The 144,179-nt window shown below is 44.3% G+C and overlaps 4 protein-coding genes and 1 non-coding gene across 11 annotated transcripts in view; 2 read left to right on the top strand and 3 right to left on the bottom strand.

The window, feature by feature from the left end:
* NKAIN1 (sodium/potassium transporting ATPase interacting 1) overlaps positions 1–6,322 on the bottom strand; it is a 53,748-nt gene extending 47,426 nt beyond the window's left edge. For both annotated transcript variants that reach the window (XR_008630360.1, XM_055140872.1), the window contains exon 1: positions 5,902–6,322. Coding sequence is in view for 1 of the 2 variants with exons in the window: in XM_055140872.1 (XP_054996847.1) it covers positions 5,902–5,955 (54 nt within the window). In the remaining variant the exon portion in view is untranslated. The remainder of the gene's footprint in view (positions 1–5,901) is intronic.
* Positions 6,323–30,273: 23,951 nt separating this feature from the next.
* Positions 30,274–30,479, top strand: LOC129405181 (small nucleolar RNA U3). The gene has a single exon (XR_008630372.1). It is a non-coding gene; the product is annotated as a small nucleolar RNA U3 (small nucleolar RNA).
* A 4,053-nt stretch (positions 30,480–34,532) lies between these two features.
* SNRNP40 (small nuclear ribonucleoprotein U5 subunit 40) lies at positions 34,533–67,396 on the bottom strand. Its single transcript, XM_004603545.2, has 10 exons — positions 67,218–67,396; positions 64,934–65,063; positions 62,949–63,042; positions 61,519–61,684; positions 53,439–53,561; positions 46,700–46,820; positions 42,787–42,869; positions 41,406–41,467; positions 36,536–36,639; positions 34,533–35,043 (listed from the first exon to the last, which is right to left on the bottom strand). The coding sequence occupies exons 1-10, from the start codon at positions 67,359–67,361 to the stop codon at positions 34,994–34,996; spliced, it is 1,077 nt and encodes a 358-aa protein (XP_004603602.1). The 5' UTR covers positions 67,362–67,396; the 3' UTR covers positions 34,533–34,993.
* Positions 67,397–67,552: 156 nt separating this feature from the next.
* ZCCHC17 (zinc finger CCHC-type containing 17) lies at positions 67,553–118,036 on the top strand. 6 transcript variants are annotated; one of them, XR_008630297.1, is made up of 9 exons: positions 67,553–67,681; positions 74,349–74,470; positions 81,070–81,127; positions 95,506–95,606; positions 98,769–98,860; positions 103,238–103,338; positions 105,383–105,528; positions 107,292–107,419; positions 116,573–116,700. XR_008630297.1 is itself a non-coding variant. In XM_055140230.1 (8 exons), the coding sequence occupies exons 2-8, from the start codon at positions 74,405–74,407 to the stop codon at positions 116,732–116,734; spliced, it is 726 nt and encodes a 241-aa protein (XP_054996205.1). In that variant the 5' UTR covers positions 67,553–67,681; positions 74,349–74,404; the 3' UTR covers positions 116,735–118,032. The 6 variants fall into 6 exon arrangements, 4 of the variants coding, with proteins under 4 accessions (XP_054996205.1, XP_054996209.1, XP_054996207.1 ...); XR_008630296.1 differs by having other exon boundaries at positions 107,263–107,419; XM_055140230.1 differs by lacking the exon at positions 107,292–107,419 and having other exon boundaries at positions 116,573–118,032.
* A 313-nt stretch (positions 118,037–118,349) lies between these two features.
* FABP3 (fatty acid binding protein 3) lies at positions 118,350–127,268 on the bottom strand. Its single transcript, XM_004603546.2, has 4 exons — positions 126,991–127,268; positions 123,324–123,496; positions 121,419–121,520; positions 118,350–118,622 (listed from the first exon to the last, which is right to left on the bottom strand). The coding sequence occupies exons 1-4, from the start codon at positions 127,061–127,063 to the stop codon at positions 118,569–118,571; spliced, it is 402 nt and encodes a 133-aa protein (XP_004603603.1). The 5' UTR covers positions 127,064–127,268; the 3' UTR covers positions 118,350–118,568.
* Positions 127,269–144,179: the final 16,911 nt, after the last annotated feature.

Here is a 144,179-nt window from a genome sequence, read left to right as displayed (position 1 = left end):
AAAGATGACAGTTGATGTGACTAGTCCAGGCCTCAAGGCAAACAGCACCAGGCACTGAGCAGCACTTTCCCTTCATGGGGACCAGTCAGTCATTCTCAATCCCCCACAACTGCCTCTGGGTTCCGATTATGTTGGAGAAGAGGCAGAGGTTCAGGGTGGGTCAGATGCTTTCTGGAAGTTACAGAACAAGAAAGTCATAAAGCAAACTGTCCCATCCTGAGGTTCTGCTCCTAAAGCCTGGACCAGATCTCCGATCAGGGGGTGCATCTCTTGAAACCACCCTCCCTTTCTTGAAAACGAACAGGGTGGGACCCTTCTCCACCCGCTGAGTCTGCCTACCTCACAAGGGCTGTCTCGCTTTGACCTGTCCAGGCCCGAAAGGGAGTTGACCACCCACCCCCTGTTCTGCCCAGAAAGGGCCAGTGGCTCTTGCTGCTGGTGCTCCTGCCCGGGAAGCCAGGTCCCAGGACCTGGAGCACCCAGAGCTGGGCCAGACCTCCTCGGAGGCCTGGAGCACACAGATCCAGCTGCTGCGAAGACAGGCCCCCAGCCGAGCCCGCTCCCCCTACCCTTCCCATCACTACCGCTAATAACCACATCCATCAGGCTGACCACGTTTCACACCATTACTCGTGGCTCAGCAGGAAACGACGCCTTTTCCCCCTCACCCACCACCTTCCAGAAAACAAAGCACTTTCTAGAAAGGAAGCGAGTGAAAGCAACATTTTCCTAAAAGACCTACTGTGTGCAAGGCACCTGGATAAACCTTCTTGACTTGGTGCGGTAGGGGTAACAGTTTCTCTTTGACAGGGGTAACAGTTTCTCTTTGACAGGGGGGTGCAGGGGAGAAGCTGCAAATATCCCAGGTCACACAGCACTGGCACAAGAACCAGCGGACGGGCTGTGCCCCAGCTCACAAACACAGGGCCAGGCTCCGTGCATGGTCTTAGGGAAACAAGATCCAATTCAAGATGAGAAAACTGAAGTTTAGAACAGGGAAGTGACTTGAATAGGCACACGTGTCCCTGAGGGGTGTGCGTGTGTATGTGTGTTTGTGTGTGTGTGTGCGCGCGCGCGCGCTCGTGCGCATAGTGGAGGGGGAGTGGGGAGAGTGGGAAGTTGGTCTCTTGGTTATCACCAACTTTCTTTGTGACCTTGGGCAAACCTCTCTGAGCCTCAATTTCCTTATCTGCAAAAAGGAACAGCTGACTTCCCTATTCCATTAAGTAACAAACACTAAGAAGGATTTTTTTTTTTTAAAAATGTAAGAGTGAAGTTTATTGATCGTTTAACATGTCCCAGGCACTTTGCCAAGCACTTTACATATGTAAGCTCATTTGGTTAAATGAGGTAATGCCTATAAAGTGCTTAGCGCAGGACTCCAGGAATGGGAGTGATAATGATGATGATGAAGAAATTGATGATGACTCCCTGGGGCGCGTCTCCCGGTTCATGATTTTACAGGAAGTCGCTAGTGGCCTGCACGGTTTCAGGGAGGAGGGAGACCAGGAGGGGAGAGCAGGGTTTGGACATTAAAATGAAATAGCTCAACAGGCTGAGCACCTGCTCTGCGTCCTGGGAGGCTCAAGTCTGATCCTCAGCGTGGCACAGTCCACCTCCCCCTACACACCCCCCAGCACAAGTTGGGAGGAGCCCCCAAGCACCACTGGGTGTGGTCCCAAAACAAGAAAGAGAGAACAAAGGAACAAAGAAAGGAAGAGAAAGGGAGGAAGGAAAAGGGAATGAATAGTATTAACAAAGTCAGGACACTGCAACATGCAGAAGCAGAGAAAGCAAAAGGCTCAAGCAAGATTTTCTCCAGAACAGAACCACACTGCATTGTATGGACGCTTCCGGACCAGCCCAGACCCCAGCCCTGAGGCCTAAACTGGACAGACTCAGCAGTTCACTGAAGACGGACCAGTTTCTCCCTGGTTGGCAGATGGTAGCCGGGAGAGACAGGACAATGGGTCAGACATTTGCATGTGGCTGACCTGGGTTTGATCCCCAGCATCCCAGATGGTTCCTGAGCCTTGCCAAGAGTGATTCCTGAATACAGAGCCAGGGGTAAGCCCTGAGCACCTCTAGGGGTGGCCCCAAAATAAAAACTGAAACAAACACACACACACACACACACACACACACACAAACCCAAACCCCCAAGTCTTGCAGGGAAGAAAGTCCTGTCCAGTCACAGGATGTCAGAGGCAGAGCTGAACTTGAATCAGGCCTCGTGCTTCGCAGATCAGTGTCGAACTGCCTTCTGCAATGTCTGAATGAAGACGGTGGGCATGCCTGCAGGATGCTGGGTCCACAACGGTAGGATGCATCCCAGAGCACCCAGCATTAATAATACAGCATGGGTCTCCTGCCTGCTCACTTTCTTCCTGCCTGGTCCAGAGCTTCTCCATTACATGTATTTAACCCTCACAACAACTCTAAAAACTGGGAACTCTGCTTATCTCTGATTTTTTTTGGTTTTCTTTTGTTATGTTTTGAGCCACACCCAGAGATGCTCAGGGGTTACTCCTGGCTCTGCACTGAGCAATCACTCCTGCTGGTGCTCAGGGGGACCATATGGGGCACTGGGGATGGGTCGACTGTGTAACAAGGCAAATGCTCTAGCTGCTGCCCTATCACTCTGGCCCCCTCTCTAGTTTACAGGTAATAAAACAGTGGCTCAGAAAGGGTGAGAAATGTACTAAGACCACTAAGTTCAGTAAGAGTCAGGACACAACTCAGGTCTGTCCTGTTGAGCTTCAGAGTTCCACCATGTGTCCATCTCCCACCCGGTAATCGACCCTCAACTCCTACTGTCTCACCCACACCGCATCTACTCCAGTTACAGAAAGACATTCAGGCCTGGCTTGTTTTATTTTTTAATGATTAAAACTTTCATTGTTACAATTTTTTTCACATGAAAAGGAAAACTCTGACCCCACTCCTCTTCTGAAGTTTTCAGTTCAGAAATATTTAGCGGCCTCTTCCTTCTCTACCCTCTCACTGGGTGAGCTGCCGAGGTCCCCTTCTCCCTGGGACATGGGGTTGCTGAATTCCAATATCTGGAAACCAATTATCAAAGCTACCAGGGAGCCGGGGCCCCTTGGGGCTGGGAACAGCTGCAGGAACCCATGAGCAATCCCAAGCACAAAGCTGGGAGTAATCTCTAAGCACTATTAGATGGGGCCCCCAAACAAACACAAAACAAAAAAGGAGACCATCAAAGCCAAGAGGCCAAATTTCAAGTATCTTCTCAAAGCAACTCTTCAGATAATTCATGCACTCTCTCAGGCTGCCCAAAGCCACATCACGTCAGAGCCCCAGAACATCAGAGTCCCATCTTGGTCTTGCCTGAGACTCCAAAGCCCCTCAGGCTGGCAAAATACTCTAGGTGAAAGGATGGGGATTTGGCTGAACTGGGGAGAAAGTTTTGGGAGAGAAGGACCCAAGGGACCCCAGACCGACCAGACTATAACTATTCATTTTACAATCAGAAAGGCAACAGAGGGGGCTGGAGAGATAGTATAGCGGGTAGGATGCGGCCAACCCGGGCTAGATCCCTGTCATCCCACATGGTCCCCGAACCCTGCCAGGAGTAATTCCTGAGTGCAGAGGAATAACCCTTGAGCACTACCTGGGTGTAGCCCAAAAATCAAAACAAAAATTAAAAAATTGAATTTAGCAAGTTTAACATAAAAAAAAGGAAGAGGCAATAGAGGGGCTGGAGAGATGGCAGAGCAGCTAACATGCTTGCCCTGCATCTGGTCAACCCAGGTTCCATCTCTAGCACTGCATATGGTCCCGTGAGCCCTCCTTGAGAACAGTCAGTAGTTAAGAAGAAGCCCCAAGTACTGCTAGGTGAGGCCCAAAAGTCAAAATTAAAGGATGCTGGTCAGTTGCTTGGATTCAATGCGTGGCTCTTCATCAGGGCATGTCAGACAAGTTACTTTATAGGGTCACCAGGAGCACAAAATGAATGAATAAAAACAGGGAAAAGTGGGGCCTACCTCTAGGAAGGGCTCCAATCCTAACCGTGAAAATGACTGTCTAGGAAGCAGGAGCTGAACCAACGGTTCACAGGGTGGGCCTGGGCAGGGAGGAGACCTACTTGCAGCTCCTGCTCTTAATCAAGAACTTAACCCAGACACGTTGACAGAACTTTTCTGATAAAAATCCCTGGCTTAAAATTTTAAAATGAACAAACGGTGGTGATGGTGGTGGTGGCGGGGGGGGGGGGGGATAAAAACCCATTCTCGGAAAAGTTTCAGCATCTCTTGGCATTTTTTTACGTTCCTCAAAGTAGATAAAGAATATCTCTACTTTGAGCAGGGAGCTGCCAAACCACTGCTTCATTCATCTATTTTACAAATATTAATGGAGTGCCAGGCATTCTTCCAGCTGCTGGGGATTTAGCAGGGAAGAAAACAGATAATCTCTGCTCTTCTGGAGTTTCCATACTACCTGATCTTAATTAATCCTCTCTGCAGCCCTCAAGGATGAGCAATTTCCAGACGGGCAGACCAGGGCACCCAGCGAGGGGAAAGTCACTTGCCCAGCGCCCCTGGCTGGTATCCTCAGGGCCCCAGATGTTCTTCCCACATCCATGGGGACAGGTCTGAGGACCAGAGGTTCGGGGCTAGCAGCCCTGAGAGTAGAGAAACAAGACGAATGAGGTGAGGACATGCAGACTCAAAGCCTCACTCTTACTACCCGTTGGGAGGTTGGAGGGTTCAATGGGTGTGGGCGGTGGGGCACACTCAACCATGGAGCTAGGCACCAGCGGGGCTGACTCCCCAACTCACGCTCACAGTCAAACCTGAGTTCTGTCCGCGGAGGTTCTTAGGCCTGGAGGAGGAGGCAGTTTTAAAGCCGGAGTCAGGACTCAGACCAACGCAGGCGGGAGCCGCCCTGGATGCTTCTGGACCAACCTCCTCAATTCATCGGCCAGGGCTGAAGAGCAGAGCAGGTCCCTTCTGGGCCCCACCTTCATTCCACTGGCCGCCCTCACGCCAGAACCGGAGTCCCTCAAGCCGAGGTCAGGCGTAGGGTTCTCCCCAGAGCGCCCAAGTAACCCCACCCGATCCAGGCGAGCTCAGGCGGAGCGGAGCGGCTGGTCGGCCGGAGCGGCTCCCGCATGGAGCCCTGGCCACAGTGCCCAGAGCCGAAGCAGGGACGATGACCCTAGCCCTGCAGCTCACTGGGACCCCTCTCCAGCCCCAGACCTGCGCCCTCCAGTCGAGGGGGGGGGGGGAGGTGAAGGGAGGCAGAAAGCAGCACAAAGGAGGGCTCGGTTCTTGGTGTCTTAAGATCCCAACAACCGCCGATGAACCCGGCCCAGGAACGGTCAGAGACCCGGAGACAGACCCAGGAGAAACCCGGAGAGCGACCCACGGGAGCTGAGACTTTGGGCGAAACGCTCGCACGGGAGCCAGAGCCAGAGCCCCGAGGAAGGGGGACCCCGGTGCCGAGAGACTGGAGGAAAACAGCCGGTGGAGACCGCGGCGCAGTCGAAGACCAGCTCGGACACACCCCCAGCCCAGCGCGCCCCAGCGCACAGCGCAGCCCCCACCGCGGGCCACTCGCTCACCCCGCGCGGAACCGGACGCGCGGGGGCCCCGGGCGCTGGGCGGGTCGGGGACCGCGCGCAGGACGCTCTCGGGGACAGGGGCGCGCCGGGCACGGCGACGAGAAGCGCACACAAAGAGACAGCCGGGCCAGAAGGAGCAGGCTCCGCCCGTCCGTCCGCTCGGAGACTCCAGACCACCCGGCGCAGGACACTGGCCCCGGACACATACACACACACGCACACGCACATGCAAACACACACCCAGGCACCCGCGCGCCCCGGGACCCGCCCCGCCGCGCCCCACCCTGCGCGGGCCGCCCGGGCGCGCGGCTCACCAGCTGCAGGCAGCAGAAGGCGACGAGCGTGCAGCGCCCGCTGCACTTGCCCATGGCTCCGGGGGCCGCGCGGGCCGGCCGCCGCCTCCTCCGCGCCGCGCGGGCTCCGCGTCCTCCCGCTGCGCGCCCCGGGCGGCGGGGCCGGGCGCCTAGGGCCGGGCCCGGGAGCGCCGGCTCCTCAGGGCTGGGACCGGCCGCCGGCGCTCCGAGTCCATGGTCCGTGCGCCCGCGCGCCGCCTCCGCCGCGCCGCGCCTCCTTTGTCTGCCCGCTCGGCCGCCAGGCGCGCCTGCTGCCCCGGGGCGGCTGGCGGGGAGCGGGGGGCGCAGGCACCGAGCGCTGCGCGGCGCACAGCAGCACTGCCCAGCTGGGGCAGCCGCCCGGGCACTCGGCGGCCGCGGCTTCCCGGCCCCACCACGTGGCTCCGCCGCCGCCACCGGGAGGGAGGGAGGGTGGGCCGGCGGGGGTGGGGCGGAGCAGCCGCGGGAGCGCAGGGGAGGGGAGATGGGGTGAAGACTGGGGGGCGGGGGGGGGAGAGAGGCAGGGAGGCAAGTGGCAGAGTGTGGGCTTGAGCCCTGAATCAGAGCCCGACTTCGCTGCTTACTTGCTGTGTGACCTTGAGCGATCTCAACACCTCTCTGAGCCTCAGATTTCATACATGTGTGTGATTTCATATACATGTGTGTTATATGTTCCATGTTTACATTATATATTGTATGTATGCGTTTAATATATTTATTTATTTTTGCTTTTGGGGGCACACCCGGCGATGCTTAGGGGTTACCTCTGGCTCTGCTCTCAGGAATTACTCCTGGTGGTGCTCGGGGTGGGGACCACGTGGGATGCTGGGGATTGAACACCGGTCAATCGGTCAATCGCGTACAAGACAAACACCCTCCCCGCTGTCCTGTCGCCCCGGCCCTAATATATATATTTTTTGTTTGTTTGGGGGCCACACGCGGCGGTGCTCATGATTCATTAGTGGTCATGGTCAGGAGACTGACCGTATGGGATGCTGCAGATTGAAACAGGTCGTGCACAAGGCAAGCACCCTACCCAATATAACTATCACTCCAGCCACATGTTCTATGTCAATATGTTTTTGTATATATTGCATGTATGTTTTTTGTGTACATTATATATGTGTGTTATGTGTATGTTTTGGGGCCACACTTGGCGGTGCGGGTGGGCGGGGGGGGGTAACTCCTAGTTCTTTGCTTAGGGGTCACTCCTGATGGTGTTCAGGGGATCGTGTGGTGCTGGTCTTCTACTTGACTTCTCCCACCCTCACCTTACTTATTAATGAAGCAGAGATAGTGTTACGATATCACAAAAGAGCAGTGCCATTGTTGGTGCCCGGAAGGTGAAGAGCACCTAGTGAATCAAGCAGTTGGCCTTGTGCCTTTGCGCTGAAGGTACTGTGGTATTCCTGTCAGCCCTGGTTGCATCTTTGGCCCTCTACTTTCACTCCCAGGTCTGTTCTGCATCCTAACCTTCCCCCTGGGTATCTCCCGGGCCACATTAGCATTCACTTCCTTCTCTTTCCTTCTGCTGGCACTCGTCAAACCCCCACTGCACACACTCCCTGGCAGTCCTAGATTCAGACTTAAATCTGAAGGGTCCTTGGAGTACCTTGACCTGCCCAGCCCAAGGGTAGGCAGGGTCTAAGACAGGTGATGGCAGAGGTCTGTTCCGGTTCAGTGGCCAGTTCTAAACCCAGGTGTGGTAGGGAGGGAGTCAGAAAGAGCTTGTCTAGCCCAGTGAGAGTGTGCGTCGAATGATAGACTGGGGTACATGCAGATGCACAGAGTCTATTCCCAGCACCGCAAGGTCCCTTGAGCACTGCTGGGAGCCACCCTAAGGACAGAGCTAGCTGGTAGTAGCCCCTGAGCAACACTGAGTGTGGTGAGAAAGAAATCAAAGCTAAAAACGAAAGAAAAAGAAAAGCTGCCTTCTCCATGTCATTCCCACACCCCTCAAAACACTCAAAACCCAAATACATTTAATTGTCACTGTCCACATCCTCTAGGAGATCAGAACAACTGTGGGATTCCTGGGGTTCTGGCTTTCTCCTGACTCAGCCACCACCTCCAGTGGTCCGCAGCGCCAGAGATCAAACCTGGAGCTCCTACACGCAAAGCAGGTGCTCTGGCCCTGTGACCCTTTGTGTCATCTTCCTGGCCCCACCCTGGAGCCTTCTGACCTGCCAGTGTAAACCGTACGTTTCAGCTAGTATTTATAAAATGCCTCCTAGATGCCCAGTGCAGGAGTGAGGGTGGGGAATATGGAGAAGAATTAGACAAGGTCTCTGCCCTCAGGAAGAGAACGGTCCATGACAGATTGTCATTAAAATAAAACGTACAAGTAAATACATAATTACAGATTCTGATGAATGCTTTAAAGGACAAAAATGAACAGAAGAGAGAATGAGACCAGGAGAATATTATTTAGATCTGGAGACCAGAAAATGCCTCCTTGAGAAAATGACATTGATATTGAGAGGCCCATGGGAGGGAAGGGAGGCAGAGTGGGAAGGAACATCTGGGAGTAGAAATTGGCTGTTTCTTATTCTTTCCCTTCCTCTCCACTTCTTCTAGTCCTCTTGACTCAAAAGAATATAACAGGGGCTGGGAGATCGCTCCAAGAGATGGTGCATGCTCCGCATGCAGGAGAGCTGGGTTCAATCCCTGCCACTGCATGTTTCCTGAGCACCACTGGGAGCCCGAACCAGGAGTCCCCTCAAATGCCACCAATAGTGATCAAAAAGCAGAAAAACAATATAATAACTGTGAAGACTCAGGGGTCTGATGGGGCCAGAGGAAGTACAGAGGGTAGAATGTTGTCTTGTAAGCTGTTGACCTGGGTTTAATCCCTGGCACCCAATATGGTCCCCTGAGTACTTCCAGGAGTTATTCCTAAGTGCAGAGCCAGGAGCAACCTCTGAGCATTGCTGGCTGTGGCCCCCAAAACAAACAAACTCATGGATCTGAAACCAACCAAACAGCCTGGCTGTCACTTTTAGCCATTTGCATGCTGCTCCCGTAGTAAGCCCTCAAATGCAATATCTTCTTCTTCTTCTTCTTCTATTATTATTATTATTATTAATATCTTCTCCCTCCCCCTCCAGTTTTTGGGCCATAATTGGTGATACTTAGGACTTCATGTCTTACTGCTGGTGTAGGATAACATAGCTTCAGGTAGTTTAGGTTTATTGGGTTACTCCCGTTACAGTGCTCCCACTCCTCTGTGTTTATTTGTAACTTCTTTCTTAGTATTCTGTCGACTTGCAAATACTATTTTTCTCTTCTCCTTGAGTCCTTTGCATAGTTTATTCAGAGCAATGTCCTTTTTGTATGGACACAGGAAGACTTAGCAAATGCTATGCTTTTATAACCTGGGAGTCATTTGACTCTACATGATATTTTCCTCCTGGGCATCTGTTCTCTCGACCTAAGCCTCAGCTGCCCTTACTTCCTAGCACCCCCAAAAGCAGGGTCCCGACGAGGGACAAGATGGACCCAGGGCAAGCGGTGAGTTGTGTGCTACCCTGGCCAAAGTGCCTAATGCTTAACTATAAGTTAAGAGCTTGATCATGGACAAATGCTGTCATGATCCAAACAGTCATAACTAGATTTGGACCTTGCTAGGGTGAGGAATGATTAATCTGGCCTGAGTGCTGTGGTCTGAGTCTGTGGCAAGATGTTGCCAGGAGAGCTGCCTTGCAAGCCTCAATGTATCTCTTGCTATGTCCATACAAAAATTAAGATGTTAATAAGTGTTTGGACTAAGGAAAGGAAAAAAACCTTAAGAGTGAGGAAGGGCTTTGGAATGCCCTTCCCTCAGGAAGGGCTTTCTTATGTTGATTTTGCTACCTGGCTGGGTGTAGCCTAGAGGGCAAGGTGGGAGAGACAAGTAGGAGGAGAGACTAGAGAAGGGAGAGAGGCTGCAGTTGATCCAGAGAGAGGCCGGAGCTGGGAATGCGGGAGATGAGAAAGATGGAAGATTGAATAAATGGTAACTAATCAGCAACCAGTTTGGTCCTCGTTCTTCCTTCGCCTGTCCTTGGCCAACAGCCGATCCAGTCCAGCCCATACACAGCGGTTCCAGAGCACCGAACGCGGGCGGTGAGACAGAGCCGCCTGGAGAGCCTGCGAGTTGCTGGCACTGTGTTAAGATCACAGCTGGGGGTGCTCCAGGGTCCATATGTGGTGCCAAGGTTGAATCAGGGTCAGCCACATGCAAGGCAAGGAAGGACCCTACCAGCTGTACTCTCTCATCAGCCTTTCAAATGCGTTATCTTATCCAAGGCAGGACTAACTATATAATTTGAGGGACTCCATGCAAAATGTGAAATCAGTACAAAATGAAAATGTGAGGCCGCTTGTTCAAACAAAGAATTCCAAGATAATGACAACTCAGACCATGAAGCCAATCACGGGGATGGAACTGTGTAACTCCAGAAGTTACCTGCCCAGCCTTCTCTCAGTACTGTTACAATGGTCCCTCCGGAGCCTGAGAGATAGTATGGACGTAAAGCACTTGCCCTGCATGTGGTCAACACAGGTTTGATCCCCCGTGCCAACAGGCATGATCCATGAGCGCAGAGCTGGGAGTAATCTTTGAGCACTGCCGAGTTTTGCCTCAAAAAATAATTTTTTAAAAATGGAAAATGTTTTAAATGATACTCTCAAAAAATTTAATTTAGGGACCGGAGCAATAGTACAGCAGGTAAGATACTTGCCCTTACATGCAGCTGACCCAGGCTTGATCTCTGGCGTCTCCTATGTCCCCCAAGCACTGTCAGGCGTGATTCCTGAGTGCAGAGCCAGGAGGAAGCCCTGAGCATACCAGGTATGACCCAAACACAAAACGCAAAAAGTTAATTGAAAACAGTGATTCTGGGGCTGGAGATATAGTACAGTGGATAGAGTAGTTAACCTTGTACCTGGTTAAGTACAGATGAACCGGGGTCAATCCCTGGCCTACCATATAGTTCCCCAGCCCCATCAGAGGTGATTCCTGAGAGCAGAGCCAGGAGTAAGCCCTGAGCACTGCCAGGTATGGCCCCCCAAAACAAAAATTAATAAATCAATTAAACAAGGATTCTATTCCTGCTCTCCCTGTTCCACTTAGTCCTCGCATGCCCGTTGATTTTTTTTTTAATTTTCTATTAGTGAATCACCGTGAGGTACAGTTGCATACTTACAACTTTTCGTGCTTGTGTTTCAATATACAATGCTCGAGTACCCATCCTTCCACCAGTGCCCATTCTCCACCACCGATGATCCCAGTATCCCCCCCACCCCAACCCCATCCCATGCCCTCCCCCCGCCACTCCACCTCTGTGGCAGGGCATTCCCTTTTGTTCTCTCTTTCCTTTTGGGTGTTGTGGTTTGCAATAGAGGTATTGAATATGCCTGTTGATGTTTTAAAACTCACAGGATATTCCTAGAATTGGCACTCCAGGCGCTGAGGTTTTCTGTTGGAATAATGAGCTGAGCTGACAGTGGGAACTTTTCTCAGCTGTGCTTGGCGAGTAACAGCTGTGTCCAACCAAGTTTCCCGGCTAGACAGGCTTCCAGGAATCTGTGAAGTCTCTAAAATAATATGCAAAGCTTCATGTGAGCAGATGTGCCTTTTTCTGGGGAGAGGGTCCACAGCTTTCATCAGATTCTCCGAAGAGTCCATTTCCCACAAAAGATTAAGAACCAGTCCCAAAAGGCTCAGCCCAGATGTAACCAACAATTCATTTATAGAATCTCCTGTGGGGCCTTTTCCGGAGAGAGCCAGTTCCCAGGGAGGTACCTCAAACCATGTCAATGAATAATAATAACAATAACAGAGGCTGTTTATCGAGTGCTTACTCTGAGCCAGGCACTTGACACCCGTTATCTTATTTAATCCTTGTAATAACAGCAGAGACCACTGGGACCCTGGATGATTCTTGGCAGACTCTCAGCTGTATCATCCGGTGCCTTTGACACCCTGTGCTGAGACATGGCTGACTCACTCTGCCCCATGGAAGAGCAGGCGACATGCCTGACCTCAGCAGAACCACTCGGCTCCTGGGCCATGTGCTCCCCAAGGGCTGCCCTGATGAGTCCACACACACTGGATTTTCTCATTTTCGTGTTTTCCATGAGCTCTGTTGCATATGCATTTCCCATCTAAACTCTTAGCCTTATTTAAATTTCAGGGGCCAGGGGAGATGGCTCAGAGGGCTGAGTTGTTTTTGTTTGTTTGTTTGGCTTTTTGGGTCACACTTGGCGAGACTCAGGGCTTATTCCTAGCTCTGCACTCAGAAAGTACTCCTGGCGGTGCTCGGGGGACCGTATGGGATGCTGGGGATGGAACCCTGGACGACTGAATGCAAAGCAAACACCCTACCTGCTGGACCCCCTGAGTGCGTGTCGTGCGTGCAGGCCTGGTAAATGCCTGATGGTCCCCAGCATCCCTGGGAGTGACCCTGGAGCACCAGGCTGGAAGTAGCTCCCAAGCTCTGCTGGGTGTGGTCTCCAAACATCAAAAATGAATGAATAAATAATTAAAATTTCAGATCTCTGTTCAACTGTCCTTTCCTCCATGAATCTTTCTTAAAACTCTGCCACTTGTGGGAGGTGCCCCTCCTTTGGGCTCTGTGTTCCATAGTTGATTATTTTGGCTTTGTTTTGGAGCCACAGTTGGCAGTGCTCAGGAGCTACTCTTGGCTCTACTTGGGCATGATCACTGGGGATGCTTGAGGGCTTATATATGGTGTTGGGAATTTGAGCCAGGCTTGGCGGCATATAAGGCAAGTGCCTTACCTCCTGAACTATTTCTCTGACTCTCCTCCCCTGTCACCCACCTTATTTTTTCCAAAGCTTTTTGGAGCCATACCCATTGGTGCTGGGAGTTAATCTTTACTCAGTGTTTGGAGGAGGGGTGGGGAGCCAGCCCCCTTGCACGTAAAATGTGAGCTCAGCTCTATGAGCCATCTCCCCAGCTTCTTCATCATAGCTTTATTTGGGGGGGAAGGAATTTTCCCGACAGTGCTCAGGAAGCCAGGGAGCCCTTCCTGGCAATTCTCTGCCAACCAGGTCTGCAGTTTCATGTGAACGCCTGAGGATACATTATTGTTTCTGCCCTGCAATGCTGGGATGTCCTGGGGCAATCTATAGGTGCCTACGGGTTTCCATGGCTGCACCTAACCATGTTCAAGGACCACATGGTGCTAGACATTGAACCTGATGGCCACATGGGGGCATGTACCTTAACCTCTGTACTATCTCTGGCCCCATGACAGCATTAACTGGGATTTACTGCAATGTTTGATACTGTTTACCTCATTGGACTGCAAGGACTCTGCACCCCACCAGGCATGGAACATGTGGGGAGTCAGGAAGTGTGGTGAATGAATGCTCCTTCTGACCTTGGGCCCCTGCACCCTTGGGCACTCTTTACTACTGGGAAGTTCCAGGTCTGGGGGGCAGTTAGATGCAGGATCAGATAAACTCATCTCTGGAATGAAATCGGATGTCCTAGATGTTGGGAATGTCATATGGTGACTTGTAAGAGTTTCTGCACCAGGGAAAGCTTGTGGGAATGAGCAGGAGTTAGGAATAAGTGAAGAATGGTAGAACAGGCGCATGCTTCCGACTGGGGCCAGCCCTGGAGAGAGGCATACAGGATCTGCTGATGTGGTCGTTATGGGGTCTTAGGAATGCACCTCTGCCCGAAGCCAAAGTTAGTCACAGTGAATCTCTCACTAGCAGTCCCTGTGGGTTCAGGACACTGAAACACTGAAGGCTGGCAATGAAGTACAGTTCTAAGAACCACTGAAAAGACAGCTACTCATGTCCCCTCCTCCAAGTCAGAGGTCTGGACACACTGTTTAGTTACTGGAGTGTTTTCTGCTAACTCTCTCCCTTCTCTCTCCCTCCTACTTTCCCTCCCTCTTTCTCCTCTCATTCTCTCTCACACTCTCCCCATTTCTCCCCATCCCTCTCTTATTCCTTCCTTCCTTCCTTCCTTCCTTCCTTCCTTCCTTCCTTCCTTCCTTCCTTCCTTCCTTCCTTCCTTCCTTCCTTCCTTCCTTCCTTCCTTCCTTCTTTCCTTCCTTCCTCCCTCCCTTCCTTCCTCTTTCTTTCTTCCTTCCTTCCTTCCTTCCTTTCTTCCTTTCTTTCTTGTTTTTGGGTGATACCCAGTGGTGCTCAGGGGTACTCATACTCAGGACTTAGTGCTGGTGTTGCTCGGGTGACCATATGGAATACCAGGGATTGAAACTAGTGCCTTACTCACTACGCTATCTCTTCAGCCCCATCCTGGGGTTGTTTTCAACCAACAATCAATTCTCCTACAAGAGCTGAGTGCCCAACAGTTCAATTCAATTCTTGCTATTTTTTTAATGTTGGGCCACACCCAGCAGTGCTCAGAGTTTACTCCTGGCTCTGTGTTCAGGAATCACTGCTGGTGGGGCTCAGGGGACCATCTGCAGTCCTGAGGACTTAACTTGGGTCAGGTGCATGCAAGGCACATGCCACACCCACTGTCCTAACGCTCATGTCCTGTGTTACATCTTTAGGGCTGATACCTGCTAAAGAGCGTGAGCCGAGAATTGTTGTATTCAGGGACTCATCAGCCTCTTTGAGGGAGCACTACTATCATGGACTCCCTTTTTCTAGATGAGGAAACAGAGACACAGAGAGGTTAGATAATCACTCACGTCATCTAAGGAAGTGGGGCATCAGAGTTTGAACACAGGCAGAAGCACTTTACCTCTGTCTTTCCCGTTCCGGTGGTTAGTTTTCAGATATTTCTTGTTCCACATCAGACCCCTTTCTTCAAAAGAAAGCATTTCCAAAGCAGAACAAAGCCGAGTGCTGCGGGGGAAGGACCGCCCACCTGCATGTCTGCCCTCAGCCCCTGTGGAAGCCTCAGTCCAAGTCTCTCAGCAATGAGGTGGAAAAGCTTGTGGCCTCCCAAGCTTCAGGCCCCCCTCCTTTTTTTTTTTTTTTTTTTTTTTTTTTTAAGAGAGGAGAGAAGACGGAAAGGAGAAGCTGAGGACCGAGCGACCGGGTGAGCTCTGGGAAGGCTCACACGGCATCAAGGCAGAAGAGGCTCTCCATGCTGTACTGTGTTAGCAGCCCAGGAAACGAAGAGCTGGTGTCCCCCAGGACTCCCTGGAGTGGAGTTCCAGCAGCCAGCACATGGACCCCACAAGTGGGGCCTCCTCCACTCACCTTCTCTCTAATCCCGGATGGCATCTGAGTTTGTGACTCTCGGACCTGTGGGCAGCTGAGCACATATGCATAGTTACAAGTGATAAACAGATGGCAGGGCCTGGGGGAGCCGTGGGAAGAATGACTCGCTTGGCTTGGTGAGGTAGTGATGGAAAACTTCAGGGAAAAGACCAAGCCTCACAAAAAAAATGTAGGTTGCCAAACAGAAAAAGAAGCAGAGACATGGCAATGCCCCCTAGAAAGGTGCATTTCAGGAATTCTGAGCCCTAGAATTATTTTTGAGTTATTTTATTTTTGTGTTATTTTATTTACTATTTTTGTGTTTTATTTTATTTATTTATTTTTATTGATTGAGGTTCTGTGATTGAAGATACTGTTATTAGGGGTTTCCCAGGTGCATAATTCCATCAACAACTATACCCAACAACCCTCCCTTTCAACTCAAGCTCCCCTCAATTCCCTACACAATTGTGTGACCAGTTCTTTCATTGTGTTGCCTTTGACCCTTTGTTGCTACCTTGCTGTGTATCTTTAGGTCCCACATATGCACGAGATCATTCTGTATCCGTCCCTTTCCTTCATCATGCTGATTTAACTCAGCATGATATTCTCTAGCCCCATCCATGCTGCTGTGAATTGTATGAATTTATTCTTTTTTTTTTAAGTGAAGCATTTTTTTTTCTTTTTGGGTAATACCCAATGATGTTCAAGGATTACTCCTAGCTTTGCACTCAGGAATTACTCCTGGCAGTGCATATATGGAATGCAAGGGATTGAACTCGGGTTGGCCGCATACCAGGCAAAAGCCCTATGCACTGTATTATTGCTTCACACCCCCCCTCTCAGTAGTTTTTATTGAACAAAATTTACTTAGAAAGACACAAGGGTGGGGCTGGAGAGATAGCACAGCGGGTAGGGCGTTTGCCTTGCACGCGGCCGACCCGGGTTCAAATCCCAGCATCCCATATGGTCCCCTGAGCACGCCAGGGGTAATTGAGTGCAGAGCCAGGAGTAACCCCTGTGCATCGCCAGGTGTGACCCAAAAAGCAAAAAAAAAAAAAAAAAAAAAAAGAAAGACACAAGGTTAAGGCAGAATGGAGGTGGGGTAGCAGGAAGGAAACTGGGGACATTGGTGGTGGGAAATGTATACTGGTGAAGGGACAGGCATTGGAACATTAAATGACAGAAACCCTATCATGAACTACTTTCTAACTCTGTATCTCACTGTGATTCAGTTAAAAAAATAAATTTTAGGGGCCGGAGCGATAGCATGTGGGTAGGGCATTCGCCTTGCACGCGGCCGACCCGGGTTCGATCCCCCGCATCCCATATGGTCCCGCAAGCACAGCCAGGAGTAATTCCTGAGTGCAAAGCCAGGAGTAACCCCTGAGCATCGCTGGGTGTGACCCCAAAAGCAAAAATAAATAAATAAATAAATAAATAAATAATTTTTTTTGAAAAAAGGAAAGACATGAGGGGAGAAAAAGAAAAAAAATACTCATTAAAGAGAGAGCATGGACTTTTCCAGAGTTTAAAAAAAAAAAAGCCAAAAGAGATATAGATACCTATTAAGGGAGAACACGTCTTTTTTTTTTTTTTTTTTTTTTTTGCTTTTTGGTTCACACCCAGTGATGCTCAGGAGTTACTCCTGGCTCTGCACTTAGAAATTACTCTTGGCGGTGCTCAGGAAACCATTAGATTGAGGGATGTTGGGAATCGAACCCAGGTTGGCTATGTGTAAGGCAAGCGCCCTACCCGCTGTGCTACCAGCTCCCTAAGGAGAACACATTTTAAGAGTGCGCCTACATAGAAAAGAGGTGCAGAAAGCAACTGAGACTCGTGTTCAAAGGAGAACATGGGCTTAAAAAGCACCCATGATTTTGTTCTTTTTCAGAACTGCTAGTATTTTGTTGTGTCTGTATACCACAGCTTCCTGATCCATTCATCCATTGTTGAGCATTTTAGTTGTTTCCCTATCTCAGTTACTGTACTAAGTGCTGCAGTGAACATTGGTGTGTGTGTATCCTTTCAAATGACTGTTTTTATGTTTTTGGGATAGAGGCCAAGAAGTGGTATCTCTGGGTGGTATGGTATGGGAGTTCTATTCTTTTTTTTTTTTTTTTTTTTAGAAATTTCCCTATTGTTTTCCATAGCCACTGAACCAGAGGACATTTCGCCAACAGTGGATAAGGCTCCTTTGTCACCACATCCCCCATCGATACCAGCTGTTTTCAGACTTTTTGACATGTTCCATTCTCATATCTCAATGTTGTTTTGGTTTACATTTCCCTAGGCATGAGGGACAAGGAGGTTTTTCATATGCCTGTTGGTCATCTGTATGTGTTCTTCGTGAAAGTCTCTGTTCATCCCCTTGCCCCATTTGTGAATAATGGACATTTTGTTGAGTTTTGTGAGTGCTTTATAGATCTTGGATATCAGCTATATGTAGGATGTATTGTGTGAAAATATTTTCTTCCATTCAGTAGTGTGTCTTTATACTTTAGATTGAGTTTTGTTTGTTGTGTAGAAACTTTTTAGGGTCAGGAGTATTAGTAAAGTCAGTAAGATGCTTGCTCTGCATGTGGCCAACCAGGATTCAATCCCAAGCAACCCATATGGTCTCCCAGCACTGCCAGGAGTAATTCCTGTGTGTAGAGCCAGGAGTAACCCCTGAGCATCACTAAGTATGGCCCAAACCCCTCCCTCCCCCCAAAGAAACTTTTTTATTTGATGTAGTACCATTAGTTTATTTTTGATTTGTTATCTTTGCCATTGTGTCCTCCCGTTGAAGACTCCTCTGTGGTAAATTTCTTGGAGAGTTCTCATGTTTTCTTCAAAGTACTTTACAGATTCTGATCCAATCTTTAGATCTTTAATCAACCTTAAGTTTACTTTTGTGAATGATGTAAGGTACAGTTCTAATTTCATTTTTCACACGTGTCTATACAGTTTTTCCAACACTGTTTGTTGAGTAGATTTTCTTTGCTCTACTTCGTGTATACTTAGTTACTCTGTCATAGATTGCTTTCAAAATTTGGAGATTTAACTTCAGACTCTCAATTCTGTTCCATTAGTCTGCAGGTTTGTCTTTATTCTAGTACCATGCAGTTTTGATTACCAATGCCTTGTAGTATAATTCAAAGTTGGGAAATCAATGCCTTCATCTCCTCCCCACCCCCATTAGGATTTCTTAGCCTATTTAGGGAATCTTATAGTTCCATACAAATTTTATTTTTATTTATTTATTTTTGCTTTTTGGGTCATACCCAGAGATGCACAGGGGTTAACTCCTGGCTCTGCACTCAGGAATAACTCCTGGTGGTTCTCGGGGGACCATCTGGGATGCTGGGAATTCTGTGTGCAAGGAAAATGCCCTACCTGCTATACTATCACTCCAGCCCCCTCCATACAAATTTTAATAGAGTTTGCTCCATTCTGACACCCTTTTAAAAAACTTTTGCATATTTCATTCCCACTGTCTCTCCATGCCAATCAATTGCCTTCAACTAATTAAAAACACAAAACATATTTATTTACCATTAAAACAATTCTTTTTTGTTTTGTTTTGTCTTGGTGCTACACCTGGCGATGCTCAGAGCTTACTCCTGGCTTCTGTCCTCAGGGATCATTCCTGGCAGTGTTCAGAGGACCATATGTGGTGCTAGGGATGGAACCCAGATTGGCTCCATGAAAGACAAGTGCCCTACCCTTTGTACTGTCTCTCTGGCTCATTTTTAAACATTTTACTATCCAGCTTCCCTTTGTTGTGATTTCTGGGGGCTACACACTCTTCTTCTTCTTCTTCTTCTTCTTCTTTTTTTTTTTTTTGTCATACCTGGCGATGCTCAGGGGTTACTTCTGGCTCTGCACTCAGGAATTACTTCTGGCAGTGCTTGGGGGACCATATGGGATGCCAGGAATTGAACTCAGGTCAGCCATGTGCCACTGTATTATGGCTCCGGCCCCTGCACACTCTTCTTTATGGTACTTGTTTTGGGGGGCTAGCCTCATGCTGATGTATGCTCAATGCGGGGGTTGTGTCTGGGTTGTGGCACTCACACACTTTTAGCTGTGGTGCTCACCAGGGGCCATACATTTGAGCGGTGATGGAGCACACACCTGTGCCTCAGTGATGGTCTCAGTGACCCAAAGGTTGTCTGTTGTGGCACCAGGGATCCCTAGACAGAGACCTAAGGACACTGCACTTCACGCATGTGGGTGGAACCAGAGATCAAACTAATGGCCTCACACTTGCAAAGCAGGTGCTTCAGCCACAGAGACACACCTCAGGTCTAGAACATGAGTTAAAAAGAAAGAAACAATCTCTGATAAGAAGGAATGATTGAGAAAAAAGGAAGCGGCCAGAGCAGGGTGACTATGATGAATAGGCAGGAGAGATCAGGAAACCCTGAACAGCTCTTACACTTAGTCTGGGACTATGGAGGAGAGGGTCTGCTGACAGCCAAGTCACGTGTCCCTTCCCACTAGCCCTTGGAGGCCGCATGGGCTTCAAAGCAGCTGAGCTGGGGACTCTGAGACAACAAGAAGCCCTCTCCAGTTGGCACCGGATCTCACTGGTCCTTCATTCTGCCGAAAACCAACTGCGGACAGGAAGACATATGGGGTTGGCACAGGCCCAGCACTCCAGCAGGTACCAAATGCCCTGGCAAGGTTCTCTCCCCTTCTGACAACCCCCGCCCTTGTCATTTTCCATAAGCCCTCACCCAGGAATCCTCTCTCAGCAAACAATTCACTGAATCTTAAAATTTCCATCTCTGAGTCTGAGGAAAATGGCGTCAGAAATCAGAATCATGAAAAGGGTGGAAAATGTGGATCTCCTCTGATGGAGGCTACCGCACAGCAGTGTTCCTGCCTCTGAGTCAGAGCCTTGTGCTAACCTGACTCTAGCACTCTGGAGGCAGAGTATTTAAATATATACTCCCCAGGTACTCTGATGAGCAGCTCTAATCCTCCGAATCAATACAACACGAGCGTTCCTGTCCAATGGCCACCTGCTTCTCTTGCATTCCTCTAGAGAAGAGGAACTCACCCTCATTCTGTGTGTACAGCTGTGGTTCAGTTGCTTTCTTTTGAGAGCAAATCTGTCTTCTTATAATCCGCTTTGTCTTGGCTCAGCATTCAGAGGCCTCTGAGAATCAGAGCTTTTCCTCTTTTTCAAGATAGCCTTTGCGTGTTGGAAGACAATGGTTGCATCTGTCTTCCCTCTTCTTACAGTTGCTCCCCACAGTGATCTTTGAAGGGGACTCTCCAAACCAAAAGCACCCTCAGGTGTGGTCAGTCTCCTGTGCAGAGTACTGAGAAACCTCTGCTGGTTTCCTTACTATTGGACAAAGATGAGAACAGCCAACCTGGCTTTCAAGATCTTTTGCAATCTGGTTCCTCCATGCCCCCAACATGCTGTTACCTTCATGATCTGCATGCCGTTTTTGGTTTTGTATTTAAATTAAAAAAAAATTAGTTTTAGAACCATTCCTGGTGGTCTTAGGACTTACTCCTGACTATTCTCAGGGATCACTTCTGGTGGGATTTGGGGATTACATGGTGCCAGGGATTGAACCCAGGTTGGCTGCTTGCAAGGCAAGCACCCTAATTATTTACATATATATGTGTATATATATATAAAACATTTGGCAGTGCTCAGGAATTACTCCTGGCTCTGCACTCAGTAATAACTCTTGGCAATGCATGGGGGGACCATATGGGATTCCAGGAAGCAAACTTGGGTTGTCTGTATGCAAGGTAGACGCCCCACCCACTGTACTATATCACTCTGGCCCCATGCACTCTACTCATTGTCCTATGTCTTCAGTCCCTGCATGCCATTTTTTGAACACTAGGAGATATGAATAGTTCAGATTTACTGATCTGAACTATAGTCTATGTCTTTTCTTTCCTTTTTCTTTGTGGGGGCAGGGTGAGGAGGGTTGGCCATGTGTAAGGCAAGAATTCTACTTGCTGTACTATCTCTCCAACTCCTCAATTTTTTTTTTGAGCCACAGCTGGTGGTGCTCAGGGCTTACTCTGACTCTGTACTCAGGGATCCCTCCTGGCAGGGCTTGGGAGACCATATGGGGTGCCAGTGGTTGACCACATACAAAGCAAACACCCTGCTCATTATACTATCACTTTGACCCTAACAAAACTTTTTCTGACTTGGGTCCAGAGAGACAGTACAGCAGTAAGGAATTTGCTTTGCATGTGGCAAACCTGGGTTTGATCTATGGCACCTTATATGGTCCCAAGTCCACTAGAAGTGATCCCAGAGTGAAGAGCCAGGAATAACTCCTGAGAATCAACAGGTGTGACCACCGCCTGCCCCCCCCAAAAAAGCAACCAAACACAAATCCACAAAAACCAGCCTTTTTCTAACTCTTCCTTAGATACTGCCTCCTATGTTGTAGGCATATCCGGACTGTATTATTTTTTAATTTTTAAATTTTTTCTATTTTTTTGCTTTTTGGATCATACCCGGCAATGCACAGGGGTTACTCCTGGCTCTGCACTCTGGAATTACTCCTGGCAGTGCTCAGGGGACCATATGGGATGCTGGGAATCGAACCTGGGTCAGCTGCGTGCAAGGCAAATGCCCTACCCGCTGTGCTATCACTCTAGCCCCTCGACTATATTATTGAATTGCATTTGAATTATTTTTTCTTTTTGGTTTTGAACACCAAGTGATCCTTGTAGAACCTGGCCTTCCACCATGTAAAGCACATGCACTGGCCCTTTTAACTATCTCCCGGCCATCTGAATTACTTTTCCAATGTCTCTAAAACAGGTGCATCAGAAGACACAAAGCACAGGTTATACATGATTCATCTCCTAGAGTGTCAGTTTTATTTGATGCTCAGTGATTTAAAGTATTTATTAGTGTAAATCAGGCACAGCACTGTGAAGCTGCACACAAAACCACCTTTAAATCGTTTCTGTGGGAACAGAAGGTAGGGGACCATTGTTGATGCAGAGACACTAGAGAGGCAGAATAGCCAAACGCACGGAACGTGATTCATCCCAGATTGAGAAAAGAAAGCAATAAAATTCATTTTTAATTTGAAGGAAAATTTTATGTGATCATTAGATGACATTCTGGAATTGCTGATAATCTTCTTAGGTGTGATAATGGTATTATGGCTATAAAGGAGAATGTTCTTAGGATATGTTTGTTGGAGTATTTAGGAGTAATTGGGAGTACAGAATGATGTTGCCATCTTTGATTTTAAATGTGTGATGCGTGAAAAAGTATAAAATCCAGATGAAATATATCTGGATATAGTAAAAAAAATTTACTATAATAAACTTTCATTTATTTCCAGGGGAGAGAGCAAACAGTCTCTCAACAGTACAAATGATGCAGCTGAGTTTCCCATGTTGGGGGAAATGGCAAGGCATAGATACACATGTGCTCACATGCACAAGTGTGCACACACAGAGACACACACTTTAAATTGTGGGTTTTCGACCACACCCAGCTGTGTTCAGGGCTTTCTCCTGGCTATGTGCTTGGGCATCCTGATGGTGCTCAGGGGATCATACGTGGTGCTGCAGATCTGAACTAGAGTCAGCCATGTGGGAGGCAAGTGCCTTAACCTCTGAACTGTCTCTCTGTGCTACCTCTTTGGCTCAAAAAACTTTTTGCCTTGGTGCTGAAAATTAAGCTGAGACCTTCACAAGTGTGTGACCTGAACTGTACCACTGAGCCATAAACCAACTGGGAGATGTATTCTTAAGCCCACACAGAGTAACTATCAGACAAATGGTTTCTTTGGGAGCCAAGGAACAGCAGCGAAGTCAACTTTATGTTTTTCCCTCCTGGCTCTAGCTCTAGCCTGACTAACACAGCAGTGTCCCCAGCCTTGCTGGCATATTGCAATCATCTAAGGAAGTTCTGAAAAATACTGATGCTCACCCCAGAGATTCTGGTTTAATTGATCTGGGGGATGATCTAAGCATCTGGAGTTTCAAAGGCTCCCCAGGTGATTCTAATGTGCATTCAGGGTTAAAAGCTATGAAGGCCTGTGCTGTGTGGCTGGATATAAGCTCCAGCTGGGCATACAGCCTGGCCTTGCTACTTACTGGGCTGATCTTGGGTGTTAACCTCTTTTATTTGAAACTGTTTCCCTATGTATGACAATCAAGTCATTTAATGCAAGCTCAGCACAAAGCCAAAATCAGTTTGCAAATAGTAAAGGGGAATTATTAATAATAATAAAAAAAATCAAAAGAAAAAAGGTTGGGGGGAGTGCCTGCCACAGAGGCAGGCTGGTGGAGGTGGATGGGAGAGGAACTGGGGACACTGGTGGTGGGAAATGTACCTTACTGAAGGGATGTGTGTTAAACATTGTGTGACTGAAACTTAATAGGTGTGACAGCACAGTGGGTAGGGCGTTGGCCTTGCACTCGGTCGACCCAACTTTGATTCCTCCATCCCTCTCAGAGAGCCTGGCAAGCAACAGAGAATATCTCGCCCACATGGCAGAGCCTGGCAAGCTACCCGTGGCGTATTCGATATGCCAAAAAACAGTAACAACAAGTCTCACAATGGAGACGTTACTGGTGCCCGCTTGAACAAATCGATGAGCAACGGGATAACAGTGACAGTGGTACATTGATAACTGGAACTTAATCATGAACAACTTTGTAACTGTGTATCTCACTGTGATTCAATTAACAAAATAAAACTGAGGGATAAAAAATCCTTAGGGCTTTTCTAAAGATTACTGGCGCCCGTTCGAGCAAATCGAAGATCAATGGGATGACAAGTGATACAAGTGATGGTGTATATTATGACATATCTATTGTATTATTATGATATGTGTTATTATATATTTATAATAATATTTTATTAATCTACTCATGTAACTTAATTTTTTTCTATAATGTTAACAAAGGTAACTGATCTTCTAATGAACATAGGAGTGCAGGTATCTCTTTGATCTATTGGTTTTTGTTGTTTTTCTATACATGTCCCAGAGTGTCTATATATTTTGTTTGACTTAGAGTAGAAGGATTGAGGAATCCATTCTGAATGTTATTGCTCCATGTCGTAATGTCCTTCCTCCAAACAAATTTCTTCTGGGCCAGGAAGTGGCTTGCATCCAAATGCAGGTTGAAAATTCTAGACAGCAGGTGGGGCCAGCCTTCTGTGTGCACCCTCCTGCTTTTGTTTTCTTGGTTTATAGCAATCAAATGGTACCTTGTTGATTCTGTTAATTTTTTCTCGATACCCACAAACATCAGGGTCCATTAGATATGTCTCTGGACTCTGGAAATCAGGCCTCATTGACTACCATTTGGGCTCAGTGATTTAGAGAACATACTCAAATTGCTCCTGATGATTAAATATTGATACTTGATACTTTATGTTCTGGACTGGAGTGATAGCACAGCACGCAACCAACCCAGGTTCGATTCGTCAGTCCCTCTCGGAGAGCCTGGCAAGCTACCGAGAGTATCCTGCCCACACAGCAGAGCCTGGCAAGCTATCCGTGGAGAATTCGATATGCCAAAAACAATAACAAGTCTCACAATGGAGACGTTACTGGTGCCTGCGCGAGCAAATCGATGAACAATGGGACAACAGTGCAACACTGCTACAGGGCTTTCCTAGGGAAGATGAACAATTCTGAGTAGTAGGTCTCATACTTGCATCAGAATCACATGGATTTTTGTTGGAACACCGCCTTCCACCCTCCCTAAGGTTTCTGATTTTGCAAGTCTCAATGAGATGCTGTAATTGGCATTTCTAGAGCATTCTCAGGTGGATGTTGATGCTGCTGGCTGTTCCAGGGGAATCTCTGCTATAAAACCTTCTCCAGGAGCTGGAGCAATAGTACAGCAGGTTCGGGCATTTGCCTTGCACGCAGCCGACCCAGGTTTGATTCCAGCATCCCATGTGGTTCCCCAAGTACCTCCAGGAGTAATTCCTGAGTACAGAGCCAGGAGTAGCCACTGTGCATCACCAGGTATGACCCAAAAAGCAAAAAAAACCAAAAAACAAACAAAAAAAACCCCCAGAAAAATAAAAAAAAACCTTCTCCAGAAATTGGCTTTTTTTTTTTTTTTTTAAGCCACACCTAGCAGTACAGTACTGGAGATACTCCTGGCAGGGCTGAGGAATTACATGCAGGTTGGGTTCAAACCTTGCATGCAAGGCAAGGCAAGTGCCTGAATCTCTGTATGTCTCTCAGAGACCAGAGCCTAAGTTTTGTTTTTGCTTTTAGATCACACTGACCATGCTCAGAGCTTACTCCTGCTGGTGATCAGGGGACAACTCAGTGTACCAGGGATTGAACATAGGTCAGCTTCATGCAAGGTAAGCCCCTTTTGCCCTGGACTATCCCTCAGGCCCCCCCAGAGCCTAACTTAAATGGTGGGTTTTGACTTCATATGGTGTCACATCCACTTACATTGTTTTTAAACAAAATTTGTTTTAAAATAAATTTATGATTAAAGTAAATGTTTGATTTGTATACCTGTTTTAAATATCTATACTCAGGGTCACATTAAAATTTCTCGGGTGAAATTATATAAGACAGAGGCCAGGATGACAAGACAGTGGATAAGGTGTTTGCCTTCGCTTGCAGCTGACCTGGATTTGATCTCCAGCACCACATATGGTCTCCTTAGGCCACCAGGAGTTAGAGCAGTGCCAGAAGTAAGCCCTGAGCACTGCTGGATGTGGCCTCAAAACAAAACAAACCAAAGAAACGTGTATCATCCTTTCAGCTGTGATAATTAAAAATATTTATTTCCACACTGAGTTAGAGACAGTATAGGGGCGAAGGCACTTACCTTATATTAGACCAACCCAGTTGAATCCCTGGCACTGAACATAGACCTCTGAGCACTGCCAGGAGTGATACCTAACATTAGGCACTACAGGATTTTTTTTTTTGTACACTGCCAAAGATCCCTTGAAATTCAAGATTGCTCAGAATTGAGAAGTACTCCTTAAGAGAGCTAAGAGAGTCAGGGACACAATTCAGATGGCTCTCACATGCACAGGACCCTGGGTTCAATCCCCAGAACTGCAGAGCCTCGTGGGCAACAAATAGTGTCCTGGTGGCCCCCACCGCTGCCGTGGAAGCTTCCTGTACGAAAAATCTTCTAAGAGTCTAGGTGGGGTGGCACAGAGGGTAGGGTGTTTGCCTTGCACGCAGCTGACCCAGGTTTGATTCTCAGTATCTTATATGGTCCCTTGAGCACCACCAGGAGTAATTCCTGAGTGCATGAGCCAGGAGTAACCCCTGTGCATTGCCAGGTGTGACCCAAAAAAGAAAAAAAAAGGTCGAGGTGGGTTGTAGATCTGAGAGGAAAAGATAAACTTCTGTAGAAAGTAGAGTTGAGAGTAGAAGAAATGGCCATTAGGCTGAATGCATATATACATACATACATACATATACATACATACATATATACACATATACATACATATACATACATATATACATACACACACATATATATACATATATATATATTTTCTTTTGCTTTTTGGGTCACACATGGCAATGCACAGGGGTTACTCCTGGTTCATGCACTCAGGAATTACTCCTGATGGTTCTCGGGATACCATATGGGATGCTGGGAATCAAATCTGGGCTGGCTGCATGCAAGGCAAAATGCCCTACCCACTGTGCTATTACATCGCTTCTTGGCCTTTTGGCTAAGACGAAGTGTAGCACTGTGCTACCGCTCCAGCCCCGATACATTGGTTTTTTAAAATTTATTTATTTATTTAAATTAAGTAATTAATTATTTTTTTTTTGCTTTTTGGGTCTCACCTGGCGATACACAGGGGTTACTCCTGGCTCATGCACTCAGGAGTCACTCCTGGTGGTGCTCAGGGGACCATATGGGATGCTGGGAATCGAACCCGGGTCGACTGCGTGCAAGGCAAACGCCCTATCTGCTGTGCTATCGATCCAGCCCCCCCCCCTTTTTTTTTTTAATATGGGTCACATTCTGGCAGTGCTCAGGTCTTACTTACAGGGATCACTCCTAGTGGGACTTTGGGCACCACATGGGGTGCCAGGGACTGAACCCAGGTTGCTGCATGAAAAGCAAGTATCCTACCTGCTGTAATATCTTTCCAGACCCAGAAGGCCTGGGTTTGATCCCTGGCCTACCTGAGCACAGATGTGGGAGTAGCTCCCAAGTACCACTGGGTGTGGCCCTAAAACAAACAAACAAAAAAGTTGTGGTACCAGAGAGATAGTACTGCAGGTAGGGTGCTTGCCTTGAACATGGCCGACCCAGGTTGGATCCTGGGCATCCCATACGGTTCCCCAAGGCCTTCAGGGAGTGGTCCCTGAGCATAGAGCCAGGAGTAAGCCCTGATAATCAACAGGTGTGACCCAAAAAACAAAAAAGGAAGAGTTCGCATAGCTTAATGCAGAGAATAGGACCCACCCTTGGCATTCCCAGAGGATCACTACTAATCTGGGGTAATCTGGGGTGCAAGTTGACCACAGGGAAGAGGAAAGCTCAGAGTTCATATCTGGATTCATTTGGTTCCTCAGGAGAATAAAGCAGAGAATAAAGCCTGCCTTTTTGTTTGGATCTTCCTTTCTTCTAGGGACATCTTCTGAAGTCTCCTGAAGGTCAGTCTTGTAAATCAAATAGTCTTTTCTTGAGGTTCAACTGCCCATACCCTCAAACTGCATGAAGCTGTCTCAAAGCTGCTTTTATTCCACATTCCTTGAGGTAGTAAGTAGCTGTAGCTGACTCTAGGTCTTGCACGCAGAAAACAAATAACGAATTTTGCTGTGAAGAAGAAACTGTTTAACAAAAGCCCTGACCTGTCCTAATTCACCTCTTTGACAATTCAGCCCACAAAACTCAACCACCCAGTGAAAATATTTGGGTCTTTAAGTGCCAACAATATTAAGTGCTAGAGACTGTGGAAGTCATAAAGGGAAATTAACTGAAAACCAGAGATGCCATTACTCATTCGGGAGCAATATATCTTTCCCAAAGTGAGAATACAATTTATACCCTCTGGGGATGTTTTGTACTCAAATTCGTATTCCCTAAACTAGGGCCTCTATTCCCTTCAAATTCTAAGCGGAACTGCTATTTCCTGCTAATGGCTTTACCCAGCCTTGGAAGAAGACACTTGGGAGGAGTGAAGAGACTGAGGTTAGAGGAAAGCCCTGGCAATCCTCAAGGTCTTGGTTCTTCCCAATCACCTAGTTCTCAAGGGATTGGCAGGCTTTTAAAAGTACTGTGTCAAGGTTTATACCCTGTATTACCCCAAACCAGGAATGATGAGCGTAGATGGTTGGGGCTGGACTAGTTCTGAGGTATGCAGACCTGGTAGCACTGTAGTCATCTCGTTGTTCATTGATTTGCTCGAGCGGGGCACCAGTAAGGACTCCATTGTGAGACTTGTTACTGTTTTTGGCATGTCAAATATGCCACGGCTAGTTTGCCAGGCTCTGCTGTGTGGGCGGGATACTCTCTCGATAGCTTGCCGGGCTCTCCGAGAGGGATGGAGGAATTGAACCTGGATCGGCTGCGTGCAAGGCAAATGCCCTATTTGCTGTGCTATTGCTCCAGTCCATGTGGACCTGGTATTGAAAATAATTTTTTTTTTTTGCTTTTTGGGTCACACCCAGCGATGCTCAGGGGTTACTCCTGGCTTTTCACTCAGGAATTACTCCTGGCGGTGCTTGGGGGACCATATGGGATGCCGGGGATCGAACCCGGGCCGGCCGCGTGCAAGGTGAACGCCCTACCCGCTGTGCTATCGCTCCGGCCCCTGAAAATAATTATTGAGTAATTTTTGATTAATGCCCAAGGCATAAAAAGCAAACTTGCATGTCATCTTTGGCCAAATCTCATTTGGAAAGATGTAACCTGGCATATACTTACGGCTCAGGTTGGAAAACTGTGTCACTATTCCCTTTGAAGTCTCACTATACTTTTATTTTAATCGAAGCAATCCTGCAGTAAAAAACTGGAAATCATGTTGGGCTGGAGAGAGTCAAGTGGGGTCAAGTGTTTGCCTTGCACACAGCCAACCTGGCTTCTATCCCTGCCTACCCACTACCAAGAGAGATCCTGAGTAGAGTCAGGAGTGAGCCCTGAGCAATGCCAGGTGTGGGCCCCAAACCAAAACCAAACAAAATCCTCATACCACTTCCAAAAAATTTTGTTTTCCCTATCTTTAACCCAAACTTACTTGAGAACGCGATTTTTATTTATTTATTGCTTTTTGTGTCACATCTAGTGATGCACAGGGGTTATTCCTGGCTCTGCACTCAGGAATTACTCCTGGCGGTGCTCAGGGGGCTATATGGGATGCTGGGAATCGAACCCGGGTCGGCCGTGTGCAAGGCAAATGCCCTACTTGCTGTGCTATATCGTTCCAGCCCCAAGAGAATGCGATTTTTAAAATTTTTAAAAAATTTTTTATTAATTCACCGTGAGATATAGGAACAAAAGTTTCATGTTTGAACTTCGATCACACGGTCATCCAACACGTATCTCTTTACCAGTGCACATTTTCTACGACCAAAATCCCCAGTATTCCCCCCACCCCCATTTTCCATACCTCTCCCTGCTTGTGTGGCAGACAATTTGCAAGGTATTCTTTCTCTACTTTAGTTACCTTCGATATTTCGAGACCAGTCCTACCTCCCCTTATATCTGCCGAAAATACAATTGCTAGTCAATGTTTTGTATTGCTTGTTATGGATATAATATGATGTTGTGCAGCTGCGAAAGCAGGCGTGCGCTTTAGGAATTCTAAGATTTTAATAATTAGGGTCTGAAGAAATTACTGCCGCAGGTTGCTCGTGTCCGAGACTCCTGTGTGTGTCTCTGGATCGTGGCTACGTGGGAGCTGGTGCTTCTTACTGGCTTCTAGAAAATGGCGACTGCTGGAGCTCTTAGAGGACAGGTGGTGGGACGGCGCCTGCCCGTCTGGAGGGGCCCAGCAGAGAAGGCCTATTGCAAAGTCCTGGGCCATCTCTGCCGCAAGTTTTCCGAGATTTCTGTGTGTGTCCTGAATATATGTTTTTGAATACATGTGATAAAAATCTCCGGTCACTGCTCAAGTTATTTGAACTGGGATGCCACATCAACTGCCAAACAATAGCAACTGTCAACCATGTGCAAGAATTCAGACCATAGAATATACTTTCAGGGATTATTTCTACAGTTCATTACTAGAGAAGTTTCTTGGATCCCGCAGAGCACCCAAAACCATGAGGGGAGCCAGAGGATCATCTCCTGAGCATGAAACTTGTTCTAGGTGTTGCTTTTACAGCTGCCTTTTACCACTGATGATCATTTTTCTCTTCCCTAGGAGAGGGAGAGGATGCAGTCTGAGCGGTTTTATTTTTTTTTTTCTTTTTGGGTCACACCCGGTAATGCACAGGGTTACTTCTGGCTCTGCACTCAGGAATTACTCCTGGCGGTACTCAGGGGACCATACAGGATGCTGAGAATCGAACCCGGGTTGGCCGAGTGCAAGGCAAACGCCCTACCCACTGTGCTATTGCTCTAGCCCCAGAGCGTGTTTTTGTATATCAGTAAAGGTCTTGCGCGCTGAGCAATTTGGAGAAATAGTCCTGGTCCCCACATACCGGAGCCATGTTTGTAGAAGCTCATGGTTGCCGGAATTCCATCTGGAGAAGGTGGAGAATGCAATTTTTATGGTCTAATAAATTAATGTAGATGGGAAACCACTGTTCCATAGAATTTAGGAATCCTCAATTATAGAATCAAGAACAAGAACAAATAAGAGCCAGGCTGTTGCTCAGAAGTAGGACATCTAGCTTGTGTGGTCTTGAGTTTAATCCCTGACACTGGCAAGAAAAAAAGAATGAAAATGGAAAATACAAGCTCTCTAGGACTCGGGCTTTATTTATTTTTTTGGTCACATCCAGCAGTGCTCAGGGGCTACTCCTGGCTCTATTTGCACGGGACCACACAATGGCAGGGATGGAATCTGGATCTCCTGCATGTAGAGTAGGTGTCCCAGCCAATATGTTGAGCTATCTCTGTTGGCTCATTTAAACATTTTTTAGTTTTTGGATACACTTCAGCAGTGCCAGGAGCTACTTTGTGTTTGAGGTTCTTTCAAGCAAAGCTTAGGGTAGCATGTGGTACTTACTGGGAGTTAAACCTGGATCTTAAACCTTTGCTCTAGCACTTGGAGCTAACTCTCCAGAACTCCCATTGACTCCTTCATCCTGCACCTTTACTGGGTGTTGTTCCACATGCCTTTGCTTCCTTTGTTCCTGCCTCTTGTTGTTACTGAGATGACTGGGGTTACACATTCACCTGACTCTGGAGTGGCATTTGCAAGGGTTGTTGCAGTGCTCACACATGTGCTTGCCGAAGTCTCACTTCCAGGCCATGACACCTGTACTTTTTTTTTTTTTCATACTCATCAATCTCAGGGAACCATATGGGATGACAATTGAACCTAGACTGGCCGAGTGCAAGGCAAATGCTCAACCCACTGTACTATTACTCCAGCCCAGATATTTAAAGTTGCTGTGTTGACAGGGGTTATATGTCTTTGTGTGCCAGAACTCAAAGACCAGAGCAGCAGGAGAGCAACTAGGCGTATGTGGGATTTGAACTGTATGCTTCCAAGGTAGGTGCTTTAAATGAGCGTTTCTCAACTGGGGCTTCAGGTGAAAACCACGCTAATGAGAGGTCATTACATGAGACTGAAAGGCTGAATTGGGATCCAGAGAGGTAGTACAGAGGACAGAGGATTTGTCTTTCACATGGTCAACCTGGGTTTGGTCTCCGACATCCCATATGACTATATGGGATATATATAGCCTGCCAGGAGTGATTCTTTTCTTTTTTTGTTTTAAGGTCATACCCAGGGATGCTCAGGGGTTACTCCTGGCTCTGCTCTCAGGAATCACTCCTGGAGGTGCTCGGGGTGTGTGTGGGGGTCACACATGGGATGCCAGGGAGCGAACCTGGGTAGGTTGTGTACAAAGCAAACACCCTACCTCCTGTACTACTGGCCCCACAGTGACTTCTGAGCATAGAGCCAGGAGTAAGCTCTGAGCATTGTGGGGGGTGGAGTGTGGATGGGGAGTGGGCAAACAAAACAAACAAACAAAAAAGTCAAACTAATATGATGGGAGAGGGGGATAGCGGAAAGAAACAAAGTCTGAAAGAGTCCTCAATTGGAAAAACATTAAGAAATATTGCTCGCTAAGCTGTTACAGTATACCTCATCTCTGCTCCTCACTTCTAGCCATGATGGAGCTCTTGTGGCTTATGAAACACATCAGGCCTTCAAGCTTATTCCTACTCATCCTTGAAATGCACACGGCTCCCTGTCCACCTGAGAAAGTCCTGCTCATTCCCTGAGTTCCATTCTAAGTATAACCACATAATCTGTACAACTTCCTTAACTATCCCAGACATATTAAATTGCTGTTTTTTAGTGCATTTTATTAATTTATTTTATTATTTTTTTTATTAGTGAATCACCGTGTGGTACTGTTAGTATCTGTGTTTCAGTCATACACTGTTCAGTTACCCGTCCCTCCACCAGTGCCCATTCTCCACCACCAATGATCTCTGTATCCCTCCCCCCACCCTGCCCCCACTCCCCTAACCCACCTGCCTCTGAGGCAGGGCATTCCTCTTGTTCACTCTCTTTTGGGTATTGTGGTCTGCAACAGAGATACTGAGTGGCCATTGTGTTTGGTTTATAGTCTATTTTTGGCAGCTCCCAAACCGAGCGGGTGCTCCCATCACCCTTTACTTGGTGTTCCCTTCTCTGTCTGAGCTGCCTATTCCCCCAGCATGTGAGGCCGGCTTCCAAGCGGTAGCGCAAACCTCTTGCTCCTTATCTCTACTATTCTTGGGTGTAAGTCTCCTATTCTGTTACTTTATATTCCAGATGAGTGCAATCTTTCTCTGTCTGTCCCTCTCTTTCTGACTCATTTCACTTAACATGATACTTTCCATGTTGATTCACTTATATGCAAATTTCTTGACTTCATCTTTTCTAACAGCTACATAGTATTCCATTGTGTAGATGTACCAGAGTTTCTTTAACCAGTCATCTGTTCTTGAGCACACGGGTTTTTTCCAGATTTTGGCTACTATAAACAGTGCAGCAATGAACATACAAGTAGTGCACTTTATATTTAAAGTTCATTCATGGTACTAAAAGTTAAATGATTTGACAGCTTTATTATCCTACTGGTTCTTTTATTAACGAGTTAAATAAACTTGAACTCATGTGTTTACTTGAAGGTATTATCTTTCTGTTATAACTTAAGTACATGATTCAGGTTTGAGTGAAAGTGTAATATCATGCTCAGATTAAGGTTGGAGTTGTGAAGACCTATACAAAGAGCTCTGTGTTCAGGCAGGAGATTCAGAAGACATTTCACTTCCCAGTGCGGATGGGATAAACTGTGATCTGTGCTCAGATGTGTGCTCAGCGCGGTCACCCAGAGATCCATGAGGACAATACCTCTCTATTAGAAATGCAACTAATAGCATTTCTTTTTTGTTTTCTTCTGTGCCACATCTAGGGATGCCCAGGGCTTATTGCTGGCCCTGCAGTCAGGAATTACTTCTGGTGGTGCTTGGGGGAAATCAATAAACTTTCTTGTATTTCTTTTGATTTAATGCAACGTTCTAGTTAATATTATTTCTACTGCTGAAATGCTCCAAATCTGTACTAGAACCACAGTACAGTGGGTATGGTGTTTGTCTTGCATGCAGCTGACCTGGATTCAATCCCTGACATTCTATACCTAAGCACCATCTGAAATGATCCCTGAGCGCAGAGCCAGGAATAAGCCACGAGTACTGCCAGGAGTGGCCCTAAAACCAAAAACCAAAACCGAACTAGACAAAGGAAATACTCCAAATCTTCCCACTTTAAGAACTGAGTTTAGTTAGAAAAGTGTTTTAGGCAGAAGGCAGAGTAGACAGATGCTATTCATCTGACACTGGTGTACACCCAGAGGTGCTCAGGGCTTACTCCTGGCTCTGAACTCAGGAATTACTCTAGAGGTGCTTGGAGGACTGTATGGGATGCCTGGGATTGAACCTAGGTTGGCAAGGCAAATGTCACACCAGTCGTACTATTGTTTTGGCCCTAATGCTATTCATTTGAGATTGTGTATAAGAAGCAGATTATATACCTTACCCATCACTTCTTTACTTATGCTTTTAGTAGAGAAGAATATAACTGAAAAACAACCACCTGTTTGTAATTTTCATGGGAGTGAGGTAAATCTACAAGCAGAAAGGGGGAACGTCAAACAACCCAAAGATCCCAGTAAACAACCTCTTCAAAGTGTAAATGGATTGCATCCCCATGACATGTCCTGCACAAATTTAGTGAGAAAGCCTCAAAGTAAAAATAATAAATTCAATTGACATGCTCGTGTAAAAAGGCATCTATTTTGTTTTTAATACAAAATGACTCAGAGAAATAAAAAGAAATATACAAGCCAGTTACTGAATTAAAAAAAAAATCCCCACAAACAATTTAGTCACATTTTATCATCTTCTACCTGAATTAGGAAACAGGAAACTACATTACCAACCAATGTTTGTCCCTTTGAAGAACTCTTACTGGAGGCGGGGGTGGGGTGTGTAAGATGGGGAAGAGAAAAATATCCAAGCAGTCCCTGAAATCTGGCAGGTGGTATTCAGAAGCCACTGGAAGCTTGCCTGAATCCATCCTGATGAAAGGGTATACATGTGGTTGTTGGGATACAGCCATCTCCTCCGTACTTCTTGCTAGTAATGATCTTCATTAGAAGGAGGATCCTGGTCTGGCACTATTTGATGCCATAGCCTGAGGTCTCAAGGTCAAGTAGCCTTGGAATCTTCCATATCTTCACTGAATCTCCCCCATATACAGTCTTTTGTCACTCGACGCTGAGAGAACTAAGGTGAAAAGAACATGTAAGATATCTGGAAATATTAAAGTTCAAGGAGACTTGATATTCAAGGGCTCTTGTGTCAAGAGCCAATTCTGATATGAGAGAGGAATTGGATTTTGCTTAAATTTCCCTCCTCCCAATCACACTTTATAGGAAACTGTTGCCTGGCTTCTCAGATCAAGTCCTCTCAAAACCACAGGGTGGACTGTTCTAGCTTGATACAATATTGAGCTCTAAATTCTCATGCCCTTTATCAGTCAATCCTTAAAAAAATGGATCTTCTGTCATTCTAGACACGAAGACCCAGTTTCTGTCAGTTATTTTATAAATGTGCTTCTACTTGTTATACTTGACACAATAAAGAAGCTACATTTTCTCAAATTCGACTCATTATTTAGCTAGCCAAAAAATATTAAACTAAAATTTATACATGATTTTTTAAAAGTTTTTTTGGTTTTTGGGTCACATCTGGCGATGCACAGGGGTTACTCCTGGCTTTTTTCTTGTTTTTTTTTTTTCTTGCTTTTTGGGTCACACCCAGCAATGCACAGGGGTCACGCCTGGCTCATGCACTCAGCACTCATGGGACCATATGGGATGCTGGGATTTGAACCCGGGTCGGCCGTGTGCAAGGCAAACGCCCTACCCACTGTGCTATCACTCCAGCCCCTATACATGAATATTAAGAAACATTTCTTTTATTCAAATAGTGTTAGGGGACACAATTTTTTGTTTGTCTTTGGGCTATAACCCACTATGCTATAACTTATTCCTCACAGTGCATGGGGGACCAAGTGGTGCTAAGGATCAAACTGGGTTGGTCATGTACAAGGAAAGTGCTGTACCACTACACTATCTCTCCAATCCTGAAACAAAGATTCGAGGCAAGTAAACTCAAAAGAACTAGGAATACTTCCTTTAAGATTGAGGGGGGATGGGCTGGAGTGATAGCACAGCGGGTAGGGGTTTGCCTTGCACGTGGCTGACCCGGGTTCAAATCCCAGCATCCCATATGGTCCCCTGAGCACTGCCAGGGATAATTCCTGAGTGCAGAGCCAGGAGTAACCCCTGTGCAGAGCCAAGTGTGACCCAAAAAGCAAAAAAAAATAAAATAAAATAAAAATAAAAAAAAGATGGGGGGGGGAATGGGTATTTTTCTTTGTTTTTGGATCACACCTGGAGATATTCAGTGGTTATTCCAGGCTCTGTACTCAGGAATCACTCTTGGTGGACTCAGGGGACCATATGAGATGATGGAGATCAAACCCAGGTCAGCTGCAGGCAAGCTAAGCACCTTATACACTGTACTATTGCTCCGGCCCCCCATAAATGGTGTATTCCTTTCACCCTCACTACTTAGAAATAAATCTGTTAATGATTCCCATAGACTGTTTACACGGAAATTCAACAAAGGATGTCTATGTCTGTCTCTATTCTCAGGGCCCCTTAGGGAGATTCTTAAGAGTTTTCCTATCCCACAGTCAAAATAGACTTACTGATGGGTTCATCAGGATGGAAAGCCACTTCATTGATAGAGCCAGCATGTCCGGGTAGCTTATACAAAATCCTCCTGCTTGTGGTATCCCACACATACACAAACCTGCAAGGGACCATAAGAAAAAAGAGTAAGATCTCCCAGAGCTAAAAGGAGAGCAGAGGCGTGAGTTTTCAAGGAAGATGGACTCAACAATACATTTGTCACACGCGCGCACACACACCTAAAAATTAAAATAACATCTGCTGATAACATTAGGTTTCAGTAAACCAGTATCAGTATACAGTACATTATGTTGACCACCTAGAGTTGAGTTTCCATCCTTTATCCTAAAATTGATCTCTTTTACTTTACATTCAGCTACTTTTATTGTTTTGGGGCCACACCCTGCGATGTTCAGGGCACTCAGGGATCAATCCTGGAGGAGCTTGGGGTACCAATAAAGTGTCGGGGACAGAACTGGAGGTACCATGTGCAAGGTAATCACCTATACAATTTCCCCAGGCCCTATATTTATTATTTTGAATAGATTTTCACAGGAGTATACAGGACTTTCTATGTATTTTATGATGTCATCTTCAAATTTCAGTTTTATTTTCTCTCTCCCATCCTTCCTGGTAATTTTGAGCCATACTTGGCGGTGCTCAGGGCTTACTCCTCCCTTTGTGCTCAGGGATCACTCCTGGTGGTGTTTGGTGGACCATATGTGATGCAGGAGATTGGCCCCGGGTCAGCAGCATGCAGGAAAATGCCCCACCCACTGAACTACTGCTCCAGTCCCTGTATACTTTTTTTTTCTTTTTTTGCTTTTTGGGTCACACCCGGCGATGCACAGGGATTACTCCTGGCTCTGTACTCAGGAATTACCCCTGGCTGTGCTCAGGGAACTATACGGGATGCTCGGAATCGAACCCGGGTCGGCCGTGTGCAAGGTAAACGCCCTACATTGCTCTAGCCCTGTATACTTTTTATTGCCTTTTTGTGTTGAATTGCTTTGATTTCACCTAATATTTTTTTGAACTATGATCCAGCTTTCAGAAAGTGGAAACTATTTAGAAGGTATGAACTCCAACCATAAGCAGCTACATGTATAAAATGGAATAGCTATAATTATAGGCATTACTGATATTTCAAACTTCTAAATATAGCTAAGAAAATGAAGATGGTCCTGGGGAGATAGTACAAAAGACAAGGCACTTGCCTTACACAAAGTCAAACTGGTTTTAATCCCTGGCATCCTCTTGGTTTCCCAAGCCCTACAAGAAGTGATTCCTCAGATTCTGACTGCAGAACCAGCAGTAAGTCCCAAGCACTGCTGGGCATTGTCCCCAAACAAAACAACAAAGAAGCAAAATAAAATCAGACACTTCCAGCTTCCTTATCCACAGTGTGAAATTCTTATAGTAAATGCTGTTTATTTATGTTTTGGGGCCACACTTGGCAGTGCTCAGGGACCAGTTGTGGGGTTGGGATTGAAGCTGGGTGGCCTGCATGCAAGGACAGCAATCTATGCAGCTGGCCCCAACCCCCCAACCTCTTAATCATACTGTATGGCTCTCAAGTGTGAGGCTCCATCTGAACTTAAAAAGTTCCTAGAAAAAACTGAAGACAGAACCCCGTTGTCTACAGACTCCTTGGCTCCGATACTTATGCTCTCCCTAGTGTCTTTACTGTCATGAAGAAATAGTAACTGTCCTCACTAATTCAGTTATGATGTATCTGAGCTCTGGAGAAGACCTGGGTTCAAATCTCAATGCAGTTATTTCATAGCTAAGTAACCTTTTATGATTATTTTAACTTTTCTGAACTTCTCTTTCTTGGCTGTTATATTAGAAACAATATTGATCCCAGTTTAGTTGAGAGAAATAAGATAATGTATGGAAAATGCCTGGCTCAGAGAATTAATTCATTATCAAAACAGAATCACAAGCAGTCAACAGGCCTACTAAATCGAACACTCCTAGCAGAAAGACTGTTAAGTTTTCGCAGAGTTTTAGATAGGTCTGTTGAAGAGTTTTAAATTTTATTTTGAGGAAGTAGGTGATATACAAACACAGAGAGGGGTATTTGCTAAACCCAGGCCAAGCTGAAAAGCAATTTCTGAGAAAAAAAAAAAAAGGATACATTTTGCAGGCTGGAAAAAGTCAGCAGAACTGATCTCCAAGGGTTTACTTTCAAGGCCTCACTCTCCATGGCTGACAATTAGGTACTAAATTTAGAGAGGTTCTCTATTTTCTTACCTTGGTATGGTAACATTCAGCAGGATTCAGGATCTTTATGTAACAAACAGAGCTACTTGCAGTCTTGGGGTATACTGGCTAGGTGGCTTGTGAAATCTGACCAACCCTCAGCAGGTTTTGCGGAGACCAGAGCTATACTGTACAAGTAAAGTTGAAAGAAATAGTGGGGAGAGAAAGAGTGGGAGAGAGGACCCCCAGGGCTAGGAGACATTCAAAGGACCAGTGTGGAAGCTATTTATATGCTGGAGGAACATGGGCCTTGATTCCTGTACTGCCTGGTCCCGAGTATGGAAGTGACCCCAAGTGAATACCCAGCCAGGAGAAACTTCTGAGCACTGCTGGGTCCCCCCCCCCCCCCAATCCCCGCTAAACAACAACAAAGGAGCCAGAGAGACTGTATGTGGTTAAGGCACTTGCCTTGCATGTGGCTGAACCCAGTCCGATCCTTAGCACCATATGGTACCCTGAGCACCAGTTGGTAGAAAACCTTGAGCACAGAGCCGGGAGTAGATACTAACCACTGCTGAGTGTGACCTAATAATACCTCCCCTCCTCCTAACAAAGAGGTTATTGAAAGTCAGAAAGGAACAGATACAAACTGTTCAGAAGAAAAGCTACGCAGGGGCTAGAGGTAGTAGAGCAGGTAAGGTGCTTGCCTTTCCTTGAATGCAGCAGAACTGGGTTTAATCCGCATAGGGTACCCTGAGCTTCTCCAGGAGTGATTGATCCCTGAGTGCAGAACCAGGAGTAAGCTCCAAACGCAGCTGGCTATGGTCCCCAAACAAATAAAATAGAAAGAAAAAGTGGGTGGTGGTGATGGTTGAGAATTCTAGAATCTTTTGGTGTGTTCAGCATTTATCCACAAATAGGAAGTGACCAAAGTGAAGTTCTAGGTAGGATCTTAAGAGGGGAAAAAACCTCCTGAATATGCTGAAAACCCAAGCCAAGAAAATACTTGACATTTATAGGAGGTACTTTTACTAACAGGGAGAGAATGGAGAGAGAGTTAGGCCAAAAAAGGTTAAGAAGGCTAGAAAGAGCTCAACAGGCTGAGTGCATACACTGCATGAGAAAGAATTAGATTACATCACCGAAACAAATAGTTCTCCGAGTACTGTCAGGAGTGACCCTTGGGCACAGAGCCAGGAGCAGCCCCTGAGTGTGGCTTGACAAGAAATAAAAATCAAAAGGGTAAATATCTCCCCTAATGGGACCAAAACTGAAGAGTTGGCCAAACTTTTTTTTTTTTTTTTTGGCTTTTTGGGTCATACTTGGCGATGCTCAGGGGCTACCCCTGGCTCTGCCCTAAGAATTACTCCTGCTGGTGCTAGGGGGGCCATATAAGGTGCCAGGGATTAAACCCTGGTCGGCCACCTGCAAGACAAACACCCTACCTGCTGTACTATCGCTTTGGCTCCTACGGTTGGCCAATTTTTTACCACTCCCACTGCCTCGGGCACCCAGACATCCTACTGAATCTGATTCCCTCCCAAGCACAGGTCACTAAAGACACACCAAACAACACTTTCTGACTGAATTCTCTCCCTTCTGTTTCTAATTTATTAAATAAAGCCAGTTTAAAGTGACAGGAGAAGGCTGCAGTCTCTATTCAGCTCAGAGCTGGAAAATACATGTATTTTTATGTATTTCTCATGCTACCTAACCCTCACCAACTGTCCTAGCAACTTTCCCTTTGAATCCAGATCCTGCTCTGAACCATTCCCAACATAGCATCAATAGATGAGCTGATATGTAGGGCAAAATCTGTCATCCTTGACCTACAAATTCATTTAATAAGTGTTTCGTTCAAGTACTGCCTAGAATAACTCTGGTCAGAAATGCATTCATTCTGTGGCCTTCAGAAGCAATTAACTTTTTTTTTTTTCCAGCTACACTTTGTGATACTCAAGGACTCTTTCTGCTCTATTGCCTTTAGCCCCAGGAGTAAAAAAATTAACGTGAGTCCCTTACTATATTTGTTGAGTGTAAGACGTAATATTAATAAAAGCCAGATGTATAGTGTGGTTATAACACAAGCAAAGAGCAGTGAGTTATTCCCACAAATTAATGGATTAAGGCAATCACAGATAGGACATAGAGGTGATACCAGATTATCAGAGAGATAAGAAGTTTGGGTAACTGAGAGGCTGAGAGAGAATCTGGACATGAGAATGTACAAAGGAAATATGATCATGAAAAGCCCATGGTGATGATGGGGGAGGAGCACACTCCAAGCATCTGAATGAACGGAAGCATGGCAGAAAAATCTGATATGGGAAAATGTAGTCAGATTAGGAGTTTAACTTTTATTTTAATAGCAAGGGGAGCCCAATAGAGTCTGATAAGGGATAAAGTCAGATTCTGAGTCTGAATTTTATTTTGATAGCAAGAGGAGCCCAACAGAGTCAAGAAATTGCTTACCCTCCAGGAATTAAAGGTATCCAAAGAGGGTAGAAATGATGTATTTGTCCTCTCTGCCCTTTAAACCCATCATACCGCACATAGCTTCATCTTTGAGTGCAATCATAATTCTATGTCTGCTCTAGTTCAGTATCCACACTTCATGTATTAAACATGAGAAGATACCTGCACAGCTACATCATTCTTTACCTCACGCCCAGTAATCCTTACCTGTCAGCTGAGCCAGCTGCTATCTTGCTTCCATCAGGTGACCAAGAACATCTCAGGAGATTCTATGATGATGAATAAACAGGAATCTAATGAATAAAGCAATGTACCAAACTCCTTTTTTGTTTAGACTCAAGAATTACTGAGACATTAGATTTTCAGCTTTAATTATTATCCCCAGAAGAGGATCAGAAATTAACTTATAGCTGTGGCTCAAGACAGCATAATTTATTATTTCATATCAAATAAAAACCAATTGTAGAAAATGTTTAACTTATATGAAAGTGGACCTGACAATAAAATTTTTTTCCCCTTCATATGGAGGATCCCTCTTCCTGGACCTCCCCTTTATCTTAAAAGATGACAGGGGCCAGAGTAATAGTACAGGGGGTAAAGTGCTTGCCTTGCACGTGGGCAACCTGGGTTTGATCCTGACACCCCATATGGTCCCCCAAGCACTATCATGAGTAATCCCTGAGCAGAGCCAGGAGAAATCCCTAAACATCACCAGGTATGTGCCCCCTTCCCCTAAAAAGAAAATAATAAAACCAATTCAATGAAAAGAAAACTTAATTTTTTGTTTGTTTTTGGGGCACACTTGGTGGTACTCAGAACTTACTCCTGGCTGTGCTGGGAGGACAATATGGGGTGTTGGGGTTCGAATCCAAGTTGGGTGCGTGCAAGGTTAGAGCCCTACCTACAATAGTACTATTGCTCTGCCCCCAACAAAGGATTTTTGAGAAAGAATTCTGTCAGTGGAATCCAGCTTCTGCTGCCACAGAAATGGGCCCAGGGGGCCAGGAGGAGGGATAGTAGTGCAGAGCTAGCAGTAACAGCATTGCTGGGTGTGGCCCCCTCCCTCCAAAAAAACAGGGACCAGCTTCAGGACTGATCTAGGAGAGACCTGGTATTTGACCGTCCCAAAGTTTTCTGAAAAATGTGGCCATGGCTGTGTGACACCTACAAATTTCAGAGCTGACAGCCCAGTGAGGAGTACAGAAATTAAATGTTTAAAATTAAACATTAAAAAATATGAAAAAATATGAAATAAAATAAGTCAAAATAAAATTAAAAAAAAACAATTACATGCTGTAAGAAACAATATAAAGTAAATAATTTAGTGCCTGCTAAGGTACAGGGAGGGGTTGGGGTGGGAAACTGCGAATACTGATAGAGGGGAAAGTCAGATTGATGGTGTTAGAACACTGCACACTTAAAACAATTGTACTGTGAACAACTTTGTAAATCCTAGTGTTTAAAGTTTCATACAAAAAAAAAAATTCTGTCATCAGTGGAATATAGCCCCTTCTTAGAGGAACTGTTCTCAATCTTAAGTACTTCTTTGAAATTACTGGAGAATAAAACTCTGCCATGCAGAACTTACTTTCTCAAAGTTGTGTACATTTCCTTGAAATATCTTCACACATCTCTCTTTTGGAGCAAATGGCCGGACATCCCATACACGCACTGCATATTCAAACAAACAATGCAAAATAGCCATCAATGACAGGCTTGCTGAGGACATGGCTACTATGGAACACTGCTAGCCGGTAAGTTATTTTCCTTTCCTAAGGAGAATGAAATGTACTCAAGTTCCATTAATAGAGACATAGAGGAAAGCTGTGAGGGGTATGGAAGAGCAGAGAAATGTCAAACACACTAATGGGGATTTGCAACAGCAAAGTAGTTGGGCATGACTCCATTTCAACGAACCATTGTACATTCCTCTGCCGACTCAGAGTCATAGCCAGTAAAGCTTTAGTGCAACAATCTAAATACCACTGAATACCGAGACAATAAATCTATAAAAACCAAACTTAGGATTGACCTTTTCTGATGGTGCTCATAGGTACACTTAATGGTCTAAACTTGAAGAAGGTGAAATATATCTAAAGAGCACTGTGCCAAGAATCAGTAAAAGTGAATTTGATTCCAATCCGAGTTCAACTGTATATAAAGGTGATGTCAGATAAAGTGTTTGAGACTTTGTCTCCTCTGTAAAAAAAAGAACATCAGGCTAGCAATGTGGCATAACTGGCAGAACACATGAATAACATGTGCAAGGCCCTAGTTCTATTCTTAGCACTACATGGTTCAAGCATAGCTATATGTGAATCCTATAAGAAATAATGTGCTCTAGGTCTGAACCTGGGTCTCCTGCATGCATTGCATGTGCTCTAGGTATCTCTCCTTTTTTTTGTTTTTTGGCCACACCCGGCAATGCACAGGGGTTATTCCTGGCTCTGCACTCAGGAATTACTCCTGGCGGTGCTCAGGGGACCATATGGAATGCTGGGACTTGAACCCGGGTCGGCCACGTGCAAGGCAAATGCCCTACCCGCTGTGCTATCACTTCAGCCCCCTCTCCAATTCTTTTTGGGGTATTTTAGGGAACAAGTAAGATGATATATAGAGAGACCTAGGGGAGGGCTCAGTTGCTTCGAGCTTCTGCCTTGCAAGCATGAGCCTGTAATCCCTGGTGCTGACACGGAAGTTGAGCATGATTCCTACAGCTCTGCTATTTGGAGGTGCTAAAACAGCATGTAATCATTGGTCCACTGCAGCCAGGTGTGTGTGAACACCGCAACTGGAGGGTGTGCCCGTGCACATCAAAGTCAGGAAACATAAACTTAGCTGAGCACTAAAGTTAAACATATCAACAGCAGCCAGGCAGGCATATTATCCCAGGTCATTGCAACAACAATGAAGGAAAGTGAAGGGGGAAAGAGTGATAAATATAAGGGTTCTAAAAGACTGAAGACAATAATTAAAAAATCTGTAATACTGTTATATAGCCATTACATAAAACTCTTCTTTTATCTTTTTTTTGTTTTTGGTCCACAATTTGTAATTTGTGCTCAGTGATCACTCTTGGTGGTACTCAGGGAACCAAAAGTGGTGCCAGGGATTGAACACAGGTCAGCTGCATGTAAGGAAAGAAGCTTACTGCGTACTCTCTCTGGTCTAATAACATAAAATTCTTACATTTTTACAAAATCTCATTTTTTCTTACTATGAACAATGTCTAGAATGGCAAATCTACTGATAAAAATGTGTATAGGGACCAGAGCGAAAGTACAGTGGGTGGGGTGCTTGCTTTGTATGTATGGATTTGATCCCTGGCACCTCATAGGTCCCCTGAGTCCTTCCAAAGGAGTGATTCTTGAGCATAGAGCCAGGAATAAGCCCTGAGCACCACTGTATGGGGGTGGGGGGTTGTGGCAGGTGGAGAGAATATATAAATATTCAATGGCAAGAAACTGCTATAGCTGTTTTGAAAAATTTATTTTTTTGGTTTTTGGGCCCACCAGGAAGTGTTCAAGGCTTACTCCTGATTGTGGCCTCAGGGATCATTCCTCAGGGATCATTGTATCCCCAGGTGACCATATGGAGTACCAGGGATCGAACCTGGTTTGGCTACATGCAAAGCAAGCACCCTATCTATAGAGCTAATTTTCTCTAAAGCTACAACTATAGAGAAATTCAAGTACTTGAATGCAAAAAGAGTTAACACAAAGCATTTTAGTTCCTAACAATTCTACAACAGAGAGGCATTTCCAAACTTCCTTAATATTAAATATGTAATTCAACAAGTCATTTTTCTGTTTTCATAGAATAAACCCATCCTCCTCTTTGACTCGTAAGCAAAGGACAATAGTGTAAAATTTTATAAATGAAAATATTAGGATATAATGAATACCTGTCCTTATTTCAATGAGGATCTCTTATCTAACAAGAAAGTTTTGAAGTGGGGCGGAAAGACCTAGTGGGTAGAAAGAACACAACTAAGATATCAACAGCTCAAATAACCAAGGCTTAATCTCTAAAAATGCTTGAGATCTATCTTGGATGGACTGCCAAAATCTTATCTTTCCTGGGGCTGGAGTGATAGCACAGTGGGTAGGGCGATTGCCTTGCACGCGGCCGACCTGAGTTTGATTCCCAGCATCCCACGTAGTCCCCTGAGCACCGCCAGGAGTAATTCCTGAATGCAGAGCCAGGAGTGACCCCTGTACAATGCTGAGTGTGACCCAAAAAGCAAAATAAATAAATTAAAAAATAAAGTTAACTCCAGCTGTATCACCTTATTAAAAAATTTCTAATCCGGGGACTGGAGCGGAATTAGCCAGGAGGTAATCCCTGTGCATTGCCGGGTGTGACCCAAAAAGAAAAAAAAAATTCTAATCCCTACAGTGACATCTCATATTCTATACCACTGATGTAACAGGAGAAACACACTACATTGGATGGGGTGTAAAGCAGAAGGTAACCAATCTCGATTTTTTTAAAAAAAATTAGCACACAAAGGCTCAATCTGTAACAACATGTTAGTAATCTATGGGGCCGGAGCGATAGCACAGCGGGTAGGGCGTTTGCCTTGCATGCGGCCGACCTGGGTTCAATCCCCGGCATCCCATATGGTCCCCCAAGCACTGCCAGGAGTAATTCCTGAGTGCAAAGCCAAGAGTAACCCCTGAGCATCGCTGGGTGTGACCCAAAAAGCAAAACAAAACAAAACAAAAAACAAAAACATGTTAGTAATCTCTCACACACTTTCTCCTAAGGAAACCTTTTTTTATCATTTAAAATAAATCATTTATAATAAGCAATACAAAATAAATTATTTAGGGCCTGCTACTGGGGCAAGCTTGGTTGGTGGTTGGGAAAATTTGAAATAATGGTGGTGAGAAGGTATAAAGGTAGTAGGACTGGTGTTGGAAGATTGAATGTAATAAATTATTATAAACAACTTTATACAAATGAAATAAAATTAAAAAACTTACTAGCTGTTCCTGACTTTTCCTTTGAACCCCATTTATTTTAACATGTATTTCTAGCACTTCAATGCCCTTTTTTTTTGTTTTTGTTTTTGGGTCACACACGGCGATGCACAGGGGTTACTCCTGGCTCTGCACTCAGGAATTACCCCTGGCGGTGCTCAGGGGACCATATGGGATGCTGGGATTTGAACCAGGGTCGGCCACGTGCAAGGCAAATGCCCTACCCGCTGTGCTATCTCTCCAGCCCCCATCAATGCCCATTTTTTTTAGGATTATAGAATATTTTTTTTCTTTTTGGGTCACACCTTTCTTTTTGATGCACAGGTGTTAGTCCTGGCACTCAGGAATTACTCCTGGTGGCATTAAGGGGACCATATGGTACGCTGGGAATCGAACCCAGGCCGGCTGTGTGCAAAGCAAACTCTGTACTATCACTCCAGCCCCCCCATTTTCTTTAGGAACCACACTGATTTGGACAACAGGATAGCTCTGCGTTCTAATGTTATCTAAAGTTACCTGTATTATCCATTGCATTGGACAAGAGGTAAGAGCCTTCGGAACTTAAACTCAGGCCAGTCACTGAATCTGCGTGGCCCCTCATGGTATAGGTCAGCTTATTTTGGCGCAAGTCCCAAACCTGCAAAAACAAAAAGCTGCTCCCAGAAATCAAAGTAAAAATAGCAAAGCAATAGAATTATTAGAGAAACTGCCTAGAGATATTGGTATCCTTGTTGATCTGGGTGTGGGTCAATAATTACTTTACTACAAAATAAAGAATCTAATCAAAGAGGAAAAAAATCCTTGTCTTTAGAAAAAGGGAGTCAAAGTTACTATGCTTGATTAGGTAGGTATAAGCCAATAAATGTCTCGTATAAAGAGAAGTTTAGAGACCAGGGAGTTAGTTCAAAGGACTTCAGTGCATGTTTTGAATGCGGAAACCCCAGGTTTGACAGGGCATCAACCTTGGAACACTGCAATGGGTAAGGCTCAAAAGACAAAAAAAAAAGAAAAAGAAAAAGAAAAACAAAACAAAACAAAGTTCATTATAAAGAGTATAATTTATAGAGGTTATTTTCAAACCATTATAAAATATCTAATTAGGTATTCAAAAGACAGGGCCCAAAGATGTGACTCACAGCAGAGCACGAATGCAGCCATGGGTTCAATCCCTGGCACCATGTGGCCCCTGAATGTCACTTGGTGTGACTCCTAAGCACCATTACCACCACTACAACAAAACAAAACAAAACAAAAACCCAAAGAAACACTTGAAATTAATTATTATTTTTTGGCTTTTGGGCCACATCTGGCAATGCTTAGGGCTCACTCCTAGCTCTGTGCTCAGGGATTACTTTTGTGGGTTCTCGGGTGCTGGAGAAAGAAGCTGGGTCTGCCACACACAAGGTCCCCTACCCACTGTACTACCTCTCTGGCCCCAAAACTTGAAACCTAATTTATTTTGCAGAGCCAGAGCCAGGGGCCAATCCAAGTTCTCACATTGGAAAAGTTCTCTATTACTGAACTATAGCCCCAGTTCCTTGATGATTTAAGCCCAATTATTTATAATTTAAAATATTGTGATTTTTTGTTAAATACAATTATAAGAGTAATATGCAAAATTATAGATGTGTGGTTTTATTTTGGGTGTCACACCTGCAGATGCTCAGGGCAAACCCCTGGGCTCTGTGCTCAGGAACTGCATGCCACTGGGCATGCAGTGCCAGAGATTGAACCTGGTTTGGCCTTGTGTAAGGAAGTGCCTTACCTGCTGAACTATTCCTCTGCCCCAAATATAGATGTTTATTGTTGGTGGGGGTAAAAGTGATAGTACAGCAGTAGGGCATTTGCCTTGCCTGAATTCAACCTGAATTCAATCCTAAGTACCTATATAGTCCCTGAGCCCACCAGGAGTGGTCCCTGAGTGCATAGCCATAGCCAGGAGTAATAAGCCCTGAGCACCACTGGGTATGGTCCATAAACAATGAGGTCCCCAGTTTGATCCCTCGTGCTGAGCCACATGCACTGAGTGCAATCCTGGCTGTGATGCTTTTTGGGACCCCTGGTAACACAACAGAGTATGTGATCAATGGCACATAAGTAGGTGTGTGAGTATACAAGAACTGACTGTGCAAGCCCTGATGAGATGTATGAGCACCAGCAGGGACAGAAGTGTAACCTTTAGTGAGCACATATATGAACAGTACAGCCACTGGGCAAGCACCCCAGTGAGAATGTATAAGCCTAGTAGGCAAATGAGTACAACCCTTGGTGAGTGCATGAGCAAGCACTAAAACTAAAGTGAGCAAGTACCATGCCTGTGAGCACTGCAACCACATGTGCAAGTACCACAACCAGGAATAGGCAACCCACTTGATCCCATCAAGAATGAAAAGAGGAAAAACCTTTTTTATCATTTGTTATACATTCTTATACTCTATCTCTGGAAAAGCACTTCTGCATATGCATTGTTACTTGGTTAGGGAAAGTAGCACTGTTGTCCCATTGTTCATCGATTTGCTCGAGTGGGCACCAGTAACATCTCCACTGTGGACTTGTTACTGTTTTTGGCGTATCGAATACGCCACGGGTAGCTTGCCAGGCTCTGCCATGCGGGCGGGATATTCTCGGTAGCTTGCCGGGCTCTCCAAGAGGGACGGAGGAATCAAACCCAGATTGGCCCCATGCAAGGCAAACGCCCTACCTGCTGTGCTATGGGTAGGGAAAGTATGAGAATCAATGCAGGTGAAAATATCAGAGTTTATCAAGTTATGATTCATAAATCACAGCACTATCTTATGTGAGAGACAACATGATGGAGTGGAAAGAACAGACTTAGGGTGACTTTTACCAGTTTCTGCTAATTGGAATCAAATTTTACTGGTTGCTAACCCTTCTTGAGTCAGTTTCTGGCTGGTAAGATGGGGAGTAATGACATTTAGTTCTTATGACTATTATGAGGATTACAAATAGGATGCTTAATACAAAAACAAAACAAAACAAAAAGGATGCTTAACATTTGCCTACTATTCACTTGGTGTTCAATTGGTAGCTATTATTAAGCTAAAATTAACTCTGAAGCCTAACTGTAAAAATGTTTTACATAATCTACTAAGAAAAAGAGGAAAAAATTCTAAGTAGTATTTTTATCTATACAGACTGCAATTATATAAAAATATATTCAAGGGCTTGAGAGATACAATAGAGGATAAGGCACTGGTCTTGAGTGAGGCACCCTCGAGTTCGATCCCTGACACCACATATGGTCCCCTGCACATTTCCAGGAGTTATCCCTGAATGCAGAGCCAAGATTAAGCTCTAAACACCATCAAGTGTGGCTCTTAAACAACACAAAATATATAAACAATGGTCTAGAATGACATATGGAAAAATAACAGAAATTTGAAAGTCATTGGTATCATACAAAATTTCTTCCAAATTTAATAATATCATGTAGTTTTTCTCAGTGAAAAAATATAGAAAATCCCTGTAAGCAAGGTAGCTTCCTCATTTTGAAATGAATTCTGGTTGAATGTCAAGGCAATACACAACGAAGACAACTCCACTTTTCTCATCAATAACTCATTCAGATGTGTAACTCAACATAATCTATATACAATCATTTTTGTGTCAGAATATTTGCTGCCTCAATAATCAAGAAAGCTTGAAATATATGGCAGACAATTTTTGTTGAAGCTGTTCCACCTCTTCTGAGAGGCATTGTTGAAACCTTAAAAATTTTTATTTTTTTTACTTTTGGGGCTGGAGAGACAGTATAGCATCCCACTCGGTTCTCCGAGCATTGCCAGGAGTAATTCCTAAGTGAAGAGCCAGAAAAAAACTCTGAGCATTGCCAGGTGTAGAAAAAAAATGGTTTTTTGGAAGATAAAGTGATATGCTTGATACCCTATCAGTAGCAGTATTGTAAACCACAGTGCCTGGAAGGAGAAAAGAAAAAGGAAAGAAAAAGTGCCTGTCAGAGAGGCAGGCCTGGGCGGGGGGTATGGGAGGGAAAAAGGGGACACTGGTGGAGGGAAATGGACTCTAGTAAGGGACTTGTGACGGACTCACTAATGTACTCCTGGAACAATAAATTCTTTTTTTTTCTTTCTTTGGAACAATAAATTATCAATTATTTTTAATTTGTTTTATTAATTATTTAAGGGGGCTTAGAGCGACAGTACCTTAGAGCCACAGTACAGTGGGTAGGGCTCTTGTTTTTGCATGTGGTTTACCTGGGTTTTTTCCCCGGCATCTTGTATGTTTCCCCAGGACCACCAGGAATAATTCCTAAGTGCAGAGCCAGGAATATTCCCTGAGTGCCATAAGGTATAGCCCCCAAAGAAAAAAAAATTACTTTTTTTTAAAAAAAGTAATACCTGGCAGTGCTCAAGGATCATTCCTGACAGTTCTCAGGGGACTGAATAGGGTGCTGGAGATCAAACTCAGGTCAGCACATGCAAAGCAATTGCTCTACACATTGTATGGTTTCTCTAGGTATTGTTAAATATTGAGCTGTATAACAACCAAGAGAAAAATGTAATTAATCATCTCTCCTAGCACCTGGTAGCTATTTCCAGGTTTTTATCCCAGAGTTCTGCATGGATTTTGTGTGGGGTCAAAATATTTCTGGGATTTGCCAGATAAAGACTGAGTAGGGCTCTAATGTAAGCAAATCCCTTGGAAAAATGTCACCAGCTGCTCAGTGGACATTAGGGAATCTGAATAGTGGTAGGCAGTGTTGGAGGTTAAATAAGACAGCCCTGCTCTCATAGAGCTTTTAGTCTAGTATAGGGAAAACAGACAAGTGACAGGTCTGCACAAAGTGCAACAGCAGAGAGGAAATGAATTTTCCTGTGGAACAGGGATTAATAAGAACACTAAGACTGAGATTGGGTTTCACAGAAAATGAAGAACTCGAACAGGTTGTGCAAGACATATGTTTTACTTAAAGTAGAAGGGTATTCTCAGGAAATGATAATGTGTGAAAGATGAGTCTAAAAAAAATTACTGGATTGTAGGGAATTTAGCAAAGAGAGGGACTTGATAAAGCTTGAAAGGTGGACAGGAACAGGTTAAATCAAAAAATGTTTTGAATGTCTGGTTTGGACTTCATCTCCTATACCAGCAAGCCAAAGAAAGGTTGAGAGTAATGGAATGAGTCATGTTTGCAACATATAAAGATCCTTCCACCCAGATAACAAAGAGATATGAGTCCAAGATATTAACAAAAATCTATTTTATCCCTTTAATCATTATATTAAAAATAAAATTGGGGAGTTGGAGTGATAGTTGGGATAGTGGGTAAGGAAATTGCTTTACAGTCAATCAGTATATGATCCTTGGCACCGCCTTATGGTCCTTTGAGCCCACCAGGATTGATTCCTGAGTGTAGAGCCAGGAGTAAATCCTGGGCACCAGTGAATGTGGCCCCCAAACCAAAATGTGTATGTATATATAAATTCAGGGCCAGAAGATAGTATAACGGTTAGGGCACGTGCCCAATATACAGCCGATCTGGGTTCAATTCTTGGCACAAGATCCCCAAGCATTGCTAGGTATGACCTGGTATCCCAGTACTGAAGGGCCTAAGGACTAACAGATTTATGGGTCCCTGTGCTGAACAAATGGCCAGGTTGGCCAAGACTCGCCAGTGGGGTCCCTGAACCTCCTGAGTACTGTTAGGGAGCACCCCCCACAAAATAGCAACCAAACTCTCATTCTGACTAGAATGTAAGTCCCATTCTAGGATTACAGAAAATGCCAAAACATCGTCAATCAGACCATCAAGTCACTAAGCAAAGGCACATTTTGTTCTTTTGTTCATTTTCCTCTAACTCCTTGATCTTATTTCTAGTAAGAAGTACAAGGTTTCTACAAACAGTAGAATGTTTCTATTCACAAACATATATAGAATTTGTTCAGTTTAAAAAAAAAAAAAAAGAATCTTTCGGATGTGTTTTGGGGTCATACCTGCCAGTGCTGGAGGCTACTCCTTTTAGTACTCAAGTGGACCATGCTCTATAGAGGACCAAACGTGAGTCTTGACATGGAAAACATGTGTACTGGCCCTTTAACATCATGAAAAAATGTTTGCCTTCTCTCTTCATTGTTGTCATGTCTGGGGTTCACATTCTAGTCGTGGTCCTGAGGATCGCAATGTCAGTGCCATCTGGATGACACTTTGTGATGTGGGATGGTGCTGGAAACTGAACTTAAGAGTGTATGACTTAAGGCAGGTACTACTACTTGAACTACTTTTTTAGGTCCCTCAATTAAGATTTAACTTATTCTAATTTCTTGGGGAGGGTCTTCCCTAGTGGTGTTCAGGGGACTTGAGTCCAGTATCAACAATACTCAGAGCAGCGAAGGCCTGATGGTTCGGTGCTGAGGCCACTGACTCGGGGGCAAAAGGATGGCCACAATGTTTCAGGGATAAAACTTAGGACATGTGTTATGTGCCCCTGGCCTGGCCAATTCACGCTTTTTTGGACCGAAACTATTGGTGTTGAGAAGCTACTCCATATTGCCTCCAGTCAGTAACTTTCAGGGGACCCTGCAGTGCTGGGGATAGAACTGGGGTCTCCTGAAAGCAATAAATGCATAGCATCCCATGGAGCTATTTCTGCAGTCCAACAAGTACCTTGTAAGCTCACAGTAGCTTACTGATCTTGAGCACTTGCTTGACAAGTCATAGGATAGCTTTACAACATTAGGCTCTCTTCAGATACCTCCTAATATAGATTTCTTAGTGCATTATTATAATCATCTAAAAATTAAGAAGGATGGATTAGATGTCTAAGGTCCCTTACAGGTTAAATATTTTCTCAATCTATTTCTGATTGAAGTCTTCTGAACTCAGAAGTTCAGAAGTACTAAGAACTTCCACCTGGGGAGTTTTCTTTCTCTTCTACTTTTCAATAAACTTACGTAAGTTCGGAAAAAAAAAAGTCTTTATTTTCAATTATGGAGTCCTTCTGAGTCCAGGTCATTTACATTCCACTAAACATGTATAAATGAAGTTGCTAAACAGAGGAAAGATGGAATTCTAATGGTCTCCTATTTTCTCCTCACACTTCTTATACAATAGAACCCAGGTAGGCTGTGTGTTCAAGGCAAGCACTCTATCTAATGTACTATCTCTCCAGCCCTAATATCTCTTTTTATTTAGTTTCAGGTTTTTGGACCACAATATCAGAAGCTTAAAAAGGTGAGTGGAGTTAAGTGACAGGGAACATAACATGCATAATAAACATACCTTGATATCGTTGTCTATTCCACCAGAAATAATCTGATCACTTGTGTCATTGAATGTCACAGCTAACACCTGGTAAGTGTTCTGAAATGTCTGGATGGCTGCTTTCTTCCTAATGTCCCAAAGCTGAAAGAGAGGAAGAGAAGAGTTTCTACTAACTTAAGAATTATATGGGATACTTCTAAGTCCAAAAACACCGTGGTAGTGAACACACCTCTACTAAAGTCCCAGTTCAAAAACCTGTCTGGACAATTGAAATACCATGGTAAGTGAGGATTTACCAAAGCATTTGAAGACTGTGGGAACAAACTGTTTGGATTATATTTTCAGACAAACATTTATTTATTCAGGTTTTTGGACCACAACTCAGAGCTTACTCCTGGCTCTGACTTTAGGGATCACATGTGGAAGGGCTTGGAGGATAATATGGGATGATTAGAGATCAAATCTGGTCAGGCACAGGCAAAACAAGAGAACTATCCACTATACTTTGTCTCTACACCCTAGCAGGTTAACATTTAATGAGCACTCAACCGTAGTAAGAAATCTTTGTAACCTTTTAATTTACTCTGGGGTTCTAACCTTTAATCGGCAATACATTTGTAGACAACAATCCACATTTCCTTTTTTTTCTTTTTCTTTTTAGGTCACACACAGCGATGCACAGGGGTCACTCCTGGCTCATGCACTCAGGAATCACCCCTGGCGGTGCTCAGGGAACCATATGGGATGCTGGGATTCGAACCTGGGTCGGCTGCATGCAAGGCAAATGCCCTACCTGCTGTGCTATCACTCCAGCCCCAACAATCCACATTTCTATTGCCAGAGGAAGCAGACTAGGCCTTATTTTTCTCAACGAATTGTAGTTGGTTTATTTTTAATCTCTCTGATAGCTCTGGAAGGATAACCTCAAGAGGTCTGCATTTACTGTTTAATATGGACTCTCAGAGCAGAGGCAAGGTATAACATCTGAGGTAAAGAATAGACAAACCAAAAAGATTGGGGAGGAAAGGCTGGAGAATGAGAAAATTTGGAGACACAGTGTTTTGAAAAGCTCTGACATATTCCCAGAAACCCACTCACATGGCTATGGCTAGGCATATACTTAAGATGTGAGCAAGTCCTAATCTCTCACCTCTTGGTATGCTGTAGGCAGGTTCACTTTAACATAGGAGTACCAGGGATAAAACCGAGGTTGATCATAGGCACAACAAAAACCCCAACTGCTTTATTTAGCTCTAGACTCTTCCCTCACATTTTTCTAAGTAAGAAAATTTCAATGAAAATAATCTTGTTTAAAAAACAAACAAACAAACAAAAAATCAATTTAAGAGATCAAAGACCTAAATGTAAAACCTAGTTTGAAAAAAAAATTGTTTTTTGTGGGGGATGGGAGGAGAGGAGTTTGGGTCACACCCAGTGGTACTAAGGGCTTACTCCTGGCTCTACACTCAAGTATCACTCCTGGCAGTGTTTGGGGGATCATTTATGGTATCAAGGATCAAACCTATGCATGCTGCATGAAAAGCAAGTGCCCTATTCAGTCATGTCTTGGAAGCTATACTATTCCTAAAGAAAACAATAAAAATCCAAGAAATCTTGGATTTTGCAAAACAATCTTATTTCTGTTTTTGGACTGTTTTGTTTTGGGGACACCTGGCTGTACTTAGGGCTTACTCCTGGCTCTGCAGCTAGGAATCATTCCTTGTGGATTAGAAGGAGCGTATGAAGTGCTTGGTGATCCAATCCAGGTTGGACACATCCACTGACCATTGTGCTATCTCTCCAGCCCCAGGCAAAGCATTTTCTTAAAATTTATTTTTTATTTTCTATTTATTTTTTAAAATCACCGTGAGATAGAGCATTACAAAATTATTCATGATTGCATCAAATTGTTCAGTCATACAATGTTCTTGGAATTCCTTAAAAAAAAAAGTCATTTTTAGGAGTGCCAGCAAAAGCAAAAGTGATTAAAAAAAAAAACAACTACAATTCAGGGTATAGCTGCCTTGCATGCAACTGAATACAGTTCAATCCTTGACACCGCATATATTCCTCTGAACATCACCAGAAATAACCCAGAGTCGGGAGTAAGTCCTGAGCATTGCTGGGTGTGGCCTACTCATAAATTTAATTTAAAAATTCATATGTAATTTTTACACAGAAAATAAGGGTTTTTTTTTGTTGAATTAAGCTAGTATGTTTCTTTAGTCTCTTTTAGCTGGAATTTCTCAGACTTTGCATGAATTTAATAACCTTGACATTTCTCATATAACAGTTACAAGACTTATTTTTGTAGAAAGTCTCTTGATTTGTGGTTGATTGATGTTTCTTCATGATTAGATTCAATTCATGTACTTTGGGCAGAAATACCAATTACAAGATACTACATTTTCATTGTGTCCTATCAAATGGCTCACAACTCTGATTTTTCTCATTACCAGTAAAATTTAGTTTGGTCATTTAATCAAGATGTTCTCTGGCCAAGCTTTCTTGCACAAGATGTTCCAGGCTCATTTTGTACTTTGTTTGTCCAGGCCTGAAATAAGAAATACTGGTTCTTTTTACTAGAAAATTAATAAAATACCAAGAACTGCATATCTATTAGTATATGTATTCTTCGCTATTGGGATTGGAGTGGCAGTTCACCTAAATCTTTTTTTTTTTTGGTCACACCCAGCGATGCTGAGGGGTTACTCCTGGCTCTGCACTCAGGAATTACTCCTGGCGGTGCTTGGGGGACCATATGGGATGCCAGGGATTGAACTCAGGTCGGCTACGTGCAAGGCAAATGCCTTACCTGCTGTACTATTGCTCTGGCCCCTACCTAAACATTTTCAGTGGATAGTTAGGCCTTATATACTAAGGTACACAGACAAAACTACATACAATATTCATTTTTATTCTCTTCAATCAATTTATTTATATACAGAAAGTTTACTTTTTCTGTATTGGCATTTCATTAACTGACACTGAGAAATTTGCCTTCATTATAGTAACCAAACTAATTTACTTGATCAAATCTATATGTACAGCAAATTTTTTATATCCTCTCCGACCTTCTCATTCCCTTACAAGGATGTCCCCTTCTCGATTCTAACTAATTCCCCTTTCTCATTCTACTTGACCCTCGGTGTAAATACCCTCTCTATAGTGCTCTGACACTAGTATCCTTGTCTAAGTTGCCTTTGTTCAGGGATGTCATGCTGATCCTAACCTCAGACATCCTCTGTTAATTGTTTCCCCACCATGTGGGCAGCCTCAGTTCAGGTTCTTAGTCCCAGTGTCTCCACATCAATGTAGATGTCCTTTTACCTAGTGAGGACCAGGATGCTTACCCTTCTTCACCCTCCACTTTCCCGCACTGGGCTACTTGTCCTGTGTTGCAATGGCTATCTCTGTCCTGTGTAGACGTTCTATCTAAGTGTAGCTCTGACATCCATGCTGAGCAACATTCACCCACCCTACCTCTAAACACTCTCTCTATAGGGCCAGAGTGATAGTAAGTGGGTAGGGTGGTTTGCCATACATACAGCCAACCCTGGTTTGATTCCCAGCCTCCCATACAGTCCCCTTGGATCACACTGCCAGGAGTGATCCCTGAGTGCAGAGCAACCCCTGAGCACTGTCAGGTGTGCTCCAAACCCCCCTTCCCCTGAAAAAAAAAAAACCAAACCAAACCAACAAACAAAAATATCCTTTTTTGTCTATGCAGTACCCTGAGAATTAACTGCAATAAAAAGGAACCATATATATAGATACATTGGATTTTACTGGAATATAATCTGAATTACACTGTATTGTATTTTTTTTAGAAGAGGAATTTACCAAAATAGCTTGAAAGCTACTAGTACAGATAATGTCCAAAATATTGCTTGACTGAAAATATATGGGTCATTTGAAACCACAGTTTTTAGTTAGCTTTTGTTTTAGGGTGACACTCTGTGATGCACAGAGGTTTGTCTTGGCTTTGTACACTCTGGAATCACCCCTGGCAGTGCTTGAGGGACCATATGAAATTCAAGGAATTGAACTTGAGTTGGCAGTGTGCAAGGCAACTGCCTTACAGGCTCTACTGTCTCTCAGGCCTTTGAAATCTGTTATTTAGAACTCTAACAATTAAAAAAGCAAAATGCCTTTTTCCCCCCTGAGAAAAGCCAACATTAGGCCAGGGACATAATAATGGGGTATGGCATTTGCCTTGTATGCTGCCAAGCCTGGCTTGATCTCCAGTAACACACAGTTCCCCTCAAGCAGTAATTATCTCTCAGTACCATCAGGTAGCTCCAAAACCCAAAACTGAACCAAAACTGAAGTTATGGACCCCAATAACTTTCCATGTTTAAAATAATTTTTTTTCTATAGTTGGGTGTTTTCTGAGATGTTTTATTTGAGATGTTGGGTGTTTGAGGTATCCAAGATGTCATGCATTCAAAGAATGTAGTTTACTATTGAGTCATAGCCCCACCTTGGCCCCCAATGATTCTTAAAACACATTACCATTTACACGAGCATTCAAAAAAATTTTTTTTGTAATGCCAAGAATCAAACCCAGTGACTCACATATACAAGACATCTACTTTACCACTGAGCTATATTCCTGGCCCAGAGGCTAAAACAAACAAAAAGACAAAAATGTACAAGATTTATATAAGGACAACTTCAGAACTGGAATGAACAGGGCTGGACAGATAGTACAGCAGGGATGATGCTTGTTTTGCACATGGTCAGTCTGGGTTTGATCTCTGGCATCCCATCTGGTCTCCTAGCACTGCCAGGCTCCCTCTGCCAGAGTGCAGAGCCAGGAATAACCCTTGACTGCCAGGTATAACCCCAAACAAACAAACAAACAAACAACAAACAAAAAAACACAAACTCTTCCACCCAAAACTGGAATGAACAAAATAAAGATTAATTTTTTAAAAATGGAGAGATATTCCATATTCAAAGGATTAGTAATTTAGTATCATAAAAATTTTAACTCTTGTCCAGAAATAACAGAGGTCAATGTTCTTGTCAGAGAGGAAAGTCAGAGGTCAATGTGATTACACTACCACTGGAAACCTGGTTTGAATCCCTGGAACCACATACGGTTCCAGAGCATTGCCAGACATCTCTCAGAGCACAAAGCCAGCAGTGGCCCCTGAGCACCACCAGGTATGCCCCACCCAATGCCAACTCTTCCCAAACTGATGTTTAAATTCAGATTCAAATGTAACCAAAACCAAAATTACTGTAAGGTGGGTCTGGGGAGATGGCTCAAAGGGTTAGAACACATGCTTTTCACATGGAAGCCCTGCTTCAATCCCAGGTACCCCATGTTTTACCAAGCACCAACAGGAGTAACCTGTGAGCAGAGCTGGGTTTGACCACAAAACAAAAACCCCCAAACTTAAAAAAAAAGGGGCATGTTATTTTGTGTATTTTATATAGAGAAGCAAAAGAAAGAAAAAAAAATTCTTAGTAAAATATTGAAAGAATACCATAACACTGGAAAACTGATACTATTTGACTTCATAATTATTATAAATTTACAGCAAGTTAAGACAATAGGCTTAAGTGAGGAGTGCTTGCCGTGCACATAGGTGACCTGGGTTCAAATCTATGGCACTACACATGGCCCCTCAAGCACCACCAGGAATTGATCCATTAACACTAAGCCAGGAGTAAACCCTGAGCACTGCCAGGTATAATCCCCAAACCAAACCAAAACAAGACTGATCAGACACAGTATAGTGTGGCATTAGTGAAAGAACAATGGAAGGGAACAAAGAGTCCAGAAATACACCCCAATAAACACTGTCAATTGAATCTGAAACTCCAATGTAATCACAGGGAAAAAAAAAGTAAACGACTTTGGGAATAGTGATAACTTTTAAGATGAAATACTAAAAGAACAATCCATGAAAGAAATAAGCTGGTTTTCATTAAAATTAAAAAATGGTGAAAGGAGGACTGGAGCAATAGCACAGTGGGTAGGGTGTTTGCCTTGCATGCGGCCAACCAGGGTTTGATCCCCAGCATCCCATATGATCCCCCGAGCACCGCCAGGAGTAATTCCTGAGTGCATGAGCCAGTAGTAACCCCTATGCATTGCCGGGTGTGACCCAAAATGAAAAAAAAAAAAAAGTGAAAGAGGGAGTGGCTGGAGTGACAGTACAGCTTGCCTTGCATCAGGAAATCAGCCCAGGTTTGATTCCTAGCACTGACAATGGTCCTCCCAAGCACCACCAGGATTCCTGAGTACAGAGCCAGAAGCCAAGTACCACCAGGTGTGCCCCTCCCAAGGCAAAAGAAAATACCAAGAGGCTAAGAAGCTAAGTTGCAGACTGGAAGACAATATTTGCAAAAGATATAAAGAACTGAACAGGAACTCGCTTTCATTCTTCCATCATTTAGTTAGGGATGCAAAACCACAAATCATTTTGATTAACAAACTGATGAGTTATTACAAAACTAAATATACTTTGCCATACCATCATTATGCTCCTTGGGGTTATACTAAAAGAAGAAGAAACTTTCATCCACATAAAAAGCTGCACACAGCTGTTTACAGCAGCTTTATTTGTAAATCCTAACTCCTGGAAGCAACAGATACACACAGATACACCCAGATAATAGGTGATTATTTTGCACCAGAGAAATTTTAAAACAGAAATGGAAGAATCTTAAAAGCCTATTATCAAGCAAAGAAGTCAATGGGGGTGGGGGTGGGGGAGATATAGTAAAGCTGGCAAGATGCTTGCATTGCACAGGGCTGACCTAGGTTCAGTCACAGGAACCCCACAAAGTTCTCCAAGCCTCACCAGGAGTGATCCCTCAGTGCAGAGTCAGGTATAAGCCCAGAGTTCTGCTGGGTGTGGCCCAAGATAAAAAAAAAAGCTAATGTGCAAAGGATAAATGATACAACTATGGAAAAGGCAAAACAATCACTGCACACACATATCACTGCACAAATTCAGTGCAATGAAATTACTTTATGATACTATAGTGACAGGCTGGAGCGACAGCACTGCAGGTAGAGCGTTTGCCTTGCACGCGGCTGACCCAGGTTCGATTTCTCTGTCCCTCTCGGAGAGCCCTGCAAGCTACCGCCCAAGTACCCCGTCCAAGCAAACAAAACAAAACCCCCAAGACAAACAGAAACAAAACAAACAAAAAACACCAAAAAATTATGTAGATGGGGTATGCATGAGACTCAGTAGCCAAATGAAGAACGATGGTCAGGATAAAGCTAAGAAATACTGCACTACATGACCTTTAGGATATCACCCTATTTTACTAAAACCATGTACTTGAGCTAATAAAAATACATTTTCTGTCATTTTACAATAGACTAAAAAACTGATGATCAGAGAAGCAAACTGCCCAAGGGCACACAATTAAGTAGATAACTGAGCTAAGAATATAGTTCAGTCATTTATTTGAAGTCAAAAAAGCTCAATATGGCTCAAACATTATTCTGTATTACATTTAAAATACCTGCATTATTTATTTTTAGTTTGAGGGCCACTATTTGTATTTTGAAGTGCTGAAACAGGGCCAAAGAGATAGTACAGGGGATAGGCACTTGCCTTGCCCGTGGTGGAGTCTGGTTCATGTTTTGTTCTGATGTTTTGTGCTGAGTGCTGTTGGAGTTAGCACTGAGCACGACTAGGTGTGGCCTCTGAAACCCACAAAAGTGAAAATAAGAGAGAGAGAGAGAGAGAGAGAGAGAGAGAAGAGAGAGAGAGAGAGAGAGAGAGAGAGAGAGAGAGAGAGAGAGAGAGAAGAGAGGGGAAAAAATGGTGGGGGGGCTGGAAAGAGCATAGGAGGCAAGGTGCTTGCCTTGCATGTGGCCAACCCCAGTTTGAATTCCTGGCACTATCTATGGTCGCTGAAGAACGGCCAAGGGTCACTCCTGAGCACAGAGATACAAATAAATCCTAAGAACCACTAGGTAGTGGCCCAACCCCCACCCCCATCCCACACAATCCAAAGACAAGTGTTAAAAACAAAGTTGTGGAAAGGAGACTGCAGAATAGGTTCCCAGGTTTCATTATGCGTCACCTCAGAAATCGCAATTCACACAGACAACACCCACCTTAACTGTACCATCGTCACTGCCAGTGCAGACAAGCTGAGGGCCCCTCCTGGCCGGGTAACAGGAATTCACAAAGGAAGTATGTCCCTTCAGCCTTTTAACCCTTTCACCTGTTTCACTATCCCATACCGCCACAGTTTTATCTGTGGATGCTGAGAAGAGCATACTAGAAGGTAAGAGAAAGAACAAAAAGAAATATGTGAAGACAAACAATACATCAATCTATCTTTATATTTGGCAAAATGTCCAAGATCACCAACATGTTATACTCTGATAATCTGGGATATAATACTAGAAAAATGCACCTCACCTTTCTTTACTGAATCCTGTTATTTTGGAACCAGTTTAGAACCAGGGTCTATTCTGATATATAACATACATTTATATGTATTTCCTTCCATGAATCTTCATGACATACATCAAATACAGCAATTTTTCTCATTTTCCTCTGTGATAGATGACAGTTTGTACATAAGGTAGCTTCCCACCTGAACTGTTTAATCACTCCTTGCTGCAGAAGTTACAATTCCTAACCCAATAGCAATTCAAGCCAATTCTCTTAAAAGAAAATCTTTTATTTCTGAGGATAATTTCTAAATTATATTTGCTTTTATAATGCTTTCTTTAACCAGTAGGAAAAATGTATACAGTTGATCCAGGAAATCCTAAATTCTAGAGGCAAGAGGTAGAAACAAAATGTTTAATGCAAAGAATTACTTTTATAACCATATTTCCAAGTGACCAACAATTATGCAACAATTAAGTTATCTATGATAGACAATATGCAATGCTAAGCAAATATGCTCAGCGAATACTGTTAGGAGGAAAGCAGCATGATCATACTCATAATATAATTTTACACATATGCAATAAACCCACCAGTGTTAAGTATGCAAAAGGCCCAGAAAAAAATTACAAGTATCTTCAGAATGAAAGAAATAAGGGTTACTTTCCTATGCTTTAAAAATACTTTTAAAGCAAAAATAGCTGATTGAAAACAATGAAATCACATTGTTTTATGGAGTGAACTTATCTAGATCATAATATTATAGAGATAATGTATTTACAAACACAAATTTAAAACAATAAATATGTTACTTGGGGGTGACAAGAGGATTTTGCAGCAACTGCCCTAAATAAGCTCTGTTTGACGTGCTTTTGTTCTGTTTTTGGGTCACATCCAGTGATGCTCAGGTTTACTCCTGGCTGTGTTCAGGGTACCACATGTGATGACAAGGATCAAATGGGTCTGCTGTGTGCAAGGCAAGGGTTTTATCTGCTGCACTCTCTCCGACCTCAAAAATGTCTGTGTGTGTGTGTGTGTATATATATTTATATGTTTTTTTTTTGAGAATAAATGAAAGGATGAAATGTGAAAGGGTAGTAAGAATTAGAGAAGCAGCTGCCATTCTATTCTGTAGAACACTCACCTGCCATCTGTGTTATAATGCAGTTCCATTACTGCTCCACTGTGCCCCTTCAGTGTAGCATAGTTATCACAGTCACCGTAGACATTCCATAACACTGCAAGTGACACACAGGGATTCTGTGAGCATTACTAGGCAAAAGGAAACTAATCACTGGCCATGAAAAGGGTATTGAGGAATTTACCAACAAAAGTTCTGAAATTAGACTGCCATTTAACACTATATTACTGATTATACCAACTGATTTTCCTGATACTGCAAACAGACAAAATCACATTCCATAAGTTAAAAAATTAAGTTAATGGATGTGCTTTTTCAACATCTTGAGTTCTCTTCTATAATTTTGAAAAGTTGGCACTCACTAGTATTTGCCTATGAATACAAGCAGATTACAAAATGATGTGAAACATAGGAAACCACAACTGACCTGAAAGTTGCATGGCAATGATTTTATACTACAATACTCATCTCCTGAGTACTATGTACCTATTACATGTATTATATACCTCAGTACCCAGGGCAAAATAAGGTAGGTGAATAAACAATTACTCAATGAAAGAGCTCGCTCAAGTAGGAGTGGTTTGATGAGTATTATTAAGGAGCACTATACACATAATAAGGGCTATATAAACAGCCGTTATTTATTCGATAAAATTTCTAGTTTTTATAAAGTTAAGCATATCAATAAACCAAGAATATTTTGCAAAGTATCCTAAGCCTTCCAGATATTTGACCATCAGTAAATTTAAGGACTACAGAATATCTAAGGATCACAGAACACCTGTGTCAAAAAGGTCAGTGAAAATACTATTATCCATTGCTATCAGCAAAGAGTCAAAGAATTCTTTTCATTTCACAATGGGGCAAGTTATTCCAGAAGAAAAACTTATCAGTTGCTTCTATTATCTCTTTTGCCATTCCCCAAAGTTATTTTTTCTACATTTTCTGGAAAATGACTATTCTTGATTTCTAGCTAAGAATGACGTAAACAGGTAGAGTACATAGAGAATTGCCACTTTAGGATCTCTCTCTCTCTTTTTTGCTTTTTTGGGTCACACCCAATGATGCTCAGGGGTTCTTCTTGGCTCTGCACTCAGAAATTACTCTTGGCAGGGCTCAGGGGGCCATATGGGATGCTGGGGATTGAACGCCAGATTGCCTGCGTGCAAGGCAAACACCCTCACTACTATTGCTCCAGCCCCACTTTAGGATCTCTTTATCCTTCCCATAAGTGAAGAATCTGAGTGAACTCAAGAGGACGCCTTCATACCTTTCAAAAATTATCTATTTCCCCGTTATTCTCCTTAATCTGCTTGGCCAACATCTTCTGTTTTACTAAATCTGTTCAGAGTTTGACTCCATGAGAAAGAGATTCTCAAAGTAGAACAACTCACCAATTACTCAGAATTTTAACAAAACTCTTAATTACAACATGAACCCAAGTTCAACATCTAAAACTTTCAGCATTTTCAAGTCCCCACTAAAGCATGTTAGCCAAACAATCTGTTGTTACTCAGACCAATACTTCCTAGTCACTGAAAACTTTTAAAAACAATCACTGGCAAAAAAGCAATCACTTCAAGAGCTGGAAAGATAGTATAGTGAGCATAGTGCTTGCATATGGCCAACCAGGATTCAATCCCTGGCACCACATATGGTCCCCCAAGCCTTGCCAGAAGTGATCCCTAAGCATAGGGCCCACAGTAAACCCAGAGCACAGCTGGGTGTGGCCCAAAAGCAGGGGTTGAAGGTGGGACACAGCAGTGAATTAGGAAGCAACTACTTTAAATTAAAAATTGATGGGGCTGGCACAAGGCGTTTGCCTTGCACGCGGCCGACCTGGTTCGATTCCCAGCATCCCATGTGGTCCTCTGAGCACCGCCAGGGGTAATTCCTGAGTGCAGAGCCAGGAGTGATCCCTGTGCATTGCTGGGTGTGCCCCCCCCAAAAAAATTTAAAAATTAAAATTAGTTTATCAACTAACTTACATATTAGTCGGTCAAATCCTGCAGACGCTAAGGTGGATCCATTGGGGTGAAATTTGCAGCAATATACTTCTCCCTCATGTCCTGAGAGAAGCATGATCGGGGCTTGAAGAGAGGAACACCTCGGAGGCCCCTAAACAAGAGATAAGTACAGAGTAGTTATAAATACAGAGGCACAGTTGCAAAACTGAGGGGGAGGTGGTGGTGTATAAGATTGGAATGGTTATAGAGAAAAAAGACAAGGGTTTGAAAATTAATGAACTTCTCCTGATAACTCCCCAAATTATTCATTACATTTAATTTGAAATAGTGACCTGCTAAAGTTTTTAGTCTGTTTTTTTTGGTATTAATTCCCCTCCCTCATTCTACTACTGTTCCCAAGCTTACTTCTAATTGTTTAAGTCTATTTAAATACATTTCCTGCCTCAAGATTTTTATACTTGTCATTATTCCTGACAGACCAATCTGTACCTTCCACTGTGAGTCCTTTCAAATGTCAATTCAGAAATTCTTTTCTTCATGAAACTCAAGTAGCATCCCATCTTCCTTTCGTATTCTATTAGTGCTACTATATATCCTCAGAGCATTTATTTTTGCCATGCCAGGGATTAAACTCAGGGACCCACCCATATAAGATAGGCACTTTACCACTGAGCTACATCCCTGGTGCTATTTATATTTATATTTTCTTTTCTTCAGTGAGAAAAATGAAGGTCTGTGAATGCAAAGACTCCTCCTGTCATTAAATACTATTTCTAGTCTTCTGCTCATATACTGAATGAATAATGAAACTTTCTAGCAAACCCTTTCAGGGTACAAATTATTTAGGAATATAGTTCTGGGCACTGATACTCGGAGATTCACCAAAATTTGGGTGAATCTTCTTACTTGTCAGACAGAAGTACACTATTGTAATCACTAACTCATGTCAGGAGTTTCTAGCTTCTTCCATTAATTAAAAAATTACCATCTGCAAGCCTGGAGTGATAACACAGTGGGGAGGGCACATGCCTTGCACAGGGCCAACCTGTGTTTAATTTCTAGCACACATATGGTCCCCCTGCACATAGCCAGGAGTGATCCTGGGCAATGAACCAAAAATAAGTCCTGAGTACCACTGGGTGTGGCTCCAAACCACCCTCAAAATAATGTGTCAGGCACTGTTCAAGTAGCACTGAACAAAACAAAGAGTTTGTGTTCTAATGGGATAATAGGACTGTGGAGAGAAGAAAAGACATATAGTTATATATTCTTGGAAAAGAAACAAGGCAGGAATGTGGGTATTCCAATTTCAAAAAGGAGGGATTAGCAAAACCCATACTGGAAAAGAGTATTTGAGGGAAGGTTTGAAGGTGCATATAAAATTCACAGGAAAATTTTTTTTAAAAGCGCATTTTCCAGCATAAGGAGCGGTAAAGTTAAGTTTGGGGGCGGGAAGAGTGACTCGAACAGGGAGGGCAAAGAAAAATTAGTAGATCAGCAAGGGAAAGGGAAAGAGAACAAGCAGAAATGGGTTGGTCGGACAGTCACGGGGTCCGATTCCTCTAGCTGCAGGACTGACAGACAAGACCATGGCGAAGAGAAGCGGGAGCGTGATCGCGCCGGGCGCGGGGAAGCAGAACGATGCCGACGGGAGGGAGGTGGACCAGACAAGTCTGCATTTACTTGGGGCAGAGGACACAGACTTCCCCGTCGCCCTGAGGCGTGTGATCGCCGCCTAAGCAGAGCAACCCTGGCTGAAAACGTTTCCCGTTCGTTCATCTGGGAAGTCCATCCACCAAGTGGAACTATAACTGTTGCTAATTCTTAGGCTGTTGCCGAACAATTTAAGTTGTCCCAACCAAAGCACTTCGGGAAGGGGCTCGACGACTGTCAGCAATGACGCGTGCTGCTCTTCACGCCCCGCCTGGCAACCTGCCCGCAGTCCCAGGCCCATCCATCCATTCATTTCCTTCCTCCCTGCCTCTTCCTCCCTCCGCTCCACAGAACGTGTCCCAGAGCTGATTTTATGCCGGCTCCCCGGCAAGTGTTGGGACGCGAAAGCACGGACGGAGGTTTTTGAACTCACTGCCCTAAAACTCTTCTATCGCCATCTCCCAGGGTGGGCGAAAGGTCTGAAGCAGGGAAACGTGATGAAAGAGGCGCCAAGTGTCAGGCACTTTAGTGTTTGATAAAACTTTAAGTCCAGGTTACAGCCTCATCCCGCCGCCCCGCACTGCGGGGAAAGGGCCCAGGGCAGGGAGAGGGGATGAGATGAGGGCCGAGAGGCTCCTGCGACTTCACTTACTGCTTGCAACAAAGCTCCCGGCGCCGCCTGCTGCTGGCCCGCTCCGGGGCCCGACCCCGCCGCTCCCAATAGCAATTCATGCCGCGGTCGCTTGACTGGGACCAGCGGTAATTCCGGGCCCTTACGCTTCTGCTGTTCTATCATGGCGGCAACCGCTCTCCTCAGCGCCGCCACTAACCGCGCCGCCACCTTCCGGTAACACCCGATTGGCTCCGATTTAGTGTTTCCTCACGAACTTCCGGCTTGGAAAGCCCAATCGATTTCTAAGATTTCCTTTTGCACCGCCCTCTATGTAGCCTTCTGTTATTGGTCATCTTGGTATGATGTCACGCGAGTACGATCCCAGGATTGGCGGACGGAGCTGAGTCCCGCCTCAGCGCGCTGGGTCTTGTGGGTGAAAGCACGCTGACTGGGTTTGGCGTTTCGCGCAATGCAGCGTTGCTGAGACCCGGAGTTGAAGACGGGTAAGGTACCAGGCGTCTCGGGGGCGGTTGGCTGCGGGCTGTGGAGGTCTGACTCTCATGGTCGAAGCCTAGCCTTTCTGAGCTAAAAGTCTGTTTTCCGGGGGCTGTGACGGGCCCCCCAGTTTCTAGCCGTAGTTGAGAACGAGCGTTTCGATTCTTGACTGACGCCGAGTTTGGGGGCGGGAGAGGTAGGATCTCGGTGGCCGCTTGGGGCCTTTCATGGCTGATTTGCTCACGCTGGCAGCGCCTGCTGTGTCCAGCCGTGGGCCGGGCCCGGCCAGGGGTCCAACAGCCTTGGCTCTCAGCCCTCCAAGAGTCTCCTCCTGGGAGGAGGCGGCCGACGCGTCGCGGCCACGGATCGTGCCGCCTTGGACCCGGGGCGTCTTTCCTGACAGAGGCGGCGGCGCTGTCCAGAGACGTCCCGATACTCGGGTTCATTGCGAGGCCTCCCCCGTCATCGTTCCGCAGAGACGAGGGTTTCACGGGTTCCAGCGCCCCGGAGTTGGAGTCAGGCGGGGGCCACCTGTTAAACGGCGGTCTTCAGAGGGGCCGAGAGCGGCGGGGAGGCGCCCGGGAGCTGCCGGACGGGGGGCCTCGGGGGGGACGCTTCCGTTTCGCGCCGGGCTCCTCGTCCACACGCCGCCGCGGGCAGTTGGCTGGACCTTGCGTGACGGGGCGGCCCGCCGGAGGCGCTACCGCCGCCCCGCTGCAACCGGTGGGGAACCGCCGCGAGATCTGTGGAGCGGGGAGTGGGGATGGGAGGAGGCTGTGTTTGCGTGGAGCAGGCTTGCCGCCTCAGGCCTTTTCCTGTCAGCTGCTTGGAGGAGAGAGGGGCTGATGGGCCACTCAGGTGAAAGGGGGCCTGGAAGGATGGAGGCGTCGGGCAGATTCTGGAGATCGGGGAAAGTAAAATCAGTGGGACTTGGTGTTGGGTACAGGGCGTGGCAGAGGAGTCCGAGGGAATTACTACGATCTGGGCTTTATGGGGCTGAATGATTTGCAGGGCGGTGAGCGGTCAGGGGCGCATGGGGGAGGGTGTGTGCTGCGAAAGGAGTGAGGTCATTCTTTACATCACGGAAGCAGTTTGACCTCTGGCTTTTGAGCTCAGAGGTTTTTGTTGGACCTGTGAATTTGGAAGTACATTGCATAGAGTCCCTACATATCACGGTGGTTAAAAAAAAATTTTAAATGAATATGCAGGCCCCCAAATAAAAAAGACACAAGTGCTTAAGATTTTCTTTTTTCCGTAGCTTATATAAGCGATTCCAAATGGCCTGCTTCAATCTTGGTTAATTTTCATTTTCATTTTTTTTTTATTTTTAATTTTTTTTTCTCTTTCGGTCACATCCAGTGATATTCAGGGGTTACTCCTGGCTCTGCAGTGGAGAATTATTCCTGGTGGTGTTTGAGGGACCATGTGGGATGCAGGGGATTGAACCCAGTTGGCCGTGTGCAAGGCAAACGCCCCACCCGCTGAACGATTGCCCCGGCTCCTCCTAGTTAATTTTTAATTTTTTTTTTGCGGGGGGGGGGCAGAGCTTGGGGGCCACACCGGGTGGCACTCAGGTTTTTGATAACTGAGGATTGGGAGGTGCAAGGCAAGCTTAACTCCTGCACTATCTCTTGGCTTTCCTAAAATTTTTTTTGTTTCATTTTTTTACAGAGTTGCAAAGATATTTATGATTGAATTTTGGCATACATTGTTCAGCACAAATCTCTTCACCAGTGTCCAGTAGTCTACTAGTTCTACTATAGATGTGGTACCAAAATTTAGCTCAGTGTTCTGTAGACGTAAAAATTAATTTAATATGTTTTTTGGGCAGGGGGTACACCTGATGATGCTCAGGGGTTGCTGCTGGCTGTGCACTCGGGAATTACTCCTGGTGGTGCTCAGGGGACATGCTATGCAAGTGCCCTTCCTGCTGTGGTATTTTTCCAGCTCCATCTGGAATTTATTTATTTATTTATTTTTGCTTTTTGGGTCACACCTGGCGATGCACAGTTGTTACTCCTGGCTCTGCACTCAGGAGCTGCTCCTGGTGGTACTCAGGGTACCATATGGGATGCTGGGAATCGAACCCAGGTTGGCTGAGTGCAAGACAAACGTCCTACCTGCTGTGCTATTGCTCCAGCCCCATCCATATGGACTTTTTATGAAAAGTAGTAGGGCTATGTTTTTCCAAATGAAATTTCACATAAAAATGTAGAGGCTAGAGAGATAGTACAGTGGGGTGAGTACTTATTTTTGCAGGCAGCTGGCCCAGGTTTGCTCTCACATACCACATATAGTCCCCCCAGCAACCCAGAAGTGACTCCTTTGTGCAGAACCAGGAGTAAGCCCTAAGCATAGCAGGGCTTGCCTAAAAATGTAAAAACTGTGTGGCCTAAAAATGAAAAAACTGATTTCCAGGAGAGGGGAAATATAGCTCAGTGGTAGAGCACTTGCCTTGTGTATGTTAGACCCTAGGTTCATTCTCTGACACTGCAAAACAAAAACCAAAGAAAAACCTCACAGATCCAGAGGACAGAGAGGACACATTGTTGTTTGCTGGAAGCAGGTTTTGGGAGGTTGAGTGAAATTGGTGAAGACAATCAGAAGGTACAAATTTACAATTATATGTAATTGGTGTTTTATATATATATGTATACACACACACACCGTGATGACTATAGTTATTACTATATTGTGGGGACCAGGAGATTGATCAGTGACTAGACCACCTGCCTTGCAAGTTAGAGGCTGTATACTTGCTCCCTGTATACCAAATGTATAAAGTGCAATGCTGATGATGCAGTTGTTTGTTTTTAGTAGCTATGCTGTCTGAGATCCCAGCCACTGCAAGTGATCCTTAGCCACCTTGCAGCCAGGTATGTGTAAACACCATAGCTAAAGTGTGCAGGCTTCAGTGAGCACTACAGGCCAAGATGTGCAAACACTGTGGACAGAAGTGTAACAGTGAATCATAAGTGTGAGCGCCCTGGCAACCCCTGGCCAAAGAATTACAACCAAAATGGTAAAAAGCACCACAACTGAGAGTGTGACTTCTGATGAGCCCACATACAAGAACTGCACCAAATGTCTGACTTTGGCAAGTATCAGAGCCTAGAGAGTGTGACCCTTGGTCATTACAACAAAGGGAAAAAAGAGTGGGGGGAAAGGGATAAAATAAAAAGTCATATTGTTTTAAACTGTTTGTTTAAACAAATCACTTGTTTTAAACTATAATAATGTGCAATGGTATTACATCCAAAAAAAGTACACAACTGAATTTTATAATTATTTCTCACCATTATTTGAACCTTTTGCTGCAGGAGGGTCTTCTCATCTCAGTGTTGAGATAAGGCTGCTGACTGATGAGAAGTGGATGTGGGAGATTAGGGTGACAGGAATTTCTTTAAATTTCTTTTTTAGTATTTGGTTTATTTTGTTTGGGGGCCTCACCCAGTGATGCTCAGGGCTTACTCCTGGGTCTGCACTCAGGGATCACTCCTGGCAAACATGGGGCATCATATGGAATGCCAGGGATCAGACTTGGGTAGGCTGTGTGTAAGACCAGTGCCCCAAATGTTAGTTTTGTTTGGGAGGCCATATCTATTCATGCACAGAGAGTATTCCTGGCTCTGTGTTCAAAAGTTAACCCTGGAGTTACTTAGAAAACTGTATGTGCTGCTGCGGACTATTGACTATAATCACTACAGCTGCATGCAAGACAAGTGTCTTACCTCTTGTACTATCTTTCCAGCCCCTGTTCTTTGTTTTTAGTATTGCTGCTTTGCCCTAAGAGAAGAGGAAATCATGCAGTTCATTGCAACTTGGATAGACCTGGAAAATATCATGTTATTAAGCAAAGTAAATCAGAGGGAGAAGGACAAATACTGGGTAATCTCACTGCTCTGTGGTATAAAGAGGAACAAGAAGGAGGAATGGAAGGTTTCAAATGATGACAAACCGTGGCCTTGGATTACAGAGCTGAGAATTCCAAGTAAAGAGAGGAGTGAGACAGGGGTGGAATAGGGTGCAATCATGAGGTGGGTTGGAGGTAACATAGTCAGCATTGGTTGATATGCTTTGGTGGTGGAGAACTGTGATAATCACACCAAAATCACAAGCATCAGCAATATTATAAGCATGTGATTCAGATTATAATAAGAGTTTTCCAAAGGTGCTAGTACAGGGAACCTAGAAATACTGGTCTTGGACACTGACACTGGTGGAAGAAGTGGTGTTAGAACACTGTATGCTTGAAACTTTGTTATTAACTGTAAATCATCGTACCTAAATAAAAGTTTGAAAAAAATTGCTGTTTTGATTGAGTCCTCATGAAAGATATTTCTGTAGCATGCAATATTGTCTAATAACATTTTACCCATGCTAGTACTTATTTCAAAACTAAGAGTGAATCTCCAGGCTGCACGGTGGCAGAGGACCCGGGCTGTCCCTCTCCGGGTCCCTACCTTCCCAGAAGACTGGCTGTCGCGCCCACAGTTTGCCTCCGGATGTCATCTTAGTGCACCAACAGCCCTGGCCCAGAGATTCCCAATTGAATTCCAAAATGGATTAGTGCCATACAGAGATGTCTCTGGAACCCAACCATTTACAGTCTAGAAATTTACATTTACAATCGCAGCCGTGGGAGCTCATATGATATTCAAAATGAGCTATGAAAAATATATTATCTAGTGTCTGCCCTGGCAGGTAGGCTTGAATGGTGGTGGGAAATTTGAGCAAAACATAATGCCCAAAATTAGAGAGAGAGTATTGGGGAAATTGTCTGCCATAGAGACAGGGTGAGGACTGCTATATGAAGGGGAAGGGGGGGTGGGGATACTCGGGACATCAGTGGTAGAAAATGTTCACTGCTGGAGGGATGGGTGTTCCATCATTGTATGACTGAATCTCAAACATGAAAGCTTTGTAACTCTATCTCATGGTGATACAATAAAATAAAAAAGTAATGTGGAGTTCATGTCCAATTCAATCAGCTTAATGGCTGAACAAATAGCAGTACTCCTATATTATTTTTAAAAAAATGAATACTCTGAAACCCTCCTACTGCTTTATTAAGTTTGTATAATATTCTGTAGTTTTGTTTCTTTTGGAGGACCATGCCTGATAATGCTCAGGGCTTACTTCTGGTTCTGTGCTCAAGGATCACTCCTGGAGGGCCTCAGGGGACCATGTATGTAATGCTGGGGATAGCATGTACCCTACCTTCTGTACTATTACTCTAGTCCCTAAAATGCATTTCTTATGACTTGAAATTCGGGGCTGGAGCTGTAGTACAGTGGGAAGGGCATTTGCCTTCCACTTGGCTGACCAGGATTCAATGCCCTGCATCTCATATGGTCCTCCAAGCACCTCCAAGAGTAATTCCTGAATGCAAAGCCAGGAGTAACCCCTGAGCATTGCGGGGTGTGACCCAAAAAGCCAATAAATAAATAATTAAAAATTTTAAAAAAGATTTGAAATTTGAAGTTACTGCCAGACATAATTTTATTATTATGTCCCTAGCATCTTAAGATTTTCAGTATAGTAACCTCATTGCCTTCAATTTACCATCCCCAGCTGCATTAACCCCTAATGAAAGTCGCCCTGTCCTTAGAAGGACATGACTTTCTAGTTATAAAAGTTCCTAGCTGGCGTATCTCAGCATAAAATTGTTTTGTATAATACTGGAAATCTGTTATCTTGAGTATCCACTTTCATCAGTGATCTTAGCTCGATCTGGATAATTTGCTGCAGTTTCTACTTTAGCACTTGCTGTTTACCTTGCACTTTATATATGTGTGCTACACCTTGTGTGTTACACCAATAGTTCCTTGAATCAGTCTCTGCTCCCTGCAGACTTTATTGCATCTTCCTCTCCTCTCTTGGCCTTGATATAATTGAGTTGAGAGGTAGAACCTTGCTCTGAATTAGGCTTTGGCTTAAGAGAATGAGCTGACTGGTTTGGTCTATTCTGTACATTAAAACCATATCATCACTAAAAAGAAAAACTTTTTGTTTCCTTATCATTTGATCCTCAGAATAGCATATTTAATAACAAGATTTTTTTCCTTTGTCTTAACAGTTTGGTTAACCGTTTAGTGCAAATAGCTTAGTTTTTGATTACTTCACGGAGCTTTTGATTGCCTTCACTGAGGTTAATCATTTCTAATTTTCAATTTAAAGTGAGAGGCATGACAGTCTTCCTTAGTCTAATTTCAGTATTTTGTCTAAGGGACTAGGGAGACTAGGAGAGGGAGAGACACAAGTTAACAACTGGTTGGATTTGCAATTGTAATTAAAACAACAAAAAATCAATAAACTAATGGTCTTAAGTACAAATTGAGCAAAATATGAAATTAAAGTTTCTAAAACTCCCCACAATTAAAAAAAATTATGTTTTGGTTTTGGGATCATATACGGTATCAGGGATTGAACCTGGGTCAATTGTACAGGGCAAGGATCCTATCCACTGAAGTATCTTCTCTCCAACTGCCCACCAGTAGAGTGCACAAAAAATGCAAAAGAGTCGAATAACTGCTGTATAATCTAATGATATTATTCTGTAGAGTCTAGTTGAGGATTGCCTATTCATTACTGTTCTGTAGATATCTTTCTAATTATTTTCTCTCTCCTTACCCACCCGATATTTTGTTTTTGTGTGTGTGTGTGTTGTGACAGGGCACTTGAATTAGCTTTAACAGAAGAGAAATGGAGGAACCATAAAACATTTAAGGATGAATTCAGGAAGACCTGAGACCATGGAAAACTTGCCTGCCCTCTATACTATTTTCCAAGGAGAGGTACATTCTTTTGTGCTTTGAAAATCTACCATTTTGGAGTGGGGCTGGGAGAGAGAACAGGAATTAGGGTACATGCCTGAAATACTACTGATCTGGGTTGGATCTCCAGCACCACATGGTCTCCTGAGAGTTATCTTGGAGGCCCCCTTTTCTCATTAGTATTCTGGCATACTTGGAGGCCCTAAGGCAACATAGCATTCGTGGGCTCTTACATTGAATTGCAAGCTCAGTTGGCTGACAATTTCCTGAGCATTACTTGAGAGACTCAATAAAAGACAAAAAGAAAAAACCCCAAAACTCCACCCTATTATTTATGTTAAATATATATTATAAAGGTGAAAAACAATTAGATTTGGGACTTCTCTCTGCTTACTGTATTGAACATTACATTTTATTTATTTTATTTTTATTTTTTTTTGGTTTTGGGGTCACACCCGGCGATGCACAGTGGTTACTCCTGGCTCCGCACTCAGGAATTAATCCTGGCGATGCTCGGGGAACCATATGGGATGCTGGGAATCGAACCCGGGTTGGCCGTGTGCAAGACAAATGCCCTGCCCGCTGTGCTAATTGCTACAGCCCCGAGCATTGCATTTTAAATGGAAAGGGCTAATGGAGCTTCAGGCTACTATATATACTCCAAAAATTTCAGACTAACTGCGTACTTGATTGTCATTTGGATAACATAACCTCTAATTTATGTTTTAAAATTTTTATTTGTTTGGAGGCCATGCTAGGTTGTTCTCGGGCTACTCCCAGCTGTGTTTGGAGTTACTAGAGGACCACTTGATGCCAGTGATTGAACCTTCCTATATGCAAAGCATCTGCTTCAGCTTGTTGAACTGTCTCTCTGGCCTTCTAGTTTATGCTTGAAACAGTTAAAAATTTTCATACTAAATCCTTCTCTTCCTTTTTTAAACTCTTAGCAAATGGGACCATTATTCAGAAATCTGGGTCTCTTGATGTGATCTTGAGTTTTCCTTCAATAGTCTATCAACAATTCCTATCATTTCTGTCTTCTAAATATATATCTGACCTGTATATATTTTTAATTGTCCTGGCATCCTATTAATTCAAGTTCTCCATCCTTTGCCCTTTGTTTTTCATTGTGGCCACTCTACAATCTGTTCTTTACAGCCTAAGAAGTAATGATTTTATTTGGAGGGGGATAGGTTGGGCCACATCTGGCAGTGTCCTGGGGACCTCATGCAGTGCTGGGGATTGCACTGGGATTGATAGCTTTCAAGGCAAGTGCCTTACCTCCTATGCTACTCTTGGGCCCCAGAGTAGCATTTAAAAAACAAACTGGGGTCTGGCACTTGGAGAACCACGGTCATGGTACAGATATGGCCAAGTCCAAGAATCACACCATACACAACCCACTGGTCTAAAAATGGCACAGAAATGGCATTCAGAAACCTGGGTCTCTTAAAGTGATCTACCCCAAATTCTAACGAATGTGTGCTTTGCTAAGAAATCCAGCAGGAAGGGCCTGAAGATGATGCAGGCCAAGAATGCAAAACCACAAGTGCCTGTGCTAATGCCATAAAGATCCTTGTAAAGTTCAAGCAGGTTAAGCCCATCATCACAAGGAGCAACAGTCGCAGGCTCAATTGACTTGTGTTCATTGCTCACCCCTGGCTTGGAGAAAAGGTTCATGCCCACATTGCCAAATATCTCATGTTCTTCCAGCCAAAGACCAAGGTTGAAACCAAGGCTCCAACCAAGTCCCAAACCAAGATGCAGTTGGTGACTATAGGTCCAGCATCAGCTCAAGCTCTGAAGGGTGCTTAGGCCCCCATCAAAACTTCATTAGAGGTTCCTGTCTGCCAGTGTGTGGGTAGAAGGATTGGTATGACCTGGGCTGTTTCCTACATGGGTCCTTCTGTGCTATTTATACAAATAAATGTTAGAGGAGGAAAAAACAAAAACTGGGTGGGAGCCAATACTGGTTCAGTTTTCTGCACCAAGTCGTCCATCGAGCATCACTGGGTGCAGGCAGCCCTGGAAGCCCCCAAGCACTACTGGACATAACCCTGAATGTCCCAGCACCACCATGGTGGCTTGAGTATCCTCAACACCACGGCATCATATCAGCAGGGCTTTGCATTGAATTGATGATCTGGTTGGCCATGAATCACCTGTGGAGTACCCCTCCTCCGCCTAAAAAACCAAATAGACTGGGGGGACTGAAGAGATAGCTCAACAAACTAAATGCAAGCTTTGCTTGAAGAAGGCCCAGGTTCAGTCCCTGGCATAGAGCCTCTGAGGAGCACTTCTGGCTGTTGCCCTGCCCGCCCTGGCACAAAACAAATACCATATTGAACTAGACTGCTTCCCATAGTTCTTCTAGGCTTCTTAAACTTGAATATGTCCAAACTTATTTTATGATCTTTGTATGGTTTGGCCTCTATTTTCTCTGATAGTGGTGTTTTATTTAACTGTTGGTTACTGTTTATTTAATTTTCTGGGGGTCACACCCAGCATTGTCAGGAATTACTCTCAGCTTGGTTCTCAGGGATGGCTTCCAGCAGTGTTTAGGGGACCATGTGGTGCCAAGGGCCAAACTCGGTCTATTTTGTTCCCCGATGAAGATCTCAGTTCTTAGGTAGGTGGGTAGAGAAAAATATGTACTGAATACAGGTTTGCTGATGAAGAATGATCAAGCAAGATATTTTATGTGTGTGTGTATGTGGTACCAGGGATTCAATGTACAGTCTCACACATGCAAGGTGAATGCTCTGCTACTGAGATGCATTCCGAGACCCAACACTTACTGTGTTTTGGGTTCACTCCAAAAGTGCTAAGGGCGTACTCCAGGCTCTGTGCTCAGCTTCCTGACGGGGCTTGAGGGTTCATATGGGGTGCAGAGTTAAAGTCTGGGTCTGCTAGTTGCAAGGCAAGTGCTCTGCTGGCTATACTATCTTTCTGGCCTCCAAGATATTTTTTTAATTTAATTTTTCAAGATCAATTTTTTGAAGAAGAAAAACTTTGAGGAAGAAAATACTGTATTTGCCTTGGTCCATTGAACATGCATAGTAGGGGAATATAAGCAAAGCATTGGGAGTTGAGGTTTGACTCAGCCCAGCCATAGCCAAATACATGCTTAAGGGAAGGCCAGGGAGATGGCTCAACAGGCTGTTGTGCATGCTTTATACTAGGATTCAGGGGCAGGGTTCAGTCCCTGTCACTGCTTGGTTCTCCAGGCACTATTGTATATGACCACCAGCATTATAGGGTGTGACTCTCAAGCCAAAACCAAAAAAGTTCTATAGGGAGATTGGTGTTGATAAGGTAGAAATATCAATGTATGAGCAATTTACCCACACGTCAGAGACTGGCAAGCTACCTGTGGCGTACTCGATATGCCCAAAACAGTAACAATGACAGTCCTCATTCCCCTGATCCGAAAGAGCCCCCAATACACCATCGGGCTACACTAGCACGCGACAGGGACAAACAGAGACGTTACTGGCACCTGCTCAAGCAAATCAGTGAACAACAGGATGGCAGTGATACAGTGACAGAGCAATTTAAAAACATGCTGCTTTATTCCTGACCTTTGGTTTTTTGGGGGTGGGGAGGGGCGGAGGGAAGGGATTGGTTGGGGTCACACCCGGTGTTGATCAGGAGTTACTTCTTCCTCTGCTCAGGGATCATTCCTGGCAGTGCTTAGAAAATTATATGCGAAGCCAGGGATTCTAACCTTGGTAGACTGTATGCAAGGCAAACAGCCTTATGCCCTTTACTGTTCGGCTTCTCTGCCTCTTGAAATTGTCATGCTACTTTCAAACTACATGATTCCAGACAAATAACATTTTTCTGAACCTTTAATTTCTCTTTTATAGGGTTAACTAATTTCAAGGCCATTGTGTCCTGGATGAAGGTGATAGATCAATTTTCACCCAAGAGAAGCTTATTTGGGATAATTGCTTATTCCCACTTCCCCCCCCCCCACACACACACTTATTCCCACTCCCCAATATACACACACACACACACACACACACACACTTATTCCCACTCCCCAGTACACACACACACACACACACTTATTCCCACTCCCCAATACATACACACACACACACACACACACACACACACACACACGAGTTATTTAACAATTCTTGGGATACCAGGCAAATTGTGTGGTCCTCAAAGATATGTGCTATTCTGTTAATCTCAACTCTTACTATACCTTAGGGGACACAGTGATAAAACTAGAAATAAGAAAGAATGCCTTTTTCTTAATTTTTTTCTTTTTTGGGTGAGGTCACACTTAGCAGTGCTCAGGACTTACTCCTGGCTCTGTGCTCAGGGATCTCTCCTGGTGGGGGTTGGGTCATATGGGATGCCAGGAATTGAACCTGGGTTGACTCCTACCAACTATACTATTGCTCTGGTCCCCCACAATACTGTTAATGATGCTTTCCCATGCATATGATTCCATTAACTACTGACATAATTTTTTAAAAAACACATCCCACTTTTTGGCGTAAAAATATGAGTAAATTTGATTATTTTGTAATAAAATACAATATATAAAGATTGTAATGTTTTGCGTATATTGAATTCTCAGGATTAGTGAGTGCTATTAGTGAATAGTAGTACAGCAGGAATTGTATTCTGTCCCCTGATATTAAAATTTTTACTTATTGGTACCAGAACAATAGAACTTTGGGTAGTGAGCTTGCCTTGCATGTGGCTGACCTGGGTTTGATCTGCATCACCACATATGGTCCACCAGGAGTGATTTTTGAGTGCTGAGCATGGAATAAGCCCTGAGCACCACTTGATATAGCCTGAAACCAAAAATTTTTTTTAAAATTTTTTTTATTTATTGTTTGGCTGTGGTCCAAGGGGTTTTACCCAGTATTGTCAAATATCATATAAGGCTTGTGCCCTAACACTGAGGCACATTCTTAGCCCTACCCTCTTGTTTTATTTTGTTTTTGAGCCACACCTGTCAGTGCTTGGGGTCTGCTCTGCTTTGTGTTCAGGAGGTTGCTCTTAGTGCTCTTGAGGGACTAATTGGCCTTATGTATGCAAAGCATACACTCAGCTGGTTGAGCCATTTCTCTGCCCCATTCACTGTCCCCTTGTTTTAGTTTTGGTATAGCTGAAAGTTCGGTTACTCAAATGAAATAACAAATTTAAATTACTGAAAAGAATAAAGTTGTCATGTGTAAGACTATCAAATATTTTATTAAATGTAATGGATTTAATATTAAAGTATATAGTGATAGTTTTATTTGTAAAATTTATTTTATTTTTGGTTATTTATTTATTTATTTATTTATTTATTTTTGGCCATACATGGCAGTACTTGGAGTCTACTCTTGGCTCTGGTCAGGGGTCATTCCTGGTACTGCTCCGTGACCCATATGTTGAGTTCGAAATCAAAGTGGGGTCAGGTGCATGTAAACAGATGCCTTAACTACTATTCTATCTCTCCAGACCATGCAGTGACAAGTTTCTATCCCAGTCCACAGGCAGACCTAGAATCAGGGATAATGATTTATTTGTTAAGGGATCTAGGCCTTTACTATTACATCTTATATAGTATATAAAAATTGAATCTATAACTTCTTTATCTATAAAAGTCTTGAAGACAACTATGACTATTTCTTTTTAGGTTCTTTTTTTTTTTTCCTTTTTGGGTCACACCCGGCGATGCTCAGGAGTTACTCCTGGCTTTGCACTCAGAAATTACTCCTGGCGGTGCTCGGGGTACCATATGGGATGCTGGGAATTGAACCCGGGTTGACCGCGTGCAAGGCAAACCCCTACCCGCTGTGCTATCACTCCAGCCCCTTTTTAGGTTCTTTTAAATGTGTTATTTTCTGATTGTTTTTGGTAAAACCCAAGATTCTGGTTTGGAGTAAAACACTGACTTTATATGTCTGATTTGATTTGAAATTTAGAAGAAGAGATGCTCTGCATGATTTATCACAAATTATTAATGTTTCCTGTGTTAGGATTGAAGTCCTCATTTCAAATAATAGAAAGAATAACTTTAAAGTTAGAAAGTAGGGGCTGGAGCGATAGCACAGCGGGTAGGGCGTTTGCCTTGCACGTGGCCGACCCGGATTCAAATCCCAGTATCCCATATGGTCCCCTGAGCACTGTCAGGAGTAATTCCTGAGTGCAGAGTCAGGTGTGACCCAAAAAGCAAAAAAAAAAACAAAAACCAAAAAAAAACTAAAGTTAGAAAGTATAACTTACTACTTGGTAGTTTAACCTTATTAATATCTTTATTTTTTTCACACCTGTCAGTCTAAATTTCAAAAAGAATAAATGCTTTATTTGGGAGAAAGGGGGGGCATACCCATTAGTGCCTAGAGACTACTCCTCCTAGCTTGATGCTTGGGATACCCTTTTGGTGATCGGGGACCAGGTGGTGCTAAAGATTGAACCTCATGTGAAAAGCACATGCTGTGCCCTCTGAGCCACCTCCCCAGTCCTCACAAAGAATGTTTGATGAACATCATGTTTAGGCAGTTGTGCACTCAGTACCAAGTTAAAATTTAGCAAGATGAGGCTAAATGCTATTTGAAGCCTGATCCTCATTATTGTTTTCCCCTTTTGGGTCCTTATAGGTCGCTATGGTGACAGATTATGGAGCCTTTATCAAAATCCCAGGCTGTCGGAAGCAAGGTGGGTACCTGTAACTTGAAATGTAGTCCTCTCAATCTACTTTCTGTTGTCACTGTCAGCATATCCTAGTTATAAACTCTACCTTTTTGTACAGTTTTGGTTTTTAGTATAGAGATACGAATACAGATAAGTGGTAGCAGTTTAATTATTTTTATTGAACCAACATGAGATAGAATTATAAAGTTGTTTATGATTGAGTTTCAGAGATACAATGTTCTAACACCCATTCCTTCATTAGTGTACATTTCCCATGATTTGGGAACAAACCAATATCCCCAGTTTGTCTCCTGTTACCGCCCCCCTCCCCAGCATGGCACTTTTCTTCTTTCCTCTTTCTCTTGCTGTCTTTCCTTTTGGGCATTATGGTTTGCAATACAGGTACTGAAAGGTTATCATGTTTGTCCTTTATCTATTTTTAGCACTCAGTCCTTATCCAAAGTGCTATCATTGTCATAGTGTTCCCTTCTCTATCTTGTTAGGATATTAGTTATTTCTTAATTTTAAACATTTTTTAAATTTAATTTTATTTTTATAAGGTTGTTCACAATAAGTTATTGCATTCAATATTCCAGCACCACTCTTACCACCATTATACCTTCCCACCACTGTTATTTCAGATTTCCCCAATGAAATTTCCTTTCTTCCTATTTTCCTTCCTTCCTTCCTTCCTTCCTTCCTTCCTTCCTTCCTTCCTTCCTTCCTTCCTTCCTTCCTTCCTTCCTCCCTCCCTCCCTCCCTCCATCCCTTCTTCCCTCCCTCCCTCCCTTCCTTCCTTCCTTCCTCCCTCCCTCCCTCCCTCCCTTCCTTCTTTCCTTCCTCCTTCCTGTACAGCGTCCTTGAATTATCTGAGCACCCTCAGGGTAACTGGGTAATCTCTGACACCCCAGGGCCCAAGAAGCATTGCATCAATGCTCTAGTATTGAACTCTTATACCAGTAGGATGAGAATCACCAAGATGGCCTCTGGGCCTCCTGAGCACAGCTTATAAAGTCTTTGCTAACCCAAAAATGGGGAGAGAAGAATAGAAACCAAAGACATGAAAGAATTTGGGGCCAAGTATAAGGATTAAGGTGCTTATTTTGCATGTAACTGACCCTGGTTCATTCCCTGTCATTGCATGTTTCCCTGATCATCACCAGGAACAATTCCTGAGCACCACTGGGTGTGATCCACAGTGTGTCATATTATTTTTAGATATGAAAATAATAGGAGAAAAAATATTAGTTGGTCTTTATATTTTTACATTATTCTCATTTTCATTTTTTATTTTAAGTGATTTAAAACTGGTATATCTATACTATGGAATACTACTCAAATAATGAAAAGGAATAAGTATTGATATGTACAACTATTGTATTGATATGTCTGGATCAGCCTCCAGATAATTTTGCTAAGTGATAAAAATTATATCTAAAAGCTTATATACTTTGAGATATTACATGTAGTACATTTATAATATATTGGATTTTCCAATTATCCTCATAATCTTTGTTTCTGTTTTTGGTCCAGTGAGTTTCAGGGACTACTACTGTTTCTATTCTGGGAGTGTTCAGGAATCATGAACTGGGTTTTAAATTGGGGGCAGCCACACACAAAGAAGTGCTATCTTCCTGGTCCCCGTCATCATAATTTTAAGAACATTTGCCTCCCAAAAAGGAAGTATAGACCTATTAGCATCATTACAGATTCTGCTTTTATTTGGGGCGTGGGGGTGGGGGGAGCGGTGTTTTGTCTTATCCAGTAGTGGTTAGGGCTTATACTTGGCATGGTGTTCAGGGATCACTCCTGGTGGTGGGAATGATATGAGATGATATGAGATGAGAGAGATTGGTCAGCCGTGTGCAAGAAAAGTGCCTTATCTACTGTAGCACCTCTCTTACCTACACTTTGGTTAGGTTTTTAAGGGCCCCACCCAGTGATGCTTAGGGCTCACCTCTGGCCCTGTGTTCAGGGATTACTCATGACTATAGTCATGGTGCCAGATGTGATGCCGGAGACCGAATCAGGTTGGATACTTGCAATACTCGCAAGGCAGGTAACTTACCTGCTATCTGTCTTTCTGGCCCTAGATTTATTACTACCTTTCCTCTCTATCTACCATTACTAATCATAGTCAACCACCAATCTTAGTTCTGTTTTTACATAGTTACTATTTTTAAAAATAAAATTTTTAGGCCATACCTGGCAGTTGTCAGAGGTTGCTTTTGGATCTGTGCTCAGAAATTATTCCTGGGGGTGCTCAGAGGACTAATCTCAGGGATTGAACGTGGGTTGGTCACAAGCAAGGCAAGCATCCTAACCACTGTACTGTCACTGGCCCAACACATACACTATTTTTTATGTTTTATAGTGGAAGCTCTCACACACTTGACTGTGACACTCAAAGTACGAAATGGCAGGGTCACCAGAATTGTGCATCAGAATACGGGGTAGTGCTGAAGGACAAATTTATGGACTTACGCTGACAAAGATACTGTACCATTGAGCTATCCTGGGGCCTATGGTTCTGTCTGTTGTCTCCGTTACATGGGAGTTTAACACTACTTAAAGTATTTTTAAAGGGCAGAGAGGTAGTTCAAAGGGCTAAGTACATGCATTGCATGCATGATAGCCAGATTTAATCACTGTCACCATTTGGTTTCCTGAGAACTGCTGGAGTGACTCCTGAGTACTGAGCCAGCAGAATCTCCTGAGTACTGCTGAGTACATCCAAAACCAAAAGAAATAGATTGAGCTATAACCAATAGTGTTCAGGATTACTCCTGACTCTGTGCTCAGAAATCTCTCCTTCCTGAGAACTATGTAACCCTTCACATGGTAATTCAATAAAATTTAAATTTAAAAAAAAAAAAAAGAAAAAAAAAGAAATCTCTCCTGGCAGGGCTCAGGGACTACATGGGATTTTGGGGATCAAACTGGGTCGTTTGTGTGCAAGGCATATGCTTTACCTGCTGTACTATCTCTTACCCTAAGAAGAAGAAGATACTTTTAAAATGGGATACAAAGGTTGGAGAGATCTCTAAGCACAGAGTCTTGAATAAGGTAAGCCCCAAGCACTATTAGGTGTGGCTCTCCCCCAAAACCAAAAAACTAAGTGATAAAAATGCTTGTAAAATCTTTGACATTAACAAATATTTTTAAAAAGGCTATTAATATCTATTGTTTTGATAGCCTGCAATATAATTTCTTACTCTAAAAGTCTAAAATTGCGGCATGGTCCCACCCCATTCCTGGTCCCAAGAAACAGTATAGCATTGAAACCCTCCTAGGAACTGCACTCCGAATTCACCATTTTGCCCCTCAGGTCAGGACCCTACCAAAGCAAGTGACTATATACTTCCTATATCTCAGAGTATTCATTGACATCCTAACTTGAGTCACCTGTCCACACGACAACTCATATCTAGACTGCAAAAATCACAATGAGAAAGCAATGACGAACCGTACTAGCATAGTGAAGATGGTATCCCTGAAGACTCAATAATCTCTGATAAGAATTTTAGAGAGAAAATATCGAGAATGTTTAAAGAGCTCAAAGAAACAATGGAATGGAGAGCCAATGCAACAAAAGGATATGAGAGCAGAAATGAGAAAACTATAAGCAGAAATGACAACTAAAGAATTTGGTAGGACTCAAATGAATTTTGGAAGAGAGTAGCACATTGCAGAAATGTCTCCCCACCCCGAGTCAGGCTGATTTCACCTGGGCACCTGGGGTGGGAGGTTGGGGGTGGCAGGTATATCCTTCCGCCTGACCCAGAGAACCCCAGCAGTTGCAAACCTTCAAAACCCAGTAGATGCAGAGAAGATCCAGCATCCATTCATCATAAACTCTTTGGGAATCGAAGGAACTTTCCTCAACATACTTAATACCATTTACCACAAGCTCACAGCAAAGATACTCAAGGGGAAAAATAACTAAAAGTCTTCCCTTTAAGATCAGGCACAAAACAAGATTGCCTACTCTCACCATTCCTATTGAATATAGTACTGGAAGTACTTGCCATAGCAATTAGGCAAGAAAAGATATTAAGGGGGCATCCAGATAGGAAAGGAAGAAGTCAAGCTTTCACTCTTTGTGGATGACATGGTACTATTAGGAAACCGTAAGTTTTTTTTTTTTTTTTTTAAAAAAAAAGCTCCTAGAAACAATGGATTTGTATAGTAATGTGTCAGGCTACAAAATAAACATGCAGAACTCTGATTTTCCTATATACAAATAATGAAATAGAGGTGAGAGATATTTTTTTAAAATCCAAGTCAAAATTGTGCCTCAGAAAATAGGAATGACTTAACTGAAGAGTTGAAAGACCTGTAAAAAAAAACCTACATAAGAGAAAATGAAGTGAAATTCATCAGTTATACAGTTGGGGTGTGGTGCGGGGGCGGGGGGTATACTGGGGATTTTGGTGGTGGAATATGAGCACTGGTGAAGGGATGGTGTTTGAATACGGTATAACTGAGACATAAACCTGAGAACTTTGTAACCTTCCACATGGTGATAAAATTTTAAAAAATAATAATAGAATATAATTAGAAAAAAAAAAACCCTACAAAACTTAAAGAAGTAAAAGAGGACACAAGGAAATGGAAAGATCCCCTCCTCAGGGGTTGGGAGGATTAACATCAAACTGGGACTAGTCCAAAAGCATTGTACAGATTCAGTGCAATCCCTATAAGGATACCCATGACATTTTTCAAAGAAATTGATTAAATATTCCTGAAATTCATATGGAACAGTAACACACCCCCCCTCCCCAAATAGCAAAAGCAATCTCTGTGACAAAGAAGATGGAGGGATCACTTTCCTCAACTTCTGCTTTGTATTACAAAGCGGTAATAATTAAAACAGCATGGTACTGGGGCCAGAGCGATAGCACAGCGGGTAGGGCAATTGCCTTGCACGCAGCTGACCTGGGTTCGGTCCCCGGCACTCCATGTGGTCCCCCAGGCACTGCCAGGAGTAAATCTTGAGTGCAGAGCTAGGAGTAACCTCTGAGCATTGTTGGGTGTGACCCAAAAAGCGAAAACAAATAAACAAACAAAAAACCAGCATGGTACTGGAATAAGGACAGAACTTCAGATCAGTGGAATAACTATCACTATATCACTGTCATCCCATTGTTCATCGATTTACTCGAGTAGACGCCAGTAACGTCTCCACTTGTCTCAGCCCTGAGATTTTAGCAGCCTCTCCTTACTTGTCTTTCCCAATGATTGGAGTCTCTTTCAGAATCAGGGGAATAAAACCTATTATTGTTACTGTTTTTGGCATATCGAATATGCCACAGGGAGCTTGCCAGTCTCTGCCGTGCGGGCGGGATACTCTTGGTAGAGGTATATATATGTGTGTGTGTGTGTGTGTATATATATATATATTCATATTTCCCTCTGTGATGATGCTTCGCAGCCGCACGGTCTAGGAATATGTTCACTCGTGTGAGGCTCAGCTCAAGCATGTGGAAAGTAGCCTGGAGTGTGGCAGCGGTTGGGTAGTAGAGGTCGGCTGCTGGGACTGCGTTCCTTGGGGTGAGGAGGGCTCTCACCTGCCCTTTCTGGGGTGCCCCTAGTGAAAACAGTCTGGCACAGAGTCTGGTAGCATAGCTTGGGGACCCCATTTATGCTCCCTTCTGAGAGAAGCAGCTATGAGATCAGTGGAATAGAATTGAAAATCTAGAGACAGATTCTTACGTATATGGTCACTTAGTCTTTGATAATGGAGTAAAGAATATAAAGTGGAGACAGAAAACTTCTTTAACAGGTGGTGGTAGTAAAACTGGTTGGCCACATGCAAAAAAAATGTAATCTCAGATATCTTTATAATGCCAGGCACAAAAGCCAAATGAAACTGGGTAAAAGACCTATTAAATCTGAATCCATAAGATATATAGAGGAAATTATGAAGAACTCCATGACATTGAAGCTAGAGGTATCTTTTAAGGATGAAACTCCACTGACCAAGCAAGTAGAAGCAAATATAAACAAATATTAAACTAAGAAGTTTCTGCATCTCAAAGGAAATGATCAGAATACAAAGCCCACAGACTGGAAGAAATTGTTTTCCCACCCAAATTGTTAATCTGACAAAGGACTAACATCCAAGACATATATAGCAATTGTAGAACTCTACAAGAAAATAAAAGTCCAACCCCATCAAAAAATAGGGAGAGGAGCAGAGCAATAGTATAGTGAGTTGGCATTTGCCTTGCAAGCCCTACCTACTATACTATTTCTCCAGCCCATCTGTTAATATTTTTTTTGTTTGTTTTTGTTTTTGGGTCACACCTGGCGATGCACAGTGGTTACTCCTGGCTTTGCACTCAGGAATTACTCCTGGCGGTGCTCAGGGGACCATATGGGATGCTGGGATTTGAACCCGGGTCGGCCGCGTGCAAGGCAAATGCCCTACCCGCTATGCTATCACTCCAGCCCCAACCATCTGTTAATATTTTTAATGTGTGTATCCTTTAGTAATTCTTTAAGGAATTCAATTTGCATTATATAATTAGGAAAACTATAAAAATCTTAATACAGTATACAGATAATGATAGTTACTTTCTGTTGGAGGGGAGTTTGGGCTGTGCATACCATCTGTGCTCTGGACTTATTCTGGGTCTGCTCAGCGATCACTCTTGCCGGGGATGGGGTTGCAAAGCAAGCACCTTCCCTGCTGCACTATCCTCTAGCTTTGATAACTGTATTTCTTTTTTTTTTTTTTTTTCCTTTTTGGGTCACACCCAGCGATGCTCAGGGGTTACTCCTGGTTCTGCACTCAGGAATTACTCCTGGCAGTGCTTGGGGGACCATATGGGATGCCGGGGATCGAACCTGGGTCGGCCGCGTGCAAGGCAAACGCCCTACCCGCTGTGCTATCGCTCCGGCCCCGATAACTGTATTTCTAAGACGTTTTGTTTAGTTTTTGCAGTGTCAATGGAAAGTTTTTATATACTTCTAGAACACTAATGCCTGACTTACAGAATTAAAAGATAACCTATTGTAAGCAGTATTCTGATTTTAGAGATGTTAAAGTGAGAGTGAGGGAGTACATTTTATAATAGTGGTAGTTCTTAACATGCTGAAATGGAAATATGTTTAATAAGATAGTAAACATTGAAAAGTAGTGGAAAGAGGGCCTGGTGAGATTTGACAGTGGTAAGGATTTTGCCTTGCAGTTGATTAACTCATATTTGATCCCCAGTATCTCATTTTACCCCCCACCCCCAATCATCACCAGGAATAGTTGTTGAGAGCACGACCAGGAATTAGCCCTGAGCACTGCCATATGTATCCTCCCCCTGCAAAAAAAAAAAAGAAGAAGAAGAAGAAAAAAAAAGAATGGCTGAGGGGAGAAAACATGTGGAAGAACATATTGTGGTATTGTGCAAGCATTTGTAGAATAATTAAACAATTCGCATTGAACTGGGATGTGGACCAGAGTTTTTAGGTTCAATACCTAATACCACACTGACATACACTAAAGACATTGACATTGTTAGATTCTTCTGAGGAGTTTGATTTGCCAAGAGAGACACTCGTACATACAAAAGGTACTTTCAGTTTTTTTCAAACACTTTCTTTATTGTCCAACAACTGGTCTTTGGATAATAAAGGCATGCCTCTAGCCTTGGAGAGTACTGTGCTACAAATTGCATCTTGGCATTAGAAATGGCTTGCCAGTAATTTCTAAGTTAGAAGTCAGCAATCTGTAATAAAGTTTTTCATTTTATGTTTGCTAGGATTTAATGAGGTGAAACTCATTTCCATCCCTTTAGGGCAAACACTTCTTTTTTCTCAAGATAGATTTTCCTGTCAGTATACTTGGTATAGCTACCAGTGCCTAAAAGTCCCATCCTTACCTGAGCATTTAAATGACACTTCGGGGACTGTGTGGGGATTAAAGGCCTGCCACCTTCCGGCAATCAGTCTTTAACTCTCTTTCCCACACTGTATCAACTAATGCCTCCGACTGTGAATGCCAGATTACAGGTGGTTCTGTTAGCCTGACAACTATGCTGAAACAAGCTGGGGATGGGGCAGGTGGCAAGAAACTTTAAGGAGCTAAATAATTAGGTAGAAACTCTTGAGTTCTGTATATTTCTTTTAAAAAAATATTATTATTATTATTTTATTTATTTGCTTTTTAGGTCACACAGGGGTCACTCCTGGCTCTATACTCAGGAATTACCCCTGGCGGTGTTCAGGGGATCATATGGGATGCTGGGAATCGAACCCGGGTCGGCCACTTGCAAGGCAAATGCCCTACCTGCTGTGCTATCACTTTAGCCCCTCTGCTATTTATTCAGCCATTGATTAAGCTGATTGAATTGGGCATGAACTCCACATTACTTTTTTTTTTTTTTTCATTCTATTCTGAATGTTGGCTGGAGCGATAGCACAGTGGGCGTTTGCCTTGCACGTGGCCGACCCGGGTTGATTCCTCTGTCCCTCTCAGAGAGGCTGGCAAGCTACCAAGAGTATCCCACCCGCATGGCAGAGCTTGGCAGGCTACCTTGGTGTATTCAATATGCCAAAAACAGTAACAACAAGTCTCACAATGGAGATGGTTACTGGTGCCCGCTCAAGCAAATCGATAAACAACAGAACAATAGTGCCATAGTGCTACTCTGAATGTTAACTTTATTATATTATTTTCCCTCCTTTTTTTGATTCACTGTGAGATACAGCTACAAAGCTTTCATGTTTGAACTTTGGTCATATAACCATCAAACACCCATCCCTAAACCAGTGCACTTTCCACCACCCAAATCCCCAGTTCTCCCCCCTGCCCCTCCCGCCCCACCTTTCCAGCCCTTCCCGTGCTTGTGTGACAGACAATTTCCCCCATACTCTCTCAATTTTGGTTGCATTTACTATTTTGACACCAGTCTCACTACCACTCAAACCTGCTGAAAAGGCAATGCTAGACGATTTGTTTTGTATTGCTTGTTATGGATAGAATATAATGTCCAGGAAATTCTGTGTCATTCTCTTCTGGGAGCTTTAGTTTATAGTCTCTGGGTCTTGGTCATTCATGAGATTACATGGTGCCAGTTTGTGGGTGTGACTGCCAAGCTACTGGAAAACTGGGGACCTGCGGGGGAGGAGACCGAGTCCTGATCCAAGCAAGCCTGGGGCTCTCAGTCATGGGTTCCCACCTACCTCTGTGCTACAGTCCCTAACTCCATCTTTTGATCTCTTTCAAATTTTATGGTTCTCTGAAATAAGGCCAATAAATGAGCTAATATAGCTGAACCGGAGGTGGTTTGTGGGTGTGTCTCCTCCAAACTAACTTTTGGCTATTTAATTCTTGGTAAACTTGGCCCCAAGTTGTTGGGATCTGGCCAAAGGCACAGCAGCAATGTTGGGGTGTCTGGAAGTCTGAAGGCATCATCAAGCTTCTGAGGCACTCATCCCACAGGTAAAGGTTTACCTGCTGGTGGCACCATAGCCCCAGTTCTGTATATTTCTTAAATAACTTGAGCATTTAACTTTTATTATTTTTTTTTTGAGCATTTAACTTTTAAATGGGACAAAGTTGTTGTGCCTCCAATGTATCTTAACTATTCTACCCTTAAGGAAGGGAAGATTATTAAGTTCTACCCTGAAGGAGCTGACCTTTGAATTCACTCATCTTGAGATTTTTTTGTTTTGGTCCACCCTCAGCAATGCTCAGGGCTTGCTCCTAGAGGTACTTAACAGAACATTGCAGTGCTGGAAATCAAATCATGGCTTCTGGTGTGGTAAACATACCCTTGAGCCCTTCGAGCAATCTCTTTTTCAGCCCATGGACTCTAGATATTTTTTTGGCAGGGTCAAGGGTGTCTTACAAGCAGTGCTCAGAGAGCCTGGTGTCATTTCCACTGAGTCTCATAACTGCTTAATGCTAGGGCCTAAGAATGCTGCTTGGGTCCTTCGATGTTAGGAATTACATAGGCCACCCTGGCTGGGCTAAAGGGCCTACAGGACTGCACCCAGTGATGCGTGGAGGACCAGGGGGAGCTATGGTTGACTTCAGACAGGGTATGCATTTTAATCCTTTTACTCTTACGCTAGGCCTTGGCCTCTCGATTTGTTGTTTTTAGGCCATACTTGGCTGTGCTTGGAGGCCATTCCTGGCTCTTTGGTCAGGAGTGCCCCTGAAAGTGTGCCCCTATGTGATGCTGGGGATTTGATTGGTGTCAACTGCATGCAAGGCGAGCTCTTCACCTCCTGTGCTCTGTTCTGTATGATTTAGCATCTTTATTTCAGGAAGGTAGATTCTTTTTATTTGTTTGATTGTTTTGGGGAGGCTACACTAAGTAGTGCTCAGGGCTTACTACTGCCAGCCCTTTGCTCAGAAATCACTCCAGGTAAAACTCACTCCTTATTTGTAAGGGATGACTTCTGAAAAGGATCTGGGGACCTTACAGGGTGCTGGGATTTGAACCAGGTTGGCCACATGCAAGGAAGTGCCCTACCTGCTATACTATCACTATAGACCCCCAGGAGATAGATTCTAATTTCAGTTCTTTTTCTCAAATTTCTGTTTAAGAAATTAGTCCAGCTGCAGGTAATGTATGAATTAAAATGAGCTATTGACCAAGAATTGACTTTTTAAGAATGAAACTCGTGATGAATTCCCATACATAGTATGGAATTAGCCACAAATAGAAACATGCCCAGTAAAAATCTGTACATCTGTAAAGAAATGGGCATATGCAAGACTTTGACAAGATAGTATGGATGTGATTCTAGGAAAATGGAATTGGAATAAAATTGTACTTCAGGAGAGGAAAATTTAATTGTATCATATCCTAAATTGGTGTGATTACTCAAACAGATGGAGCTCTACCTATCTGGAACAGTCAGAAAAAGCCTGAAGTTGGCATTATTTATCTTGCCATATTTAGGGCAGAAATGATAGGAATACATAATAGGGACTAGGGAGAGGGATTCTTTTATGAGAAAGTGATAGTCCATTAAAACTTCAAAATTTTCAAGTGACTTTATCCCTGTACTATTTCTCAAGCCCTGTAGGTTGTTTTGAATTTTTATCTTATTTTTTTAAAAAACACATTGAATTTTGGCTAGATTCAGGATGAAACCTTGAGCAGTGTTGGATGTGGCCCCAAAGTCAAATAACAACCAAAAGAAACACATTGAATTTTGTTTTGCTTTGGGGCCACACATGGTGGTGCTTGGGGGAACCATGTGATATGGGGATTGAATCCAGACCTTCTGCATGAAAAGCATGCCCTCTGGCCCTTTGAATGAATTATCTCCTCAGCTCACATTGTTTTTTTTGTGGGTTTTTTTTGGGGTGTGGGGGGGAAAGGTTTGTTGGGGAGCAGTTTTTCCCCAATGTGCCTGGACACGTTATGCACTGAGTCTGGGCAGACGTGGGGCAAAGGATTGGTTTGTGAAACCAATCTGCCCAGGGAAAGGAAACTATGTGATAACAGAGGTCAAACCCAGGACTTCAGCATGCAAAGTGTGAACTCTTGCCCTTTGAACTATCTCCTTGATGCCAAGCATTATTTTATTTTTATTTTTAAGCATTATTTATTTTTTATTATTATTATTATTATTATTTTTTTTTTGGGTCACACCTGGCGATGCACAGGGGTTACTCCTGGCTCTTCATTTAGGAATTACCCCTGGCGGTGCTCAGGGGACCATATGGGATGCTGGGATTAGAACCCGGGTTGGCCGCATGCAAGGCAAATGCCCTACCCTCTGTGCTATCGCTCCAGCCCCTTAAGCATTATTTTAAATACTATTTCTTAGTTGGATAGAAAAAAAATCTCAAGTACTTTTAATTTGTAGTTTTTTTTTGTTTTTTTTTTTTTTTTACTTTTAGTAGCCTTCTGGGGCTACTCCTGGATCAGTTTTAGGGGTCACTTCTTGTTTGTTTGTTTTTTTAATGATTTAAATATCTAAATTTATAAAAATTACTATTAAAGAAATAAAAAACACAAAATAATGGAAATTTATACAATTATTGATTGGAAGAATTAGCACTGTTATAGTGATCATACTTTCCCAAATATTATACAGATTAAATACAGTCTCAATCAAAAGACCAACAATATATCTTGAGACTCAGAACAGAAGCGGGGTTATGGAGGTCCCAGGGAGGAGTTGACAGAAATGAAATGGTTCTTTATTATGGTGAATATAAATGGACACACTGGTAGAAGGCATCATATTGTAAATAAGTATTATCTAATGACAGGAAATGCTTTTCTAATTTTATTAACTAAGAGAGAGTGACATATTTTAAAAAATTATTTAGAAGACTGAGGTCAAGAATGATGTATTGGCCTCCTCTAGTTTCTAAACAGAGGGTACTAAGTTGAATACACTGGATAAGAAGTCAACTATTTCTCTGAATAGAGAAACCTGAAGGATAATTTTGTATCTGCTCAAACAATAAGAAAATTAAAATTTGCAAAATTATGTCATCTTTTGAGCCATCAGATACTAAGATTTCAAGGCAGTAAAGCCTGACTTGAATTTCAGAGAGCAATAGTAAGCTACACCAAGGAGAGAAAGGACATCTGAATTATGTTATTATTTTAAAAAAATTGTTTTATTAGAGAATCACTGAATCACTGTGATGAACTTTTGTGTTTGCATTTCACTCATACAGTGATCGCTTACCCATCCCTCCACCAGTGCCCATTCACCTCCACCAATGATCCCAGTATCCCTCTCACCACCCCCACCCCATTCCCCACCACCCCACCCTACCTCTGTGGCAGGGCATTCCCTTTTGTTCTCTCTCCTTTTGGGTGTTGTATTTTGCAATAGAGGTATTAAGTGGCCTTATGTTCGGTCTATAGTCTACTTTTAGTTCGCATCTTCCAATCTGAATGGGTCCTTCCAACATTCCTCTACTTGGTATTCCCTTCTCTATCTGAGCTGCCTTTTCTCCCAGCATGTGAGGCCAGTTTCCAAGCTGTCAGGCAGACCTCCTGGTCCTTATCTCTACTACTCTTTTGTGTTAGTCTCCCGCTCTGTTATTTTATATTTTACAGATGAGTGCAGTCTTTCTATGTCTGTCTCTTTCTTTCTGACTCATTTCACTTAATGTGATGCTTACCATGTTGATCCACTTATATGCAAATTTCATGACTTCATTTTTTTTAACAGTTGCATAGTATTCCATTGTGTAGATGTACCAAAGTTTCTTTAACCAGTCATCTGTTTTTGGGCACTCCGATTTTTTCCCAGATTTTGGCTATTGTAAACAGTGCTGCAATGAAATGCAGATGTCATTTCTACTATACCTTTATGCCTCTCCAGGATATATTCCCAGGAGTGGTATTGCTGGGTCAAATGGGAGCTCAATTTCTAATATTTTGAGAATTGTCTGTATTGTTTTCCAAAAGGGCTGAACCAGTTTGTATTCCCGCCAGCAATAAAGGAGAGTCCCTTTCTCCCCACATCCACGCCAACACTGGTTGCTTTTGTTCTTTTGGATATACCAGTCTCTGTGGTGTGAAATGATAACTCATTGTTGTTTTAATCTGCATCTCCTTGATGATTAGTGATGTAGAGCATTTTCTCATGTGTCTTTTAGCCATTTAGATTTCTTCTTTGAGATTTCTGTTCATTTCCATCCCCCATTTTTTGATGGGGTTGGAAGTTTTCTTCTTGTAGGGTTCAGCCAGTACCTTGTGTATCCTTTATATCAATAGGGGCTCACTTCTTGTTCTCAGGGGACTGTGTGGTCTCATGGATTAAATTCAGGCCTCTTATATGTAAAGAATTCACTCTATTGTACTCCACATTTGATGGGGTGTAAGGTAGAAAACAACCAATCTTGATAAAATGTGTATATATATATATGTATATGTATATGTTAGTACATATATATGTATATATGTTAGCACACAAGACTCAAACTCTAACAACATGTTAATGATTTCTCATATAGGGGCTTAATGGCTCCAAGATGAGATACAACAATTTTCACATACTTTCTTTTAAGGAAACCTTTTTGGGTCATTTTTAGTTAATTATTCATAAAAAGCAATACAAAATAAATTATTTAGCATCTGCCTTTGGAGCAGGCTTGGGTGGTGGTGGTAAAACTCAAAATAATGGTGGTGGAAGGTGTAATGGTGGTGGGATTGGTATTGAAATATTGAATATAATCAATTACTGTGAACAACTCTTTGAAAATAAAATTATAAAAAAGAAAGGATTCACTCTAGCCCTTTGAAGTATCTCCCTGCTTCCTTATAGTTTTATTTATTTTGTGTGATACCAGAAATTGAACCCAGGGGCTTCTAAATGAAAAGCTTCCATTCTACCGTGAAGCTTCATCCCCAGTCCTGATTTGCAGTTTTAAATTAATAACTTAGCTTTCCATTATTTCTTCTTATTCTCAGGTTTGGTTCATCGAACTCACATGTCATCGTGTCGTGTGGATAAGCCCTCTGAGATTGTAGATGTTGGAGATAAAGTATGGGTGAAGCTTATTGGCCGAGAGGTAAAAGTTGTATACAACTTTTTGTTTGTTTTTGTGCCACACCCAAAAGTGCTCAGGGGACTATATGAGCTGCAGGTCAACCCGTTTCAAGGCAAGCACCCTACCTGCTATACTACCTTGGGCTCTACAATTTCTGTGTGCTTTGAAAAGGTTAGAAGAAAGTTGGAGTTATTGCTCTTTGTGTGTATGTGTGTTAGAGAAAGAGAAACAGATAAGTCCTACGGATTTTTTTATATGTATCTATATTTTATATATATTATGTATATATAAATATAAAATCTGTGGGACATGTCTTTATGACAAATACAGAGTACACTTTAATTTGCATAGACACAAAAAGAACACAGTTTGTAGTAATTTTTTCCTTAATATCTGGCAAGTTAATATGAGGGAAGTGAGTAAAGTTTGAAGGACTTGTTAACTCCTTTGAAGGTATATGTACTTCTGTTGGTATGGGAAGACCATAAGAAAATGTGAATAAACCACCCTAAAGCCTGTTCTTCTACAGAAATGACAAAGGAAGCAGAAATTATGAGGTCTGTGGGAAACAACAGTAAATCAAACAAAATGGTTCCAACTGCTATACAGCGTATACAGAATATAACTGAAGGAGACAAAGAAACTAGGCAAATATGTACATAAAACTAATTGGAAATTATAAATGCAGTAGAAGTTTCCAACAACAATGAAAGTAGTTTTAGATGAAGTCTAAAGTAGGGGGAAAAAGAAAATGACTCACTAAGAAAAGGAAATATTAATGGAAACTCAGAGAAGAGGAGAACTGATATTATGAAAAGATAATGATAAGAATATTTCAGTCAGAGGTAGCGGAGTATAGTATAGCAGGTAAGGTGCTTCCCTTGCACGTGGCCAGCCTGAATTCAATCCTTAGCACCACACATATGGGCCCCTGAGCCTCTTCGGGAGTGAATCCTAAACACAGAGCCAGAAGTAAGCCCTGAGCACCTCTAGGTGTGGCCCCCCAAAACAAAAACAAGAAGAAAGATTTCCATCAAGACTGGAGGGCTAGTATAGGAGTTAAGGCACTTGAATGCATGTCACTGGACCCAGTTCAAATTCCTGTTATCACTGGATATAGCCCAAAAATAAAACAAAGGAAAAGAAAGTCAGAGGCCAGAGACTTTAACTTGCTAAATGGGCTGAGCTCATGCTTTTTTTCCTTTTTCCTGTTAGCTTTTGGGGTAACACCTGGCGATGCCTCAGAGTTTACTCCTGGCTCTGCACTCAGAAATTACTGTTAGTGGTGCTCAGGGGACCTTATGGAGTGCCAGGGACAGAACCTGGGTCGGCTGTGTGCAAGCTAAATGCCCTACCCACTCTACTGTCACTTCGGCTGACTCATGCTTTTTTTCAGCCCATAGTACTGCTTGGTCTCTAGAGCACCACAGGAGTAACCCCTGACACATAGATTGGAGTAGCTTCCAGCACAACCAAGTGTGGCCCCTCAAATACAATTATAGTCAAAGGGAATAACTGATGCGAAGACTCTGAAGTAAAAAGGTTTTTTTGTTTTCTTTTTTTTTTCTTTCTTTTTGGATCACACCAGGCGATGCACAGGGGTTACTCCTGGCTCTGCACTCAGGAATTACCCCTGGCGGTGCTCAGGGGACCATATGGGATGCTGGGAATTGAACCCGGGTCGGCCGCGTGCAAGGCAAACGCCCTACCCGCTGTGCTATTGCTCCAGCCCCTGAAGTAAAAAGGTTTTTAAGTGCTAGAAAAAGCATAAGAGGACTAGTGTGACTAACAGTTTCTAACAGTTTTTTTCATCTTTATAGAAACTTTTTGTTTGTTTAGGGCCACAGCTGGTGATGCTCAGGGGTAACTTCTGGCTCTGCACTCAGAATTAGTCCTCACAGTGCTTAGGGGGTCATATGATATGCTGGGGATTGAGTAGATTATGTGCAAGACAAACACCTTACCCAGTATACTATCTGTCTTGCTCCTATAGAAGCTCTTGGCCAAGTCCAAAGGAACTGCAGTCATTGAAAAATTCTGGAGCCCATTATGGTCTCATGGATATGAATATAGTTGGAGAAACAGTTTTCAATCGGATTGAGTTTCTGAGAAAATATAACTGCTTTTCTTCCCCACTGCATGTTCACCCTATTCTGAAGTAACAAGAATAAGATGGAAGTTCCTTAAAAAAAAAAAAAAGAAAGAAAAAAATTACTGTGACTCAACAATTCTAGTTATTAATATAGCTAAAAGATTGAAAATAATGTCTTGAAGAACTAGTTATACAGTCATGTTGATAACAATATTATTCTCACTAAACTAAAATGTGGAAGCAAAATAAGTGTCCATTAGTGGATGAATAGATAAACAAAATGTGACATATCATATTATAGGATATTACCCAGTTTTTTTTTTTTTAATATTACCCAGTTTTTAAAAGAAGGAGATGCTATAGTAGGCTACAACAGAGATGAGCCTTCAGGATATCATGCAAAGTGAAAAACAAGCCAGTCAAATAACATTTGCTCTCTTAATATATGCTTTACAGTAGAATCACAGGACATTAAGTATAGTAGTGAATGCCAGGGATTTGGGGAGAAAGGAGAATGAAGAATAATTATTAATCTTTTGTTGGTTTGAAGGCCATATCCAGTGGTGTTCAGGGCCTTCTCCCAGCTCTCCTGAGGATTATCTCTCAGTGATGTTTGGGACATATGGTGCTGGGGATCAAATTTGAACCTCCTGTATGCAAAATTTAACCCTTTCAGGTATCTCTCAGCCCTAGGAGTTACAATTAAAAATAGAGTTTCAGTTTTATAAAGTTAAAAGTTATGGGGTTGGATATTGGTTGGTGATATCTACAGAACAATGTGAATACCACTGAACTACATACTTCAGCATGATTAAGATGGTGAATTTTATGTTCTGTGAATTGAGCACTTTTTCAAAAAATGTAATGGAGACCACTTTTTGAAATTTTTCTATCAAAGTATTTGCCTATTATGCTTTTAGGTAATCCCACTGTTCCTAACATGGGGCCTCAGGCATTAATTGAGCTCACTGTTTGCTTTTATACTAAAAACTTTTATTCTTAGGTAAAGTAATTTCAGACCAGTATTATCTTTAGACCATCATAAATGATGTACTTTAAGCTTTCGGTGAATTGCTTTTGTCTTTTTTCAGATGAAAAATGATAGAATAAAAGTATCCCTCTCCATGAAAGTTGTCAACCAAGGGACTGGAAAAGACCTCGATCCCAACAATGTTATCATTGAGTAGGTAAAAGGTTTGGGAAGCTAAAATCCTCCGGTCTCTGGAAATACAGAATGGTGCAATGAATCAGGCTGACCTGGTAACACTAGCACCTAACAGACTTTGTGCTCTCTGATTTACAGTTATAAATAACAGTTTACTATATAGAGTTCTAAGATGAAATGCTAAATGTAATTCCCTTCCCCTTGTTTTCTTTTTAATTTTAGCTGTTCTACCAGCTAAGTAAAAATATTTATAAAATACTTGTTACTTGTTTCTCTCCTAATTGGACTGAAAATAAATAGAGAACATGTGGGAGGGGAGAGTAATCTCAGAGCAGCTCCAGTTGAGTTTGCACTACTATTTCTTAGGGACTTAATCTTACAATGCCTTACTACCTTTCTGGTCATTTTATTTAAAAATGGTAACTCCATGAAAGTCAAACATTAAGCACATCTTTGAGCACTAGCCCTGAATTACTAGCCTAGTCAGTTGATATTTCTGGCCATGGCAGAGATTAATCATGGCATTCTGTTGCTTTTTGCTGATAAAATACAACTCAGTGCTGTTGTATTTTGTACAAAATAGTAACATGCACTCAGTGCTGTTACTATTTTGTTTTTAAGGCACATGGTTTCTAATATTGTTATTGATAGTTTCAGTGCATAACACAATTCAGCATTACCCCCTCCCCCGAGTTTCATTTCCCTCCTCTGCTGTCCTAGTGTTCTCTCATCCTATTTTCATCCTAATCCCCCACCATCCACTCCCATGGTAACCTTCCTACTAAAGACCAGTCCCAAGTTGGTTGCCTTTGGGCAATTATTCATTATATTCCTCTTTGTTTTTTCTTATATCCCACATATGAGAGATATCATTCTATGTCTGTCCCCCTTTTCACTAACTTCACTCAGCATGATCATCTCCAGATTCATCCATGTATCAGCAAATTACATTATTTCATTTTTTATTTTAGCTGAGTAGTATTCCATTGTGTATATGTATCATAGCTTCTCTATCCATTCATCTATTCTTGGGCACTTAGATTGTTTTCATATTTTGGCTATTTTTAAGAGCATTGCAATAACCCTAGGAGTGCAAATCTTTTCTGAATAGACTTTCTTGGGCTCTTCGATAGATGCCAAGAAGTGAAATTGATGGGTCATATGAAAGATCAATTCCTAGATTTTGTTTTGTTTTGTTTTGTTTTTGGGTCACACCCAGCAATGCACAGGGGTCACTCCTGGCTCTGCACTCAGGAATTACCCCTGGCGGTGCTCAGGGGACCATATGGGATGCTGGGAATTGAACCCAGGTCGACCGCGTGCAAGGCAAACGCCCTACCCGCTGTGCTATCACTCCAGCCCCAATTCCTAGATTTTTGAGGAGTGTCCATATTGTTTTCCAAGAAGACTAGACCATTCCACATTCCACCAGTAGTGAATGAGGGTCCCTTTTTCTCCACATCCATGCAACACTGGTTGTTTTTGTTCTCTGTGTTGTATGCTAGTCTCACTGGTTTGAGGTAGTATTTTTGTTTTGATTTGCATTTCTCTGGTGGTAAATGATATAGAGCATTTTTTTATATACCTTTTGGCCAGTTGTGTTTTCTTTGAGGAAGTTTCAGTTCATCTCCCCTGCATTTTCTATGTTTTTGTTTGTTTTAGGGCTACATCTGTGCTCCGGATTGAACCCAGATTGGATGCTGGCAAGGCAATCCACTTTACTATCTCTCTGATCTACTCTCTCCAATTTTTTTTTTTTATGTGTTTGGTTGCTTTTTACTTGTAAAGTTCTACCAGTGCTTTATATATCTGGGATTTCAACCCTTCATCAGAAGAATGGTAGACTAATAATCTCCTCCAGTCTGTGGGTTATCTTTATTCTGATCCTCCTTTTTTTTTTTTTTTTTTTGTGCTGCAGAAGCTTCTGAGTTTGATATAGTCCCATTTTTGCTTCTGTCTAATTGACCAGTGATATTGGATAATTGAATATATCTCTGGCTTCATGGTCATGGAGTGTTCTGCTTATGTTTTCCTTGATTCTTGATATAATTTTCAGATTTGGGTCGAAATCAAGATCTTTAATCCATTCTTTAAAAATTATTTATTTTTTTAAATTCATTTTGATTTGACTTTTGTGTGTGATGTTAGAAATGGATCTGCACTTACTTTGCATGCAGTCAACCAGGGTTTGATCCATGGCACCCTATATGGTCCCCAAACACACTAGGAATGATCCTTGAGCACAGAGCCAGGGTAAACCCTGCACATAACTAGGTGTGGCCCAAAACCAAAAAAAAAAAAAATCTTTAAGGACAAAAGTTAAGAATTTGAACAGATATTTTTAGATTTTATATGTTTATCAGCACTATCCAACTGGGTAACTAGTTATTCATAGCTATTTAACATAAATTAAATAAAATTTAATATTCAACTCCTCAGTCACAACTTAAATTCTCAGTAGTCGTAGACATAAAAAAGTCATTAGTGGGGCTGGAGTGATAGCACAGCGGGTAGGGCGTTTGCCTTGCACACAGCTGACCCGGGTTCGAATCCCAGCATCCCATATGGTCCCCTGAGCACCGCCAGGGGTGATTCCTGAGTGCATGAGCCAGGAGTGACCCCTGTGCATCGCCGGGTGTGACCCAAAAAGCAAAAAAAAAAAAAAGTCAGTAGTATAGGGAGGCTACAGAGCTAGGGTGCTTGCATTGCATGTGGCAAATCTGGGTTCAATCCCCAGCATCCCATATGACCCCCCATTTACTGCCAGGAGAAATTCCTGAATTCCTGAGTACAGAGCCAGGAGTAACCTGTAGGCATCACTGGGTGTGACCCAAAAACAAAAGTGAGTAGTACAGACAAATTTGTAAATAGCCAACTTTTGTCATTGCATTTTATTGGACTATGTTTTTTCTTAGTTCAGGTAGAAGAATAAGGTGTATATGCTTTACCTATGAATTCGTACTCATGGTATAGATGGTGAAGGTCATTGTAAGCAAACCTGGAAAAAAAAAATGATCAGAGTATAAAATGTTGTGAAAGCTGAAAAGAATTTAATCCTCCTGTGATAGCAGGGAATAATTAATCTAAACTTTGAAATGAATGGAATAGAATATTTTGTCTGCTCTTGAGCCTACATATTTCATACAACTATAAGCTGAAATATGTGAAGTGTGGGGCCAATGCAATGGTACAGAAGGTAAGGCACTTGCCTTGCATGCAACCAACCTGGGTTCAGCCCCCAGTACCCCATTTGGTTTCCCCAAGTCCTGCCAGTAGTAAGCCCTGAGCACTGCCATGTATGCATCCCACCCCCCTCAAAAAACATATATAATGTGGAGTGGGTAGCTTCTACTGAAATTCTTATTTGTGTATGTGTATGCATGCATTTGTATGTATGTGTTTATATATTACCTGTAGCTTTCTATTAAAGTATATATATTTACCAAAAATTGTATACTCAAAAGTTCACAGAAGCAATATTCATATTAGAACTTACTCAGTACCTATCAGCAGCAGAATATTTCATAATAATGAGAATGAATGACAACTATACACAACAAGAAAAGATGAATTTCACAAAACAAGCAAAAGAAACCTGGCACAGAGGAGTCCATATTCAATAGATTCATTTGTGTAATTTCCAAAAATAGTTTGTAAAACTAATTTGAAATTAGAATAGTGTATATCTTTGGAGGGGAAACATGGTAACTTAGCGCAGCTTTCTTGGGGGATGGTGATGTTGGTATGTTTGGGCTATGCCCAGCTGTGCTCAGGGCTTACTCCTGACTGTGCTCAGGATTCACTTCTGTTGATTTTGGGGAAATCATATGTAGTACTGGGGATTCTAACCAGGTTTGACCAGGATTCTAACCAAGCACCTTAACCCTTGTACTATCTCTTGGCCTCTAAAGGGGCTTTCCAAGGTGCTCTTAATCTTCAGTTCGTTGTTGTGCATGCGATTTATACAGATATGTTCAAATTTTGAATGACAATTAGATTGTATACTTATGAGCAGTTGTCTGTTTCTGTATTCTGATCAAAGATTAGAATTTTCAAAAGACATATGATAATGTGATCAGAAAAATTAATTCTATCCTAGAGGGTCAGGGAAGACTTGATAAGGAGGTAGTGAGCTGCCTCTCGAATTGTTTGTATGTAGGAAAGTGGTGAAATTTTCTTGTAGTCTCTGGCAGCATCTCTCTTTTTGGTTTTGGATTTTGGGTCATACCTGGCAGTGCTGAAGGCTTACTCCTGGCTCAGTTCTGTAGTGCTTGAGAATTTATTTGATCCATGGCTGGTTGCCTGCAAAGCAAGTGCATTAACCCCTGTACTGTCTCTTTGGCCTTTTCTGACAACATCTTTAAGAAAGCCTACAGTCAGCATTTTTCATTAAAGGCAAGAAGAGAGGCGGAGGCGGTCATTCCAGGATTACACTGGACAGAAGATCACCCTCGAGGCTGTCCTGAACACTACGTGCAAGAAGTGTGGATGTAAAGGTAAGGGGAAGCCTTTGTACAAAGTCAGGATTTCTCTTCTTACAGACAAACTCTTTACTGGATGAGGGGTTCAGTCTGCAATTTGTTCAACATAATTTGCTTTTTTGATGACTTCATCTGCTCTTGCTCTTCTTTCTATTAGACCACCAGAGTTCATAGATTGATGCTTTTTTGTGTGTCCTTTTTGTCTTATTTTGGAGCTACATCCATCAGTGCTTAGGGCTTATTTCTGGCTCTGTGGTTAGGGATCACCCTGGACAGTGCTGGTGGATCATATGACCACATGCAGTGTCAGAAATTGAACCTGGGTCACCAAGGCGAGCACCTTACCAGCTGTTCTGTCTTTCTGGCTCTGTGTCTTTTTCTTTTTTTCTGGCAATATCCAGTGGTGTTCAGTGATTACTCCTGGTGGGCTGGGGCTACCATATGGGGTGCTGGGATCAGATGCAGGTGGGCCATGTGCAAGGCAAACACCCTACCCACTGTACTATCATTCTAACCCTGTCTTTTTTGGAATGCTGTCCCTGCTTGTACTATACCATTATAACTTTTTGTCCCATGCCCTACCTCCACTCCAAAGTTGATACTCTGCAGAGGCAAGGTTCCCCATGTGTATACTAAATAAAGAAGGGCATAAGTGTTTGTGATTAACACTATTTTTTTTTTTCCTTTTTGGGTCACACCTGGCCATGCACAGGGGTTACTCCTGGCTCTTCACTCAGGAATTACTACTGGCGGTGCTCAGGGTATGGGATGCTGGGATTCAAACCCGGGTCGGCCATGTGCAAGGCAAACGCCCTACCCGCTGTACTATCGCTCCAGCCATTATTGTTTTGCTGCCCCAAAATGACATGACAATATATTCCTTAAGGAGCCAAGTTTTTATGTCTTTAACTTACTGAGTTCTGAATATAGACCTCAATTTGTCATCCTTTCCCCCTCATCTTCCATCTGCCCTGCTCTCTTAATGTTTTTCAAAATGACGTAGCTTTTCTTGATTTTTTTTTTCACAGTGACAGCAGGTTTGTGCTCTGGCTAAGGCTATGAGTTTTTAAACCTCCTATCATTAATGTAGAGGGAAGAGGGAAATATAAAATTGAGAGAAAAAATACATTCTCAGGAAAATGGAAACATTCCAGACGTTTGGAAAACTATGTTTAATTTCCCATCCGTATTTTGCCAGATCCCCTCTGCCTCTAGCTAATCCTGTGGTCCACCAAAATTCAGACAAAACCAGCTCTGCAACATCTGCTGAAGAGTCCTTGAATAGCACAGTAGTCTTAGGGAGGTTGGGACTCACTTAACTTTAACTAGTGTCTACCCTGCATCCCATGAGGTCGAGAATAATGGGGGATGGAGTTTGATTCAGTCTTCATTGATCAAATAAAAGATTAGTTTTAGTGCAGCAGAAAGACCATACAGTAGGGAGGCAAGAGACCTGGGATAACTTTTAGCTCAGCTGCTGGTTTTATGTTCTTGAACTACTTCTCTGCCCTGGGCCTTCTGCAAGTGCAGAAGTGTTGAATTTGATGGTTTCTAAGGCTCTTGCCACAGTTGACAATCCAAATATTGAATGCTTCTAGGTGGCGGTACCTTTCTGAGTTTGAATATGCATGCTGCCTTCCTGCCAGCTGCCTAAGAACTATCTCCCTTTAGAGTCTCCCTTTAGAGGGAGCTTGCCCTCAGCTCCCTCTGCTAAGCTTTCTGCTCTCTGGAGCAGCCTTTTGTTGTCAGGAATAAGTTCCAGATAGATACTTAAAAATTTCTAGCCTCGTTGATAATGTGGTTAGATGAAGCTTATGTCATCATATCCTTTGACATTTCAAAAGCATCTCTGTTGCTTCCCACAGTGGCTAGTCTGGTTCTGATTGTAAGAACAATACCATCTTCAGTAACAGAAAATCTTTGATTCTTATAACTGCTCTGATTGAACTGGTAATACCTCCCAATCTCGCCACCCCCTTTCAGTAACTTCTGCGGAAAGTCCACCTACTGAGAGGAGAGACTGCTTTTCTCCTCTATCCTTTCTGCTTCTCTTCTGCAGGGCACTTTGCAAAGGATTGCTTCATGCAACCAGGAGGGACCAAATACTCTCTGATACCTGATGAGGAAGAAGAGAAGGAAGAGACAAAGTCAGCAGAGTTAGAGAAGCCTGACCCTACAAGGAATTCTTCTAGAAAAAGAAAGAAGGTGCTTGCTCTCTAACTTTTATTTTATGTATATTTTCACAAGTTTGAAAATGAAAATAGGGACGTATTTGCTGCATGAGCCCAGGTGCTACTTGTGTCAGCATGACCACCCACATGTGTTGCCTGAATCTCCCCTCTTTTTTTTTTTTTTTTTTTTTCGATTTTGGGGTCACACGTGGTGATACCCAGGAGTTACTCCTGGTGCTCTGCACTCAGGAATTACTCCTGGCAGTGCTTGGGGGACCATATAGGATACTGTGAATCGAACCCGGGTTGGCCGAGTGCAAGGCATACGCCCTACCCATTGTGCTATCCATATCGCTCCAGCCCCCGTTCATCTCCCCTCTTGATATGTGTACTTTCATGCTTTCATATCTATTGCTGGGATGTGTGTAGGGGCTCTGTCTTCGCCCTTGGAAAAGCCCAGGTTCTCTCTTAAAGCCTGTTCTCCCACTTTTCTCTCCCTCCTCCCCTTCAAAAACTCCAAATAAAATCTGTTTTAATTCAAAAAAAAAAAAAGGAAATGAAAATATGCTGTTTTGTCACTGTCACTGTCATCCCGTTGCTCATCGATTTGCTTGAGCGGGCACCAGTAACATCTCCAATGTGAGACTTATTGTTAACTGTTTTTGGCATATCGAATATGCCACGAGTAGCTTGCCAGGCTCTGCCATGTGGGCAGGATACTATCAGTGGCTTACTGGGCTCTCCAAGAGGGATGGAGGAACCGAACCCGGGTTGGCCACGTGCAAGGCAAATGCCCTACCCTCTGTGCTATCGCTCCAAAAAAAAAAAAAAAAGACTAGTGGAAGTTTCAAAATACTGAAAATTATAAACAAGCAAATTAATTTCTCATAACTTTTTTTTTTTAATTTTTGGGTCACACCTGGTGATGCACAGGGACTACTCCTGGCTCTGCACTCAGGAATCACCCCTGTCGGTGCTCAGGGAATGCTGGGAATTGAACCTGGGTCCGCCGCATGCAAGGCAAACGCCCTACCTGCTGTGCTATTGCTCCAGCCCCAATATCTCATAACTTTTTATCCAGAGTTTCATAGTATCTTATTAGTATCTTTTTCTAGGTATTAGTATCTTTTTTCTAGGTAATAATAAATACAGATAACTGCATACAAAGGCAAAAGTGGGGGGGGGTGCAGTGGGGCGGCTGGGAGATAATTCAAAGGCCTTGTGCTTATGCTTTGTATGTAGGAGTCTTGGGTTAGATACCTGACACCATATAGTCCTTCACTCACCACTGATAGTGACACCCCTCAGCACTGAGCTGTGAGTAGTCTAAAAGCCTGAGGGGAAAAAAAAAATATGACAGTACAAGGCATACATCATATCCTGTTTTTTCATGCTCATAAAGCATTGTTTATTATTTTTGAGCATTCTTCTAAAATATGCTTTAAGGGTCTAGAGCAAATAGTGAAGTGATAGGGTACTTACTTTACATGCAGCAGACCCTAATTCCATTCCTTTCACCCCACCCATATGGTCCTCCGACCCCTTCTAGGAGTGATGCTTCAGCTCAGAGCCAGGAATAAGTTCTGAGCACTGCCAGATGTGGCATCCAAACAAACAAACAAAAAAACTAACCCTCCTCACCACCACCCAAAAAAACCCTAGTGCTTTTAGAGCAGTATATGAGTTGTACCTTTTATCTGATTTTTTTTTACCTTTTATCTGATTATCTGATTTTTTAAAAAAAATTTTCCTATTGTTGGATTTTAAGTTTTGTTGTTTGGGGGCCACACCTGTCAGTGCTCAAGGGCTTCTCATGGAAGTTGAAAGACCATGCTGTGCCAGGGAATGAACCCAGCTTCTGAAATCCAAAACAATCTCTCTTGGACTCTGAGCTGTCTTCTCAACCTTGACTGCTTTTCTAACTGGTAATTTTGGGTTTTGTTTGTTTGTTTGTTTTTTGGGGCCACAAATAAAATGCTCATTACTCCTGGCTCTGCACACAGGAATTACTCTTCTCTGTGATTAGGGGACCATATGGGCTGCTGGGGTGGAACCCGCATTAGTCATGTTTAAGGCAAGCACCCTACTTGCTGTACTATCACTCCAGCCCCCTTACTGATTATTTTGGGATAAATTCCTAAATAACTCTATTTCATTAGGGCTTTGGGGCTTACAGATATATTTTATCAGTTTGTCTTTCCAGAAATTACTTATCTTGGTCCAGTAGTGAAATAAGTGAGAATGCCTGTTTCATTTAGTTCTGTTTCCTCTCTACGAGTTCCAGCAGAAAAATTCAAGAAAGGTGTTATTCTAGTGTTGGTAGAAATGAAAGTGTTTTTGTGGTACCAGAGAGATTGTACAGGGGTTGATCCAGAGATACAGTACAGCAGGGTAAGGTGCTTGCTTTGCATGTGACCAACCTGGTCAATAGTTGTTAAGATTTTGGAGAATTAAAATTTATATGGTTTTTTTTTTATTTGCATGGGATTGGCTCCTCTAAGCCCTCACATTGTTCATTAACCAATGTATATTCATTTGGAGAGAAATATCTTTAGCAGTCTTTGTTACTAAATAGGTACTGAATAGCAGGAATGCTTAGTATGTGAAAGACATGTATGATAGGTAACTCACATGAAGCTAAAGGTCAGACACAGCACCTGTACTCAAACAGCTACTAGTATGAAGAGAAAGAGACTTATCAAAATATATCTGGCTGGGGCAGGAGTGATAGCACAGCGGGTAGGGCGTTTGCCTTGCATGCGGCTGACCTCAGTTCTATTCCCAGCATCCCGTATGGTCCCCTGAGCGCTGCCAGGAGTAATTCTTGAGCACAGAGCCAAGAGTAACCACTGAGCATCGCCGGGTGTGACCCCAAAAGCAATATATATATATATATATATATATATATATATATATATATATATATATATAAAACATGGCAGAGGGGGCTGGAGCAATAGCACAGCGGGTAGGGCTTTTGCCTTGCACGCGGCCGACCTGGGTTCGATTCCCAGCATCCCATATGGTCCCCTGAACACCGCCAGGAGTAATTCCTGAGTGCAGAGCCAGGAGTAACCCCTGTGCATCGCCAGGTGTGACCTAAAAAAAGCAAAAAAAAAACCCAAAACATGGCAGAGCCTGGCAAGCTACCCATGGTGTGTTCAATATGCCAAAAACATTAACAATAGGTCTCATTCCCCTGACCCTGAAAGAGCCTCCAATCATTAGGAAAGATGAGTAAGGAGAGGCTGCTAAAATCTCTGGGCTGAGTGTAATAGAGACGTTACTGGTGTCCACTCGAGCAAATTGACAATTGACAGACACTATCACTGTCATCCCCGTTGTTTGTCAATTGTCAATTTACTTGAGTGGACACCATATATATATATATATATGTATATATATACATATATATACATATATGCACACATACACACATATACATATATATACATATATATGTGAGTATATATATATGTCAGGCAACAGAAGACAAGCACTCTAAGGGAATTATTGTTTCCCTACCTTCCCATCCCTTCTCTCTTTTTTTTTTTTTTTTTACACTTTTTGGGTCACATCCGATGATGCCCAGGGGTTACTCCTGGCTCTGCACTCTGCACTCAGGAGTTAACCCCTGGCGGTGCTCAGGGGACCATATGGGGTACTGGGAATCGAACCTGAGTCCGCTGCGTGCAATGCAAACGCCATACCCGCTGTGCTATTGCTCCAGCCCCAGCATCCCTTCTCATTTTTGTTTTTTCTTTTTGTTTCATTGGAGAAATATGGGGTACTGTCCAGTGCCAGGGATCAAACCCAATGCATACACTCAGTCCTTTGAGCTTTCTTTCTGAGCGCCCCTTTTTATTGCTGTTGTTTTGATGTTCAGGGGGGTTGCACACTTCATTCAAGGGGTTGCACGCTGCTTACATTCTTGGTTATGGTGCTTGATAACGACTTACACTTGATTGCAGTGCACCAGAGGGGCACTTCATTGTAACTCCCGGGATTGCAATACTCATGTGGTTATACTACTTGATTATGTGGGGGTGGTGCTAGGGATCAAACTCACAACTTCATACATGCAGGACAGGCACTTTACCACTGAGCCACATCCCTGGCTTTTTTTTTTTTTTTTTTCTGGGCCCTAGATTTTTGTTGGGTTTTTTGTTTGTTTGCTTGTTTGTTTGTTTTGGATCACACCCAGTGATGATCAGGAGTTACTCCTGGCTCTGCATTCAGGAATTATTCCTGGCAATGCTCGGTGGACCATATGGGATGTCAGATTGAACCCAGGTCAGCCTCATGTAAGGCAAACACCCTCCTCGCTGTAGTATGGCTCTAGCCCAAGGGCCCTGGATTTTTGTTTCCTAGAGAAATCCAGCAACAGGAAATGAAGTATGGCTGAATCACCATAACTTGGGGCCAGAAAGTCAGAAATAGGCTATTTCGTTCTCATCTGTGTTTCACAACTCTGCTTTATTGTCCCACTTTTTTCTTTCTTTTTTTAAAATTTATTTTTATTTAAAACACCGTGATTTACAGAGTTGTTCATTATACAGTTGTTTTAAGCACTTAGCGTTCCAACAACACCAGTGTGACCTTCCCTCCACCATTTGCCCCCATTTTCCCTCCCATCCCTAATCTGCTCCCTTAGGCACATATCAAATTTACTTTATATGACTTGTTCCAACAAAACTTTAAGAGATGGCAAACAGAGTGATCAGAAAATAAATCAGTAAGAGCCAATTTGTGATTGCTATAAGATTTTAGTCTATGTAAGGAAGATTGAACCCTTTAATACAATATAATAAAATGCTTATCTCATATACATAAGTTCTCAAATCTTGAATCTAAAGTATATTGCATTAAATTTTATTTTATATTTGGATCTGATTATGGTAGTAACCATACTTTACCTTTCTTTAATAAAACTTTTAAAGAAATTCCGTGCTAATTTTGGAGTTTACATGAAATAGGTAAGGCCTACTTATGTAAATTTCCCCTCCTACACTTTATATAAATACTGCGGTTTACAAAGTTGTTAATGATGATTTGTTAGAGTTATTCAGTATTCCAGCACCAATCTCACCACCATTATTTTCTTTCCTCCACCATTGTCTCAAATTTTCCCAATCACCCTTCAATCCTGTCCTCATAGCAGGTTCACAATAATTTGTTTTATATTGCTTATTATAAGCCCAGCAAGCTACCGAGAGTATCTTGCCCGCACAGCAGAGCCTGGCAAGCTACCCGTGACATATTTGATATGCCAAAAAGAGTAACAACAAGTCTCACAATGGAGACGTTACTAGTGCCCACTCGAGCAAATCGATGAGCAACAGGATGACAGTGATACAGTGATTGCTTATTATAAATAAATGCTAAAGAATGATAAATATTTCCTTAAAAGTAAATTAGTGTAAATTGTATCTCACCATGGAGACAACTCCTTCTACAAGGAATTACTAAGATAATGTCACAGATTAAGCCTTCTGTGTTACTGTAAGTAACAAGCAGAATGAAATAATTGATTTTGTATTATTTGTCATGAAAAACTGCTGAAAATGCCACAAAAAAGTTTCTTTAGAGGAAAGAGTGTGAAGGTTGTTGTTTTTCACTCAGGGACCATTAAGCCTTTCTATAAGAGATCACTGACAGTAAAAAAAAAATCCCTCTAAGATTGGTTGCCTCTTTAAACCCCATCAAATGTGGTGCGGTACTCTTGGAGTATGGATGGTGTAAGGTATGGGTTGTGGCGTAGCAGCATTTGCAGCCGCAAGGTCCAGGAATGGGTTCACTCATGGGTGAGGTTCAGCCTGAGCGTGTGGAGAGTGGCTGTGAGCATGGCAGCAGCTGAGTTCTGGAGGTTTTCGGCTGCTGGGGTTGGGTCCCTTGGGGCGGGATTGGTTGCCTTCTCTGTTACATCCCATCCAATCTGTAGTGCTATACTACAGAAGTGTTAAGAATTTGGAGATGTTGCTCAGCCTCAGAGGAAACTCCAGGAAATCCAGAATTTTGAACTGGGTGATACAACTGGAGTTAAATTTTTAACTGATGGCAGCTTTGGTGTGTGAGCATGACTGCTGGGGCTTCTGGAAATACAGGGAGGTGGAAGAAGGTACCCCATCCCATCTCCAAGAAAGCCTGGACATTTCAATCACAAAGACCTGCATACTTGAATTTTCAGCAGATTAATTTCTGGGGAGGCTCAGTCCCAAACATAGAGTCCAGCCAGAGGCATGGTGGCAATTTTGCACTACTTCTGTTTTCTAATGGGAGAAAATGTCTGAAGCCTCAAAGACAGAAGTTACTTGGCATATTGGGGAACCAGGAAATGGCTCAGGATAAAAAAGCATGTAACCTGTTTATCATATTGCCTAGCACATAAGAGTCATGCATAGTAGCTGTGTGTGTGTGTGTGTGTGTGTGTGTGTGTGTGTGTGTGACCCTACCTATTGTACTATCTTGCCAGCCTACAAACTAAACTGCCATTGAATAAGCAGATCCTGTCATCTCTGCTGTCTGTAGTTCCTCAGGATTCTGTACTCAGTGAGACCCACTTTCATTCGCTGCTGGCAGGTAATAAGGAAGCAAAGATAGGGGTGAAAAATCTTTTTTAGAGCTAGAGTGATAGTACAGCAGGTACCTTGCATATACCTGTCCTGGTTTCAATTCCCAGGACCCCATATGGTTCTCTATGCCCACCAGTAGTGATCCCTGAGGGCAGAGCCAAGGTTAAGCTCTGAGGACCACCCCACACCCCACAAGGTGTTGCCCAAAACCATTCTAGACTTGAGCCCCCTACCTGTTGTCTGTCTGGGCCCACTCCACCAGAACATAAAGAGAGTTTTCTGGTATAGTCTGCTCAGAAGACTTCATTGATTGCCTTCAGTCTGAGCTCCTTTAAGTGCTTTACATTCTGTCCTCCTTTACAGCATTGTCTTTTTTATTTTATTTTATTTTATTATTTTTTTTTACAGCATTGTCTTTTACAAGTCTCTTCCTCCACACATTGTACTTCAACATCATTCATTAAAAGTATTTTTATGATATGCCTAGCTCTGTTCTAGATACTGCAGGTATTAATGAACAAAGCAGGTTAAATTCCTGTCTTCCTTGCACTTTATTCATTTATTTGTAATTTAGGCACCATATCCAAATGTGCTCAGGACTTACACCTAACTGCAGTCAGGGATCACTCCTGGCAATACTTGGGGAACCAATAGGGTACTCGGGATTGAATCCAGGGTGACACATACAACACAAGCACCCTACTCACTGTACTACATATACAGCCTCCTCTTATTGGCACTTTAGATGTCACTGGGGACAATAGTAAATTCGCAAGTGAAAACAAAACAGTTCTGGTAGTGGTGTTATGGGGAAAAATTGCTTGAGATTAGGGATAAAGAAAACAGGTGACTTGGCATTTTACATACTGTGGTAAGGGCAGGCCTCTCAGACATTTAAGAAACAAAGTGAAGGAAGTGAAAAGGAAGTGAGGAAGCAAGTTGTTCAATTAATAAAAAGGAGAGTCTTCATAAACTAGCTGTTTGGATATAAAACAAGTGCAGTAGCTGCTCTTGGCAGTGAGCTTGGCATGTGTAAGAAAGAATAAGAAGTTTGGTGTGACTGGAGTCAAGTGAATGAGAAGACCATGGTAGGAGAGGAAATTAGAGGAGACCAGACTATGCAGATTCTTATAGGAGTACAAGGGCTTAAGCTTTCAATTGGAGTGAGATGGAAGTCATTAGATGTCTTGGCTAGGCAGATGATATGATTTAAACTTACCCTTTTAAAAAGAAATTTTCTGGCTTCATGTAGAAACTATATGGCTAAAGTCAATGTTAAGAAATAGCAAACTAGTGAACAGTTTAATAGTTCAGGTAAAAGATGATGGTGGCTTGGACTAGAATGGCAGTTTTATCCTGAGCCATTTCCTGGTTCCCCAAGTGGTAGAAGTAGTTGAAGTATGAGTATATTCTTAAGGTGGAGCTTTGTTTGAGAAATCTGTTGAGAAGTTGAGTGTGAGGTTAGAAGGAAAATGATAAGGACTACAACGTTTTTCAACTGAGTAACTGGATAATCTGAGTAAAAAAGGAGTGGAGGAATAAGAGAATGCAGAACAACTGAGGATTTTTTTAAAGTTGCTATTATAAAGATGGAAAGAAAATTGGAGGGGGCTAGAGAGATAGTATAGTGGTTAGGCTACTTGCCATGCATGTGGGCAATGTGGGTTTGTTCACCAGTACCCATATGGTTCCCTGAGCCCTCCAGGAATGGTCCCTGAGTGCAGGGCCAGGAGTAAGCTCTGAGCACAGCTGGGTGTGGCCCAAAAAATAAAAAAGTAAACTGGAGGGGGTGGGATAGGTTGAGAAGGGACGGGGCAGAGGAGTATTAGATATTTAAGTAAACATACAGAATGCAAAATGAATAGATGAGTATGTGATTCAGTATTCTAAAGAGTGACCAGTAAGAGGTAAAAATTTAGGATTCATGTACACATAGAATGTATTTTAAGTCCATATGTGAGATGACCTGGAGAGTTAATACACAAATGAGAAAGGATTTGAGGACTTGAGTATCAGAGTATTTCAATTTTCTTTCTTTCTTTTTTGTTTTTTTTTGCAACACTTGGTGGTGCTCAAGGGCTCCTCCCAGCTTAGTGCTCAGGGGTTATGCTTAGGAAACTATTCTGGACCAGGGATTGAACCCAGGCCTTCTACATATAAAGCATGCACTCAGCCTATTTTGCTCTCTTTCTAGCCCAAAATTATTCCAACTTTTAGAGGTTATAGGAGATGAAGGTGAACCAGAAAAGGATACCAGAAAGCAATAGCTGGGGTCAGAGAAAGTACAGATGCTTGCCTTGCACACAGCTAACTCAGGTTTGATCTCTGACAATGCATAGGGTGCCCTGAGCAATACCAGGAGTAAGCCCTGAGTACAGAGCCAGGCGTAAGCTCTGAACATCACCAGGTGTTGCCCTCAAATCAAAATATAATAATACAGATGCAGAAGTCTTTATTTATTTATTTATTTATTTATTTTCCTTTTTGGGTCACACCCAGCGATGCACAGGGGTTACTCCTGGCTCTGCACTCAGGGGACCATATGGATGCTGGGAATTGAACCCAGGTCGGCCACGTGCAAGGCAAATGCCCTATCCACTGTGCTATTGCTCCACCCCGATGCAGAAGTCTTTTTTTTTTTTCAGAAGTCTTTATAAACTAGCTATTTGGATATAAAATAGCAATATCAATTTCCTTCCTTATTCCTCCAGGCAAGAACCCGGCAAGCTACTGAAAGTATCCCGCCGACACAGCAGAGCCTGGCAAGCTCCCTATGTCGTATTTAATATGCCAAAAACAGTAACGATAACGGATCTCATTCCCCTGACCTTGAAAGAGCCTCCAATACGGCAGTGTTAGAAAAGACGAGTAAGGAGAGGCTGCTAAAATCTCAGGGCTGGGATGAATGGAGACGTCACTGGCACCCACTCAAGTACATCGATGAACAACGGGATGACAGTGATACAGTGATTCCTCCAGACTAGAATAGGTTTGGAGGGAATTGTACTCAAGAGCAACCCAGGGTGCTTGGGAGCCCATATTCAATGCCAGAGATCAAACTTGGGTTCACTGATTGAATACAGGGCAAATGCTTTACTTCCTGTACTATCTCTCTAGCTCATTTATCTTTCCTGTTGTTGGGTTTTGGGGGTCCACACCCAGCAGTACTCAGGAATCATTCATGGAGGGATTTGAGAGACCATATATTGTAGTGCTTGGGATTGAACTGTGTCACCTGCATAAAAGGCAGGCACCTTACTGTCTCTCGACCGCAAGCCCATTTATTTTAATCCTCGTAGCATTCATTGGTTGGTTTGTTTTGCTTTGTTTTGGTGCCATACCTGATGGTGCTCAGGGATTACTCCTGACTCTGCACTCAACAATCATACCTGGTGGTATTGGAGGGAACCATATGGAATACTGGGGATGGATCCTGGATCAGCAGCATGCACGGCAAACGCCTTAACTGTTGTACTATCTAAAAGGCTCCGTCATCCTTTGTTTTTTGTCTTTTTCCCTCCCAGTTTTTGGACCATACCCCGTGGTGCTTGAGGGACCATGCAGTACTGCATTTGAAACCAGGATTCCAGCTGCAGAGCTCAGCCTTTTGAGCTATCTTCCCAGCCCACACACTTAATTTTACTTTTTGAGGGTGGGTGGATTTTTGGGTCATATCTGGTGGCTCTTGGGGGCTCTTCTTACTCATTGGTTGGGAGTCAGTCACACCTAGTGGTGCTTAGGAATCATAAGGTATCAGGGATCAAGCCTAGGACTCCCATATGCAAAGCACATACTCCAGTGCTCTGAGCTATCTCCACAGCCTACTTCATAGCATCCTTTGAAGTCAGTATTTATTATTTGAAACTTAGTAAAAAGAAAACTGAGGTTCAAAAGGGGTAAGACATTCCAAGTTTCCTTGGGACTAGAGCGATAGCACGGTGGGTAGGGTGTTTGCCTTGCATGCCACCGACCCGGGTTCGATTCCCAGCATCCCATATGGTCCCCTGAGCATTGCCAGGGGTGATTCCTGAATGCAGAGCCAGGAGTGACCCCTGTGCCTCACCGAGTGTGACCCCTCCCCAAAAAAAAAGACATTCCAAGTTTCCTAACCTGGTCAGTGGCACAGTGGAATTTGTACTAAATTTTTATTTCAAATTTGTTGCTTGACCTCCATACCATGAAGCCTCTCATACAGGAAGAGAAGCCATGTATTACAGAGAAAAACTTAGATTTCTAGTTACATAATCTATATGCATGTGTTACCAGAGGCAAGTGGCTTGAGCCATACTCTATTTCATTAAATCTTCACACAGTCATGTGACATAGGTACAGGATTTTTGTTTTTGTAGGATTGGGGTGTGGGGGGTGGGCCATACCTAGTGATGTTCAGAGCTTATTCCTGGCTTCACACTTGGATCCTTCTTACCAGGGATCTGGGCAGAAAGGTGCAAGGTACTGAACCTGTTTTTGGCCACACTATGTTGAGCTTTTTAATTTTCTCTTTAGGAAAAGAAGAAAAAGAAACACAGAGACAGGAAATCATCTGACTCTGACAGCTCAGACTCTGAGAGTGATACAGGCAAGAGGGCAAGACACTCATCAAAAGACAGCAAGGCAGCAAAGAAGAAGAAAAAGAAGAAGAAGCACAAGAAGAAGCACAAGGAGTGAGAGTAGAAAGAGTGAAGGGGGTGGTGGTTGAGAGGAGGTTCAGGAGCCTTGTGCCTTAACGCCATGACTCCTAAAAAGCCTTGATACTAAGGATATGACCTCCCACCCCGTTACTTCTCTCCCTTGGGAAATGACTTCCCCTGGCGCAGCTGGCAGATTTGGGAGTTAGATGTCAGAAACATCTGCTTGAATGAGTTGTTTCCTTATCTTTTTGGTCCCTTTGCAAGTGACCCCATGCAGCTCACCCATTCATTCATTCATTCAACTTCATTCAGCAGAAGGTCCTATTACCCTTTGCAGCTGCCACTGCCAGAGCTAGATTCCTGTATGGGGGGATCTAGGTTAGAGCCACAGGTGGTACTACTGTGGTGAGTCTGGCTGTAGTTATAGTGCTGCCCTTTACTTATTATTGGGTAATCTCTGCTGCATCCAATATGGTGGCAGAGGTAGAGTGGCAGTATGAGGGAGATCATGGTGAGAAGTGGTGCTCACTTTTTCCACACCCCTTAATATGACTCTACGCTAGATAACCATTGTGGTCACAGCCAGAAAACCATTGTTTGCAGTGACTGAGCTTTTGTGTGACATTTCACCAGATAGCTCGAGCTAAGATTATTGTTCTACTTTGTATTTACTACTGTGTGAATCAGTTGGTTGCACTTCAGGTTTCTGCTTAAATTCCTGGCACTAAATGAAGTGTGTTTGGTTCTAAACTTTGTGAAAGTTCTTATTACTGTAATCCTTCCCAGGTAACTTTTGGACTTAAAAGTCACTGAGTCTGCATTAGTTGACAGAAAAGCACTTAATATGTTACCATAGACCTTGAAGAGCAGTTTAAGTGAGGTATAAGCTAGAGGCACTTAAACCTATTAGGGCACAGCCTCTTAGGAGATAACCTATAATCCCTCCCTTTCTAATGATCAAATGACCTCTTCTCTAGAGCTGATTAGTGAACCAGTGAGAATTGGTAACCTAGATTGGAGCTTGGTAGTCATCTTGGCCAGTGGTCATTTCCCCCTCCACTAAAGGCCAAGCTTGGATCCTGTGTCTCAAGTTTGCATTCCAAATCATCTAGCAACTGGCCAGACCCAAGAATAATCAGCAGGGAATGGGTTTGAGGTGGTGGTTCACAAGACAGTAATGGCAAAGCCCTGCCATTGATTACTCATTCCAGGTTGGACTAGATCATTTGGTCATAGGGAGGTAATGTAAAGGCAAAGTACAGGGATGCTGTTTAATTATTGAGCATGTAAGATGATCAGCTGCCTAACACTGTCCCAAAGACTATCTGTTTCAGTCTTTCATCCAGTGCTGCTTTTTTTTTTTTTTTTTTTTTTTGCTTTTTGGGTCACACCCGGCGATGCTCAGGGGTCACTCCTGGCTCATGCACTCAGGAATCACCCCTGGCGGTGCTCAGGGGACCATATGGGATGCTGGGATTTGAACCCGGGTCGGCCGCGTGCAAGGCAAACGCCCTACCCGCTGTGCTATCACTCCAGCCCCCCAGTGCTGCTTTTTGCATGACTTCAGGCAGTCATTTCTGCTCACTCTCTTGACAGAGAAGGAAAATCAAGACTCCCAAAGTTATATCACCAAAGGCAAAAAGACAACTGGATCACCTTGGCTCTGTTTATTGACCTCAGAGCACCCTTTGTATGCAATTAAAAAAAAAAAACACAATTGGAAGTGGAATTGAAACCATGCTGGGGCTACCTGACTCCAGAATTCCCCAACCATGGTGGATTTATACAAAATGACAGGAAAAATTGAGGCAGTCTGGTGCTGAGTCCAGGGTAGTCAGTTGGCAGAAGAGCATCATGAAGGAGTAGGCAAGTCATGCGTCTTTTTCATAAGTGCGAGTGCAAACTACATTGCCGAAGGTGAGTGTCTGAAAGGAAAAACAGATTAGGAAATGTGAGGGTAGGCAGATATCAGGAGCACTATTTTTTTTTTCCCCTGCAGGGGTTGGGGTGGGGAGGGAGTTTCCCAGGCACCTGGATCAGATGCTGACATGGAAACCTGCTCAGGGAGCTTGGGTGCCACTCTTGGCGGTCCTCTGCCAACTGAACTGGATGGTTCAATGTGAAGGCTAGTGATTCAGTGTTGCTCAGGCCCAGCTGTGTCATTGGGACCACCCTGGTATGCTCAAGGTTCTCCCCTGGAAGCCATGTGACGGCAAGGATCGAAGTCAGATCCTTGTACAGCATGTGCTCTTGACCCATGAGCTGTCTCCTCAGCCCCTAGAAATGCTCATATTTGGGGTGGTGGGGTAGGGGATGTGAATCCTCTACTTTGATTCTTTTTTGCTTAGAGGTAACTCCTGGCTCTGACTCAGGAATAACTCCTGGCAGGCTCAGGGGACTCTATGGGATGCTGGTGATCAAACCTGGATCAGCCAAGTGCAAAGCAAGCACCCTACCCACTGTACTATTTTTCTGGCCCATTAATTCTAACACTTTTCTAATCTAGACTGCCTATCCACACCTAACACTTTACATGGGTTTTTGTTTTTTTTTTTTTACTTTTTTTCTTGTTTGTCTTCTTTTTGTCTCTTCTTTCTTTTTAATTTTTTTGGGGTTTTTTTGCACATATGTTTTTGTTTGGGGACCACACCTTATAATGCTAAGATACACTCCTGGCTCAGAGGCTTGCAGTGCTTGGGGAACTATGTTGCTCCAGGGTTTGAACCTGGGCCTCCCACATGCAAAGCATGTACTGTACTACTTTGAGCTGTGTTTATAGTCACTATATTTTTAAATAATATACTAAGGCTTTAAAATGAGCATTGTTGTACTGGGAATATAGCTCAGCATTAAGTACTTGCCTTGTGTATGTGAGGCATTGGGTTCATTCTTTACATTCTCTAGCACCACCTTCCCATCCTCTTCCTCCAGAAAAAGGCAAAATTTCCCAGTTCTCTCAAAGAGGAATTACAGTGCTTTTTATTTATTTATTTGTTTGTTTGTTTATTTATTTATTTATTTAGCCTCTAGTGCCTCACACATGTAAAGCAATTGCTTTACCATTGAGCAACATCCGTAGTCTGGAAAATGTGCTTTTGTTTTTTTTTTTTCTGTTGTTGTTGTGTTGGGTGTTGTTTGTTTTATAAACCAGCAATGACTGTTTATAGATAAAAATTGGCAACATGAAGGCAGTCTAACACCTAACATTAAGAGACAGTTACATCTGGGGCTGGAGCAATAGCACAGCAGGTAGGGCATTTGCCTTGCATGTGGCCGATTTGGGTTTGATTCCCAGCTTCCCATATGGTCCCCAGAGCACCGCCAGGAGTAATTCCTGAGTGCATGAACAAGGAATAACCCCCTGAGCATCACCGGGTGTGACCCAAAAGGCAAAAAAAAACAAAACAAAATACCAAAATAAAAATATTTTTTAAAAAAGAGACAATTACATCTCAGAAAGTCTAGGGTATGTCTGATTGCAGATGTAAAATTTCAGTAATAAGTATAAATCATTTGAAGCTTTAATCTCATATATATCAAAATAAGTTTGCACCGACAGAAAATTTTTGGAAAAAGAGCTGTGAAATAGGAAATAACTTGATCGAGATCCTAGTGTATTTCTATTACCCTTTCACCATTCCTCTTTATTTTTTCATAGTGCACATAGTAGACAAATAGGTGACTAAAAATGTTCAGATTCTTGGGAAAGGACTGTACTAGAAAGTTAACTTGACACTCCCTCCCTTATGTATGGTAGTAGTGTTGGGAGTCACTCTAGCAATGCTTAGGGATATATCAGGTGAGAATTTTTTTTAAATGAATTTGTTTTGTTTCAGTACCAACTCAGAGCGTTACACATGCAAGGCAAGTACTTTGCTGCTGACCTATATCCCCGACCCTTTGTACCTCATTCTTAATTCTGTAGGGATCACTTTTCTTGTAAATTCAAGAATATGGTGAATAGGATAAGGGGTCTGTGAAGATGCTGACATGAAAACCTGAAGCTGTACAGAGTTATGAGGCAGAGACCACTGCTGATTGATGCTGTTTCTACTGGTAGGTCTAAAAGTGTTCAGTCAGTACTATATTCTCTATGTGAAGTCTCAAAGTTTGTCCATGAACAGACAGATTTGCCACCTGGGTTATCAACCTCCTATCCAGATTGCGGTCAGGTACGTGTGGTAGGCCAAACACAGAGATTACTAAGAGAAGGTGGGGCTGGAATGAAGTAGAAAGGACGGTTACTGGTCAGTATCCATTCAAAGGCTCTGCGTGTGGCAGTATGATCCTGAAGGGTACAGGGAAGGGAATACTGTGGTAGATGGAGCTTTCCTTGGTGGTCTGGATCAGAATTGACTCTGTGTCCTCCCTCTGGGAAAGGCAAGGAGCAATACAAGATGAAGAAACTACAGAGCACTTTGTGCTATGCATCCACTATCTCCTTAACACTTTCTAGTAGCCCTACAAGGTTCGTGTTAATTACATTGCAGTTGGGCTTGAAGAAGGCACAAGTTCAAAATCATGCAACCAATATGCCAAACTATGAACCTCAGTCTGTATCAACTCAAAGTCACTACACAGAAAATTCTGCCTAAAATCACCCAACCCTGCCTCTACCCTGCATTTTCCCAGTTTCTATTGTTCCTTTTTAAAGCAGGCTTGGCCAAAGGAACAAAAATATAGTAACCGATTATGAAAGGCTTGAGAGTTGTCCATCTTACCAAGATGAGTTTTCCATCAATTATCTCCCGCACAAGTGTTGACTCTTTCCCGTCCCACTTCTGTACCTGGACAAGTTTGCCTCCATCCAGCGTCACAGTGGTCTGTAGAGAGAGGGTAGAGGCCCAAGCTGGGATGTGAGTCAGGAACTGAGGAATTGGAGGGGGGTCTGTGCACTGATTTCACAGAAAATAGAGTTACCAAGACTAATGTTGGTGCTAAAACAAGAATTCAGGTAACTGATCTCCAGCTGAGCCCTACAGCACATCTACTTTATATTCAGCTGCTGCTCCACTGCTGCTGGCAAGGAGGGATCTTTAAGTGTTGACAAGTAAGGAAAGGTAAGCAGTATAGTGGGGCTACTAGCCTGGCTCTGAGAAGCGCCACCAGCCTTCAAGCTGAACACTTAACCTTACAGTCTAACCATAACTCAAATCTCTTTAAGACACAGGTATATTCCAGCCTAGAATCCAGGGCCAACCTGATGAGGAGTCCTGAGATTCTCACATACAAGTTATCACAAATAATGTCTGAAAGACCCTTGGTGGTGTAAGATATTGAGAAGTTAGATTTCTATGTCCTTTATTTCTGTTTTCTTGTGACCCCTTTGAAAGAGGGCCGGCAACTGCCAATTTTGCCCTTGGAATGTTCCACATTCTTGTCAAATGCTTATCTAGTCTTCTAGGTGCTGCCAGCCTCTTATCAGCTGGTTCTTATTTGGCAGGCCTCTCTTTTCTAGGAATTATGGGGGTAGGCTGTAGGTCAGGCTAGGGGACCCTGACTGGGCAGGTACAGTAGGAGAATTTGCGAAGCCCTTAAATTTGGGGCTGGATAGGGGTGGGGATGCACCTTCACATTTCTGTGTGCTTAATATTTTGGTTTTGTTTGATTTTTTTGCCCACTAGAAAAGCCTAGGCCGCCCAAGGAATTACTGTTATATTTAAATGGAAATCTTGCCCTTGAAGAAGATGGTCTTAAGTCCAAGAAGATGGAAGTAGGGTAGTCATTCTCAGGTGGGCTTCCATCTATGCCTTCCCAGTTGTGCTTCTGCTTCCTGTGTAAACTTGGGCTCAGCTCCAGCTCTTCCACAAGGAGGCCAGATCCTACCCTTCCTTTCTGGGGGCATCTATGAAGCAGAGGAAATAGCTGAGGGGGCTAAATATTAGTCCCATGATCAGATACTTAGATAGGTATACCCTGCAGAGGTCAAAACCCCTTAATTGTTTTCTCATACTTGGCTCAGGAATTGGGCAACCTGAGACAAGCTTCCAGGACAGACATACTATAGGATGACAAGCACCGAGGTGTGGTTCTCTGCCCTTTTTCTTTCCGGAAGGGGACACTAACCTTGGTAAGAACACACTACAAATGCACCTGAGGCAGTGCCACACCGAGGACATAGCTTTTCCTGTCTATGGGCTGGCAGCATTTGGAAATAATTCTCAAGGTCACTGGCTGATCCCAGGGACTATAGATGGAAGAGGAAGCATTCATCTTGTCCCCAGCAACCATCTTTGCTGCTGGAGGCCAGTTCAACCTGCCTGCTTTATGCCCCTGACTTCTGGGCCTCATTCCTAAAGCACTTGAGGTTATAGCCAGGACCACATAACTTCCCTATCTATAGAAGAGGAAAGAAAACCAGAGCTACTGCATGCCAGGCATAAGATCACCTTCCCGGAGCTGGAGAAAAGACTAAAGTCAGAAGCATACGCTGCTTCTGTGTGGCAGATAGTGGATTCGTCCTAAGGACACAACTCCTGTTTAGCCGGGGATATTCTAGCACAGTGAGGCTTTATGGACCTTGTTCCTGTCAATCTCCCATAATAGCTTACCCCTGAGGGTTCAGTAATGCTACTCTATTCCCTTCAGGGTCTCAGAGTACCCCTTATTCACTTTCCCTGACTCACCTTGACCTTTCGGTCATCTGCGGTTGTCTCATCAAACTCCTCCCCGAGCTTGAAGCTGATCTCTGTGTTCTTCAAGGTGCTGTGTGTTTTTACGGAGATAACGTCCCCGTTAATTTCGATGATTGTGGATGGCTTGGTCATGCCTGCCACCTGCCTGGTAGCAAAACCCACACCTGAGGATAGGGGAAAGTTATGAGTGGAGAGGTAATGTATAAAGAGCTCAGTGTACAACTCTTAGGTCTGGATACAGGGGAAAAGACAAAAATTTTTAAAGACTACATGACCATTTTAATTTTTATTTGGGGTGTGGGGGGAGGTTGGGACACATACAGTGATGCTCAGGAGACCATATGGGATCGAGTCCATCCCTTGGCAAATGCCCTACCTTGAGTACTATTGCTTCAGCATCTACATGAACATTTTAAAATTCAGTTTTATGTTTTTATTTATCAATATGGTGGGGAGATATTAGTATTGATTCCATTAGATGAGACGCTTAAGAAACAGGCAAGCCACAGCAAATTAGTAGTAGGACTGAGATGAGAATAGCTGCAAGTAAGAGCAAGTGTTAGTTATCTCAACCCTTTTAGTATCCCCAGAGGGTTGCTATTTTCCCTATAGATGCAAAAACTGAGTTGATGCCTAGGGTCATAGATCTGGAATTCAAACCCACTTGGTTTGACTGCAGAACTCACTTAGCTACTTAGCATTTCCTGACTTGTGTTCAAGGCACCATGAAGAGCTAAACAGCTTTCACACCTGAAGAAAGAGAAATATGAATTTTGCCTTCCAAAAACTTTGTAACAAGAATTTTCCATCTTTGAGAGCTTATCTAGAATAGTGATTTTTTTTTTCAACCTCATGGCATAAGATCTTACCAGTGGTGGTGTGTGGATGTAAAAAGTTAAAAATCACCGATGGAGGTAGGCAGAAGGGCAACATTTATCTCAGTGTAGATTTAGAAGCGGCTTAAACTGGTATTTGAGTCTAGGTCTCCTGACTTCTAGTTTGAGCCCTCTGAACTTCCCTGCTGACCCAGGAATGGCTTCCCTGGAATAGGTTCTTTTGCCTCCAGGAGCCTCTGCTGAGCTGTTCTGAGTAGAGGCAGGAGGCAAGCCAATGTGATGGTGAATTAGTGTGGGTCAAGTACCCAAATATGCCTAACTGCTTGGGGCTTATTGTAAGGCAGTATACTTAGTTCATACCCTGTGCTAGTTTCACTGAACAGTTTATCCCAGTTCGTAAAAGGGGCTCAGAGAATGAAGTGACTTGCCTAAAGTCAAAGAAGAAATAATTGACTTGATTCAAATCTAGGCTCTAAAAACTCTAAAACTTCAATATTCCCCTTGGGCCATTCTGCCTGCTAGCACATACTTCATTCACATGTTAAGGCTACTAGGCGTGTCCTGGGATTGCTGATACTATCTAAGATGGGCCTCTTTGTGCCTCAGAACATTTGGTCTAAAACAAGAGGTGCAAGGGCTGCCTTTGCAGTGTGCTGTTGCTCATTCACCCTGCCTAGCCAGTTAGGGACTTGGTCTCACCCCTGCCATTAGGGAGGCAAGCCAGTTCCACTTCTAGCAAGAAGACAGCCAGAGGAACTCTGTTTTTTAGGACCTACAGAAAGATGTGGAGTGCGTAAAGAAGACATCCATAGGGGGCTGGAGTGATAGCACAGCGGGTAGGGCGTTTGCCTTGCACGCAGCCGACCCGGGTTCGAATCCCAGCATCCCATATGGTCCCCTGAGCACCGCCAGGAGTGATTCCTGAGTGAAGAGCCAGGAGTGACCCCTGTGCATCGCCGGGTGTGACCCAAAAAGCAAACAAAAAAGAAGACATCCATAGTGGAGTGAGAGATTTAGCAAAGAGAACCCAAGATGGAAAACTGGGCTGGCAATTTACAAGACTCATGAAGAGTCAGGTTCTACTTAGAATACTGAAGATGAAGGACCATGGAGAATTCATTCCGCTGTATTGCATGCATTGCTTGCAGAAGCCCTGAGTTCCATCCTTGGCATGATGTTTCCCCAAGCACTATCTGCTGTCACCTAAAGAGAGATGCAGCCATTAGGGTGCATGAGTAGCGCAGCATCTGAGGACCTTTCTGTTGAATTTATATCCCAGTTGGCTAAGAATTGCCATTGGAGCCCTTGACCTCCCGAGCACTCTTTGGAAGTTTTCCCTCTCAAAACATGGGGTGAAATGAAGCTAAAACTATTTTACAGAGATTTGTCAACCCAAGCCGTTCATTATAGTGAAAAAACACTGGAAGGAATCTCAGCCCTCTAGCCCAACTGGGGAACAAGGTTGCTGCAGCTAATTTCAGGGACTTGGCTTTTCAGTCATGTGCTGTGGGAAGTTTGGGTGAAGGAAGTAACTAATCTTAGACATTCCCCAACAGCTGCCCAGGACTGTCTGCTTCTCCAAGAATGGCTACCTTCCTGGAGTCATGGGCATAGTGCCTAGTACAGGGTAGGGCATTTAAGAGCTTTGGCCTCAAGAGCCAAAACTTGTGGGTCCTATTTCAGGAAAGGATAAGGAGTAGAGTTGAGGTGCCAGGAGTGCCCCCACCCCTTTAAGTGTCTGCTATAATCCTGTCCCACCTCCCAATTTCCTGGGATGGAAAGTAGCTGGATCCATCCCAGCTTTCCAGTTTTCCACACCCCACCTTGAGGGGGCGGGGCAGGGGGACGCGTATATCTCCTGAGGCAGTATCAGTCCTTTCCATCTAAGCCCAACCTAGAGGAAAAGGGCTGAAGTCAATCATTAGCTAGGATATTTCTACCACTCACACCTCCAAGGCCCATAATGGGAACTGCTGCAGACCCAGAGATCTCTGTTTTCGTATTGGTGCTGATATGGAATGGATACAAGTTCTCATCTCTCCTGCGAGGCACAGTATGGCATCTCCAAGGAACTTGACCGAAATTCTTTGAATCCTTATGTTTCCCCATCATAAATCAAAGACCCTACCTGCCTTGAACAGGTCTTGGCCTCTAGGACTTTTTCCTACTCCAGAAGTCCAGTGACTTCCCACTGCCACCTCAATGAGCAGCTGAGCCTTGTGTTGCAGCTGGTATTGGGGCTTCTTGCCCCACTACCCTGAAGCACACTGGCAGGGCTTGAAGCCTCGTCAGCCTAACCACAGCAGAATAAAGCCAGATTCCCTGGTGAGAAAGAGGGCATACCCAGGCAACCATCTAGTCCCCAAACCCAGAGAAGGATTGCAGCTTACTCCTCACCTCTGCCTTCACATCCCATTCATCATTCCCCACTCTGTCATCCTGGCGCTTCCGATTTCTTTAGGCTATTGTACGCTCCCTGTTTCACACCTTTCCCTTCTTGTATTCACCCTCCAATTTCAAAACCACTTCTGTGCCTTTGCTCCTGTAATCAGTTTCTTGCCTTTTACAATCAATGCATCTTTATCCAAACCTAGATTATATATCCATCAAAAATGCCCCCACATCAGCTGGCACATCTTCCTCCTTGCCCCTCTACCTCTCGTCAGAAGCGTATCATGGAAGCCCCTTGCCAACTGCCCCGTATGCCCACGACCAGGTGGAATGCTGCGATTGTGCAGGGTACTAGCCAAGGGCGGAAGTTCTGCACCGAACTGGGCACATGGCCAGCCCCTCCCCAACCCAGTATTCTGAGCCGCGCTCACCCAGCGCCTTCATGTAGTCATCGAAATTCTTGCTGTCCACCAGCTTCCAGGTGCCCAAGAAGGCGTCCACCATGGTGAAGTTGTGCTGGGTTGAAGAGAGGCGACAGGACAGGCAAGCAAGGACTCCGTGGACCAGCGGCTCCTAGCCCGCCTGCTTTAAATAGCTCTAGCGGCACAAGAGGAGGCGTGGCTCCCAGCTCTCCCCCACACCCACCTGCACGCACACACGATCCCGCCCCGAAATAGGAAACCTGGTGCTGGCACTCACCACGGAGGGCCGGGCGCCCATCCCCCCCTCCCGTAGATGAGGGAGTGGGCAGTGGGGCGCCCGCTTAGCTGCGTCAGTCAGCGCAGGCGCCCAGCGTCTGGCTTGCTACCCCGGCTGCCAGGACTAGCCGCCTGCCTTCCCTGGCCTCTAGACGCTCTTTGGCAACACAGCATTTGGGGGCAAGGTCCCTACGAGGTGGGACACACACCACGGGCGTTTTCTGTGCCTCAGTCCTTTCCCAAGCCTGGGATCAGAGGAACCTTGTCCTTGGGTCCAACCTTGATACCCCCGCGCCAAAGCTCTGGCCGGCTCTCAGGGCACTGACATGCTAGTCCACATTTTCCGGTGAGGACGCCAAACGCTCCGAGGGGAGCCGACTAGGAACTAAGGAGAGTGACCTGGAGCCCAGATAGTGAGCCTGGGTTTAGACCCACGCTGGCCCGCCACCCCCACCCCAGGCCCGGGAGGGGAGAGAATCACCACGGCACCACGTGTCCGACCGCGGGGGGAGGAAGGGACACGCTAACCCCACACGTGCTCACCCCTCCCAGCGGAATGTCCCCTTTCCACTGTAGCCACCTCCACCAGGCCAGTGCCTCGAGCCGTTTGACCTCTGTCTTCGGCTCCAAGCATTGGTTGGGTTGGTCATGGACACTCACCTTCCTTCAGAGTTTCAGCCCAATCAGCTCTTCAAGGACAGAACCCCTCTCTCCCACTTCACTCGACCTCTGCTCAAGGCAGCAGCCAGCACTTGCAGCTGGCACTCTCAGGCGCTTCCTTTACAGAGCCTTGTGTGAGTTTGGTTGTTGACACCTTGCACACAATCCCATATGATACCCAAGCTCCACCAGGAGTGATATCAGAGCACAGAACCAAGAGTAAGCTCCGAGTATAGCCGGATGTCACGCCGAAGGAAAAACCTTTTTTGTTGTTGTTGTTCTGTTGTGTCATTTGGGAGGCCACACCTGGCAATCTTTAGGGGTTACTCCTGGTTCTGCAGTTAGGAATTGCTCCTGGTGATGCATGGGGGACCTACATGGAATGCCTGGGCTTGAACCTTGGGTAATTATTGCATGTTGAGGGTTTTAAGTACATTGTTGTCTCACTGAACTTTAAAACCAAAGCCCATGAAGTAGGCTTTCTTCGTGTTCTACAGATGAGCAAACTGAAGCTTCAAGGAAGCCAGTAACAGGCCAAAATAGGCAGGGCACTTAGCTGATTTCCTCCCCAGCACCATACATGGTCCCCCAAGCAGCACCAGGAGTGGATCCCTGAGCTCCGAGCCAGGGGGAAGCCCTGAGCACCACCCCCCACCAAAAAAAAAAAAATTCCCAGTGACAACCATGAACCAGACACCCTCAGATCTCCTGTGAAGCAGACACAAAACTAACTGGTAACCTAAAGAAAGACCTGTCCTGATTAAAAGGTTCAGGGAAACTCCGAGGAAGTGTGGGATAAATGAATTTCTGAGAGACAGGAGCCTTGCATAAAGGAACAGTGCCAGCTGAACTTTAGCCCACAGAGTTCTTGCAGGGGTCTAGTGAAAAACCATTCCGTACCCCCCCACACCCCCTCTGTGGAAGGCCCTCTTTCCTAGACCTCTGTTTCTCCACAGGGAAGCTGAGACCACCTCCTTTCCGCAGTTTTGCAGGAAGGGGGCCAGGGAGGAAGAACTCTTTTGCCCCAGGTCTTAAGTTCTTTGGACAGACCCATTTGCCAGAGACCGCAGGGACAGGCCTCAGGGCTGGGCATGGTGCCCTGATGACCTCACTGCCTGAGCAGGTGTTGGGTGGGGGGGGGGGGCGGGGGAGAGTGATGGTTTCTCACTCAAGGTCACACCCCTTAGATAACAGGGCCTCCTCTATCAAGGACTGAGTGCCTGAGACCCAGGGACTACAGCTGTCTCCACAAGGTCCTTCTAATGACACGGTGGAAAGCTGGAGCACGGCTTTGAGCTACTGCACCTCTATGTCCCACTTTTCATTCAGTTTGTACTAGCTGTACCCAGTTCACTGTAAGTCAGTATAAGTACTGACAGTATTTATCTCAGTCCACCCCCTCTTCCTCCCCTCTGTGCCATGCGTCACCAAGGTGGACCCCTAAGCTTCACTCTCACACCTTTCTACCTGTTTTCCTCCTCTCCCTTGCTACACACAAATAGCCTTTTCAGCCCTTAGATTGCCTGCATCCTCCTTGCTCCAGGTATGCTGGCTTTACTTGTGGAATGAGGGGCAAGGGAAGGAAACATGAGCCTTGTCATTTTTCCTGTTACCCCACCCTCCCCAACCCCCTTGCTCCCCGTTGGCAGATCCAGAGGAAATAGAACATCTGGCAGGCAACAGGACCAATCGCCACCAAGAGCACCATTGCCCCAACCCTTGCCGATGGTGATGTCATTGTTCAGTGTTTCCATGCCAACCAGAGGCTGGAAAGGTGGAGAAGAGAGATGAGTAACTAGGAAAGAGCCAATGAGAAGGCCCGTCAGCACCAGCTGATCCATGGGGCCATAGGGAGGGGCAGAGGGAGGCTGTTCAGCATCTTCAGCTGCTGCCCTGACCTCTCACTGGATGTGCTGCTGGTGGAGAGAAACATGAGCAGTAGAAGCTGAGCCTTCCTTTATCCCTTCTGGGTCAAAGGCTGTGGATGTTGACCACCCTGCTCCACTCTACCCCACTTTCAGAACCTGAAACAATATTTACCCTTTGCTGAGAGTGGTGGTGGAGCTTTTGGTCTCTGCCACCAAATCTTCATGACTGAGTCCTTCTCTCCTACCCTCCACCCCCAATGCCAGTATATGTTATATTCAGAAGCAGTATCTGGGGGCCTGCCTCTTAATCCCAAACATAGAATGCAGCTAGAGACTAGGAGCAGCCCCCCTCCCTTGCCGAGTCTCCTTTGCTCCCAAATGGAGGAAGGCCACCTGCTCAGGCATGAGCATCGAGAAAGACAATGTGGAAAGCCTGATACTCAGTGGTGTCTCCCTTCTCTTTCTGAGTCTCCTCCAATGAGCCAGGACCATTGAGACCCAATCCAAATACATCTCCAGCTCTGCCTCTCTGAAGACACTGAGGGTCTTCAGATACAGCGAGTACTTTCAGATCCTGCCTGTCTCCAAATAGTTCATCTATTTCACCAACTGAGAACACCTATTCCAAGGTTCTGTCCTGGTCCGTGGAGATGCATGCTCCAGTGCTAGTAGGAGAGCTACCATCATGGCCCCCACTGAGCACACTGTAGAAGGATTGCTGCCACGATGGGGAGAATGGAGTGTTCTTTTGGCCACTAGGAAACTGCTTCCTCCTTCCCCAAGAGATTCTAGATAACTGTGAATGTGAGAGAACAAATGGTGGCAACAGGTAGAGGTTTACCTAACACCAGTGTACTTCTGAGAAATGATCGCAGAGCAGGATGCTCCCTGGAAGGGGAACAAGGGCTCTGGGGAAGGGAGGGTGCAGCTCAGTGTGAAGGATTGGCACATCCGCCTTCCCTGAAACCAGCTGTCCTCCCTGTGACTGACAGATAAAGCCAACTCTGTAGCCTCATCTCATCCACTTCATTAGTTGAATTTATTACTGATATTCTGCTCCAAGGGGAAGGCCTGGCAGATAAGCATGAATGAATGATTTTTGAATGACAGCATATTGAATAATAATGCATGAATGAGTAAGCGAATGAATCTGTTTCTCTAGCATTAGGGGCTCTGTTGGGAAATTCACTTGGGTTCCTCTTGGTCAACTCTGATTCCTTACCTATAAGCTGTGTGACTTGGACAAATCATGACCTCTCTGGGTCTCCATTTCTTTTATTTAAACAAACAAACAAAAAAACAAAAAAACTGAGGCTGACCCAGATTAGATCCCTGGCATCCTATACGGTTGCCCTAGCACAACCAGTGCAGTGGTTGTACAGAGCCTGGAGTAAGCCCTGAGCACTGCTGGGTGTGGCCCCAACAAACAAAATTGGTGATATAATTTTCATGATATTATATATTTGGTTCAGATACACAACATAGTGATTTGATATTTGTACATTTTATGAAGTAATCACCATAAATCTAGTTAACATTTGTCCCCATACATGGTCATAAAACTTTTTTCTCCTTGTGATCAGTTTCTTCCATCTGTAAAAATCACAATTAGAATTCTCACCCTGGCCTCCATGGGAGGAGAAGATAAGGTTTCTATTCTGAGCAGGTAAGACAGGAGAATTTTGGGAATGTAATAAGGCAGGTCCTCTCTAATTGTTTAGACTGTGTGGAGTTTGCCCATTTTCTTGGGATCTGGGTGTGTTTTCTCTTGCTCCTCAGGTTTTCTTCCACATCCCAGTAATGTGCCTGATAGGTTCACTGGTGTGTGTGTGTGTGTGTGTGTGTGTGTGTGTGTGTGTGTGTGTGTGTGTGTGTGTGTGTGTGTGTGTGTATGCTTGAGTGCTCATACCCATGTGACGAAGGACTTCCTGTCCTGGGTGGGTTCTCACCTAAGAGTCAGCAACCAGGTCACCTAGGATTCTGACCTGGAATAAGTGGGTTGGAAAATGAGTGAAAATGCCACATTATTGTTGAATACCAGGTATGTTTAGTGCCTCTTGTTTTTTCCTGAGAAGTCTGGTGACACTTTTGTGACCAGAAAACTTGTGATCACAAATACAAGCTGCAGGAACTTGTTTATTGTCAGGTAGCCTCTGGTAAAACTGGTTTCATTACCCCCTTGTTTCACTTAAACTTTCAATTTCTAAGAACTAAGAACCCACCTGCTAAATTTATCAGGATTTACTGTGGAATGGTTGTTAATCTTCTCAGTCTCCTTCCCTGGCTGTCGTGGCCCTAGTACAAGACTCACATCTCTGCTATGACACTCCTCCCCCACCCCTCTCCGTGCTCCATGTGGCCCCCGCCTTCCTCTCTAAGCTCTCCTCCTTGCAGCCACTCTTGGCTGGTGTGTTAATTGGTTGGTTTTTGTTTTTTGTCTTTTTGAGGGCATGATTTGGACCACACGTGGGTGTGCTTGGACTTTGCACTTGGTGGTCATTCCTGGAAGTGCTTGGGGAACCTGGCAGTGCTGGGGATCCAACTGGTGACGGCTGTGTGCTAGGGAAGTACCTTAACCCCTGTTCTATCTCTCTGCCCCCATTCTGCTTTGTACCTTGATGGGCAACAGATTCTCTCTCCTTTGCTAGATAAGTGGTTTTCAACAATGTATCCTCAGACCAGGTCATAGGTGTAACAAAGACTGAAGATGGGTTGGAGGAGATAGTATAGTGTTAGGTGGGGGCAAATATAAGGTACTTGCCTTGTGTGCAGCTGACTCTGGTTTGATCCAGCACCCCATTTGCTCCCTGAGCACTTCTAGGAGTAATCCCTGAGCACAAGGTCATAAGTAAGTCCTGAGCACCAAAGGTGTGGTCCAGGAACAACAACAACAAAAATTGAAGCTTCTGGTAAAACTGGTTTCACTTAAAGTTGCAATTTCCAAGAACCCATCTGCTATGTTTATTATATATATATATATATACATATATATATATACACTTGTATGTGTATATATGTATATATACATATGTTTGTGTGTGTTCTTTGCGGGGTATAGGGATTGGTTTGGGTCACATTCAGTGGTGCTCAGGGACCACTCCTGATGAACTGAGGATCATATGGGGTGCCAGGGATCCAACCTGGGTCGGCTATGTGCAAACCAAATGCCCTACCTGCTGTATTCTGCTCCCATCTGCTATGTTTAGTAGGATTTACTATGTAGAGGTTGTTAACCTTTGTAACCCCACCCCTCCCTTTGTTGCTGTTGTTTCGATCACCAGGGTCATACTTGTGCTCACTGGAGGTCACACATCCGATGTAGTGCTCACACACATCTAGCCATGCTCTGAAAACATTTTGTTGAGATACTGCAGATTCCTATACATAAGAACTTGCAGGTCTGTGTTTGATGCCTGTGGATGGCATCAGGGAGTGGAATCAGGAATCAAACCCATGGCCTCATACATCACTGTCACTGTCACTGTCACTGTCATCCTGTTGCTCATCGATTTGCTCGAGCAGGCACCAGTAAAGTCTCCATTGTGAGACTTGTTGTTACTGTTTTTGGCATATCGAATACGCCACGGGTAGCTTGCCAGGCTCTGCTGTGCAGGCGAGATACTCTTGGTAGCTTGCCGGGCTCTCCAAGAGGGGCAGTGGAATCGAACCCGGGTCGGCCACGTGCAAGGCAAACGCCCTGCTGCTGTGCTATTGTTCCAGCCCTCATACACATAAGGCAAAAAAATTTTTTCTAATTTTAATTTTTCAGTTTTAGTGGTGTTCAGGGCTAACTTTTGGCTCTGTGTTTTTTAGCCACTGAACCATCCCTTAGTGTCCGCAAACTGAAAACCACTGACCTAGATAACTCTTACTCCCTTTAGCTTTTAGCTGACCTGTCACTTCCTTTAGGTCCATCCTCCTGACCACGAGTCATTCTGCTTTCTTGCCCTCCACTGGTTTGCTTCTTCTCCATTACACTGCAAACCCTGTGAAGACTCTGCCCTGCACACAGACCCTAGCACAGAGCCTGGCATGGGTCTGCGAAGTGGCAGTTCTGCAGAGAAAGCCCTACTTCTCTTACACTCTCCTCCTAGCCCCAGGTTCCCGCCTCCTATATTTTTCTCTCTCCATTCCTAAGAGCCACTAGACCAATGTCATTTGCCTGTGTGGACAAAATGCTAAGTGCTCCCTGGCAGAAGCTGCCCTTTTGGGCACAGAGATGTATGTGTCTCTTGGTCTCACCGGGGACAGAGCCCTTCCTAGGAAGTAATCACTTCAGATTCTAGATTCCGGGCTGCCCCTCATTCCTTTCCTAGATTGTTCCTCTGTCAAATGAGAAATTGGCCTCTGCCAAATTACAGAGAGCACTGAATTAAGTAAAGACACTGGATTAGGTGTAATAAAGATAAAGCAAATGCTTACAGAACAGCATGTCACTGTTCCCACACTCTGGGGCATGTTCATGGTTCATGACCCCAAGGGTTCAGTGATCACCCTCAGACAGCACCCTACGCAGGAGAAGTCTGCCCAATGTCCTGGCAGGATTCAGGCAGTTCCAGGAGACTGAGGATCCTGGTTGATGTGTCAGGTGACCCCGTGTGTCCTTAAGTGAGAGCTATCTAGCAATGGCAGGGGTCTGGCAGAGAGGTTGGTCTCGGGAGTCTAGGGCTGGGTGTGTGTGTGGTCCAGGAAGCAGATACAGATCCAAGGATATCAGTCTGTCTTGGTCTTTTTTTAGGGGCCTGGGATTTTGGGGGTGATTCTCAATCAGCCACATCTCTGAGCTCTGAAGTAAAGGAAGATAGGAAAGGCCAGGGATAAAGCACTTGCCTTGCATGTGACTGACCTGGGTCCAGTCCTCAGCACCACATCCTCCCTTGGGAACCTCTAGGAGTGATCCCTAAGTGCAGAGCCAGGAATAATAGCCTCTGAGAATTACCAGACGTGGCCTCCAAATACAACCCTCGCTTCAAAGGGCAGGAAAAGGAAGAGGCCATCTGCAGTTAATGACTGGTGAGCCAAGGTGACAGGGCTGGAGCTCATGGTGAGTGATTTCTCCAAGAAACGGCAAGACCAAGAACTCAGAAGGATGGGATGAGGTTCAGGCAGAGATGTTGCCACACTCACGGGGGTCCAGTGGAGGGATAAGAGCCCAGGGTGCATCAGGAGCCCAGGATTGGATTCTGCCTGGCCTCCTCTTCATCCCATGAACCGGGTGGAGCTGCCATGGAATAGCTAGGAAGCTCACTGGCGAGGCCATTGAAAGCCATCAGGCACATAATTTCTCAGAGCCAGGTGAAGGGGATAGTTGTGGGTGCATTGCAGGGCTGTGGGAGGGAGCACAATCTTGTGGCTGTAGAGAAAATCTGTCTGCTGCAAAGTGGGGTGCAGAAAATCATTCTCACAAGGACGCATCCTGGATCAGCCCAGCCCTGCCTTGTGCTCTGAGGGTCCTGATGAGAAGCGCTTGATGCAGGGATGCTTGCCCCACCTGAGTCGAGGAGCTGCACTGTGGCCCACAGACTCACGCTCATCACGCGTGGCCTCCCACTCACCCCACTGCCTTTCCCCACACTGTCGCCTGTGGCTTTGCCCCAGTGAAGGCCAGGTTCATCCCTCCAGAGTCGGGGAGTATGGCCAAATCATCCCTTTAATCCTTCTAGCCTGGACAGTCGGTGATCCAGCAAGGAACTTCCAAGTAGGGAAGAGGGTGAGGTGAGACCGGCCTGTGCAGAGGACAAACTTTTTCTGCGTTCCTCCCCCGCCCCACCATGGCCCTTCCCTGCAGGGTAGACTGTAGATTCCCCTTTGCCCTACAAGCCACAGGGCCAAGGGAGCAGGTGATGCTCAGCCCTAGCCTAAAATATTCACTGGTCATGGAGGGTCACTGAGGCTTGAATGCCAGGACACAGGCAGCGCCCATTTGACTGGGCAAGCAGACCCTGGGGGCAGCAGGCCTATAACCCACCGGGGTCACACCCCATCGTCTCTACCCACCCCTCACTCAGGGTCAGTTTACCTGGGCACTGTGCCTGGTCTGACACCCAGGAATGTAACTATTTCTACATGCCCTCTATGTCTCCTTGGCCTGGGCCTCTAGCCAACTCAGGCCACACACACACACACACACACACACACACACACACACGCACACACACACCACTGTGTTTCTCTCTAGCACTTGTTCAGTTTGACTGCCACTGGCCTGGTGCCTGGCTCTGAGCAGATGACCCAGACTGGTTCCTGCCCTCCAGGGAGAAGGGAGAGGTGGCTGGTCTAGACTGACAATGCCAGGGGTCAAGCACCATGCCCGAGGGCTGCTCAGACTGTGGAAGGCCAGGGGTCTCCAGGAGGGTCTGGAAAGGATTAAAGGATTAACCTAGAAGATGCCTTTGGGGTAAACCCCTCCTCGGGCTCTGGATGTGGGAAGAAGGGTGCCCAGGAATATGCCAGGGTGGAAGAGCAGTGATGGAAGGACGACAACAATTCCCCGGTGAACACCTGGCCAGAAGAGTGAGGCTACAGGTGGGGAGACCAGATGGGGGGGCTATGGACCAGCAGCAAAGACTTTGCCTCCTCCAGGAAGGTGGCCTTTCAGTCCAGAAGGCCCTGAAGAGTCAAGAGGAGATGAGGGGCGCACCATGATCCGATGAGTCCTGGAAGCTCATGGCTGAGGGATTGGGCTGGCCTAAGGAGGGGACATGCCTCATCCAGAGACAGGTGTTGCCTGGCAGCTGTGCATGGTTCTCTGGGCTAGAAGTGAGCCACTAGCATGACTGGGCCACATGATCATCACTGGGCTGTCTTTCTTTGGCTTTTTCCTCCTAATGAAGAGGCTCATGGACAGCAGATTTCCTTGATTGTAGCCCTGCCTTGCCACTCACCTGGTGGCTAGACTCCTGCCCTCCCCTTCCTATTCGGGGTGGCAGGGGGCGGGGAGTGTCAGGGATCCTCTGGGCTGCAGACAGCGGCACCTGTATGGGGGAAGATGTATGATGACTGGGGTAACCCAGGATAGTTAGCTCCCCCCTCTGAAGCTCAGGGTTTAACTGAGGCAGAGGACATGGGGTGCAGGGCCTGGGAGTAGGGTTGCTAGGGAAAAAAATTTTGGAAGGAATTTATAAGTGGGTGCCCGCCCCCCCAAAGGCACCCCTAGACCTAGGAGTTTCAGAGGTATCTTAGCCAGAGATTTCCAGTGACAGGCCAATGGCTGTGACGGGATGGAGAAGTCAGCTGTGAGTCCAGGGCTCACTGGCCCCAGGCCCCCGGCACTCTCCCCTGAAGACTGGGAGTCACCCCTGCTTTCCTTCCATGTGCCTGTAAATTAGGTCTCAGTCTGGTCTCTAGACTTGGGGTATACCTGGAGAACCAGGGGGGGTAGGTGAACACAGGTGATGGGGTGCCCCCTCCTGGGAAAGAAAAGCACTGCAACACCATCTTGGGGTGCAAGGCCCCTCACCTCGGGTTCTAGTTCTGTGCTCTCTAGTTCTGTGCTCCTTTCCCCAGCCTGTATGACAAGATGAGGCCAGGGAGCTTAAAGACAAGAGTAGTAAGACAGGACTCAGAGCCAGGACAAGAAACTTTCCATGGGGGAAGGTGTCTGCAAGTAGCATGGAGGGACCCAGTTTCCTTATATTGTCTAAGCTGAGGAGTTGGTTGGGGCTGGCACTGGGCCCTTGTCATCTATGCCCTTTCCCCAGAGCCCCAGGCAGACCCCCTCCCCTTGAAGGGCAGATCAGCAGCACGGTTGTTGGTCGCACTTCAGATTCAGCCCCATTTGCTCCCCTCCCTCCAGAGCTCCTCTGGTCTTCCATCCACTCTGGGCAAGGGCTGGAAGGTACTTTGCAGGGTGAAGAGCAGGCAGAGCCCCTCCATGAGTTGACCCCTTATCCCTGGGCACCTCCCTACCTATGAGGACAGTGGACCTACCTAGACCTCTGGCAGTTTGCAGGGCTCAGAGTCCTGAGTAGGAGAAATTGAGTGGGGGTGTGGGGTGGATATGACTAAAGTCAAGTAGATATGACAGATGCCCAGGAGTAAATATGTTCAGTTAATTAACTCCCAAGTTAAAAAAGTGTAGTATTAACTGTCTTTCTGTGTCTATACAAAAAGGATACTGCTCTAAACTACGCAAAGGACATAAAGGAAAGAGAAAAGCAATATTTCACTTGCATATACAAAATCTAGAATCCTCAGAAGAATCTGACTTCACAAGTCACAAGGTCCTATTTGGGGATATTAGTGATTAGCAGATAGGGGAAACAGAGCACAAAGGAGAAGTTAAAGATAAACTTAGAGGAATGAAGTACCTCTGGAACATTGTGATGGGTGTAACTCAATAAACCTAAGCTCCCTGCAGTGTGTGTGGTTGGCGGGGAGAGGACAAACCACTGTTCTCCAACACTGGGCAGGCTCCCCAGCAGAGGCAGAGTGGCTGAGATGGTGGGTGGGTCCAGGGCAAGGTGGGCTGAAGGAGCTGATGAGAACTAAGAGCTCACAGCACCCAACTTTTCGGTTTACACACGGGGATACAGATTTGAAAGTGGCTATCGTCCAGGGCTGTTGATGGATTTGGGACAGCACTGGGATCAGAACCAGAACTTGTGATTGTTCGTTTTGGGTCTTCACAGGAAGCCACGCTCAGGAGGTGAAGGAAGAGCCTTACCTGGGAAGTGGGGTGACCAACCCTCTCTCCTTGGGCAGGGGAGGATGAGGTGACACCTGTGATATTGCAGTGCACTGTCTAAGCACAGACCATGTGGGGTTCCCTCCTCTCTCCTCCCCCCACCTGAGGATCTGGAGGTCTCCAGTTGCTCTTCCTGCCTAGGAGTCCAGTGGGGACCTGGGCCTTTGAAGATAGAGGGGTTCTGATGGGGGACATCAGGCTGGGAAAATCAGAGATGGGAGACCCCTGTGTCCACAGTGGGTGTGGCGGTAGATCCGCCTTGTCATTTTTGTAATTCCGACAGAGATCAGCATTCTGGCCCCCAAGTCCAGAGGAAGAGACATCGCATCGAATATACACACACGAAACCAAACACACCTCCCAGATACTTGCATGATATCCCCTTCTCTTGACTCATTGTGTAATTGGTGGCAGTGGTGGAACCAGTACAAAGTGACCATGCGGGCCCCTGGTTTAAAATATTAAGAATAGCAGAATAGTGACTGCAGAGAATTAACCAAGAAAGAGACCCTTGGAAAATAAAAAAACAATACTTACACCTTGTTGAACATTTACAGTGTGCAAGACACGCTGTTCTCATGCTTTTTATAATGACTGATGAGGCCGACTGTATCTAGCCCCATTTCCCAGGTAGGGAAACACTTGTCTCATGTCACACAGCTCGTGAAAGAGCCAGGATGTGGACCCAATTCAAACATTGGCAAGTGTGTGGGGGACTGTTGCCCCATCAGCTCAGAGAGTCTGCAAAAGGCAGAGAAAGGATGATTAGGCAGCAGGGCCTTGGCGGGCACCCGGGAAGCCTCAGGGAGATACAGAAAGGGAGGGCTGGGGCTGGGTTGTGCAGCAGGTAGGGCGCTTGTCTTGCATGCAGAAGAGCTGGCTTTGATCCCTGTTACCTCATATGCTTCCCTGGTCCCTGAGCACAGAGCCAGGAGTAATCAGGTATGGCCCCAAAACCAAAAACAAGAAAAAAAAAAGGAGGGCTCTTTCTTTCTTTCTTTCTTTCTTTCTTTCTTTCTTTCTTTCTTTCTTTCTTTCTTTCTTTCTTTCTTTCTTTCTTTCTTTCTTTCTTTCTCTCTCTTTCTCTCTTTCTCTCTCTTTCCTTTCTTCCTTCCTTCCTTTCTTTCTTTCTTTCTTTCTTTCTTTCTTTCTTTCTTTCTTTCTTTCTTTCTTTCTTTCTTTCTTTCTTTCTTTCTTTCTTTCTTTCTTTCTTTCTTTCTTTCTTTCTTTCTTTCTTTCTTTTCTTTCTTCTTGGACTACACCTGGTGGTGCTTAGGGCTTACTCCTGGCTCTGCACTCAGGAATTAGTCCTGGCGGTCTCGGGGGGAACAATATGAGGTGCCAGAGATAGAACCCCAGTCAGCGCATGCAGGGTCAGTGCCTACCCGCTGTGCGATGGGTCCTGCCCCTGGAGGATTGTCTCTATTGCAACCTCCAGGGGGTGCGGGATCAGATTATGGAGACACATGTGGTGACCCACTTTCTCACTGGAGCTGGCCCTGCCAGCGAGTCTGTGGTCCAACTGGCTTCCCTAGGGCCGCATTAAATGTCACAGAGAGGGTCGAACTGCCTAGCCCAGACCCCTCCCTCCTCCTCCAGCAGTGGCCTCTCCCCACCGTGTCTGATTGGCCCAGGGGCTGCCTGTGGAAGTGGTTCAATCAGATCCCTTGTTCTGGTCCTCCAGGACTCCTGGCTGGGGCCTGAACTAAGAGAAGGTAAGCTAGTTGGCTGAAAAACATCACCACTGCTGCTTGCACAAAAGGAGCAGAAATCTGTATTCTGGGTTAAGGGAAGAATGAAGTGGTGTTGAAAGGGTCGTTCCTCATCTGCTCGCAGGGGGGCGCTGCAGTGCTCACCAGGGCGATTTGATCATTTTCTTTGTGGCCCTGGCCAAGGGATTGCACGCTTTCCCTGTAGTACTTCCACACACATGGCTGAGCCAGCAATCACTCGTGGAGTCAGAGGTCACAGACGGCACAGCCGCCAGCATCTGTGCTGCGGGGATCCCTTAGGTTTTAGGTTTTGCAAGGCCAGTAGCACTCGAGGTCACGGAACTATCTCCTGAGCCCCTGTCAATTAACTTTTGATAACTATCATTCACCAGCCAGCTTGCAAATTTACTCAAACTTTAGCAATTGACCCTGACCAGCTGGTGCGAAGCAGCAGTGGGGCACTGCCAGCCACCCAGCTCCGAGGCATGGCTTGTCACCAAGAGACTGCACGACTGGAGTCTGGTGAAGCCAGTGCCTGGGGGAGTTTGAGCTGGCTTGTGCTTGTGCCTTGAGCAGAGGAAAACGTTTCAAGAAAAAATTCTTTCAAGGAACTGGAAGTGTGGTCCAAGGGAGATGGGTCACATGGTTTGTTATTGATCGCGTGCCCCCCATGATCACTGCTGGATGTAATCCTGGTGGTTCCAAGAAATTGCCAGCTATGGCCCCCACAATAAAAATACAAATTGAACAGGGACAGTTCAGTGGTAGATAGAGTCTTCTGTGAAGCCATGGGCTCAATCCCTGGCACCACACACACACACACACACACACACACACACACACACCCCCCAAGGTCAAGGACAGAACACATCAACACAGCCAGGCTGACAGGGCTATTTTGATTCCACCATATCAATATGTAAGAGTGCTGGGGCCAGAGAGACAGTACATGGGGAAGGTGTTTGCCTCGCACGAGGTCAACGCCAGTTTGATCTCTAGTATCATATATTGCCCCCTGAGCACACAGACAGAAGAACCAGGGAATGTCCCAACTTCCCCTGCAAAAAATAAACCACTGAAGCAATCAGAATGTAGGATGGATATTTTTATTATTACATGCTCAGCAAGGCTTCCTTCCTTCCTTTCACTCTTTCTCTTTCTCCTCTCCCCTCCTCTATTTCTTTTCTTCCTTCCTTTTTTACCTTGGGCCACATCTGGGGTTGCTCAGGGGTTACCCTGCCTCTGGGCTCAGAAGTCAACCCTGTAGTTGCTCAAGGGACCACATAGGATGCCAGGGATAGAACCTGGGTCAGCCGCTTGCAAGGCAAGCACCCTACCTGCTGTACTATCCCTCCAGCTCCCTTCCTCCCTCCTCTTTCTATTTTTATCTCTCTTTTCTCTCTTTCTTCCTTTCTTCCTTTCTTTCTTGGGCCAACAAACATTTCTGAGGAGGGAGGAATTCATTCTGCAGGACCTTGTATTGGGACCTGCTGGAAGCATACATCTAGTTGTCCAGTAGGGGGCTCTACAGCCTCCAAGTATGAGGCGTTCACTGGCCAAGCCTGGGATTCTTTTCATCCCTGGATGCTGAGGTGGGAATTTAGGCCTGGGGATGAGAGGGACTTGCCTCCACCACCCTAAAAAAATGGCAACAGAGCTGACACCTCACCTGGGCCTCCTGATATCAGGTGCATCTGCTGAACGTGGCCTCACACCTTTGGAGATGAGGTTTCTTTCTGTCGTCTTCTCTGTTCGGATCTTCTCGGGCCAAGCTGTGTGGAGCCCACCCCTAGCTAATATGATGCCACATGTAACCCTGGGACCCTGGCGAGCGCTGAGCCAGACACCATGCCTGTCCCTGCACTGTTTCCTCCACCCCCGTAAGGCTTTAGGGCTTAGGAAGAATTGTCACACTTTGCACACTGTACACCTGCTTTGTCTGAAGCGGGTGGGGCCAGGCTTGACCAGAGGGGGCTCCAGTCAGTCTAGTCAGACCAGGGGACACATGACTTGAGCCTCAGTTTCCTTATCTGTAGAGTGAGTTTATGATAGTTTTTATTTGTTTAGTTTTTTTTTTTTTTATCACTGGGGGAGCATAAGGGATGTAGGGATTGAGCCCAGGTTGGCCACATGCAAGGCAAGCGCTATACCTGCTGTACTATCTCTCTAGCTCCAATAGTTCTTTTTTATGGGGGGGGCACCCCTGGCAGTGCTCAGGGCTTACTCCTGGCTCTGTGCTCAGGAATTACTCCTGGTGGGCCTCGAAGGACCATATGGAGTGCAGGGGATGAGCCTGGGTCAGCCAGATGCTGTGCTCTCTGGTCCCATATCTTTTTTTTTTCTTTTTGGGTCACACCTGGCAATGCACGGGAGTTATTCCTGGCTCTGCACTCAGGAATCAGCCCTGGCAGTACTCAGGGGACCATATGGGATGCTGGGAATCAAACCTGGGTTGGCCGCGTGCAAGGCAAACGCCCTCCCCACTGTGCTATTGCTCCAGCCCCTGGTCCCATATCTTTTAAAGAATGCTTCTTCCCCCTTCCTTTCATTGTCGATATTGATGACATGATGGCCAGGGACTGCACACACACACTGATGGAACTCATACACTGTTAGCCGTGATGCTTGCTGGGAAGGTCGCATATCAGGGTGTGGTGCTTGCACACTCGGCCACGATGCTCACTGAGATTTGCACTTTTTTAGTTGTTTGTACATGTGCAGGCCAAGAGTCACACACTAGCTATGCGCACTGCCAAGTGGTGCTTGCTGGCGCTTGTTGTGGTGTTCACATGCCTGCCTGCAGGGGTCGCACTTCTTGATCATGGCACTGGCACAGCTCTCTCTCTCTCTCTCTCTCTCTCTCTCTCTCTCTCTCTCTCTCCTTCACTCTCAGGGTCACACCTGGCAGTGCTCAGGGGCTACTCCCAACTTAGTACTCAAATGGGAACTTGCCTCCAGCATGCAGAGCCCATGCTCTGCCCTTTGAGTTCCCTCTCTGAGTGCTCTAGCCTTTGAGCCATGTCCCCCGGCCCCATCTCTTTTGTCTAGTTGCAGTGCTCTTCTGGGGACTGGACAGGGCAAACAGACTTGGAGAGATCCCACAAGCCACAAGCAATAGCCATGTGACTCCCTGGGTGATTGCCAGGCCACCCCCACGAGTGTGAGAGGCAGAACTTTCTTGTCCTCAGTTTGAGTTCCCCCCAAGCTGCAGCAAGAGAATTTCCATCAGGCAGAGGCTTGGGCCCATTGCTTCCCAGCAGACGTCCCTGCGAGTCACCTTGGCATTGTCCTTTTGGGTTAGAAAAGTTCTTCCAGTGGTGACATCTGTGTCTACTTCCAAGGAACAGGAACGTCCCCTGAAGGGCACAGGAATGCCCCACGGAGCCAAGGGGGTCCCACAGTGGCAGGGGTCCTCCCAGTGGGTCTTGGCTGCCCTCTGAAGGGCTGTTTATCTTGGTGCGGCGTCGGCTCTCACCACCCCCTGGTCCTCCTTGCCCTCCTGAGTGAGGATCCTGGTGTGGGAGACCCACCTGCTGGTAGTGGGGAGGGGGGAAAGGGCGGACCCCCAGGGAGGAGCAAACAGGCTCCCCAGGACCAGCACATCTCTGGACCAGTGCTGTGCTGAGCCCTGGGAAGCAACTGTGAGTGAGCAGACACTCGAGGGGGGCAGAGCTCGTGGGGAGCTGGAGGGGCAGAGGGTGGTGATCACAATGGCTGCTTCTGTGAGAACTCACCATGGCTGGGAAGGAAGTCGGGCTGAAAGGAGTTGGGGAAGGAAGGAGAGAGCGGAAGGAGCAGAGGGAGCCAGGCGGGCGCTGGAAGCCTCTCCCAGGGGCTCGCGGTCCCTGGGGCACTGCCCCTGAGCCCGCACAGCCAATGCCCATAAACTCCAAGAGGTCATTATCTCTGCACCCTCACAGATAGCCTGTTGCGGGGAGTGGGGGGCACCTCATTTAACCTCCTATTGGTTGTGGGGCCCTGAGGACCCTCTAGATT

Source organism: Sorex araneus, chromosome 5 (assembly GCF_027595985.1).
Source record: "Sorex araneus isolate mSorAra2 chromosome 5, mSorAra2.pri, whole genome shotgun sequence".
Lineage (NCBI taxonomy): Eukaryota > Metazoa > Chordata > Mammalia > Eulipotyphla > Soricidae > Sorex > Sorex araneus.
This window is presented reverse-complemented; position numbering and strand designations above follow the sequence as displayed.

Coding starts and splice junctions, on each gene's coding strand:
- ZCCHC17 (XM_055140230.1), top strand. CDS start 74,405: ATGAATTCAGGAAGACCTGAGACCATGGAAAACTTGCCTGCCCTCTAT. Junction 98,861..103,237: donor CCCAACAATGTTATCATTGA/GTAGGTAAAAGG, acceptor TTTTCATTAAAG/GCAAGAAGAGAGGCGGAGGC. Junction 105,529..116,572: donor CTTCTAGAAAAAGAAAGAAG/GTGCTTGCTCTC, acceptor TTTTCTCTTTAG/GAAAAGAAGAAAAAGAAACA.
- SNRNP40 (XM_004603545.2), bottom strand. CDS start 67,361: ATGATAGAACAGCAGAAGCGTAAGGGCCCGGAATTACCGCTGGTCCCA. Junction 61,685..62,948: donor CATTATAACACAGATGGCAG/GTGAGTGTTCTA, acceptor CTTACCTTCTAG/TATGCTCTTCTCAGCATCCA. Junction 46,821..53,438: donor GAATAGACAACGATATCAAG/GTATGTTTATTA, acceptor TTGTTTTTGCAG/GTTTGGGACTTGCGCCAAAA.
- FABP3 (XM_004603546.2), bottom strand. CDS start 127,063: ATGGTGGACGCCTTCTTGGGCACCTGGAAGCTGGTGGACAGCAAGAAT. Junction 123,497..126,990: donor TGACTACATGAAGGCGCTGG/GTGAGCGCGGCT, acceptor CCCTATCCTCAG/GTGTGGGTTTTGCTACCAGG. Junction 118,623..121,418: donor TTGATGGAAAACTCATCTTG/GTAAGATGGACA, acceptor TTTTCCTTTCAG/ACACTCACCTTCGGCAATGT.